This window comes from Haemorhous mexicanus, chromosome 3, assembly GCF_027477595.1.
Source record: "Haemorhous mexicanus isolate bHaeMex1 chromosome 3, bHaeMex1.pri, whole genome shotgun sequence".
In the NCBI taxonomy this organism is placed as follows: domain Eukaryota; kingdom Metazoa; phylum Chordata; class Aves; order Passeriformes; family Fringillidae; genus Haemorhous; species Haemorhous mexicanus.
Genome location: NC_082343.1, coordinates 99,913,082 through 100,057,260, shown reverse-complemented (window position 1 = coordinate 100,057,260; position 144,179 = coordinate 99,913,082).

Below are 144,179 nucleotides of genomic sequence, written 5' to 3'. Positions count from 1 at the left end.
TTTGTGGATCAGACACAGCAAAAAGCTTCTTCTTGCATACTCATGGATAACCCGCATGCAGTGTACTGTGACACCAGTGTGGAGAACTCAAAAAGAAGAATATAGGATCTTGGACAAATGTTAGGTTCTTCTTTTATATATGATGGAATTTCACATGCTTTATAAAAAAAAAAAAAATTTGTAGTAAAATATCCAGGTACCTGTTCATAAACTAGGCAAAACCCACTGAGTGCCAAGCAGCCTCGATCTTTAATCATAAACTAGCATTATAACACCAGTAAAATAAGTTTGTAAAAGCCAATTTAAATACAAGACTTCAGTAAATATTCTGCCTTTTCTGTGATTTTCTAGTCTGAGTTTCTTGTGGTGCATTTATATTCATACATCTCTCACTTCGTTAACGAGTTTTCGTATAAATTGACCCTGACTGCTACTGTACAATATAGCTTAAATGAAGTGTGGCTTTGAGACCAGGAAGATTATTAAAATATTAAAGTATATACATTTAATCATATAAAATCTTTCTTGCTATTATTTCAAGACTAAATACTTTTTGTCTGAAAGACAACCTTTAATGAACAAACTTGTGACCCAAAATGTACAAAGCTCCCTCTGGATCTGATTTTTCACTGGCTTCCATCCTTTAGTCACTTATACATCTCAAAAATGGATTTTAAATGGCATCATTTAACCAAGTAGCCTTTCACACTCATTTTACTTAAATACAGACAAGTGGTTAAAGTACAAAACATAGGAAAGTTGCATCCCTTGTCTTTTTTGTGAAATATAAGCATGAAATGGTCGTAGAAATTAATATATTCTTTGTGCAACTAGCAAGCTCAATTCTTAGGGAAAGTGCAAAAATTAAATAAATTCCTTGTAAAACTGCAAAAAATAATGTCTCTGACTAAGCATTTTTGAACTCAAAAGAAATACCCACAGGAAGTGCTGGAGATTCTTGCAAAAATATCCATGTGCCCGACTATGGGATCACAGTGACTTTGTTAGGATTTTACCCTAGGTCCTTGTGGTTTTCATACTAATTGCCACTCCAATAAAAAACTTGTAAAATCCTTTTAGTGCACTTTAATGAATGGATAATTAGTGTCTTTTATTAGTACTTATGTTGATGAGAGAAAATTCTTTATTATGTTTAAATACGTACATGTACCCACAGACAAATTCTGGTTTTTCCACACAAGTCTCAGTAAGCTACTCAGTAACTAAGTACCATATAAGTTGCTCAAGATTTTGTGACCAGATGGTTCACGGGGCTAGAAATGGATTGTACTGCTTTCTAGCTCCAGATTGCCAGTTCAAATCTGGGTCAGGTTGACACTGTCTGAAAATTATTGCTGTTTGGTGGCTTATGTGAAATAAGTTGAAGACCTCAATACACTTCCTAAAGGCTGGGTTAATATAACACAAATATCACCAAACGATTGTTGGTTTCAGGGCTCAGGTGGAAGCACACTGAAGTCAGTGGAAAAACTTCCATTGATTTCAGTGAGTATTGAATTAGGTCTTAATTATGGAGAATGACTCTTTTGTGCACTCTCAGAAGTGGTTATTTACAAGGGGGAGAAGGATGCCCATGAACTCTCCTGGGAGACAAGTGGTACTGCCAGCTAGGATGAAGCAAGAGATTCTTATCTATTCTTATCTGTCCTTGTACTCGTGGAGGATGAGTATGTAAGGATGGGCCCAGTCCTGACTGAATCACACTAATCTTCCTGAATTTAGGTAAGAGTGGGCTTATTCTGGCAGTGTCAAAACCTCTCTGAAAGTTTACATTATCATTCTCTTGTTAGGCTTGGTGCTGATCAACAAATCACACAAATGGCTCCTATATTTTTTGCAAATCTCCTGCCCTCACCTAAGGATATTTTTTGTTTTGTTTGAAGAGCAGAATTCATTTAAATTCCACAGAGAATTACCTGGCTTCTGTCTAAAGTGCCTTTTGTCACCATCCAGGTTCCATTAGTGCAGCAATGAATGAGAAGTGACTTGATCCTTGGGGATAAGTACCATCATAGGGAAGAAATATTAGATATTAAAAACTATTTAGTTTAACTGACTGGGAATTTAAACCAGACAGGTTAATGTGGGAAATGAAGCACAGTATTATCACAGCAGTTGATTAGCCAGTGGATCAAACCAGTAGGAAAAATGGAGGAATTGCCATTTCTATCACATCAAGTTTGAATACATGTTCAGAAGACATGCATTAGTCAGATGTGCTACTGGACTATGTCCAATAGCACTGTTTGCATTGTGACAGTAATGTAGTATTATTGCCATGGGAACCACAAAAAGAAATCAAATTGAGCTGCTAGTGTAGGGAACTACATATATTTACCCCTGCCTTCTGCTCTCTGTTGAGCTTGGGTTTTTGTCCTACTCCAGAGGCACTCAAGTACAACTTTGTTTGTATACTTTCTGTACCCCTTAAATAAAATTAATTCAAATTTCAAAATCAGCCCTTGGCTATACAGCTAAGAACAAAATGTCTAACTCATTTGATATCCTTCTATGATAAGATCACCTTTTAAGTGAATGAAGGAAGATGTAGGATGCAGTTTTTCTGGATTTTGCTAAAGCTTTTGATACTGCCCCTCACAAAACCCTTCTGCACAAGTTGTCCAGCTGTAAGATAGGCAGGTACCTGGTACTGTGGGTAGGGAACTGGCTGCAGAGCAGGGCTTAAAGGTTTGCAATGAGCACTCAGATGGTGACACTCAGATGGTGACCAGCAGTGCTCCTCAGGGTTCAATTCGAGAACCAGTTCTGTTCCATACTTTTATTATGATCCAGTTGAATGCACAATTAGAAAATTTGCTGATGATACCAAACTGTGAGATATTGTTGACTTTCTGAAGGAACAAGGAGCCTTGTGGAGAGATCTAAAGAGACTGGATCATTGTGGAAACATTAATGCCACTTAACAAGAAAAAAAAAATTGCCAGTTTCTGCACCTGGTGTGGAGGCACAAGTATAATCTGAGGGAGGAGAGGCTGGAGAGCAGCCCTGCAGAAAGGCATCTGGGGTGCAGGGTGACAGCAGGCTCCATGTGAGTCAGCAGCAGCCAGCAGTCAGGAGGGCAAAGCCCATCCTGGGATCACCAAACCCAGCATTGCCAGCTGCTCAAAAGAGGTGATTGTCCCACTGTGTTCAGAGTTCAGCCTCACCTTCAGCATGGGTGGGGTTCTGGGCCCCACCACTTCAGGATGTGAAGGTCCTTTGATGCTTCTCCAGAGGACAACAAAGCTGGTGAAAGGGCTGGAAGGAGTGTCCTGTAAGGAGCAGCTGAGAACTCTTTTTTGTCTTGTTTGGAGAGAAAGTGGCTGAGAGGAGATCTCAATCCCTTTACAGCTTCCTGGGGAAAGACGCCAGCAGGGGGATGTGCTGAGCTCTTCTCCTGGTATCCAGTGACAGGATGTGTTGAATTCATTCAGAGCTGCATCAGGGGAGGTTCAAATTTAACATTAGGAGGTATTTCTTTACAGCAAGGGTGGGAAAACACAGGAGGAACCAACTTCCTAGAGAGGAACCTGTCAGTGTTAAAAAGGCATTTGCCATAATATGCTTTTACTCTTAGCCCTGATCTGCCCTGAAGTGACATCACAGTGGGACAAAGTTATTGCTGGGGATCCCCTTCAACTGGACCTGACGTATCCTATCCTATCCTATCCTATCCTATCCTATCCCATCCCATCCCATCCCATCCCATCCCATCCTATCCTATCCTATCCTATCCTATCCTATCCTATCCTATCCTATCCTATCCTATCCTATCCTATCCTATCCTATCCTATCCTATCCTATCCTATCCTATCCATTATCTCTCCTAGTCAATAAAACTATAATTTCTTTTTAAATCTCCCTTTTGTTTCTTCTTTATCAAAACTTTTATGATTTTATATTTAGTCAGATGCTGGTGACTTGGGGATTTTACTGAAACTTCTGAATGAAGTTTCAGTTTTGCTGTTGAATTGCTCTATTTTAGAACCTCTCATTTTTTACCTGCCTAATTTTTAGCTTAGAGTAAAATAAAAAATCTGACCAGTTTATTGTTGATAATAAATGGTAATAATTGATACTTTCAGAAAGCACTTTTCCAGCAGGAGAACAAAGAAACCAGATTTTGGAACTGGGCCATGAGCAGAGTCAGCAAAGAGAAAACAGAAAAAAATATTTTCATTGTAGATGAGGCAGCATGGGTGTTCAATTTAGTCTTGAGATTAAGAGAAAGATAATCCCCAAACACAGTTTATGTGGAGCAAAAACCCTGAAAGAAATAAATCAAGGAAAATTTACGGTCTTTGTCCAGGCTTTACTGTCTCAAATAGGAAAGCAGAAGTGTTTTAAATGAAGAACATACTGTTATAGTATATTGTATATTCATGAAGAGATGAAATCACCTAACAGAAAATTCACATCTTCATTGGGATATAATCAAGCAGGTGAAGAGAGGTGAGATGCAGTTCCAAATTCAACACCAAACATTTGGAGGAAAGATTATGTTCCTATTACCAGAAGATATCAGACATCAAGCCTGCATTTAAGCTGTGATACAAATTTGGACTTAGAACATGCATTATTTTGTTTTTTCTCTGTATTTATTTAGTAATGGATAAGTGATGATAGTCCTCAATGAGAATCATAGAATTATAGAATGATTTGAGTTGGAGGAGACCTTAAAGATCATCATCTACTTCCAATCCTTCTGCTATGGATAGGGACAGCTTTCCTTAAACAGTTTGATCAGAGCCCCATCCAACCTGACTTTAAGCAATTTCAGACCCGGAGCATCCACAGCTTTTCTGGGCATATGTTTATGTCTTTTCTGTTAAACATAACTAGGTTTTAGTGAAGATAATTTAGATCACTCTAGCTGCCTTCTTTGCATGGGTATTAACATAGTATTGCCCATCAAAAAGTTTAGGGTGCCTGAATCATGCATTAAAGGAATCTGTAAGTGTTTTTAGATTTACACATGAGCTTGGGGAAGCCTGTTGTTCAGATTCCCAAAATGTTTCAGTGTCCTGTATTTAACTTCAGATGTATTATGCTTGTGCATGTGTGTATTTATATATATAAAATACATTAAATGCTATATGAAATGCCATTTTATTTGGGAAACAATTACATTCTCATTTAGCCATATCATTTAGAATAGATTTACATAAGAAAATAATTTATGATATGATATCGTTTGATGAAATCTCACAAAAAATTCTTCTCCTTTGCATTAATTATCTTTTCTGTGGTACTCTCCCTCCTCCCTCCTTCAACTGTGCCAGCAACTTTTAAGTTTGTTAATTGGCAGGTGTGATGAGTGAGAACACAGGATCTGTGTTGAATGATTACAAGTCCTGAGTATTTCCCTTGAAGATACACCTTTTCCCATATGCCTGTGCCATTTCTGTTTACACAATCAACAGATGACAGAGTCTAATTGCTTACTGAGAGATACTGAAAGTCCTGGTGATATCATGGATTCATACTGTGTTTTTCAGAATTTGCCCGACCTATAAAGAAGGAGGAGAAGAGACTTCATAATGTCTTCCTGAGGTGAACCAAGGTACCAAGAAGGAATGATTGACAATACAAAGCCACCCAATGGATTATTTTGGGTTGGGCAAACACTATAGCTGGGTGATAAGGAGAAGGTTACGCTACAGGAGAAGTTTTTTGCTTATAAAGTGAGAAACACAGGATAGCTAATAATTTACCATCACATATTTGCAGAGGTTAAATTATTTGCTGAGCTTTGCTTCTAATTATTGTTTCACTTTATCTGGCCATAAGTCTTCTTTTCCCATCTCTGTGCCCATTTATTTTTTTCTTTTTTTTTTTTCCATTGCTTTTTGTAGGATTGCACTTAGCATGGAATTATGGTTAGAGCCATGCTGAATAAGCATATATGTGAGTAATTTAAAAGAGGAGGGTCACGTGAATCAAAGACTAACCAATATTGGACATATATTTTAGCTATGTGTCTATATATTCATGCAGATAGTGAAAACCTGATCAAATGAAAACTTCCATCAAAGTGAAACCTCTTTGAGCATCAAGTAAAATGCAAGTAAAATAAGAAGACAACCACAGACTGTAGCAATAAGTGCTCTGGATTATAATGAAGTAAGACCTTGCTGGCCATTCTGTGTGGTAGCTACCTCTCTTAATGCAAAGTGTGCACAGAACAAGAGGGAAGCAGCTTAGAATTCTTTTGTGTTAACTCATGGAAGGACAAATAAAAAGTCAGTCATGGATATCTCTTTGAAGACAGTACAACTTCTGCAAACAATATTTTGCCATAATTGTTGTCTGTCTGGGTTTTCTGCTTTAGTTTTAGACACCAGCCTACATTAGAACTGAATTATATTTCAGGTGTTTCATAATGGTCTGTTTCACGGCTTTGTGTGAAAAATTACCTGGGTGTGGATGTCAGAATTCCCTAATAATTCAGACATATTCAAAATTTCATGTATTCTAAATTTAGCTAAAGAAAAATTACTGCCAAAAAATCCTATTCAGTAGACTAGTCCCTCATGTAATAAAGCCTTACCCTGTATATGATGATTTCCAGAAAAACAAGACCTATCAGTGAATGAAAAAAGATCCTTCTGGTTTTCATTCCTGTTTAAGGAAGATAAGAATTAGAAGAAAAACAGTCATTTGGACAGTGAAAACAGAATTTTGTAAACAGACATGTCAGCTCAACATTACTGCTACCTAAATGGGTAAAGTACATGATATATGTACACAAAAATTGGCAGGTGAACATTGACTTTTTCTTCCAGACCTAGAGGATGGTTGAAAATCACATAAATGCAGATTGGATGATGCTGAGTCAAACTTATTCTGCCCTGTCATTGACTGTATTTATGCTGTTTCTGGTTGTTTGAAAATGGGCAGTGCCACATTGTGCCATGCACAGTCGAGTGCTCTCAAGTTCTACCTCAAGAAGATGGATTTTGTCTACAACTTCAGATTTATGTGCTTAATTGCTATCTGGAATTGCCTAAATTTGTTTTGAAGATACAGGTCCTGGTTTTGATGATGGAAGTGTCTTGGATTAACTGGCAGTGTCTAAGACCTTGAGCAGAATAGACCAGAATTTATTATATGTTATGATCAGAAATTTGCTAACTCTTTCTGAAAGCACAACATTCATTACTCTGGCTTTATGAAACTCCACAGGCAGCTAGTAATTAACACCCTCACCAAGATCAAGACTGATATGTGGATTGAAGACAAGGCTGGCTTCTAGACATATCCTCATGTATTTGTTTTTATTTACATGTAAGAGGAGCCAGCATAAACAGATGTGCAGGAAACAGCCTGATGATGAGTGTGAGAAAGGCTAATAGAAATTCTCTTGGAGCTGCCTGCTGCCTCTTGTCCTGTTGCTGGACACCTCCAAGCAGAGCTTGGTCCCTTCTCTGACACCTTCCTTAGATACCAACTGACACTGATTTTATTCCCTTGCAGTTGCCTCTTCTTGAGACTGAACAGGCCCAGCTCCCTCAGCCTTTCCTTGTAAGAGTCCAGTCCCTTAATGATCTTTGTATCCCTCCATTGGATCTGCTCCAGGAGCTTTGTATCTTTTCCTGAGGAGCCCAAAATTGGGCAATCCAGGTATGGCCTCCCTAGGGCTGGGTAGAGTGGCAGGATCACCTCCCTCAACCTGCTGACAGTGCTCTCCCTAGAACCACTGGGTTATTTCAGGCAAATATTTACTTCTCAGTAACTCAGTTCCACCTCTGTGAAACAAGCATGGAAATGTCAATCTGATACATGCAGGGCTGCACAAAGTCTCAGAGATGCTGCAGCCCTAGGATGACAGGGGCAAAAGCTAGAGCCATCTTGGAAATGTTCATAAAGGACAGGGTGGTTACAGTTTCTATATGAGAGCTTCACGATACCCAACTTGAGCAATCTTATTTAGACACCCTGGTTAGATATTGGAACCCCTATATTCCATACCTAGCTAGTGGAGAAAAAAAGCTGCCTGCAAAGGGCAGTTAAGAACATAACATTAGTGAAGCTCCTTAATTGTCATTGGAAAAGTTGTTAATTACACATAAATGCTATTAAAATAACTTGTGAAGATGTGTGCACTTTTCATCTTGTACATCGATATGCTACAAGTTAATACCTACCCCAGGGTTTCCTTACAGTGTGGCTGCTACACTAGTCTTGCCTCTTCTCCAAAGACTACCTTAGATTTGACACTAATAAGAGATTTGTATGGCTGTGCAAAGAAACAGGAACATTTTTAACTGCAGAGTTTTCCCCAGCCATTTGGATTGGTCGCGAAATTTTACATTGCTCCAGCTGATAACATCAAAAATATTCACACTACCCTAAATAAGATAAATATCAGGAAAACACAAGGAACTGGATAAAATGTTTTTAGCACAGAAGCATTTTGGGGCTCCCTGAGTTCCGTTAGGTATTTTCTGAAGTATGGCATCTAAATTTCTTGCACTTGTTCAGGGCTTTTAGAAGGCCCTTGGTGATACATGAGGGATTTCTGTACACAGCTAACATGAAGGAAGAATAGACCCCTTTAGTTCCCTTCTGTCTGTGTAAATCTTCAGAGGTTCTGAGCTGCTTTTTGATATTTTTCAGAAATGTAGCTGGAGTATGGTTGAGAATTTCAGTGTGATAATCCCGTGTTGCTAGTGATATTATAAGCAATATTAAATGTCAAAAATAACAAAAGACAGACTGTCTTTTTTTTTTTTTTCCTTTCCAGTCAAAGAAATAGTTATTCAAGTTATTCAAAACAGCAGCACATTTCACAGGTCGTGGTAGAAATCTAACATCAGTGCTTTTTAATTTTTTTTTTTTTTTTTTTTTTGCATGCAGTCAGACTTAGCTGATTTGTACTTATTTTATACATATGTCAGGGTCACCAAAGGAAGTAAGTGCTAACCTATCTCATAGAATGTGACTTGACAGAAAATATTATAGGTCACAGAATCCAAACCTACTGGCCACCCACTGTGTTGGATTTATTACTGGGAAGCCTCATATCAAAGCTGCCATTCTGACAAAGTCTGTGCACAGAGACCCAGTAGTAGCTGTCACTCTAGGAGAAGTCAATTTGTATTGAAACTACAGAAAATACAAATAACAAACAAGTTTCTGGACTGCCAAATAACAGCCTAGTTAGGGCACTTGATAAAGTATTCTTATTCACATTGAGTTGGAATGGAATTCTGTGATGTGACAAAGGGTTTATGAGCCATATGGGGTTTTGAAATTTTTTATTTTTTTCTCTTTTTTTGAACACAGACTTATTTGCATTTGTAGTGGGTGAGAAGGTTGGAACAAGAGTCAAAGCCAGGCAAAAAGGTAATAGCAAGGCAACTGAGCAATCATGGCTGGAGTTATGGCTGTTTTGGGCTTTCCTCTTTTGGAAGGTATTCAACTGCCTTCTGAATTAAAAATCTAGCAGAATGTAGGCAGAAGATAGACAAGAATCTGGGTATGAGAGAAGGTGGTGAAATAAAGATCAGATCTTATTTATTTTGTGTCTAGAATTGAGTTCTTAGTTCATAGTTTTCTTATTTCTTGGTCTACTTTGATATGTAATAAACCCCATGTCTTTTCAGAATGCTGCTAAAAGCATCCTGGCATGGCTTCCTGCTAGATTTTTTTTTCAGGGCTCTGCAAGCCCTGATTTTGGATACAAATGCATTACCCTGTCAAGTACTAAGATCTAAAGTCAAGCCAAGCATCCCTTTTCCATCAAAAATATTATTAACCAGAAAATTATTTAAAACAAAAATATTTATTAATTCTGTTGGATTTGGCAAGCCATAAGAGATAATCAAAGCAACAACAACAAAAAGGAAAATTTCTCTTCTGAAAATCTGTATTATTTCAGTCTTTTCAAAAGAAAACATGTTAGTTTTGCCAAATGAGATTTTAATATTGTCCTTAGAAACAGATTTTTAGAAAGGTTTTGTAAAATATCTCACAAACCAAAATATTTTAGCTGACCCACTTTCTCCTCTGGCCTCTTGAGCAAATTGACAATGTTTATTTTAAGCAGATCCAGGGTGGGATTTTTCTCTTTCTTTTCTTTTTTTTCTCCTTCCCAACCTTTAAGTTTTTAGCAGTTTTAAATCAGCTTTGATCTATGTAGCTCTGCACTAAGATACCTCATAAACACTTCCTGCTGTCAGTGTTTTATAATGGCTTTCCTGTTTTAGTGCTGGCAATTTGACCCCTTGCAGTTTGCAGTAACAGGATTAATTTTTCAGTTTAGGGCAATAGGGACTTGTGTGACATGGCTTGAGCTGTAATAACACCCACCAATGAGGCTCCAGGTCTGCAAAAGCACATTTCTCTTGGGCTGACTGGATATAAGCTGCAAATATCTAGAGCACAAATATAGTGTTACCATGAAGATCCTAACCCAAATTGCAAAGTAGTGCACTTTACTCCACTTACCACTTTTTTAGTATTTAACTGCAATATTTTCTAGATGCTTGTCTGCTGTTCTCCACCACTGTATCTGTTCACCTCAAGTGGCTGCAGAGATTAATTTTTACATTTCAGATGAAGGCCTAGTCTAGTCAACAACTTTCAACATGCTTTTTAAGTTAATGAAGTATATCAAGCACTGTTGGATTTTCTTGCTGAGCATGTGAGTTCAGGACTGTGGAAAGAGGCTGGCTAGCAGGTGCCTTGGGACTAGGAGTTGGTGAAGTACTCATGCTTGGGACTGCTGTCCAGAACTGATCAGAGCTGCACAGGGATTGGAAGAGCAAAAATGGGATCAAAGTATTGAATTAATGAGTCACTCCAGAATCTGAAACCTTTCAGTCAACCTGACCCAGAGGAACTCTTGAGTTTGACTACGTCTCTTGATGTTGTTGGGAGAGGTTTGATCTTCCTGGTGGCCTTGTGTAAATCTCCCTTACAAGTTATTAAACTAGCTGGCAAGTCCTTCCAGTGAAACTGATGCACAACATCTGTAGTATTTTGTGTGGCTAACAGAGATTACCCTGCAGGTGGCAAAATTTTGTACTTTAAATGGTGGAGATGGTTTAGGTCATGGGTTGCTTTTGACTAGAGACTTCCAATGAATCTGTTTAATTCAGTATAGGCACTGTTTGTTCTCATGGAAGGGACAAAACTGTCCATCTCTCTCTCTTAAACAATGGTGATCTAAGCTTAACCAATTTTAAACATCTGTCTTCTTCATGTAAGAAGTGTGTTTCAAAACTCCATTGTGTGTAATGGCTGGACAGGACATAAAGGAATTTACTGGTATTTGATACTGAATTTCTGAATTGTATCCCTGGCATCTTTGTGCTGATATCGTTAGGAATTTGGCTGGGCTGTTTCCTGGCATAGTGCATATGCATAGAAACAGACCTGAGGTACAAAGGTGTAATGCTTTGTTTTAAATTTATAAGTGAGATTAATGTGCCAGCCAATAGGAGTGCTATTAATTTTATTTGAGTGCAGCCAAGGAAGGACACGGATGTAAAATTTTGTAAAATTTGTATTCCAGAGGTCACTTGATCCATCCAACTTACTTTTTTTCTGTATTCATGGGATTCAGGCTTTTCTGACCCCCTCCTCTGCTCATTCTGCACCTCAGGGAGGTCACAGTTATAGCAAAACCTGCTGCAGTGAATCGCTGCTGAGAGAGCTTCCTGGCCTGCAGTGCTGTTGAGAGGATGCTCTGTGATGCCATCAATAGTTTTCCATATGTGGAAAGTCTGATGTGGAGCTAGCTTAGGTGTTGTTGCACTGTGCTGGCCATTGCTCAGGCAGAATTATGAACTGGGCATCAATGTTTAGCATTCCTACCCCCTTGCTTTGCCAGGACTGAATTTGAGTGCCTGAAGGTAGTGACTTCTTTTGGTATAGTCACAAATGCAAGCAGCGTGTCCACTAAGAACACAAAATTTTTAGTGATAGTAACCCAAAAGGGATGGATGGCTTATGCAACAGCCCTACCCCAAATTAATGTTGCCCACGTATAATGAATCTCCTCCTCCGCTTTTCTCTCCAACTAAGCTATGAATATCTTGAATTTCTAGAAAAAAAAAAAAAAAGAAAAAAATCCCTGGTCAACCCTGTGGTGCTAAAATAAATCTTTCTTTATCCTTTAAGCTATCAAGTTCCAGCTGTTCCCAGAGTTCACTGATGTGTCAGGAAGGAATTGCTTTAATACTTTCATAAAGAAATATTTGCTCATACAGACTGTTAAGCTTTGACTGTTGTTCAGGGGACTTTGTCTCTCTATCATCACTGGCTCTTTCTCTAGCTCTTAAGCAGTTCACTTTGCTGCCCACCATGAGCCATCCTTTCCCAGCCAAAATGGTCATGTGTGATTTTCACATTCAGAACCATGACTGCCAAGGTCAGATCATACCCTCATGACCCATATAAAATCTGTCATCAATTTCCTCTTGTTGTGAAATATGAATTATTAACAAACCTTAAGAGTATGTTACACCAATTATTTAACGTAATGGGTATTTTCCCTTAAACAGTAGAAGCAAATACATTACAGTGATTATTTTTATTCTGCAACCTAAGTGGATTAGATTTATCACTGTTGGTTCAGGTTCCACAATAATGTAGATTTATTTATTGTTAGCTTGGGTTAAAAAAGGGAAAGAGGTGTCCAAAATCCTTCCACACACATCTGTCAGATTAGAACATGGGAGCTCTGGTGCTTACTTTTTACTCCTTTGCCTGCTTCATTGCACTCAGGCTGGAGAGTCAGAATAGTGCTGGTGGGAGAGTACAACCGCTGCTCACAGTGAATCATGGCAGGCAAGCACACAACCAACTGAGTAGTTATGTCCTAACATAAAAATAAATGTCACTATAGATGATACAGATACCTTTTCCAAAGCCTCTTGCACAGAGATATGCAAATCTGTATGTCCTGTTCCCTGTAAGAACTAAAAAATGTTGGGCACTTTAACAGTTTAATTAAATAATTTTTTTCTTTTTTTTTTTTTTTACCTTTAGGATGATGCGTTGGAGGGATTAGACTGAGCTGGGATGCTGGGGAGGAAACTAAAGGATTGGAATTGCTGTCCCTGCTGCTGACAAATGCTTTGGGGTAGTAATTGCTGTAGTTTCTGTTCCTTCTTCTCTTCCTGTAGCAATGACTTGTACCCTCACCCCTCCCCAGGACCATGAGTGCAATCTGGTTGCCCACAGGCATGGCCTGAACAACAGAGAGAAGAGACCCCTGGACTGCTCTGCTGCCCCAGCAACTCCTCAAGCCTCAAGCTGCTAAATGTTCACCTGGCCTGAGGATGGTCCAGTGGGTGCTGGCAGGTTCAGAAAGACTGGAAGATGGCAGCTGGAAGCAGTAGGATGTGCTGTTTCTACCTCTCTGCTACTGCTGTATGGAACCCCACAAGTGGACACAGGTCTGCAAGACTAAGGTGTGCATATCATGAAGGAGCTGAATGGCTGAACTAAAATTGTGTGTTTGAATGCTATTTTGTTAGTCAAACACTTTTTCTCAAAATAAATTTTCGGATTTTCTCTGGAAGTCGGGGCAAAGCTTGATTGAGTAGTGCATTTAGACTAAGTTTACCTGGTTAGTCTTAGCAGTCTTATAGGACATATTTCTAATTTCCTGCCCAAAATATCTGTGTGATGTGCGACACGTTTTTAAGCAGAAGATGTTTTCACAGAAGATGCACTGGTGCTTCTACTTTGAGCATATATCTGATTTGCAAAGTACCCTGAGATGCTCTGCATTCCTCATGGGAAATATTGTCTCTGGCTTGCATTTCTCTAAGGTTGGTGGATTCATTAAAATCCTGGGAAGTTCTACATACTGATTTTGTAGTAATGTCTGCTGGTTTTCATAACTTTTTAGTATGTCAGTTAATTCTTGCCTTGTGACAGGTCAGTTCTTTCACACCAGAATTCTCCATCATTGGCTTGACATACAAGCCTTGACTCTGCTTTTTAAAAAGTGTCTAAAACACCATACATAATTATTTTCAAAGTCATATGGTCATTTTTTCTGCTATGAAGAGATCTTATAAATTTTGCCTACTATAGGATCAAGACATAATTATCAGAGCAGTATTTTCTGGTGTTTTGCATAATAATTTCTTTGTTCTTCTTAATTTTTTAAGCAGGAAAAAATCCCCACAACAACATCACTTTAAAAATCATCCACTTTTAGTTGTGAGCTACAATTCATGAATCAGCAGGAACATGTTATGGTGAAGCATTGACAAACATTGTACATGATCTGCTGGCTGCATTTAACACTACAGCTGATTTTTCTTAAATTGGGGAGAAGACTTCAGGTTTTACAACTATATTTTTATGGACAATGAATAGTTCTTTCAGTATTATGCACTTTTATTGTAAGTGCAGTGAACACTTCACAAATCTGTGGAGTACACAGTTATTTTACTGAGTATGTTCACATGGAGACACTGAGTCACACCACACCCAAATTTAAACCAGGATGTGAAAGAGTCTCTGGTGGAGCTCTGAACAGGGTCCTGGAGCTCTCATTTCTCTTTGACAACACATTGCACTGGACAACAATCAGTTTTGCTACCTTTAGTATGCATTCCACACCCTCAGGATGGCCTGGCACCTCTGATGTGATAGCTTAAATTTTCCAAGCAAATATTTTTGTGAGAAACATGAGCAATTCAACTGCAGAGGAATAGTATTTTGGGTTTCTATTTCCCTAGAAAAGACAAGGACTAAACTCTTACCAGATTAAATAAAAACCCACTTTCTTCTTTGGGTTTATGCTGTTGTCTGGAAAGAATTCATACAGGGATTTGGCCTGTTTTCTGAATCATGCGCTTCTTTGAGGTTTACATATTGTTCCTGTTCCACCCTCCTCTCAGCTAAGTTGAAACTTAATTTCCATGATGTCTTTCATCTTCCTGAACAAATAGCAGTTGCTTCTGTTGTCCTCTGCAGTTTTCCCACCTGACTTCTCTCTGTCTTACAGCTGAGAAAACTAGATGTGCCATTTCTGATTCAGCAGGGGTCTCCTTTTCACTGTACTCACCCATTTCCCTCAGTTGTTCTGTAAACAAAAACTTCCTTTGCCCTGTCTTCCCTTATGGCATTCTGTATTAAAGACTTTCATTCTTCTTTCATTTACAATATGATATACCATATCTGCAGTAATTTCATAGTTTCTCCAATACCTGGAGGCAACTTCAACACAAACTTTGTAGCTGGCACATCTCTGCTGTGCTGCTCTTTAATTTCCCATTGACTTCTGGGACACATAGAGGCCTCTTTCTGCAGTCACTCCATTGTCACACCCATCTCTCTGTGACTTTGCAGCAAGAATTCCCATTTATTCTGCTGGAAGAATGGAGTCCTTACTGCAATGGATATTGCAACAGCTGTTGTTTTGGTCCAGAATTCCACAGACCCATGAGAAAAGCAAATTCACTTATGTGTATGCTAAACAACTACTGCAACAAGTACCACACATTTCATGAAGTGTGATGTCAAAGTGCATAAAGGCTTTCAGAGGTGGATGTTTATTAGTGCTGGAGGCTGGACAGCCCAAGCTGCAGGTTTGCCTCTATCACTGTTTCTTCTTCCTGTACCAAGTGCTCTGCACTCGAAGGGCCAGCACTAGTGCCTGTGGGCTTATCTGTCCTGCTTGTGGGAAACTAGGGCATTATATTCATTTAGCCTCTCTCAGCTAAGCCTAACCTCTAAAATCACAAATCAAATATCTTAGAAAACTAGCTAGGTATTTATCCCATTTGTGATACTCACTTGGCCCCGTGGTTCTGCTCTCTCCTTCACATACTGCATAGTGCTACAGGGAAGTGTATCCTGGGATCTAGAAGAGAGTCAAGAGAGAGAAGGTTCCAATCCCATCTGTTTCTTTGACACCACCACCAACCATGCAATAATAGTTTTTATGTCACTCCTTGACCATGCAAGAGTCCAAAGCTTTTAAAGATAAATGTTATGCTGAGATGAAGTGTTATGGTCAGTTGTTTTGTGTTTAAAGATCCTATCATTATCAAAAATATTGTAAATTATGATTTCTCTATTAGTCTTTTGGATTGTTAATAGAATAAAATTTTCACGGGATAGATTCTTCTGCCTTTTAGAGGTCCCAAAAGCTGTACAAACAACATACAGGAATTGCTTCATTCTGTGCAGAGTTGCAGTTGTCTCCAGACAAAAATACAGCAAAGATTTATCATTTCTGTGTAAATTTTTAGAAATGTCATTGCAGTAGAACTGCAAGGGGTACTTTGGTGTGCAGATGGTTGGAAAGTGATGAGGATAGCTGAGCAGTCTCCCAAAACTGCAGCATGGGATTGTCAGTGTTTCTGAGCTCATTGCATCTTGTCAAGGAGCAGTGTCCTCCAACATCATGCTGCTGTTAGTGCTCAGCTCTGACTCAGAAAGGACAATGTCACCTTCTGAGTCACGGGTGTCCTCTGTCATCTTGGGTTTCACTGGAAATTTTTAATGCATGCAGAGGTGTAATGTGGAGTCAGACCAGCTTGTACTACAACACTGAGGGACCCCAGTTAGTCCCAACTGGTTTGTGAATGAGCCTTATGCACCACTTACCAGGCAGAAGCAGGACTGGATTGTGTCTGCAAGGCTCCCCTTTCAAAGCAGACCTCTCTACAGCCTGAGCCACTGTCCCCACACTCTTCAACTTTTCTCTCAAGGACCTGGGCTACTAGCTTTAATTTAGATGGTGTAGAACAAATTGCTGCTCAGCAACTCACTGAAAGCTGTGATCTACTGTCATTATTTCATTTCAGTGCCTCATCGGCTCCTGATGTGCTGGCTGATACATTAATAATGGTTTTCACATGCATTTATCACTCCCAGGCTTCATGCAAATGTTATGGGCACTGCAGCTGGATTGCAAACCAGGTAGAAAGGCTGAGGCTGAGCTTTGCAAGCAGAGACAGCTGCAAAGAAGGATTTAATCTTAGCCACAGGCTGAAACCATGACTGTTAGGTTAGATATGTAAAAGGTCAGGGCTTTTGAGATGAAGGCAATGGCCAAATGACAAGTGGTGAATGTGTGCAGAGAGGAATCCTAGGGAACTTAAGGACTTGTATACATTGGCTGCTTAAACCCAAGGCCACTTGATAATGTAAATTCAGTCATTTTACCACTTTGAACAGGAAGTGTTGTTTTATAAAATACTAAATTTTAATCGTTTGACCTAAAATCTCTCTCACTGTCAATGAATGATAGATTCAGTGGATAATTACATTAATTTATGTCCAATAAATTTCAAATTAAAATTATATACTGAGGAGAAACTTGATTTAAAATTTTGTTGTTTTGTCCCTCATTTGAGAACTTGTTTGCAATGAGTCAAGCTGTCAGATACCCAGGGAATGTGTTTGTTTGTTTATTTATTTTTATTGAGGAGTTGTGGGGGAAGGAAAGCTATTTCTGTAAGCAGGTGGGAAAACCTGAGGTAATCCTTTTTTGCAGAATGTTTTGGATCATAGTTCACCATGAGATAGCCCTTACATTTTGCTTTAGTACATTTTTTCCAGTGGTACTACTGTTAATCACAGGTCATTTAGTGACTGCAAGTCCTTTTAAAAGGAATCAGGGGCCTGAAAGTAGATGCAATCTTTAAATCCTGCCTCTCATCCTTCCCTCCCCAGACATGTGAGCATGGAATTGACTTCTTCATGTCCTTGGGACTCAGCTGGGGCTGGTGCTGAGCAGGGGCTGTGTGCTGTGCCAGGGCCAGAGCAGCACAGCAAGGAGTGATGCTGCAGTCCTTGCCTAACAAGCCTCTTGGCCACGACATTTACCCAGAGAGCTAGAAGATGAGATTAACTCTTTTATTTTCCAGGAAAGCACTCCAGCTACCTGGAAGGAAGCACTCTTCCTGCTCATTAGGGCTGCACCAGCAGCAGGGACCAGAACAGGAAAATTCTAAAGGAAAGCAGGACTTACCTCACAAGCAAGAAACTCACTTGTCTTGCACATGTTGTATTTCCTTGCCTGTTGATATATGACTGCTATGTAATTCACTCCATGCAAAAATAGAGAAGTCATTCTGGGAAGGGCAAGCAATCTCTCCCAGCAGTGGCTTTACTACAGAGGTACTGAACTCTTTTCTCTGCCCCAGCCCCTTCCTTGTTACTAACTGTTGTTACCAGAATTGATTTTTCTCCTTTTTTAACCTCCTGTCCATTTTCATGTTATATCTGCCCTGGCCTTGCTGAGGGGTCACTTTATAGCACACTTTTGTATAGCAGCCTGGAGTAAAAGTTAAGCTATAAATTTTAAAAAGCACAAAAATCATAGGGATGTCTTAAGACATGGTCAAATAATCACTGTCCACAGTGTTTGAATTGTTACTGCCCTGTGTTATCTGCTGCTGCCCCTAAAAGTCAGAAAAGCTGGGTTTTGTTTCAGGTGGTTCCCAACCCATCTGAGGCCATCAGGGTTAAGTTGGACCAGGAATGCAAAACACATTGAAGCATGCAGAAGCCTCTATGTGTCAGGACTGCTTTCTAGAACACCAGGGCCTGTATTAAAGGGTTAACCTTTATTAAAGGGTTATCAATTAGTATAAGAATCTTCAGTTCTGGAAAAGAGATGAAAACATGTAAATAAACCAACATACAAGTGAAAAGAAGGGAGAGAGAAGATGGATTTACACCCTGCTGAATTCTTATTGTACAACAATCTAGAAAGCAACAAATAGAAGAAAAGTAATGGGCTTTCATTGTTCTTATAACACTAATGAGAAAATGCTGACAGCAGTTGCAATGATTTTAAAGTTATGGCCAGACACTAAGAAGAGGGCTATGTAAGCTTGCTTAGTCTTAGTGCCAGAAATTGCTTTTTCTTACTGCATATCAACAGAAAAAGAGCTTTAGATATATTCCCTGGCAAAATCATCCCATTGAAGGCAAGATACCTTTCTGAATTGCAGAATGGCCTCCTTAAAGTAAATGGGCCATTAGTGATTGAATTCAATCATCCAGATGATAGCTCTAGCTGGCATGGGGGCTGAGTGCAGAGTGACAGATTTTACTCTGTGTCATGGGCAATCACCAAGAGCTCTCCAGAGACAAAGAAGGAGGTGCTTGCTGGCCCACCTGAGAGATGGCTGCATCATGCCTGGGTACGTGCTAGCTGGGATGTGTCAGTGGGGGTGATGCTGCAGCATGTTGGCCTTTCTGCACATCACAGCAGCCACAAGGGATCTGCCCACAAATGGGCAGTGGGGAGGAGAGAAGCCATCTCCTGTGTAACTGCACTTTTGGGGTTGTCTCAGCCCCCTGAGGGTCAGCCACCTCTGGATGGGCAGTGACTGCAGCACGGGGCAGGGGTCATGATGGCCTGAGCTCTTCCTTCACATCCTTGGTGCTTTGTAAAGCTGTACCTGGAGCATCAAGCACAGCAGACCCACATGTCTGCCCCTTGATCATTTTCTGGGAGACAGCCACCTGTTTGTTTCTATTAGTTTGCTTGTCTACAGAGTCTGGATTTATTGACACAGGTGAAAAAACCCCAAACTACACCTTCTCATAGAATGGTCATTTTGATTTAAACCCAGCCACTTAGCCAGTGCAGGCAGGTCTGGAAGGACAGGAGGAACTGAGAGAGCAGCAGCAATCAAGAGGACCTGTGGGGAGCAAAGCAGCCCCACTCAGTGCCCTCCTACCTCCAGGTTATTTCATCAGCCCTAGACTAGCAGCAGAGAGGTTATTTTGTATACCTGGAGACATGGATTGATGTGCCTCGAGGGATGTGCTGTAGGAGAGAACTTTGAGATTACTTACCTCTGACTGTTTCTGTGATAAAGTGCTGCAGAATCAGAATTTCCACTGACTAAAAAACATGATCGTTCAAGAAATCTGCTGGACAGTTGCAAAAAATTTCACATGGTTATCTCTGTCTGAAGAGAAGCAACTGACTCTGTAAGGAAAGCATCAAATTTAAACCTGCTAGGAACCAAATCCACTTGCTACGTACATAGTAGACACAGACACACACCGATATTTATTCTGCCTGAAGGGTAAACACAAGGCTCTCATCTCTGGAAGGTGCAAGTCTTAAAACTAGTAAGTTGGTGGAGGAGATGTTGGGTAACCAACAGGTAAATAGTGCTATTGACATCCAAAATTCACATTTTATAGCTGTGATATTAACATAGGTGGTCTACAAACAAAATCAGAGCTTGCCTTACTCTGATAGTGACAGTTTCATATTATCTGTTTTCTTCAATTTGAATAGGCCAGCTGGACTTCCCAGTCCATTCCTACGTATTTTCTAATTTGACAACAAAATTATTCAATTGAGTAAAAAATATTATTTTCTGTAAAATATATTATTTTAGCTCTGTTGCTTGCCAGTCCTTATTTAAATAGCTGTAGACTTTTGCAGCAAACATATTTGGAAAAGAAGAGCTGGCCATGAAAAGCTTCCATTTCACCACAGAAATCTTCAGGTTTTCTTTGTAGGCAACAAATGGCCCCGTGTGGACGATAACTGTTCTACAGATGTAGCTCTGCATTGTCCTCTAAGGCAGCCTCCCTCCCTGGGTGTGATTGTAAGTTAACATGCTGCTGTAAAATCTGGCTTGGGCTGCCAGGTCTTTGATTAGAAACAACCTGAAGGATTGAGCTGGATCAATAGAGTCAGTTTTAATTAGGGTGTAATAGCGAGTGTCAAAACCTGCCAGACTCTGACTCAAACAGAATAAGAAAGGATCAGGAGCCAACCTCAAAGGTGAGTAAAAAAGTGAGTCTGTAGTAGATGGGCATTTTGAGAGAAATGAGAACATCATTGCTAAGGTTTTGGAAAGCCAAACAGCAGGAAAGTCAGCAGCATGCAGTCTGGGATCTTGGCATAAAAATGACAATAAACATTTTTCCCAAGTTGTTCTGCAGATCCTGAGCATATTACTGGTGAAATCAGTAGCACCTCAGCCTGGGTCCTTTTGTTGGTGCAGAGTGGCTGCCTTAGGTTATATTAATCTAAAAAGACAGAAACATTAGATAGCACCAGAACATGAACTGAATTTTGATAAGTGTTTGCTTTTAAAAGGTTATACAGAATTTGATTGCAATCAGCAGCTCAGGGTATGCTAGTCATTTTCAGACTCCTTCCATATGCTTTGATATTTGACTGTAGGTACCTGCATAGTCAGAATTTTTGTAAGCAATTCAGATGTTCATACACAACTTTTAAGGGCCTGATTTCAGTCCATCTCCTTGATTAAAGTTCAGGTATTTCACTAATCATTAACCCAGTTCTATAGCAATGCCAAAGCTTTGCCTTTTGGCATATTTCTATGGCTGTGATGTGGCTTTTCTGATAGAAAGTTCTTGCAACCCTTTGTAAAAGACACGTGGAAATATTAACCCACACTTAATTTTTAAGTTGAAACAGAATCTGCCACAAGTACACTTGGAATATTATTTCTTTTTAACAAATACTTTAATTTCTTTTAATGATGAAGCTTTTATTCTACATGGCAGTATTGGGGACCTTATTTACCTAATGTTCTGTTGTCAATTAAAGTTCTGCCAGAATAAACCAAATCTTTATTTGCCATTATTAGTAATTATTTGAAAATTAGATCAGAGTTGGGTGCTTGCCCCTGATAAGAAAATAAGTAGATAATTATTATAATTAATCAAAAGGCAAATACCTTCAAGAGGTTGAGAATTTTGTTATCTTACTTTACAAAAAGTAAGAGAAATCGAGCAACCAGATAGGCTCCCAGCCAAATGGTTATCATATTATAACCACATAGGTCAAATTGTTTGCCTAGTCCCTTTATATTCAAACATACACATAGAATAAAAATTCTGCAGTTTAGAGGAAAATGTAATAGTCTATATTTATCCATTTTAATGTATCTGATATATTTTTATATTTGATTGTGGACACGTGTCCTTTCATTAGCTGCAGCTATGTTTCCTTAAAGAAGTTCTTGATCTTTAGCTTATTCTCAAGCACTTATTGCTGCCACTCTTTTGGATACTGCAACTTCCAATCTGCTGGTAGAGCTACTTGTGAAACTCTACCCATTTCAGCCAAACTAGGTTAGCAAAGATCTAACATTTAAACTGTGACAAGTCTAATGAATTAGATTACTTTGAAGGGAGAATCAAAGCAACTGTATTGCAAATATCCATCTGTCCCTGTCTTGCCAAAAATTCCTGAAGCCCTCAACCAGTCCAGACAGAGAGCCTGAAGAGTCAAGCTTTGTGAAATTGTGGCCAGATAGTTTATAATTAGTTTATAATCTCCCTTTTTTTCTCTGTTGACTTGCAAGAAAAAGAAAAGTTTAACAGTATAGTTAAGTGAATGTTTAACAGTATAGTTATGTGACTTTTTCACATATACAGGGTGGAGGGGAACAGTAATGAAACACATAATGGAATAACAGCAAATGGAAAAAGCTTCACATAAGCTTAACTCCATCAAATTGGTCTCTGGTAACAGCAGTGTCCAGGTAAAATAGTAACAGGTAAAATAACAAAGTTTTCTCCAGAACAGGAGGAGAAGAAGGAGAATTATCACCCATTTTTGCAGACCAAAAAAAAAAAAAATAAAAATTGTTTTCTTCTTAGAAAAAAGAAATAGCAAAGGAAAAGTCAATAGTAGGAAAAGTAGCATCAGTAGGAATGTTTGAAGCAAGAGCTCTACCCAGGAAGTTAACAATGTGAAATGCATGGTATCATGTGCTTTAACTTTTCAGAGGGCTGCAGAAGCCTGCCTAAGGGAGCTCACCACTGCACAAGGCCTTGGATGTTTTTCTGTCAGTAATATGTTCTCATTTTTCCCTCTAAATTTTTGAACAATTAGCTTAGCAGGGGAAAATGGCAGCAAGAAGCTGGCATGGCATGGCAGGTGATATTTATATTTTTTAGATTCTGAATGATAATGGCAAAGGGCTAAATCCTGCCCCTTTTCACACCATTGTCTGTATCCCATTGGAGTAATCTCAGCATTATTAATGAAATTTCATTCTTTTCTAGATTAGCAGAACTCATTTTATGGTGTTAGCAAAACAGAGTAGAGGTCAACAGGGTTTATGAGAGGAAGGGAAGAGTAGGCTGAGAAACCACAAAGAATGCACAAAGAAATCCAGGACTGTGTGACAGGCCACTTAACTGACTGAATATAGCACATTTTGGGTTAGTTCTCTGTAATTATAATTATTATTTCATTACAGGTAACTAACTTTGATCCTGCATTAAGTGTTTTATATAATGTTACACTGTTATAGCAACATGCATGCAGTTTATAAAGTTTTATACATTCTTCAAGACCTCGCCCAGGTGAGGGGTTGGACAGGAGGTGTGGGCAGGTGCTGGCTGAGGTTTTGCAGTCAGCTGTTGAGCTTGGGGGCAGGGAAGAAGCAATCAGAGGGTGAAACCTGGGCTAGTTGGTGGAGGCCCCCGTGATTCTGTGAGAACCATAAGCACAGGAAAACTATGGAGAAGGGGAATGTCTGCACAAGCAGTACAGCCCACCACTGCAGGACTCCTTGGGTGAAACTGTGGCTCTTTTGAAGACATGGAATTTACCCTTGAATTTAAAGTAGCAAGAATGCCCCCCTTTACTATTGACACTACTTTGTTTGCTGGCTAAAAAAGAAGCACTGTTAGGTTTTGCTAAGTTTTGTATTTCTATTTTTCAAATCTTCAGTAAAATATAAAAATAGACTTTTTTTTTTAATTGAAAGCATATTAAATTGTTGAGTGATTATGTATGGATCACACCCTTTATGAAAGTTAAGCACTGGAGAACAAAGAAACAAGTATAATAAATTCTTATACTTTGCCCATTTTAAACAAATGCATTACTCCTATGAAGTGCAAAAGCATTAATTCTTCATCGCCAAAAAAAAAATTCACTGTCTCATGACCAGTAGGCTTTTAGTATACAATTTTCATTTTGCCATCTGATATTTTTAAGTGACAACATTGATAAGGAAGCTTTCATTAGTAAACTTTGCTTAAATAATTTCATTCTTTCAGAATGACTTTTAATCTTTAATTAACAGGAAGACCTTGACAACAGAATGGATCAGGTCATTGGCAAAAATAGGTAGAAACCAGGTATTTCAACACATTTTTTGTCACTTTCACTGTCCTTTTCTGACTAGAAGTTTTCAGAAATAAAAGAAGATAATCTTGAAGTATTAGGCAGCTTGTTTCAAGAGATTTTTAGAACTGGCTGTTTTTCCTTCTGTCTGAGCTAAGAATTTTGATACCCAAGGTTATATCAAAACATAGCTGTCTTGAATATGAATGTATGTCTGTAATGCTGTGATTACCTGTAAGACCCCCCCACATTTTTGTCTTATTTGTCTGACAAATCCGTCTCCTAACTGAGGAAAAAGAAAATTATGCAAAATCTTAACTGTCACTTAAATCTAAATTTCTCATTTTTGTGGTTACTAACGGGAGCAGAATGTTGTGTTGTTTAAACAAATCCCTAGAGACTGAGATAAAATGCTTCCAAAAGGATACGAATTGTTCCTGCTAATCTCAATGGCATCTTAACTGTGATATAAAGTAAATTGAGTTTTTCTGTTTGGCCTTTCTTATATAAGAAAAAAGTTAAAAATGTGTCTATCAACCAAATAGATAGGGATAAAGTGAAAAATGAACAAACGAATGACACAATTATGCCACTACCTGTGGAACTTGTCTACACATGGTTTCAGCATACAAGAGAAGAATAAAGAGCACAGGAGGATTAAAAATTGAAGAACACATATCAAAAAAGAAAAGTCACCATTGACCCAGATGTGAGACAGAAAAATATAAACCACATAACTATCCAGTTGAAGGACTTTACATTTTTTTCTCAAGTTCTTTTGATTCTTGAAGTATTAGCTAAGGTCAATACAGGTTGCAGAGTTGAGAACACCTGTAAGTGAAAATTCAAACTGTACCCCTAAAAATAAGAGAACTAAAGGAAATGGAGGTTAACCTATCCCAGTATTTAAATACCAAGAAATTCTGATGACAGTCTTTAACTCCCAGAATTTCTTAACTGAAAGATGAACAAGTATCTTCACAGAACCAAAGAAGCTACTCTGTCTTTAAGGTGGAGTTTGCTTAGTAAGCTTGACTACATAAGTGTTGTCCAGAATGATTTCTCATTTGTAATCTTTGCCAAGAGTTTCTGATTAAAATCCTGTGGACCTCATTAACAAGAGAAAATTATATCAGCTTTTCCAATTTAGGAAATTTATAAAACTCTTGAGTAAACTAAAGGGAAAACTTTCCAGATTAAAGAAAAAATCTTTTCAATGTGTATAAATTCTTCAGTCTGTGTATTAGGTAAAGGTTCTTCACCCAGAGGGTGGTTGGGCACTGGAACAGGCTCCCCAGAAAAGTAGCCACAGCATCATCCTGACAGAGATCAAAAGCATTTGGGCAATGCTTTCGGGCACATGGTGTGAATCTTGGGACTGACTTGTGCTGGACCAGGAGGTGGACTTTAATGATCCTTGTGGGGCCCTTCCAACTGAGGATATTCTGTGGTTCTATGATTTTATGATTCATTCAAACCTGATGACATAAAATCATCAAGCCAATGACACTTTCCTGCAATTAAGAACTCGAGATCTTAATCAAGATTCTCTGTTGGTACTGCAATTAAGGTAAAAAGATATTTAATAAAATTATTAAAAATAAAATTAATAATGTTGTGAATTGATTTATTGAAAAATTCTCCTGTGGGTCCCACCTTTGTGCCCAGCTTCACTCATGGATAGGTCTTCTCAGATTGTGTACCTACTTGTGTCACAAAATACATTAAAAAGTGAATAAAAAGAACCTTGAGACTACAGGAAGCCCATGATATCTCCAGGTTTCCAGAGCATATGGAGGCTACAACACTTTGTACTTTACCCTTGCGACTGATATTTCATTAACACAACAGAACTTGTATAGCAGTGTATTTTATATTACAAGGGTAACATTTTGCACAATTCAAATGAAAGGATACATCTTTGTATCACATGTATTGAAATTTAGAGGGCTTCTTCATTTTGGAAAGACCTCAGAAATAACTTAGAAGTAGGGAGATGGAGGACAACACTGAGCTTACCCATCGTTAACTTCTGACCATCCACCCCTAATCATGAAATTCAGCATGCTGAATTAAGTGCCCAAGGCTGAGACATCTCTGTTCTCTGGAAGCTGATAGGCAACAGATGAATCTAAAGAATTCCTTCACTTCAATGAAAGCCAGCTCTACAGCCAGTGGAAGTGGCAAAGAGAAGGTTTCTGTATCTGGTTCCTAAATCAGGTTTTGGATGTGAACATCTGTGATGGACCAGTGATCTCGTTTGTCTCACATTCATGTTACCACAGGTTGGAAGGCAGAGACTCCAGTTAAATTATGTTATTGCATGTGACTTGAAAAGCAGCCTCAGAATCTGCACAATTCAAGGTGGCTGTATAAGCCTGAAACCATTTGTAAAGGAAAAAATGATTGGTTTTGAAGATCTGCCTCAGACACAGAATATTTTACTCCATAGATCCATACACTGCATATAGATATACTGCATACTAGTGTTTCATGTTGATCATTTCCCCAGAGGCTTTGACAACCCCCAGGATGTTAATAATTCCACCCTAGGATTCAAAGAATTGGGATGAAATTCAATATTCCACCTTGCTCCTTTGAAATTGTTACTCGCTATTTCCTAGATTGGGTTGCTTTTTCTTTTCTTCATTAACCCTTGGTCTGTGCTAAAGGTTATCACTCCCACTGCCAATTCAATGCCAGAGGATTCCCCATTGTCAAAACTACTCATCTGGAGTAAATGGAAATCATTCACCTCACATGGAATGTTTTTAAAAGTAGAGATATTGACTATCATGGTTTCAAGATCAATGGAATAAAAGAAGAGAGACTGAGAGAAAATACTTAGGAAAAAAGAATATATTTTGCTTTCAAAATATTCTGATCACCTCATACATATCAATAATTTTGAGAAATTGATTACAGTGCTTCTGAACTTTCCATTGTCAGCTCCTCAACGGATAGAACATAGTGGTCTAGAAACAAATGTGGTTTTTAAGGCAATCACAATATGTAACCAACATTTCTTTGTTTGCAGATTGAATTCTCTTCCCCCTCCCCAAATAATAACATTTATAATGGTGATAAAATGTTGCAAGGAAAATTAGGAGTTCTCTGGGCCTCAAAGCAACCTGCCTATACTGGCAATTAACTCACCTTCCTTTTAGGGGAGCAAGCACTTGTATCTCTTTTCATGGCCTTGAGAAAATACAATCGGTATGGCAGGGTCACTGAGAAGAACTATAAAACATGTCCTTTCCTTCATGCCTTAAAAATCACCTACATCTCCACAAATCAGTTTCTTTTGAGGCCTTTAACACTAAACCAACAATTGGTGTCCATCTTTTGGACTTGTGGTATTCATCTGGAGGTGTGGGTAATTCTAGATGTCTTAAGGTGTCTTCACATAAAGAAAAAAATTCTCCCATCTTTTAGATTGCATGCATCTAAAGAACTCCTTTGCCAAGGACCCAAAATCTTCCCAACACTTCAATAATTTTAAAACTGGAAAAGCTCCTTCCTAGATCAGAAATGCTGAATACATCCCAGTGCTTGTTGCTGCACAGTTATCTTGCCCATTATACTGGCAGCATAGCATGGCACAGAAAATGGAGTGCTGATCTTTCCTACAGGGGTAAGATTGCAACAGTATAACAGAATTGGGTGAATATTTCAGCTCTAGATCATCTTTTTGGGCAGAACTATGTCATGTGAACAGCATTCTGGTAGTCTGGTGCTGCTTTTGCAATTTTGTGCCACAACCCTATGGATTAATTTACTCTAGCCCTAGAATTTTTAGTACTTTAGGAAATTCAGTCTGGTTTGGTAATGTCAGCTGCTAAAAATCACAGGTACTCTGTGAACTAGTTCAACTAGTTCATAAAACTCTGGTCTCCTTTCAGGAGGTTGTGCCACCAGTGTTTGACTTGGCACAGCAATGGGAATTCAGAGCTTCTTGAGCTTGGCACCGGAACCAAGGCTGCTTTGTGTCTTGGAGCAACAGTGATGTCAAGGCAGGTGTCCTAGCTCTGCCTGTGGATGAGGCTGATCTCCCTTTTCCAGCAAGTAATTGTTAACATAATTGCAAAGGGGGATTGTAAAAATACAATCCCCCCTTGCCCTAGCAAGATTTATATAACCATGTGCTGTTGAAGAAGGGGACATCCCAAAAGACAACGTGCTGTGAGACAGATAGATTGATCTATCCATGTATCCATACATGATTGATTTATCCATATGTATTTTTTCCCCTCTGTGACCATTATGCTCCAGGCACCCATGGTACCTTTCTCTTCTAGGAGTGCTAACTATCCAATTTTCTCTGCATCAGGGTTAACAGCCTGCCTGTGAGCAGTTTTTGATCTTTCACAGGTGCTTACTACCCTTTACCTCTCAAGTTGCTCGGCTGATCAGCAATTTTGTGAGATCTTCTGAAGTCACTGCATACTTGTGAGCTCCTGCATTTTCCCTAGCAGGTTTTTAATAAAATAAATAAATAAAATAAATAAAATTATAATGTCTTTTTCTCTTTTCTTCCCCCCAGCTCTCAGATGGACAGGGTGTAGGGATCAGAGAGGCAGCCGGGGAGCAGGTGGGGATGGAATGCACTGGAGGACGAGCTGGGGATGCCCCAGGGATGCTCTGGGGACGCGCTGGGAATGCGCAGGGGATGCAGTGGCGATGCGCAGGGGATGCAGATCCGGCTGCGCAGCGCCGGGCTGGGGCTGTGCCCTGCAGCGCAGGGCTACCTGTCACTTCCAATGACTTGCTGTGCAGCTGTTTCCGTGCCGGAGCAGCATGGCCTGCAGGTGGCCTGGTGGCTGTCTCCGAGCTGCCGCCGAGTGTGACCTGAATGGCAGCGCTGGCTGCGGGCCCTGCTTGGCATGCAGCGGGCGTGAGCAGGAGGCTCCGAGCAGCCCTGCTGATGTGGCTGCTGTACAGCAGTTATTGCTTCAACACATTTAGACACAGCACCTCTGTAATTTGTCTCGACGTGATATCATCTTTTGTCTCAGCAAACTGACCCTTTTATCTGTCTTAGTTCTGCTTTCCATTCCGTTGCCAGCAGTGACAACGGGAAACAGCAGAGGAGGGAAGAAATAGCGTATTCAGGTGGTGATAGCAGATATAGTAACTGAATTCAAAGTTATTCACTGTTTTGAGGTGTTTGTGGATCTCTTGTGGTGTGGGGTTTTTTGGTTCGTTTTCTTTTTGGTTTGGGGGTTTTGTTTTGTTTGGGGGGGATTTGTTTGTTTGGGTTTTTTTGTTTGTTTGTTGGGGTTTCTTTTTGTTCAAGTCTTTGAGGGATTCTGCCAGAATTACCTGACTCTTCTTGCTTAAGTCAGCTGTTTGAAAATTGCAGTGAATTTCTCTTAGGAGATGCCATATAGGGGCTATAGGGTTCCTTTTTTAAAGCAGCATTTTGCATAATAGTTGCTCTTTTAAATATTTGGGTTTAGTTCTCATTGTTGCTTTGTATTTGTAGCTAAAAATGCTGGGACTGATGTAAGTGGTGTCTATTCCTGCAGGAGATTTTCTATCCCCTTCTGCTCATGCCCTGCTCATGTCCAAATCTTCCCCAAAACAGGAGTCACTGGAGAGCAGCAGAGACTGACTGTCACACTGAGGAATTTCCTTTTTGCAGTAAGGACAATTTATTGTGTCCATGTCAATGCAAACATTGCAAAAATGCTACAACTTCAGTCATCTCTGCTTCCCTCTCCAGTCGACCCTGACAATATGTGAGAAATGAGAGGAGTTCAAGAAACCAAAAGAGGCTTTCATAATTGCAATTAAAAAGAGTTTTATTTGGCAAGTAAGATAAAGAGTTTTATTTAGCACAGTAGATAAATAAAGAGACAGGTTTGGCATGGAAAATTAATATGTAATATTAAAGTGCTAAAAAATTACCAATAATGATAATGCTAAAACAAAAGAGGAGAAAAAGTAAAAAAACAGAGAGAAACTGAAGATAAAATTAAGATTATTTCAAAAGATCTAAGAAAGGAAAGGCTCCTTTTAATGTTCATCAAACTTGTGTTCAGAAAGAAAATTCCAAGGAAAGGTTGAACATGGAATGCTGATACTCTTTTTGGTTATCTTGGTCAATAAACAGAAGTTTTTAGTCTATGCAAATCAGTTGGCTATAATCAATCCATGTTATCTCAAATAAAGACAGGAAAAAAAAAAATCTTTTTGTTGGCTACTTGCCAACCAAGCTGCTTCTTTTCACCCAAAGAAAGTCCCATTTCATCTCTGTCTTGCACCTCTGGCATTTTCTCATCCTGTAACTTCATTTAATGCTAAATTAACCTAAACTGCCTTTAATATTAGCTCACATGTGTTAAGCCATTATTCATATACTTACCCTGTTATATTTCTTGTGTTTATCATATGTGATATCCTATATTATCAGAAATTAAGTAGTATATCAAGACCAGCTAAAAGAGTGAGCATTAAATTATAGCTCTTTGCTGTTCCACAATGGTGATTTTAGGATTTAGATTGGAAGGTTGACAAACAACATCATCATCATCATCATCATTATCACCATCATCATAGATTTTTATCACTTGAATTTTGGGGTTTTCACCTTCTCACCATAAATTGGTAGTTGGCAGATAGAATTTTAAAAGTAGTACCACAGGTTCTTGTGGCACATTCTTCCTCCTTTTTTAGGGAGGATCTTTGAGAAATGTCAAAGCAATTATCAGCAGGTTACAATAGTGTCAAGGGGGTGGTCTTGAGTAGTTTATATGGACCTTTTTTCTTTCATCTGCTCACCAATAGAATAGGGGCTGAAAATAATATGAAAATGGCTCAAATAAACAGGATTACTCTGATAAAAAAGTTATGAGTATTATATCACATATAAAACTGTTTAGGGCTAGTATGTCCAAATATTCATTTCCAGGTCTTGGAGGGGGAAGCCTTTTTTCCCCCACCTTTCTTCTCTCACTTCCACTGTCTCTATATGTTTATTTCCACTGTATCAGAGAAATTTGAATTTCCATAGTAAAGTTTAAGTAGTGTTTTTCAGCCCATTTTCTAATCAGAGGATGAAATTCTGATTGTCTCTAGGCAATGTTGTGCTCGGCTGTGTGATTGCCAGAGTCTAAAGCCAAATTGGAAATTATGGAGGAATAATACAAACTAGAAAAAACCCTGCCTAATTCCTATCCCCAAAAAGCTCCATAGCCATAGGAAAAAAAATTATTGACATTTGCAAATCTAAATGTAACTGAGTGTTATGCATTCATTTTATGTATTAATTTTAAATATTGCATGCACTTGGAAAAAAATTGAGGCTGATAGAGGAAAAATACCATGCTGGTATTTTGGGATGAGAAAGCGTGTCTGAGTGGCAGCAGCAAGTGGGTCACGGGCAGGCAGAGTTCAATAAACAAAAGCATATGTGCCCTGCAGTGCCTCTTGCCTTTCCCTGGAGCAGAGTCTGGGCAGCGAACCTTGGCGGGGTGGGAGGGAGCACTGCTGACCTTTATCGGAGCAGAAAGCTGCTGACATCGGGCACCTCCGAGCAGAAAGCTGCTGACATCGGGCACCTCCGGGGCTCGGAGATGCCCTCTTGCACCCACTTCTGGCGCTGCTGGAAGGGGGAGGCAGTGGGGACCAAGTATGTCATCCCAGCCCCTGCTCTGCAGGATGATGGGAAGGAGCTGCAGTTTTCCCCCTCTCTTCAGCTCTTCAGTGCCTTTTGGAAGGATTTGCCTGCATTTGCATAAACAGTGACTCTCCTAAGGGAACTCCAGCTGGGGAGGAGCAAAGGTGCCGGCATCACCTGTCTCCAGGCTCCTGGCCTGGGTGTGACAAGCATTTCTATACCTCTGCCGTGGCTACATTGTTATAAGCCTTAAGATTGATGTATAAAACCATGTTCTGCCACCACATATTATAGCACATATTACAGGTATGGATTTGTTGTGGGCAGGATCATGGTGGAGATGATTAATGAACAAAATGCTGTGGTAAGGTACATGATGAATGCAATTTTTTCTGTATCTGCAATTTTTCACAAAAATATGTAAGCATATTACTGTATATACATTTAGTTAAACAAATAATAATTTCTTAATAACAATATGCCTTACTGGTCATATTTAAATTAATTCGTGATCACTTTTCTTTCCCCTGATTCAGTTATGAATCAGTTTTTAAAGGCAGAGAAATCATTGGGTCCCCTGGTTTTCCATACAGTGTGAGTCTAGAGGCTTCAGCCAAAAATTCCCATATCCAGGCTAAAACTAAAACATCCTTTTGAGGAAGACAGCTTATTCAGAATTTTCAAGCAGTATAAATCCAGCATTGCTTATTTTCCCTGTTCCTGGGGGAGTTGCATTTCCATTCTGGCATTACCCAGTTTGCCTTCAGGCACTCTTGCTATGCCAAGCGTGGTAGAGAACACTTCTCCCCCACCTCCTAAAGGTTTCCACTAAATCTCTGTAAACCATGTGTAAACCAGTTTAATCTAATTGGCAGAACCATTTTAGTAGAAATTGGGCTAATGGGTCTACTCAATGAGTGTAGCTGAGTCCAAACAGTCTGGACTACCAGGCTTGTCATTGTGCTGGTTTCTGGTGGTTCAGCAAGGTGCTGAGGAGTCAGAGCTCAGCCTCTCAGTGCCCATCTGGCAGTGTCCAGTGCCCTCCTGGTCTGTCTGCCTTCCCCTAGCCCAGCTGTGCAGGGGTTTTATCAGGGGTTGAGGAGAGACATGGGGGTTGAGGAGAGACATGCGTCCTTCCCTGCAGGAGAATATGTGGGGAAAGAGTTGCTGGAGCTGAAGCACTGTAACTCATTAGCTGCCATAACTCAATTTATTTTCTGAACTCTACTACAGTCTCTCCTGGGAAAAGGTGTGTTTTTAACCATGTTGCCATTCTTTTGTTGACACACAAATTGTAATTCAATATCCATCAATTGCCTGGTGTTAGATTCTCCAGTTACAATTACTTAACTGGAAGAAATGAGTCCAAATGAAGTGTACCTCATCTCTGGTGAGATGGTAATGCATTAAAAAGCATCTTTTATCTTGGCAAGGCAAAGGTTAATTTTAACTTAGAAAATATTTTCCTTTAACAAAATGTGTTTATAGAAAAGACTTGTACAGGGGAATTTCTTGCCTATATAGACAAGAATGTAAAGAGTATTTTATTACTAAAAAAGTCCCCAAACACCTTAAATGAAAAAAACACCTATGAATGAGTGAAGAAGAGCTAAGAACAAATGTCCATGAACTGCAGAACTGGTTTTTATGGCTCAGTCCCCAACTATCTTTAATGTTCTCCCTGCTGGAAATCGTATCTCCATAACCAAGCTGGCAGCAAAGATCGCGTGTCAATGCTTCAGCTGCTGAAGGGACTGTCTGCTGGGGGAGCTGAGATTCCTGTCTCTCCCCGTGCAAGCTGGGCTGAGGCCCTCGTGTCCTCCTTTTCTGCTGGTTCTGCTGCCAGAGAGGCAGCCTCTGCAAAAGGTGAAACACACAGCTGGGGGAACAACCAAGGGAACCATCATATTTCTTCTGTGAAAAACTTCCTTTCCTGTAGGCTGAAAAATATTTTCTGCAAGCAAATGATATTTTTTCTCTGCATATTTACATTAGATATTGTCCTGGCATATAAAGCTAGGGAAATTGCTAAATTAATTAACAAAAGTTGGACTACTAACAAGCAAAACTGCTTTTAGTTCCTGAACTCAAAACACTTAAACTATAATCAATATTTATATTTCATCTAATGTTTCGGTCACAGAGATCTCTGCTAAAGAGTCTCCTAATAGATGGCTTTAAAAGTATAGCTGAGAGGTAAGTCCTCCCTGCCTCTATCACAAGTCAAAGATGTGTTTTTTTCAAATCAGAGCTCAATTAAACACTGCCAGCTTATATATGATGATTAATGGTCAGGGATCCATCTTCTTCTTCATTCTTTGAAGAAACAGATGGGCGTCATTTAATTCATGGCTTTTTCTGGCATTATTTCTTCAAACTTTATCTAATGCTTCATTTTAATGCTGTGTAAAAAAATCTCAGTCTCCCTTCAGAGCACTATTATTCTGACCATGGTACTGGGACTATGACAAAAGCTTTTTTTATCCTCTTCTATTCCCTCTATACTCTCTTCCACCCTCCTCCCCATTAGCCCTGAGCTGCTTCACCCCCCTCTGCCCCATTCCAAAAACCTGAGCTTTTCTAGTCATGCCGCCAGTATTTCTCTCATACTTTTGAATCCTCTCAACATGTGGTCCTTAACTTGTCCCGTGTTCAATGTCTCCCATCTTTCTTATATAGGGCCTGTTTAGGAGACAAGCACCAGCTAACATGGCAAAGTTTGTAATTCCAAAGTTCTGTAATTCCAGCTGTCCTGAGCTGTGCCCTGCTGCCTGCCTCTCCCACCAGCATTGTGCTGTGTTGGGTCACTGCTCAGTGCCAGGCAGCACCAGATCAGGGTCACTGCCACCCAGCCAGGGCTGCCCGTGCTGGGTCTGCCCTGGGCAGTGCCAGGGGGATGCAGGAGCAATGCAGTGCCTCTGCCCTGGGCAGTGCCAGGGGGATGCAGGAGCAATGCAGTGCCTCTGCCCTGGGCAGTGCCAGGGGATGCAGGAGCAATGTAGTGCCTCTGCCCTGGGCAGTGCCAGGGGGATGCAGGAGCAATGCAGCAGCTCTGTCTGAGCAGTGCCAGGGGGATGCAGGAGGAATGCAGTGCCTCTGCCCTGGGCAGTGCCAGGGGGATGCAGGAGCAATGCAGTGCCTCTGCCCTGGGCAGTGCCAGGGGGATGCAGGAGCAATGCAGCAGCTCTGTCTGAGCAGTGCCAGGGGGATGCAGGAGCAATGCAGTGCCTCTGCCCTGGGCAGTGCCAGGGGGATGCAGGAGCAATGCAGTGCCTCTGCCCTGGGCAGTGCCAGGGGATGCAGGAGCAATGCAGCGCCTCTGCCCTGGGCAGTGCCAGGGGGATGCAAGAGCAATGCAGTGCCTCTGCCCTGGGCAGTGCCAGGGGGATGCAGGAGCAATGCAGCGGCTCTGTCTGGGCAGTGCCAGGGGGATGCAGGAGCAATGCAGTGCCTCTGCCCTGGGCAGTGCCAGGGGGATGCAGGAGCAATGCAGTGACTCTGTCTGGGCAGTGCCAGGGGGATGCAGGAGCAATGCAGCGCCTCTGCCCTGGGCAGTGCCAGGGGATGCAGGAGCAATGCAGCGGCTCTGCCCTGGGCAGTGCCAGGGGGATGCAGGAGCAATGCAGCGCCTCTGCCCTGGGCAGTGCCAGGGGATGCAGGAGCAATGCAGTGCCTCTGCCCTGGGCAGTGCCAGGGGGATGCAGGAGCAATGCAGTGCCTCTGCCCTGGGCAGTGCAGGGGGATGCAGGAGCAATGCAGCAGCTCTGTCTGAGCAGTGCCAGGGGGATGCAGGAGCAATGCAGTGCCTCTGCCCTGGGCAGTGCCAGGGGGATGCAGGAGCAATGCAGTGCCTCTGCCCTGGGCAGTGCAGGGGGATGCAGGAGCAATGCCCTCATGGGCAGCACGGGCAGTGGCAGCACCAGGAAACCTGGACTTTCTCAGGCCAGGGAAAAGACCGAGGCATTAGGAAGTGCAGTGGAGACTGAGGGGACACTTCACTCTCCTATAGATGGTATATGCTTTCAGAATACTTATAAGCTTTTGTGGGGTCTTGTTTTGTTATTTTGACAATAAATTAATATGTGTGCATTTTTTAAAATTTTCCAATTCATATGCAGATGTACATACAGTAGTGAGGTCAAATGCTGATAAAATCCCCAAAACTGGGAAATTTGTGTTTTGACTATTTTTTTCACAGTAGGCTCAAGGTATGTTAATTCTACCAGCCCTTTGATATTTTTCTCTTTCCAGGGTGTTGATTCACATTTTAATATACAGATAGGGCAATGGAGAGATGGAGGTTTCCCACCTCAGGGGATTCAGGGTTTGGATTTTTCAAAGGTGCTGGGCACTCCTCTTCTAAAATTATAACCCTCTTCAGGTGTCTCAAATCAAAGAACCATGAAAAGAACTATAGACTATCAATTTTTCTGTTTTTAATTAGGAGAAAATACACTTTAGCCTTTCCCAGGCTGTGAAATTTTGGCTCTTTCCCCTGCATGTCTTTCAGTCTAAATGGCACAAGTCTGGGGCTGCTGCTACCAGCTGGAAGCAGAATCACTTCTGGCAGCAATTTGCTGGTCCCTGAGGACTTGGGACATTTCCATGTCATCCTCCTAATCAGAGGAATGTGGCATTAATGATATAGCTTTTCCCTCTGAGTCAGTGTAGAGGCTGACACCAGTTAATACAGGAGAAGGTATCAAAGTCACCTGATAGAATAATAAATTTAGAAAGAAAATTTCTTCTTCACTCCTATCAGTAAGCCTGAAGCAGCAGCACCCCTGTTCCTCTGTAGCTAAGGGACACAAAGGGGTGGCCCACGCAGTTGCTCTGCAGCAGGGAAAGCCCCCCTTTGCTTGGTCCAGGCTTGTGCTCCTTGTGCTCTTCCATGGGAATCCCACACACCAGAGATGGGGGGGGCCTCTGGGCCCCTGCAGGATTCACAGATGAGAGCCAGGCTGTGGATGGCAGTGAGGAGTGCTGTGATTCCCCTCCTTGAGACAGCTATAAATAACATTTGATACAGTTAATCCCTTGAGATGTCGTGATGGTTTTGGGATCAGATTTTATCTGCTGCTGTGCTTCCCATTTGTCCACTGGTGGGATTCTTTACAGGCACTTCCAGCCTTTATTATCCTCAGAGCTTTGTGTCAAATGCAAATATTGTTGTTAATTGCTATTTGCATTACAAGAGCAATTACATCTTGCTGTTCTTTAATTCCTGATTTATTGATGAATATTTCCAACACTGATTTAGCACAGAGCCTTTGCCAAGATGAAAATTGACTATTTGTTTTGTTACTTTGCCAGTGTCTAATCCAGAGCAATTCTTTGCCTCTTGCCCAATGACTACCCCATTTTCTTCTTAGTGTCTATAAGGTGTGTATCAAAGGCTTGAAATTCCCAGCACTAGGAAAGAAACTCCATTACTTCATTCAGTCCCTTGTTGATTCATACAAAACTTGGATCTGTGAGACATTTTAGGTAGAATAATTCATCTCATCACATTTTTCATCATGGTTTGCCCTCACTAAATTTGCTCAGTGCCTCCTCCTTGGAACCACAGCTCACAACACCTTGCTGCCTTCATTATGTAGGAAAGGGTGAAGCACCTACAAGTGTCCACATATGTAAGAACTTGCAAATTGAATGAAATTGCTGTTCTGGGTGTGTTGGTTTTGTACTGCCTTGTTCTTGGTTGGGGGGGGGGGGGCGGGCAGGCCACAGAGATCTGTAAGAAGCTTCCAGAAGTTTCCTCCATGTCCAGCAGAGCCAATCCCTGATGGCTCTGAGGATGAACATGCTGCTGGCCAAGGCTGGGCCAATTAGAGATGATGGCAACACCTCTATGATACCATATTTAAGAAAATTAAAACAAAGATTGTCAGTGCAGTTTTCATTCCTGACAGAGGAGTAGGTGAGAATGTGTGAGCAGAACAACTCTGCAGACACCCAGGTCAATGCAGCAGGAGAGGGAGGAGATGGTCCAAGCTCCAGAGCCAAGATTCCTCTGCAGGCCATGGTGATGACCATGGAGAAGCAGCTGTGCCCCTACAGCCCAAGGGGATCCACAGGGAATGCAGAGATCCACCCACAGCCCATGGGGGAGGTGCCCATGCCAGAGCAGGATGCTTGGAATAGGCTGTGATCCAGTGGGAGATCCCTGGAGAGGGGCCCTGCTCCCAGGCTGGAGCAGCCTGTCCTTGGAGGACTGCACCCTGTGGAAGAGGGACTCACACTGCAGCAGTTTTGTGAGGACTGCTGCTTGTGGGATGGAGTCACATCAGAGAGGTTCATGGAGAGCTGCCTTCTGAGGGAGGGACCCCAGCAGGGGAGCAGCTTCTCTCTCTGAGCAGTGAGAGGAGCCATGGGTGATGCACCGACCTGTAAACCCCTACTCCCTGTCTCCCTGCACTCTTGGTGAGAAGGAGGGAGGGGTTGGGATGGAATAAGATGTTTTTAAGAGCTTGTTTTACTTCTCATCATAGTGCTCTGATTTTGTTACTAATAAATTCACTTAAATATCTCTAAGTTAAGCTTCTTTTGCCCATGATGATATTTAATGAATGATCTCTCTCCTAGTCCTTATCTCAATTCATGAAACCTTCATCATATTTTCTGTCCTCTGTCCAGCTGCAGAGGAGTGAGTGAGAGGCTTTTGTGGGTGCCTGGCATCCGGCCAGGGTCCAAACACAAAATCCTCATGGGGACACTCTTAGCATTTAGGAATAATTATACTGAAGTAAGTATTATGGAATAGATTTTGCAGCACTTTTGTCCCAAGGGCTTTTCTACATGAGAAAGTCATATAAATAGGACAAGAGTTTAAAATTACTTTATTCAATGGACACAGGCCTGCCTCCAATTCCTTCAGATTGCCACTTGGGAAGCAATTTTCAAGCTATTTGAAAAGGTTTAAAACACTCATATTCCAGGTAACTCTGCTGACACAGGAGAGTTAGTCCAAAAGAGCTAACAGTTAACTATATCAGTGTAATTAACTACATTGGCACTGAGAAAGCTTCCTGTATGACCAAATCCTAAGTTTTCTTCTACCAAAAAAACCCCTTAAGACATCTCTGTGTCTAGGTTTATATTGTTTAATGGTATTTAAGATAAAATAAAAAAAGTTTTGGACTAAAATCTTCAAATACTTTAAAGAGAGCATTTTGCTCAAACAAGCCTGCCTTCATATTTGGGTGAAGGCTGATATTCACTTTTCCTTCCTACCAGTATTACCTCCTCAAGATGGTAAAGGCTACGAAAATGGGAACTCTGTGCATCCATCCTTTTCCTAGTATTAAGCAATTCTTATGACATTTATAGTTTGCTGATAGACTGCAGAGAAGCCAGATGCTTTATGACTTTTCTACATTGCTATTGTCAGATTCTTAAAACTGAGTGAATACAGCATGAGAGCATAAAAATGAAAGTCTATGTTATGCCTTTGCCTGTGCTAAATTAAATCTAGGTCTCCAGAAAGAGACAGAAACTCTAGATGTTGCATGTCTGGGCTGAGACCATGTGTTTCATTCAAAATTCACTGATAAAAACGGTAATGACGTGCTTTGAATTTTTTAGGGGTGTTTCTGCATTTTTGATGGTATTTTCAGCCAGAGTGCCATGGCAAGGCCATTTATACCACCCTCTCCCATAAAGATGCAGTGCTAAGGCAACTGTGATCTTTCTGTACTTTCTGAGGGAGAAAGCACCAGCAGCAGACGGGGATCCACTTTGCAATGGTTTTCGTGGTTGTGAAACTGAAGGAACTTGAATTCAAACCTTCTGTGAAAGACTTTCCCAGAGGTACTGCATTCCAGTAAAATCTATTGCCCTCTTTTTTCACAGAATGTATAATCAAATATAATGACATCTATGATAATTTAAAAGTTTTGACATGTTCACAAGTGGGGAGAAAGCATATTGGAGCTCCTCAGCATGTCAATGAGTGACCCCACCCCAAAACAGCTGGTACTTGATGATGTGCTGTGGAGAAGCCAGATAATTTATGTCCTTTCTACAATGTTACACTCCTTTACACAGTTTCTGTGTCTTTCCCAAGTCTCCCAATAGCATACAGAGCCCACAAAAATTACAGCAAAATCAGCCATGCATCCGTCAGATCGGGGGAATAAATTTACTTGTTTAGTCTTTGCTTGCTTTTGCCTTTTTTTTTTTTTTTAATTTTAATAAAGGAACTGTTAAGGTTATTTCTCTGTGGTAATTTAGTCATACTGTAGTGAAGAGCTGTGGTATCCTATCTACCTACAATCTTTTTAATCTTTATATTAAGCCTCATACACACTCTTTCATGTAATTCCAAGTGTGAGGGAGAAGATAGGCTATACATTGCCCTCCTTCCTAAAGCTCTTCCTCACTACCAGCTTTCTTCCACTCTTACTTCTCCCTCAAGGGTCTACTGATATGACAAGTTCTTCCACTACTCTAAGTCCTTTCCAAAGACCAACTTTTCTGTCTCAATATTTACTTCTGTCATTGCACAGTCCTTCACATGTCTGGCATGTGACACCTTTTGTTGTTGTATAAAAGAAGAAACAAAAGAGGAAAGTGATGTTCAAAGTCATTATGACTTTGACAAAGAAAACTAGAAATGAAACAGATTTTAGTACTTGTGTTGCCTTTGTTAAGGGTTAAACAGGCACTGGGACACTGTATTGGGGGAGTAACTTGGGCTCATCATTATTTGCTATAAGACAGTGAAGGAAAAGCATGAAACTATGTTTGGTTGCCCACTTGCTTGTCCATCTGCATGGTGCACACCTGCCAAAGCAGGGGAAATGCTGCCATTTCCCTTTTTCACCATTAAGGTGTGGGTGATATGTGGGGTACAGCTAATTAAGAAATTCTTGCAGAACAGATTTTCTGAGTGGCAGTGCTGAGTCAACAAAGTTGAAAGGTTTCAAAAGGGATATTTTTGAATGTAATCTCTAATCCAGTCTCACAGGAAGTCATTAAAATGTTTTGTTTTAAAAGGCCAGTGGACTCTGTGTTTGATATAATTTATTATATAGAAATTGGAATAGTAAAGCAGGAGTGAATATTCTTATGTTTTGTGAAGAACCTTCTTTGAATGCTATTTTTTACAAAGCATTGCCTTTTTGTCCTTATTTTCCAATCTCAGGATATTCAGGCTTTGTCAAAATCCAGAGAGGTCAGTTTCAGGAAGGTCTTTTGGTGGCACTGTCCAACCATCCAATTTCTCTGCAAGGTTCTACTGCCTTTGTAGGAATAGAAATGGAAAGATAATCCCAAGTCTGTCTGTCTGTATAGATATTACATGGACAGACAGGAGAAGTAAATGGCTGTAGAATAAAACACAAGAACTTCCATTACTGGACATGAGGAAAAGCCTTTTCACATTGAGGCTGGCAGAGCTGCCCAGGGAGGTAAGTGTGCTGCCCAGGTGGAGTGTCCCTCTTTGGAGACATTCAAAACACACCTGGATGTGTTCCTGTGTCACCTGGACCAGGTGACCCTGCCTTGGCAGGAACCTGGGCTGAATGATCTCCAGATGTTCCTCCCAACTCTAAGGATTCTGTGAATCTGTGATTATGTGTGTCATTAACTCTATTGTTGGCAACATGACTCCAGGCTATAAAATCTGTTATTTTACAGCTTTCTTTACATCTATAGGTATATACCTTCCTTGGAAATTGTCTCTTTCTTGCCCATGAGTTCTTTCCATTCTTTATTATATTGCATCTCTTCAAGATGTTAAACTAATATTTCACAGAATCACAGAATATTCTGAGTTGGAACAGACCCACAAGGATCATCAATTCCAGCTCTTAAATGAAAGGCCCGTGCAGGGATTGAACCCCCAGCCTTGGTGTTTTTAGCATCAGGCTATAACCAACAGACCTAATCTCAGGGTATTTGTCAGAAAACTTTGTAAACCTTCCTGAAATATTAAAATACACTAAAACTTGACAATGTTTTCATCACAACTTGCGAGACTAATTGACTATGCAGAAAATTATAAAATTACAACATTTTATTCAAACTGTATTATATTTATTATACAAAAAATAGTCTCATAAACACATAGTTAACCGAAAAACAAAATAGATTACATTAATTGCCTTTGACAAAAGCACTCATGTAAATTGAATGCGTTGAAATTGTTGATACTGAAAACAATTTTTAAAGTGATAATTTCTTTAATGCTTTGTATGAAGCCACTTTCAGAACATAGTGACTGCATACTTGTATTTATGGCTGATTTCATCCAAGTCACTGTTATTCCTGAAGTGGGAGCTATTTTCTAAATAAAGTCTATATTTTATGTTCATCCCAGGTCCTTCTGGAGGTCTGAAGCCAGAAGGAAACAATAAGATCTGCATTATATAAGTCCTACAACGTCACAGATGAACTTTTGTATCTGTGTGACACACCAGTACTTCTTGTCCACTGTCCCAAGCTGCTCCATTACTGCATTTCACTAAAGGGACCTCAAGTGAAAACTGGGAATAAGGCCAGGATGCATTGCTAATTTTGTAGGCTTGTTTCCAAACAGTCTTTTCCCAGGAGCACACTGCCTGTGCCCCTGTGCCACGGGGGAAGCGTGTCAGCTGGTGGGTGCAGGCTGGCGTGTGACTGGCGTGTGCCAGGGCACTGGGGCACATGGCTGGGCTGGCATCCAGCCCACTTCTCTATAGCAGGACTGACTTGAGAACCAGGCAGTTAAAAAACAAGTTTGCGAATCCTGGCATTGGTAAATCACCCAAATTTGGCCATTCATCTTTTAACAGATATGTGTTTTATTGTTCTGTAGGAAAACTCAGTCAGGCAACTGAAAGATTTTCCCCAAAGAAATGCAGACTGCTGTATATTTTCTTTCCTTTTACCCTTGGTGGCATTAAATAACAGCATGTTTATATTTATCTGCTTATATTTCTTTGTTTCTAGTTCTCAAAATCTCCTCACCTAGCAAACTGTTTGAGAAAAGGCTTCTTACAACTCTTTGTTAGGTCAAAGCTGCTGCTCTGTCTGTACAATTGGAGTGAGATTTGGATGCATGTGAGTTGTACAGTTAGCTAAGCCACATCCTATAAAAGAAATTAATTATATAAATGGAAAGGATGTATGTCTATACTGGGAGCAGCTGCCAGCATAGCTGCTTCAGTCAAATGTCTGCTGCTTCAGCTGCAAAAGTCACCTCAGCTCTGCCAGTGTGCTTTTCTCACCTCAGCACTCTTCTCACTGACCACCGTCAGTCATGGAAGGCACGTGATGGAAAGCCTTCCCTCTTCTCCCTCTTTAAGAATATGAGGGGAGCTTTTCTGAATTATTGTCTCTGTTTTTCAATATATATAAATGAGCAGTTTAACAAGTGAATTTACATTCTGCAGCCCTCAGCTGCAGCCCTTTAAATTCAAGGTGCTATCCCTAAAACAACAACATTTTTCTTCCTTGATTGCATCTACCTGATGTTCCTGCAGGCACATTTAGGAATACTATCATTGCAATTTGCATATCTATTTTAACTCTTTTAAACTGTGTGTTTACAACAATACAATGACAAAATTTGTCATCCCAAATGACTTTCTGTTACTGGAGGGTCAGTGCTTTGCATTTTTTGTTTGAAATAACACAAGCGGTACAGCCAAGGGCAGGGGATGAAAAATTACTAGACTTTACAATCAGCATCAGGAGCATCCACAAAGGAACAACAGCAGTAATAGCAAGCATGTTCATCTGTGAACTCCATAGGATATCATTAAAAACTGCTTTCCCTTCTCTTTAAATAAATACTTAATAATCTGTTTTCAGTCTAGCAAAAACAACATTTAGGAGTCACCACATTACTCTGGATCGGTATCAATTTGCCTAATAGATTATTCTACCCCTGACAGCAGCCAATACTGGCTGTTCAGAAGAAGGTACAAGAAGCACATTAATGATCAATTACGGAAGAATCTGCCTTTTCGGCAGCAATTCACAATTTTTATATGCTGGTCACCTTTTGCAAAAAGGATACTGGGTGTACCAAACCAGTACATGCAGATATGAATAATGGGTTTTCTGCCTTCTTTTATAAATGTTCTTTGATCTGTCTAATAGTTTAAAAGTCCATGTTATCAATTTTTAAATAAATTATGATCCATTGTGTTTTTCTTGTACTTTTCAGGGTGTGGTAAGGCGAAGGGGGTCTCATGACAATTGCATAAATGATACATCAGGGTTCCCTTCCTTTACCAAGAGAGAACCTGAAACAGTCATTCTGGCATTGCAGTTTTTAGAATCCTGAAGAATAACTCAGAGATGTGTGTCTTGTTCCCATCTTTCCTGCCTCAGTTCATTTCTATGAGCTTTGCAGAAGGCTGAGCTCCTCACTTTCAGAAATCATGTGGAATGAGGTGGTGAATTAGATGTTTTGTGGGTTGCCTCTGTTTACCTCTCTGCCCAAGGCATTGTACATGATTAAACAGAAATCTTGCAACTGAAGCAGTGTGAGTTAATTTTCCTTGATAATTTCTATTTGAAACAATGGTCATGTGTCTGAACCTAACAAAAGCCTTTATCCTCTTGACTTTTGATCATGCTAAGATTTGGACATTTTTAACCCACTGAATAAAGGCTATGTCTAATTTTTTTCAGTAGGGTGTTTTAAATTCTGTTTTTTCAGATTTTTTGAGCTGGCTCAGATTGATTCTTTTGGGCATTGGGAGAGAGACCATATAGCAAATTTTCCAAATTTAAACAGATTTTAAGATGGAAAGAATGTAGACAAAATAATATTTTTCAGTGGTTTTCATGTGTCCCTTGTTGGAGCATCTTGCTGAGAAATAACTAGGAGATCAGTTGCTCTGAGGGGTTTCACACATCTGAAAAATCTTGAGCTCTCAAAGGGAAGAGAAGGAAGAGAGAAAAGAGGAATAGAGTTAGACTTTCCACCCTCTAGGAATGGTGTCTGACATGAGTTAGACCCACTTAAGTTTTAGATCACATAACCTCTACTCATTTGCTTCTAGTTTCAGGACATTTTTTATTGTCATATGGTCTTAGTGCTGCACTTTTTTGTTGAAAAAGCTGTTCTGAGTCATTGCATCTACTAATGAAAGTCAAACCAAAAAGGAGTCTCATTCAAGCACTAAATTCATCACAGTTTGCTGTGGAGGCACAGCTGGCTGGGTAGTCCTCTGCTGCTGGGGAAAGGGCTGTGAGTCAGAGATCTGCAGGATTTAACCTCAGGGGCAATGGAGCAGCTCATCTGCTATTCAGAAAGGCCCACTTGAGACAGGGAGAGACTGAGGAGGGATCTGATGTGCAGCTAACCCAGTAACGGTGACAGCACTGGAAAAGCAAATCTGATTATTATAATCTTGGTGTCTCTTCTGCATACTACCCAAGTTGCTAGCCTACATATAAAAAAGCAAAATGCCATGCAAGTCTCCTATGTATTGTTCTTTTCCCTATTGTGCTTAATGACCGATCAGTTATATAAAATAGGTACAACTCTCTGATAATGCTTTTGGAAGTACCTGTTTAGTAATCCTTCTCTGAACATCAAGTTTTAACTGATGGAATTTATTAACATTTATATTGCCATAGAGCAGAGAGACATCAGCTAGGTTATAGATACATTGTGCTAGGTACTGTAAAAAGAGAGACTATCAGCATGCCACATGAATCCTTGCTCCATTTATTTATTTTATGAAATATATCTTCTATATTTACATTAATGCAAGGTGACAGAACATTGTAAAATTGACCAGCAATTTATAGCCTCTTTATTTTTTAATTAAAAACATAAATATGCTTCTGTGTAGCAAAAGAGAAGTTTTCTAAAATGGATTCAGAATTACTTAACTATCTTCATTCCTTCCACCCACAGCTATAGAGGATTTTTCTATAAAGATATGGAAATAATTTAACTTTTACAAAATATCAAGGAATAAATGAAGAAATAATCATAAGCTTTTATTAATTTAGGCTAATACAGCAGTAGGTGAAAGATTAACTTTCAGTAGTGCACAAATAAGGATTCAAAACTCACAAACAATTCAGTTATTGAGGAGTAAAACATCACTTTAACAAGCAAATGTAGACATTTGGAACTGTCATCTCAGGGGCATGGGGGGCTGGGAGGAGACACAGCCAGGACAGGTGATCCAGACTGATCAGAGGGATATTGTAGATCATACAGCATCATGCTCAGTGTATAGAGCAGATGAGGAAGAAGAAGAAAGTGAGGTTGTTTGTGGTGGTGGTGTTGGTCTTCCCAAGTCCCGATTACATGTGATGGGGTGCTGCTCTCCTGGAGATGGCCTGTCCTTGGGAAGCAGGGAATTAATTCCTTGTTTTGCTTTGTTTGTCTGCATGGCTTTTGCAATAGGAGACCAGGATTCAGTAGTTCTGCTGCTAGAACTAGTTATCATAAGGGTGAAATTGAACTTACTATATGTGTAGTGGGAGGAAAACTCAAAGAGCTGAATTCTCTCAGTGTCCTGAAAGAGCCAATGTGCAGTCAGAAGTGGGGCTGTTCATGACTCAGCTGTAAGAGATTTTTAAGCAGGGTATGATTGTACAAGGAGTTTGAAGAGTAGCACTTAGAGTTAACCAAACAGAAAAAGTGAGCTAACAGACATGCACTTTTGTCTGAGTTCAAGGAAGGAAAAATTGAAGACATGGAGGTAAGTGGAAGGTAAAAGGCAAAAAGGTTTTCTGAAGAGAAATTTGGCCTGACCAGTCTGCTGCCTATTCCTGGACAAGGCACTTTTTAGACACAGAAAACGCAACTGATCTATCCTACCACACATCACCTGAAGGATTCCTTGATACAGGACATTGATGCCTGAAGTTTACATAAATTTGTACAGCAATCAGAAAAAAATCATTGAAGAAAAGTCCCTCAAGGCTATTAAATACGCATACACCTATTCCAATTAGGAAGTCTGTGAGCCATGGAGGTAAGGAGATATTTTGAGGGAAGTAAAGCTGCATACTCAGCCCATTTTTATTCTCTTTTATAGATGTGGGCTATTGACAGATAGAGCTTTAATCTGATCAGTATGACTATCCTCATTCTCCTGTGTTCTTATCTGAACAGCACTGCATTATGTGACAGGAAGTTATTAATTAAGCTGGAGAAGATGTAGGAATAATTCCAGAATTTTTAAATGGATAAAGCCAGGGCTGTATTAGCTATCACAACAGTGATTCTTCTCTTCAGCACTGATGAGGCCATTCTGGGCACCATTCTAGGCTCCTCAGAACAAAAGAGATATGGAGTTCCTCCAGAGAGTGCAGTGAAGGACAACAAAGACGATTCAGGGAGTGGAATACCTCACATTTGAAGAAAGGCCAGGAGAGCCAGAACTGTTTAGTCCAGAGAAAATTATTAATCTATATAAACAAATAGAGAGAGGATGCAAAGAGGTCAAAGCCAGGCTCCTATCAATGGTGCCCAGTGACAGAACCATAGGGACGCAAACCAAGAGGCACAAACTGAAAAAGAAGAGGACCTGTCTGAACATTGTGATACATTTTGTTACTGTGAGGGTGACCCAGACCTGACACAGGTTGCCCAAATAATCTTGACATGGTCCTGGGCAATGTGTTCTGAAATTGATAGTCCAACCAAATAATTCCTGTGGGAGGTGTGTATTAATTACCTTTCCCTAACTTGTTAATTATTAAACATGAATTGCATTTAAAGTGTGAAGGTCAGAAAGATTTCAGCTATTTAGAATCATTAACCAGTCAAGACTGTTATTCTCAAATCTAACAGAAGCACTGAATATAGTGTGGCTAAATCTAGTTCTTCACCAACTAAAATTAAGCATCTTTTTCCATGAGTTAATTGTATGGTTGAGTCTTTCTGGGAAAAATATTTAGTGGAAACATTTATGTCAGGTGCATTTCTGAACTGATTCACAAAAGCATACACCAATATTTTCATAGGAATTAGGATCTTCTTAGCTATATTCCACAGGGGCAGGAAATGTTTGACAGGAAATATGTTTTTTAGCATGTTCAGATAAGCTGTCCTCTGGTTGTTTAAGATTTAAGTTCTTATCACCTTAATAGTCATTCTTGTCAAAGCAGATACATGAGCAGCTGAGGTCTATATTTATAGAGACTTATGTTGAATCCTAGTATTTTATTTAGGAAAAGATGATGTTGGTAAGTTGTCTCAAGGGTCAAAATTTACCACAGGAGCAAATCCAAATGGATTTTAAAAGACTATCATCACAGAGGCTGATCTTGATAACTAGTGGTCTCAGTATTGTTTCTTTATGAGGCACTGCTCAACATAAGGCCTGCAGACATCTCCAAGAGAAGAGGGCAGATATAGGAAGCAGCTGGTTAGGCTCAGCTTAGCAGGTTGTAAGGACCAATGTGAAGCAGTAAATGTTTTTAGGAGAAGGGAAAAAAATGAAGCTGGAGGAAAAGATGCTGGAGGTCCTGAAGGTGGCCGTAGGAGCAAGGGAGGAGCAGCCTGATGCAGATGGAACAGGGGCAGTGGTTCCCTGCTCCCAGCTGTGGAAGAGTGTTGGGGCACTGTACTCTGTTTCTGGAAGTAAGGTGATGAGTTTAAAACTTGTCTTGGTGGTGCAAGTGGGAAATCTGTGACTACTGTCTGGTGGGTTGAGGTAGGAGTTGGTGGTATGCTCCTTCACACAGTACTAAAAGTATTTATGCCCATGGCAGTTCCACTGTCTGTGTGGAAAGCTCTGTGTGTTATTTGCCAGGATACAGCTTTTTGTATGAGCCCATGGAAGGCTCACATTGAGGGAGGCTGGTGTTCAGGCACACATTTTGGCCCTGCTCTGACTCCGTGTTTTCTCTGCACATTCTTGGCCTCATGTTCACACTGACACAGCCCAAAGAGGGATCAGTTGCATTATTATCTAAATCCCAGCAGTGTGCTTGGATCCAATGATGGCAGGAATATACACTATTTCTGCACAAACAGAACTGTGACGAGAAAAGCAAGGGGGATGGCAGATGGAGCTGCAGCTCACCAGGTGTGGAGGTTTACAGGGACTCCTTGTCTGGCGTTTTTACTCATTATCTTTTCATATGGTACTTTCTTAAAAAAAGCCAATGTAGTTCTGGTCTTTCAGTTATCTGTTTGTGTGATTGTACACATGTACATAACTATCTATACTTTTTTTCTGTAATATTGCCAGTGTGGTTTTTTAAAAATCAGAACAGTTGCCAGTAGCTGTCTCTGCCTTTTTTATTCTCCAGTGAAGGCACAATTTCACAGAGCAGATCTAACCATTCTTATTTCCCAGAATGTATGAAAGTTTGATCTTTTTAAAAGGAAAGATAGGAAAGGCACCTTGAGTATTATTGCTGCTGCTGCTTCTCCTTAATGGTTATATGGTGACACTGCTTCGCATAGGATTACTGTCACTGGCACAGAGGGGATAGGAGATTGGCTGCCCTGAGGAATGAGATGAGATGATAAAGGAAAGAGGATGTTACCTCTGCAGCATCTGGCTCCATCTCTCAATTTTCATTCCATGTGTTCTGTGTGGAACCAAAATAGGGTTTGTAGCAGTTTCTTGCCTTTGCACCACTGCCATTGTTAAGCAACAGAAAAGAGAATGAGAGAATTGTGAAAAATCTATTTTACTTAAAATAGCTGTACTGTGTAATTATTTAAAAGGGCTTAGCAGGCAAATGAGATAAAGACAAAAGTTAGGCAGATCACCAAAGGTAAAGAATACAGTGACAGAGTGATGCATAAAATACTTTGGAAAGCATTGATGTAATTATATTACTTATGTGCACATATTGCAGTGAACATGATTTTCAGAGTGCTGCATTTTTTTTTTAACTGAAATGAAAGCCCAAAATTTATTAACTAAATTTTGCATTGTGCAGCAAAGGCTGAGGCTTTTACTGCAAAAATCAGATTCCAGTACACTGACCCCTTTGGAATACAGCAGTCAGAGCCAATCTGAGCCATTTTTTCTTCATGTGTACCAAAAGTGTCACAATTAAAACTGTCATTGTAGGAGAGAAAATTGTAAAAGGAGTGAGAGAACCAACAGTGCATGGAGAAGAAGAAATGTTTTAGCTGACCCCCACCTGTCAGAGCACATTTCCCTCTGCAGGCAGGACCATGTGTGTGTCTTGAGTTTGCACCTGGTGTCAAACAAGCAGCTGCTCTGCCAGTGGTTTTATCTTTTCACTCTCCAAAGTTGTGTCTATCCCATACATTTTAATTAAAAATTTTGTCCCATAAAAATCTCAGAAATGAGAGATTTGAGTTTCCTATTGAAACTTTCCTGTAACAGTCTATTACTAGAAGCCTGTTTGTTTCAGGAAAAGGTAATTAAAGAGCCAGAAGAGAAAAGAAGGGAAAAAAAGTATCTCACCTTTCTGGCATATTTTCAAAGGATTCAGTTAGGGACACACTAAACAAAATTTGTTTAAAAACATGATTGATGTTGGAGCTTTAACAAGGCGCTGTCATTGGATAGAGGGGCTTTTTATTAATGCATGTGGCGTGATAGAAATGTGTGGGACAGGATGCCAGGCTGTTGACAGTGTTTGTGTGTTGTATATGTTTTACATTAAGAGATGGGCTGTGTAAAAATGCACTTTGTTTCTTCTTTCACTGGTTCATTTCTTTAATCTGATCTGAAACTGAACTGAAACTGAAAGATCTTACTGTGAGGCAAGCAGTTTTGAGTGAAAAGGGCTGTTAAGAAAATCTACCTCGAAGGAGAATATTTTATTTATAGATTGTTACTTTCTTTTGAAAACCTTAGTTATTGCACTCTATGCCATGCATACTGCAGAGGGCTGAAAAAGCACTCATGATCATTTGATGTTCCTGAATTTCTGTATATGCATACATGTGCACATATATATGCACATATATGTGATCTATATGTACATTTTTCATACATATATATTCATCTACACGCATATACATCTGGATGATATGTAAGTGTGTATATATGATATATACATATAAGTATGTATATGTCAGCACCATCAATAAGAGAAGTAAAATGCTGTTAGCACTGCCTATCAACAGATTTTAGAAGTAGAATCTGCTTGGAGGGAGGGCTCTTCATCACATATAGAGAAGAAAAACAAACTGTGAAATCGTTATTATCTTCAAAAATACACTTCAAAACTGAGTAGTCTTCTTTTTTTTTTTCTTACGGTCATTTAATCTGTCTATAAATAGACATATTGTCTTTTCCTCTTTCTATATATTTATTAATTCAGTAGTGATTAGTTGCCTTGTGCACAAAGTAGCCCTGATGAAATTAAAAATTTGATTGCTTTTATTAAGAGATTATAGCTACATCTTGCATACAGATACTGGTAACTCTGGGGAAACATAAGGTGGTCTCACACAGCGTTGGAAGAAGTTAAAGTGTAGATACTAATCAACAGTTTAAAACACGTTCTGGAAATACACACAATGATATTTTCCACCAGGCTTCTAAGGAAGATTCAGACAGTAGTTAGGGGTTACAGAAAACAAGAAATTTTGTTCAGGAAACACTAAAGAAAATAGTTTCATAAATTGGTTAAAGGTGATTTGTGTTAGCTGAAAGAGAATTTGTGATTTTTTTGCTTTTCTTTCTAAAGATCTCTAAGATTTTCTCTTAGAAATTAGAAAAATGAGCATGGTAAATACTTTCATGAAGAATGAGATTTGAAACTGCAAAAACTTAGGTACTTGAATAACTTTACTGAGATTTGTGCTTGACCAAGTATGTATATTTTATTTGCATTTCACCATGAGTTGATCTTTTGCTTGTATCCAAGTGCTAAGAGCTGGCCCTGGAATGAGCCCGGCATTACTCAAAGTGGTTTCATGCAAGTCTTAATCCAGGGGCCCCTTTTATTTTTGATGCTTTTACAAACATTGAATGTAGTCTGAGCATCAAGTCCATTCACAAAAAATTGCAGCCAGACAATAAATCTTTCAAAACTGCTTGTGTGATTGCTTTTGCTGCAGCACCAGCTACTTAAAGTGTTGAAGAATTGTCCAGTAAATAAAAGGTACTGTTAGAAACTGCTGATAAAGTTTAGAGAACCATGCAGTGACAAATTCCAAAAGGGCAGCCTTTCGATAGAGAAGATGCTACATTAACACAAGGGGTAGAAGATGAAAGGTTCAGAAAGTCTGACTTTATAGAATGACACACTCAGACACATTTCCTACAGGTCTAAAATGAAAATTGCCATTTAAGAATAAAGATTTTGAACAAATGGCCGAGTTAGCAGAAAGAACTAGGACCTTGGAATTTGGAGAAAATACGTTAACACAAACATGGTGTGTACATATTACCAGAAATAAGGGGGAAAAGGCAATGAACCAAAACATTTTTCTGAATATATGTCTCCAGACCTGCACTCAGACAATGGAATTTTTTCATCTATTATATCAGAGCCATTAGATGAGCTCAGTAAATTTACCATTTGAAAACAACTGGGTAAAATATAGCCCTTTTTTTCAATGAAAGAGCTGTTCATACTATAGCCATTTTAGGTATGAAAAAATATTGTTTGGGACAAAATATCTGAAAAGGAAGAGACTAGGCAACACTGTTAGGAAACAATTTTTCTATTGAAGAATCTCCTAAAATTGGCCAAATGCTTTTGCAACAGATAACAAGCTATATTTCCTGACTACTGAGTCTGAGAAATTCTTAATTGCCCATAAATCCATGTACTAGAAAGTTTGGAAAATTTAATGAGTTGGCAACAGACTTCAAAGAAAAGGATATCATGCAGACTGAATTACTGGAAACTAAAGGACAATGGATAAATAAGGACTGCAGCTGAAGTCTTGGGGATTTAGGACAAACTAACCCATATACTTTGTAGATTTAATCTTTTTTTCATGGTCAAGGATATCAGTCTTCTACAATGATGATGACGTCTACACATAGTTTGGGGCATGAATTTCAAACAATAATACATATCTTGCTTTATTGAAAATTATCTTGAACTGTTCATTTTCCTCACTTGTGTCTTTAGTTGCTTGAAACAGAAGAGTGACATAAGGTAAACTTGTAAGAGTGATGAAAGGTAGTCAGGTCTTTGTGTGGTCTCATCGTCCCATGCACTCTCACACCCCCACATAATCAGTGTCATGTTTCTTGCACCCAACCAAGAAACTCCTACTACTCTCACTGCTGTACTACAATACCTCACTGCTGTAAGCTGGTTTTGTTTCTCTGTTCTTTGAGAGTTTGAAATGGCCTGACTTGTTCATGAGGATACTCATATATAGAAAAAACTGGTTTTTGAAGGCTTGGGCTTTGCATCTTTGAACTTTGAATTAATATGTTGATTGGGATTCTGATTACATGTCTGATCACTTTAAAATCTATGTAGGCTCCATTAGAACACTGTTCCAAAGCTCCTCCTTTTTCACATCCCAGTTAGCATTTGTGAAGCTTCTATTTCCAACCTACCACATAAGTAAAGACATTGCAAAAAAAAAAGCTTACAAACATCATTTAGTAAGAGCAGCACTAGCAGATCATAGAATCATAAAATCTAACCTAAGGGTTGGAAAAGACCTTTAAAATCATCATGTCCAGCCATCAACCCAGTACCCCCACCATGTTCACTCTTAAAACACATCCTCAACCACAAGCCAGTGGTCTTGAACACTTCCAGGAACGGTGACTACACACCACTACCCTGGACAGTGCATTGCAATGCTTTACAACACTTTGAATGAAAAAAATCCTAATATCTAACCTAAACCTCCATTTCATCTTGTCCTGTGTATTGTTACCCAGGAGGAGAGATTGACACCCACCTCACTGCAGCTTCCTTTCAGATAACTGTAGACCATGGTAAAATCGTCCTCCCCAAGCCTCTTTTTCTCCAGATTAAACAATCCCAGCTCCCTAAGATGCTCCTTATAGGACTTGTGCCACAGCCCCTTCACCAGCTCCGTGGCCCTTCTCTGGGCTCGCCCAAGGATCTCAATGTCTTTCTTTTAGTAAGAGGCCCAAAACTGAATGCAGCACTCAAGGTGTGGCCTTACCAGCGCTGAGTACAGGGAGATGACCACTACTCTAATCCTGCTGGCCACATTATTTGTAATACAGACAGGGATACCATTGGCCTTCTTGGCCACCTGGGCACACTCTGACTCATGTTTAGCCAGCTGTTCATGTTCATGTCCATGTTTGGCACTTCCAGGTCCTTTTCCTCTGCCCCCAGCCTGTAGCACTGCCTGGAGTGTTGTAATCCAAGCACAGGACCCAGCACTTGGCCCTGTTGCACCTCATACAAATGGTCTCAGCCCATCAATCCAGCCTGTCCAGATTCCTGTGCAGAGCCTTCCTTCCCTCCAGCAAATCAACAGTCTCACCCAGCTTGGTGTTGTCAGCAAACTGACTGAAGGTGCACTTGATCCTCTCACCCAGACCATGGATAGATATTAAACAGGACTGGCCAACACTGAGCCTCGGGGATCCCCACCAGTGAGCAGCCACCAGCTGGCTGTGGCACCATTCACCAGCACTCCCTGGCCTGGCCAGCCAGCCAGTTTTACTCCAGCAAAGGGAGCACCTGTGCAAGCCATGGGCTGCCAGCTTCTCCAGGAGAATGCTGTGGGAGGCAGTAACAAAAGCTTTACTGAGCTCTAGATAGACAACATCCACAGCTTGTCCTTATCCACTGTGCAGGTCACCTGGTACTGAATGGAGATCACACTTGTCAAGCAGGACCTGCCTTTTCTAAACCTATCCTGGCTGGGCCTGATCCTCTGGCGGTCCTGTCCATGTTTCATGTCCATTGCTTCATGATGCTCCAGATGATCTGCTCCACGACCTTCGCTGGAAATAAGATGAGATCACATTTCCATCTTCTGGTCAATTAGGACCTGCCTGGTGGACCAGGACTGCTAATAAATTACTGAAAGCAATTTGGTGAATGATATATGAATAAAACCACAGAATGCGTCATCCTATATTCACTTTGATAAAAAATCTTGTAAAAAATGTTTCTATGAACGTGTTACAATATATGAAATAACTCTACTTAGTCATGTAAATAAAGTTGTCCAATTCAAGTTCTGCCATCTCAGAAGCTATTGGATAACATTCCCACTAATGGGCTGTAAGAAGTCCTGAATAATGCCCAGTCATTCCTAAACTGAAATAAAACCAGTCATTTATGAATGACTACATAAATACAATAAGATGGAGTATATCTTGTGTAATTTTCATCTTCTGTAGACATTTAGGAAACAGGCATTCTGGAAAAGTCAAAACTATCATAATGACCATCTTAGATTGACTATGTGTTGTACACACTAAAAATGAAAGTACCTGAAAACCCATGTTTTCTGAGACTTTGAAAATAAATATTATTATAGCAGTTCTATTTCGTATTTGCTACAATTGTAACAATTCTGTCTCAAGAGCTGGAAAGTATTTTTGAGACTATGATAGCAGAACAGGTATCTGATTGTGGCTTATAATTTGTTTCTAATTTCTCCTTGCTTAATGACCACCCTACAACAGACCAGCTTTTAGTTGAGAATATTCCACTTTTGTGTAGGAACAGGTCTGCCTAAAGAGAGAAAATACTAGAATCAAAGCTTAACCATCTCTTCATGTTTGTTCTCTCCCCTCCTTCACAGAGTAACATGCAGTGGCGTTCAGCCAGGTTTCTGCTTGACTCATGGCGCCACAGAGCAAGAGTTACAGGGTGTTTAAGGCTTTCCTCCCTGGCATAAAAGGTCTGGCTAGTTAGACAGAATCTCAGCATAGATCTCAGCTAGTTAGAATCTAAGCATAAAATCTCTTTTCAATGTGAGAACCACAACTGAAAAAGTCACAGAAAAATAAAGCCTTTTCCAAACCATCTCCCCACAGCTCTATTCAATACTCCTCATCAGTCTAGAGGTTTTTTCTTCCTTCTTGGGGGACACTGACATGGTGCACTTCCAAAGTGAAAGGTGACACCTGCTGTGAAAGCAATGAAGATTATTGGTGTGTCTAACTTCAAATAGCTTCCAATCTTCTAGTGATTATGGATGCTTCCTATCAAAACTGTCCAAGATGCTGTAACTTTTATGTGGGTTTCTGCACAAAGATAAACCTTGGAAGTTGCTGGACTGTAAAATAGCAGTACACTATAACCCTGGCAAACCTTTAAAAGATAAATCCTGGCAGCCACTAGACTGTACAACATTAACACACTCTGACACCTTTGGATGTCTGAAACTCCAGAGAAGGATCCTAGAGGTTGTTTTTCTCATGTAACAGAATGAAGACAATGTTACCTCAAAAATGCTCCTGGCTTAAGTTTCATTCGCAACTCTCCCGTGTAAGTGCTTATATCTCTAGTGAGCTCTTTCTAGAAAGGCAACAGTGACAATTACTGAGTTGGTTTATGTTGGCTTATACACTGTAATGATAACTGTGAAACAAAGTCTGGCAATTCCAGTTCTCAGAACAATGGCTTGTCTCTAAAACATAAGCTACAAAAATAGCCAATAATTTTAATGACAATGTAAAATTGTTAGTAATTTTGCAGGTTTAAAAAGTTTATTCTTAAAAACCTTTCCAGAAATGCAACCTCTAACTCACTTATCTGAGAGAGTCTACCTACTAGGAATATCTAGGAGCTGGGTAACTCAGATTTCTCTGTCCCAGCTGCAGGAGCAGCTACCTGAATTTTCTTTGTATGTTTCACATAGTTCTGATGCAGCAGCATTTGCTTGACCTCCATACTTCCTTCTCACAAATTCCTTCCTGGCATTTTCCTTGTTCTGTTGCAGCACATTTGCCTGTACTCTGACTCCATGTCCTCATCTTCACAGTTGTCTGACACTCCTCTGCATCCCTCCTGGTCCCTACATTAGTCTCACTCAATTTGCTGTCCTGTTTCCAAATGCATTTTCCCTCCCCACTGCTCCCACTGTATCTGATGTGTCCATACTCCCCTGTCCCCTGCTCGGCCCTCCCAGAGTAGCTAACAGACCATTAGCTTCTCTGATGGCATCCTGTCTTCTGCTTGATTGCAAAGAACAAGGAGTGGCATCCATCTTCACTGGTTCACCCTCACTTTCTTCCAGAAGCCTTAAAAGGATCTGGCAACCAATCTTCTGAGATCAGGTTTGGCCTGATCATGGTCTTGACAATGGGAGGTGGAAAGCACTTTACTTACAGATCAAATTTCACAGGTTTTTAAATTAAAAATTAATGATAAGTATGTCATATGCTAAAATTTACTAGTAATATATTGATAAAACCCCTCTAACTAGTCTTTCCTGTGATTTGAACAACAGGAAGGCTGGGGGTGGTGCTCACAGAGGTCCTGCACAGCAACTGCAGAGGTGTGAGCTCAGGGCAGATTTGAAAATGGGGCTTTTCCTTGGTACTGGTCAGACTGTGCTCCAGTGAAAGCCTTACAAAATGTTAGTATCATTTAGTGAGCCTCAGCCCTAAATAAGTAACCTTGCTTGCTTCAATGGCTTTCACCTCTCCATGGAAAATTTTTCTGTACTTTGGAACAATTCTGCCATTTCTGTGACATCTGTCTGTAAAAAACTAGAAATGATGGAAACTTCATTATGGTATCTCTTGCTGCACCCTGTAGAAAACTAATCATGATCTAAAACTAAATCCTGGACCTAATAAAATACTTTGCCTTCTATGACTTCAGAAGCTATATTTTATTTCTAAAGCTAATCTACCCTCAATGCAGGGGGAGGGAGGACAATAGACCATGTAATCTCAGTGCAGGCTGGGAATCTCAGGCATGGTGGGTTTTGACAGTTTTGAATAGCAATCCATCACTTAACAGACAAATAGAGGCTACAGTCTCTTTGCAGCAGCTCTTTTTCAACACCAAGATGACATCCATCCCTCTGCAAAGGAATGTATGATGTCAGTCATCCTCAGAGAGAAACAGGTTTCAAACACTACTGGGCTTGAGTTGGCTGTTTGCAAGGTGGTTTGAGTGAGTTTTTTTTTTCAAGAAACTGGTTGTCTAACAGTGAGGTGATATTTTTTGTCACCCAAAGTTTTTGGCAAGTGCAAACCAAAGTACTATGCCTAAATAGTGGATAACAGCAAACAGAGGATCACAGACATGTAGCTACATGTCACAGGGAAAACAAGGACTTGTACTGGCATATGCAAAACTCCATCTGAAAGCAGAACTGATGCAATGTGTACATCAGAGCATTAGGCAATGATATCCTCTACTGTTATTTTCTTTGATGAAAGTTTTGACACCAGGGGAAAATATTTGTAAATATTTGTCTAAAGGAAACTGCATTATAGATATACATAATGCAGTGAATTTGCTGGTGAGTTCCTAAGAAGGTGGGATGCAATACAGCAAGTATAATTTCAAGTTGATTGTACACTTTGATTCAGTATAGTTCATCAAAACATTTTGACTCAGTATAGTTGATCAAAATAGTTGAGTTGTGTTAGGACTTAATTGTAAAATATACTGCACATGTAACAATCAATACTGTGTACTCATAAAGAAAGATCAAAAGTTAAATGAAAATCTAAATGTTAGATTTTCTTAACTATTTCATTCTTTTACTATATAGTACTTTTCTTCATCATAGTGACCTTGTTAGAAGTCTGACATTAGGGACCATGCTTTCCCATGATATTGTGTAAGATACTTTATTCTCAGAGGTCTACAGAGCTTTCTTTTCACTTACATTTGCAAATAGAACTGTGGGATTATGCATCTAGGTATTTCCTTCATTATTTATTATCATGAGCATGTATTCTTTGAATAAATTTGAGAAGTCATTTGGATTGATGGATATGAAAATTTAATCCATCAGGGACTGGATTTAGCAATATTTTAATATTAACAATTGACCAGTAGACTTGTTTGTTAAGAACAATTTCCCTGAAAACAGTATATCATAATCAAAAAGTAGTATACCAAGCCAAGAACTCTTTCCAGCAAACCATTTCCTGCTGTATTTTTTGATATTTATTCTGATAGAGAGGAATATAGTAATTGTTTAATTGTTTCCTATTGATATGTCCCATTCAGTAGCCCTCAGTCATCAGTCACCTTGTGGCCCTGCAGCAGTAATTTGGCAGTTCCATAGATTTTTAAGTCATCAGGGACCATTAGATCACCTTGTCTGATCTTTCTGCATAAAGCAGGTCAGAGAATTTCATCTAGTTATCTCCTGTATTGAGTGGAGCACCAGGTATGTAACCAGAGCTCACACTTATGTCACAAAGTTTACCTTTTTGTTGTTTTTAAATGGGGAACATTACCTTCTATTTCACACCTAAGATGTGCAGATCCATTAATATTTCCTAAGACTCTAAAATACTGGGATTTAATGTGCTATAAATGTGAACGGTAGAAATATTTCCAGTGATGACCTAACCAGGATTTTTTAATCAATATGATGAATTGGATAGTAGGACAAATTAATCTGTAGTGTCTCCAGCAGGAAGGAGCTTTGCCAATTCAATTCAAGATTTTTTTATTGTAATATTTGCTGATAATTTGGAGAAGGAAAGATATACAGTACAAAAATGACATTTTAAAAAATGCAAAAATAAAAATGTCAAACAGAAAGTAACTTTAAATATTCAATGTCATTAAATTTAATTTATGAAATTTTCCTTAGATTTCAGATTAAAAATTCACAGATTATAATTCCGTTTGTCTTCATTAGCCCATATATATGTTATTAATTATTTCTTAGGCATTTCCATAAGCATGTGATAATTTTAGTGGAGAGAATGTAAACCTAAAATTCTTTTATGCTAAGATCACTGGGACAATATAATGATGCTTACCCTGCTCACTGTGTGACCTAAAGAGTCTCCCTCTGAAGTTATGCAAGAGGTATTGCCCAGCCTGCCTGAGATTGCAAAGTGCCTCCCAGTTCCATGCCTGCTCCTCTGCCTTTGCATCAGACAAAAGTAATTTATACACAAAGGGATGGAGCCCTCTCTGAACATCTGCAATGACAGAACAGGAGTAGGCAGTCCACATAATTTCTGACTTCGGTGAATGTGATTTTAGTATGGCTTAATCAGGCTTTCTATCAAATGGGAAATCTACCTGAAAAAAAGCAAACCTTTAGAAAAATACTTATGTTCACTGCTTTATATTTGTGTTTTTAGCATCATTGTCCTTCAATTTTCCACACTGAGCAGTATTGTTCTTGCTGCTGTGAGTCTTCTCTGGATGTTTCTTGAAGAAGTTCCTCTTCAAGCAGCTTTTGTGAACTTTCTTGATGGTCAGAATTTCAATTAACAACAAACCTGCTTCGGAAGAGGATGCAGTCAAGGCCATTTTGGTTTATTATGTATACTGTCTATTTATATTTACCTACAGTCTGTGTATATTTAGTCTACTTAAAACACACACAGAGATGTGTTTGCTGAACAAACAGCAGTTTCTATTCCAAAGTTACATTTACAGTGAGCAGAGTGAAACTTTTAAGGTTGGTAGTACTTACATGGAGTGAACTACTACATAAGAGACACTGAAACTGGTTCTAATGGTTTAAAACTCTGCCCCATTCAAGGATTATTTAAAAAAAATTAAAGTAATAAATTAAAGATATTAAGACTTCAGGCTTGTTGTTTTACCTCTGAGCAGCTAATATGACAGCATGTCATTGTTCAAGTCCAGCTGGCAACTAAGCACCACACAGACACTCACTCACCCTGACCCCACACCCTCACCACAGTGAAATGGGGAAGAGAATCAAGGCAAAACTTCCAGGGTGAGATAAGAACAGTTAAATAATTGAAAAAAAGTAAAATATAGCAATTATAATAGTAAATAACAACAACAACAACAGTAATAATATGAAAGTAAAAACAGTGATGCACAATACAATTGCTCACCATCTGCTGGCTGATGCCAGACCAATGTCTCTGACACCCAGTCAGCCCATTTCCAGGTAATTTCCCCAGTTTTTATACAGAGCAAGCTGTTCTATGTTGTGGAATACCCCTCTGGGCAGCTCAGCTCACCTGTCCAAGCTATGCTCCCTCCCAGTTTTTTGGGCTCTTCCTCACTGTCTGAGCATAAGGCACAAAAACGTCCTTGACTTAGGAGAGACACTTCTTAGGAACAACCAAAACATCAGTGTGTTATCAACATTATTCTCATACTGAATCCAAAGCACAGCACTGTACCAGAAACAGAAAAGAAGTTAACTCTATCTCAGGCAAAGCCAGGACACAATACAAACAAATACTCAAACATTTAAAAAAATGAAAGGAAGTTGGTTCAATCCATTGGAAATTTACAGATTCTGTAATTTAAATTTTTGGAAGCAGTAAAATAAGTGACACTTCTTCATGGTCCTGTAGTATCTGCTTCTCTGAGCAGTTTGATACCCACTGCTAGCAGCAATAAGTAGATTATGGTCCTCCAGTTACTGCTCCATTTTTCCCTTGTTATTTGAAAAGCTGAGTCCTTTCTTCATCATTCACCACAAAGATGTGGAAGTGGAGGAGGTGACCAGCAGGGTTATGGGGGCCCAGAAACACAATCCTGTGGGAAGGGAGTCCCATGAAGGAGACTGTCAGAGCAGGCAAGGAATATCAACATGTGAGCCAGAGAGCATCAACAAATGTTGAAGATGCCCAATTTAACATGCAAAAAAATATGAAGCTGAGGGGAAAGAGTCATTCTAGTTTACGTACAATAGAAGAATAATACTTTTTTTTCTTTCTTTTTTTTTTTTCAATTACTGTTTTGGAAAGGAATGTGGATAGCACCATTACTATCATGCCTTCAAAAATGCAACTGGATTTAGTATATGTGACAGGTAATCTGAAAGGTGCTGTTATTCTTCGTTTAGGATTTGTAACTGCACCCATATACATTAAAATCGTTTGACCCTTTAAAAAAAAATACATTAAAAGATTTCAGTGAAAAACAGCATAGATACTCACTTAGAAGTAGCAGAATGGAAAGAAAAGAAACTACTAGTTTAGGGTCCTTGCAAATCTTGAAGCTTCCTGGCATGCAAAACTCCTACATTTTTCTTGCCAAGAACAAGAAAATACATATTTCATCACAATGGCCTTAACTTTGACCGGTGCATTGAGGCTTTTATGTATTATTTGTATTATATTGATTTAGAGTAGAATTCATCTTCACTACATTTAGTCATTTAAAGTTAAGGGTTTCATCTAAGCTATTTGTCCAGGTTCCTCTTATAGTAAATGGAGAAAGATAAGTTCCTCCAAATGGCAATTCATTCCATTTTAAGATAGGTGTCTGAGATAGACTGGATGAATTGCTCTCCACTGCAGTCTCTCTCCATTGCTCTAGAGAAGTGCAAGTGACTAGCCTAGGCTAAGTATCCAACTTTTAGATGGCTAAAAATTAGTCAAAATCAATCCCTGCCACATACCTTCTTTCAAGGGATGTATTTAACTAAGAAATATCTCAGTCAATTTGCCATGTGTTATGTTGCCAAAATCTGATAACTGATATTTCTTTGTAATCATATACCTTAATGAGCAGCCATAATATCAAATAATAGTAAAATTACATATGAGCAAGTGGTTGACCAATACATGACATTAATGTGCACATAAATCATTCTCACATTCTCTTTCAAAGAAGGGCATTCATTTAGACTTCTGCTAGAAAACAAAGCTAGGGGTTTTTTTGAAGCACCAGTTACGATTTCATTTTTAAGTATTTCAGAGCTGCCAGAACTAAGTACTCCTGAAAAAACAGGCTGATAATATTATTTTAGGGTCAAAGCAGGGGAGGAGTTGCAGTGTATTTTTTTCAATTTGATAGGAATTGTATGTTCACATTTTATTATTTGTAAGTATGAGATGTGTAGTACCCACAGCTATTAATTTCTTTGAGTGTCTGGGTTTGGAAATGATGCAATAGATATCAACACTATTGTCTCTTAGCAACCTCAATTAGTGTTTGAAGCAAAGGAGGGTTTGCAAGCTTTGACTTTTTCCCATGTGTTCACAAAGTCTTGTTTGTGTGTGAACACATTAGTGAATGAATGCACTACTAACAGTTTTTAAAAAGGGAACACAGGCCATCAGCTTCATAAATGATGAGAACGAGCATTGTGGAGCAAGCAGGAGCGGCACTTGTGGAGCCCTGCCTCTTTCCCTGTGCACCTGACAAGATATGCACATCCCCTAGGTGGCTGAGTTAGCCATGCATGCCTGCACATCACAGCATGCTTTCCTTCCAAATGCTGGTAGGAAGGGCTAAAAAGTCACTGCAAATTAAGTGTCACACCTGGCAGCAGTGTAGGCAGCAAGTTGCTACCAGACCTCCTATTTCTTTCCTGTCAACAAATTGCCCTCTGACCTGGAAGGATATGTCTAGAGTGAGAAATTATTTGCCCTAGATCCAAGCTGGTTCTATGTCCTGTTCAATTAAAACCAGGCTTGAAAGGATTTAAATGCCTTTAACTCAGTGTAAGCACCAGTTTCATTAGCCAACTGCTCCAGAAATAACAATATTTTCAATGCCTAGTCCTATGGATGGGTCTTATGGAAGCACAAGGTTCCTACTGATAGATAGGAAGATTCTACCAATAAAAAATTTATTTTGGTTTCTTATTTTCTCTCACTAATTATAGCTATATCCTCTGACCATATTTTGTGAAATATCTCTTCCATCTCTAAAGTTTGGCACTTGCATATTCAAAAATAAATCACATTCTTGCTTCACAAGAGCTCGGTATGAATAAATTTGCATTCAGAATAAGCTGGTGGGGACAGAAGAGTGAGTCTGGCATTGTAATGACAGAGCTGTATTACTTATATTCATTTTGTGACACTTCATGTTGCTAGAATCAAGCCCTGACACCACTCAGTTTGCAACAGCCATGGAAGACTATATAGACTCCCCCTAATGCCTTGCCATGCTTTGCCATTCCTTGGCTCGCCATCTCCTTCCCATTCCTTCTGCTATACTAACACTTTTAAAGAAAAATCTAGAGGAAACCTGTGTTCATCTCACTATGGGTGATCTTGGACATTCAGCACCTTTTTCAAGCCTTGCATCTCTGCTGCACCATCCCTGGCAGAGCAGACAAGCAGAAGCTGCATCCAAGGCGCATATCCATAAAGATCACTGTTTCATTTATGTTGCCTGTTGCCATTGACATCTTTTAATTCAAAAGGCAGAAGCACTTTTTATCCAATAACAGCAAACTGACTTAAATTTTTTTTTCCAAGAAGCACGAGAGAAAACTCCTTCAAGAGCAAAAACCTAAAGCTGACCATTACTCAGTCTGAAACCACAGTAAAGAAGACTGCAATTCTAATAAATGAGGATCCACAAATCCTTGGATTGATGGCATATTCAAATTTTGATACTCACAGTTTAATTCCTACAAGGAACTAGTAGGAAATAGGAACTTTTTAAAAATCCCTAAAAATAAATTTCTTAGTCCTCAAACTAGCCTCTATTTATCACTAGTGTGTCAAAAAGATAAAAATAATGATAGATTAACAAAAGAATATGTTTCTGTGTTATTTTTTATACTTTTTTTTTCTTTGAATGAATACAGCAAATATACAGCTATAACATTTCAACAGAAATACATGATGGCTGTAGGTATAGACAGAGAGGTAGATGGCCACAGACTGATTGTCAGAAAGACCAAGCACAATAATTTCTATGGAGAAGAGTGGAAACATTTGCCAAGAGTGCTACAGCTATGACAAAAGGAAACTTTTAAGATCCAGCTCTGTTACAAAATGCCTTAGAAATTCAGCTTTTTTAGTGTGACCCACTTGTGTTTATCTGGTGTGCTGCAAACTCTCCTCTATGTTTTGCCTTCTCAAGGCATGACTTTTGTCCCTGGGTTGGCTAGAGGCGTCCACAGGGACTGACTTGGTGCTAGTGGGACTGCAAGGCTGGGCATGGCATTGGCAACCCAAGTGACACATGGACAGTGTAATTCCCCTTGGGCTGTGCAGACCCCAGCTGTGCTGAGGCTGAGGGCTCTCACAGCCCAGCAGACAGACAGACAGACAGACAGACAGATACACATGGTCACTCACCCACAGGTTCAGTCCCTACACATCAACAGGAAACAGGGGGCCTCAGCAACCTGCCCGATGAGGGAAAAGGAGGTGAGAAGCCTCGAGCCTTGTGTGAGCCCAGCTGTCATTTGCACACTGGCTGCTGTGACAGAGGACTGGGAACAGGGTGGCATTTGCCAGTGCTGGCTCTGCCACCTCCAACAGCCCCTGCCTGACACCCGTGTGTTCAGTCTGCGTCTCTGACAGCTGTGGCTATTTGCCAGTGTTCCCAGGAGCTTTGGGTCTGGAAATAGGGGACGGTACCACCCAAAGCAAGAAGGTGGTAGAGCCTGCAGTTCCCATGCTGGACAAAACCACTGGATCAAGGTTGGAGAGGACAGACCCAGAAGCTTTTGGCAGGGCACACAGCTCTGCATGTGGTCATTGACCTGGAAACCTCTGCCTATGGAATATGATATCCAGTCCTCAGGGTTGACAACAAGCATGGAAAAGAAGGACAAGGGAGTGTTAAAGGGAAGGAATTTTAACCAGTAGGCCCTTAAACAGTACACATAGGCCTTTTAAGACCTTGAACCTCTCCAAAATCAGCAGCAGCCGGATAAGAACTTTCCCATTGGAGTCCAAAGATTTAAGTGCTGTGAAATTTTAAGTTGTCTGTAGTTACTTTGGTGGTTTCCTTTATTGTTTCTTTCCTTTGGTAAATATGAATAACTTTTTAGAAAGCTGAAGAAAATAATTCTGCATTTGAAGGCAGATGCCTGTGATGACCTAACAGACTTTTTTTTTCCTTTTTGTTTTCATCACTAAATACTTCTGTGGTTCTGTCAACGTTTCAAATAAGATTTCCAAGCACCAGTGAAATAGTTTCATGTTAGGGGGTTATTTTTATAATTCAGTGCATCCAAACTTCATGAAAAATATGCAAATCGCCTTCATTATAACCATATCTTGTAGCAACATGCAGCATACATAGTGCCAGAAATGAATGCATTCATGGCATCTTTTGGGTCCTAAGATCCAATTATGTCTTTTGTTGTTCCTTTTTGGCTTTCTGTGTCAGCTGCATGCTCTGTAAAGTTACTGATTACTGACCTGTTGGCAACTTTACAAATCAGCTTTGAAATGCAAGCTGTCAGTAGCTCTTGAGTACCCCAGTCCCAGGTTACCAAGGCCATGAAATGCTGCATTGAATTTTTAATCAGTTTTCCCTCTGCTTCTGCTTAGCTTTTTCCAGGTTAAGGTCAATTTTGAAACCAGCTGAATTCTTTAATAATCACTGTCTTTGCAGTCCTCACTGGGTTCAAAAGGAAGAACAATTTTTTCACTGCATTAATATTAATTTTTTTACTGTGGGGGCTTATTACAGGGGCATACTTTCTGTTTAAGTATTCATTGTTAGATCACAAAGTGCACTGCAGTCTAGCCAAAGTATTGCCTCATGAAGATAGGAATGAACTGCCACTAACCCGAAATTTCACTGGTCCCACTTTTAAAAGGAAGCAAGGCTGCTATTGTAACCCATCCTACATTTTTCCCTGCAGCCATGCTACTCAGAGCAGAAAGCTTGCCACCTCAGACACATGTCCTTTGGCTCACCTTTCTAAATGTGACAACTGCAGCTTATTTAGTGATTCTACCATCAAGCTTTGATGTCTGTTTTAAAAAGTTGCAGCTCTTTGTCCAAGTAGGCAAGACCAGAAGTCATCTTAATTAGGGTGCTAGAAATTAGGAGCTAAACATGAAACAAAACAGTCTTTATTTTCTCTTCAGTTTATCCACAGAAAAATTTATAATTTAAGAATTTTATTTAATGAGTAGGTGTTTATTTGATTACAGTAGTGAATAATCCATGAATACTTTATTTTCAAGGATCCTAGTGATGCTAGATTCTACGAGATTACCTTGCATCAATGTTTATTTAAAGGTTCCCAGGCTATGATGACACACCTAATCAGATAGCTAGCATTCTTTTTTCACCATAGCTTCTTGCATGCTTTTACAGAATCTCATAACAATGTGATTTTTTCACCCTGGAGTGAAAAGACAGTTATAGTTACCCTTCACTATCAAGGAAAGCAGGTCAGTAAGAGGTACCACTAAATGTGGTAGTATTTCTGATTCAATGGTCAATAACATATGATAAAAAGATGTTGGTATTTAGTCAGTTCTTGAGCCTATCTGTTCTCTTTGAGGTTACTCTTAGAATGACTGGGATTTCTGGGCAGTGATAGCAGTGCCACTCTAATTGAATTCCTGCAGTTGTTTTAGAAGCTCTTTGCCCCCATACCACTCGGAATCTTGAAGGAGTTGTTGACAATAAATGCTCAGGAGGAATCCAGGACATGTGAAGTCTGAAGACCACTGAAAATGGATTTACTTATGTCTGTGAGCAATGCCTTATACTGAATAAGTAAAGGTGCCTTATAATAAGATTTGAGGAAGGTGGTACACTACAAGTATCTCAGAAAAAAAAACCACACAAAAATGGAGGTAGCTGGGGAAAGATCTTATTGCTTATGCACATCTGATATCAAAAAGTAGCTGATGATTCATGAATAACCTTCAAATAAAGCACCAGAAGAATCAACCACAAAGTTATGCAAACAGTTCTGTGGTTTCCAGGTGATTATCTGCAAGGTAAGTTCTGGTGTGTCTTTAAGCTGTAGTCAAAATTCTCCTGTGTCTGGGGTTTAATGAGCAGTCCTTCTCCACACTATCTCTCATAGAAGTTGACATTTTTCTGCTTCCTTTTTATGGATAATGGGCAAGAAAAATAATTTGGTCGGTCTCTTTTAACAGATGGAAACTTTATTAGTCATGAGGGAGCTCAATAATAATTGAGATCCTTCTTCTTCTGTCCTTTTCAGTGGAGATTTGTCAATAGTTAACATGTTTTGTGGTAGTAGGATGACCAGTGCATGGAAAGACACATTTGCTGGACTGTTATCAAAAGGTTATTCCCCTATGAAGGCAACAGCAAAGATACTTTCTCAGTGGCATTTACTTACAACATCTTTAAGGAATGTACTAATTACCTGAAAATGATGTCTTGTTAGCAAAAAAAAGAAAAAGAAAGAAAAAAAACCAGAAGCAAATGAGATGCTTCCTTGAAAATTTTAAGAAAAATTCAGATTTTCTATCAAGTTCTTGTATTGTTGTGCTGTGGGAGATCTCTTGCCTTCTGGGAAATTCTTACTGCTGGGCCTGGAGCTGCTCATGTTCTAGTTTTAACACTGGATTTTAACCATCTCTGCAGAGAAGATGAAGAAGTGAGCAGGTCCAAAACTGTTCAGAGTTTTATGGTTGCAGGAGTCTATGCTGTTAAACCTGTCTTAATTTGAAACATTGGAGGTGATAGATCCTTTATAGAGTTCCTATGAGCAGGTTGCTATGAATATGTAGTTACTGGTCTCACAGACAAGTTGGGATTTCACTTAACCACACAGGAGAAAAGCTTTCAATGAGAGCTCAGTATTCTGGTGCTATTTGTAGTTATTTTATTGAGCCCCTTTTAGTAAGTCCAGTCCAGCACACTTTATTGACATTGTTGAGAACAAGAATGATAACTCTTCTCTATGGCTTGGAAAACAGGACAACGTTGGAGAAAGCAATTATTCAAAGATCTTTGAAAGGAAGGAGGAGATAATAATGCTGAAAATAGCACTGATAATGGACAAAGACTGGATAAACTGAAGCTGAAGAAGTGTAGTAAATAGGCAATTTGGGGCAACTTCATTTTGAGAAATAACTCCTCAATCAAAGATAGCTGCTGATGACAACAGTTATTTGGACAGGTAGCACCCATCACGTGATAACTGATGAGCAAGCCACTTCTTCATCATGCAAGATTTTTTAGATTTTAACTTTGTGTTTTTGATCATCGCTTTGGGTTGGTCATAGGAGAAACTATAATGGTTTTCATTGGTAAGTGACCTGTAAAATTGACTGATACCCCTGGGACATAAAGTTCAGTACAGTTCACATCACTGTCCTCACAGTGCATAACTGCATAAAAAAGAGTCAGGGAGAGTAATTATCTTTTCCAAACATGAACTCAGAATCTCTGAGTTCAGAATACAAAAACCAAAAACCAGGAAGAAAACTTTGCTAGCTGTTGCTCTGACATGCTTTACCTGGCAACTGTCAGGGTTTTGAGAAAGTCACAGAAGCTGAAGTGTGATATTAGTGTACTGTGAAAGGCATGAAGAGGATCAGAGAGCTGTTGGCTCCTTTGCTATGAAGAGAGGCTGAAAAAGTTAGGGTTGTTGATCCTGGAGAAGAAAATGCTCTGGGGAGACCTCATTGAGACCTTCCAGTACCTAAAGGGGGCTCATAAGAAAGAAAGAGAGGGACATTTTACTCCAGGAGATAGTGATGTGATAAGGTGGGACGGTTTTAAACTAAAAGAGGAGAGATTGAGATTAGATGTTTGGAGGAAATTCTTTACTGTGTGTGAAAAGTTTGCCCAGGGAAGTTAAGGATGCCTCATGTCTAGAGGAGTTCAAGGCCAGGATGGATGAGGCTTTGAGCAACTTGGTCTAGTGGAAGGTTCCCTGACCATGGCAGGAGGTAGAGTAAGATTGTCTGTAAGATCCCTTCCAACCCAAACTATTATAAGGTTTTATGATTCTGTGACTAATATTTCTCATGGGCAGTGAAATCCCTCATTATACCTCAACACTATGCCATGCCTCCCTACCATTTAGTATATCTTAAAAAGCAAAATAGCCAGCTTATATCCCAGTGATCTTCAGACACAACATTTCTAGTCAATGCCTCAAAGATGAACACCCTAGGGAACACTAAGACAGTTTCTTTACAGCCCTGATGGGAAAGGGAGCACTGCCATGTCCTCTTGCTGTCAATGCAGAACTCAGCAGGGGATGAGCTTACAGAAGCAAACATGCAGAAGGAATTTTTAGGGGTTCACTAAATTCTTATTTTACTTCCTGTACAACAAAACCAAATTGGGAGCTCTTGTTCTTAGCTTAGTAGTGACCAGGGATAAAAAGCAAAGTTTGAGGCATGCCATTGTGTATCACACCCTGCACTCTGGAATCTCGGTACAACCAGAAAGGTTTGGACTATCTTTTATTTCCTGGCCTGTTTTGGTTTTGTTTTTTCCCCAGTCATTTATGGAGCAATGAAAAGAGATCACAGGCAAACCCATCTCTTTGCTCATTATGCTTCCTGCTGTTTGGTGAGCAGCTACTCACATGAGGTATGTATTTGCATGCAGCTTTTCCCTTGCTTTGCCTGTGTCTAACCAGAGAGAGGAACTCCAAAGAGACTCGTTAAACCTATGAAAGCTGCCACAGTTTGTCACATGTGGCTTTGCACACGCAAGCAGAGCGTTACTTTATTGTAAGCTGCAAGTCTCTGCAACAATAGTATTTCATGTCATTGCTTTAGTCTCAAGAGAAGCTGCTATTAAATGGTAGATGTTAGTTTAATATTAATAATTGTCTTAACTTCATACATCTACAGGTTTTCATCTAGTAAAAGGGAGCTATTCATTTTTTCTCATGAAAACAACATTCCTCTGAAGGGAATTTAACAGATGTACGGAGGCTGATGGCAGGTGCAGCATAATGAAAGCAAGACACTTTGAACTGTCAGTGGCTCTCTAACTGCTCTTTGTATTACCCTGGCAGAGGTGTGCCTGCTCCAGTTCAAAACAGCTGCTCTCTCACAAGTGTACTCCTGGCTCCCATTCACCACCCTGCAAGGAAAAGCAGGGCTGCAGAAGGAGAAAAAATATAGAAAAAAAATTATCTGGATCAGGTGAAAAACATCTGCCTGAACATCAGTATAGTTTAGAGCAGTCAAGAGAGCCTGTAATGTTTTATATAACTTGCATATTGTCATTTTTAAGGGGGAAAGCTCAGAAAATGAAGATTCATTAAAGCTGTAGCACTGGGTGTCAGGCAAACCTCTTTCATCATCCAGCACACCACCGTGGGGAGTGCTGCTCTTCTGCAGAGTGTTCTCCGTTTTTCTCCAGGTAGTATTAAATTGGTGCTTGGGCTTCTGCCACTTTTCTCTTGGAAAAGATATTAATAGGTCTTAGCAGTAAGGGATGTTTCTTTCTAACTAAGCTACAAAAAGTCTTTCTCCCATTTTATGTTATTTTAATTACGTTGCTAGTTTGTAAGGCATTAAGAGCATCTCATTGTGCCCCTTTTTTGCATTCTTCACCTTTTTGTCATTTGAATAACAAAGTTGCCTATATTCAACATTTTTCACTTATTAATCTTTTGACCATTTAGTCAATTTTGTGCCTTTCTCTTTTCTTCATAATTCCCTCATCTCTGTCCATATCTTTCCAGATAAAAATCTCAGAACTCTCTGCAATATTAAAAAAGAATGCATAACACTGTAGTAAAAAGGTTCTTAACATAGTTTTGGGGTGGCCTGTAAATCTCTTGTGGTAAAGTCATAGTGTTAGTTACACAGCTCACCTGAAATTATTAAGTCTTCATTCTAAGGTTACAAGATATATAATTTTGAGACTGGTGCAGAGGTATTTTCTATTATTATTGATCTTCTAAAACTATTTTTCTAATATTATTCCTTCAAGTCTATTTTTCTTTAATTTTTGTTCTTAGTCAATCAATCAGTCAATCAATTCCAAGAGGAATTTATATCCTCCTACACTGTATATAGAAGCCCTTCTGTTCTGCCATGTTCTTTTTTATCCATGTGACTACACAAGGAATGGGACTACCTTTCCTGAGGCAGACACTGGGGCTTCTGGACTGTAGTCAGAAGGAACAGGGATTGAGAACAAGACTATAACTACTCTATGTAATTGTGCATGCAATAACCTAATATTGTCTGCTTCTAGAAGGCATGAGAGGATGCAATTGCTATTGCATTTTACCATTGATGAAGATTTAAAGAGAAAAAAAATATTCTCAGTCACCACAGAAGTTTGTCTCAATTCCTGTTGTCAAATGTCTTATTTATTAGAACAGGAGAAAAGTTAGGGCCACGTCATTCCATGGAATGTTTCCATGGAATGTGTCATTCTCCACAAATACCTGAAAGGAGGTTGTAACAAGCCACAGGACAAGAGGAAATGTTCTCAAGTTGCACCAGGTCAGGTTTCAATTAGATTGGAAAAAGGAAAATGTCATCAGGCACAGGAGCAAGCTGCCCAGGCAAGTGGTGGGATGGTTGTATCTGAAGTGTTCAAAAGGTATATGGAAGTGGTACTGGATTAACAGTTGGTCTCAGTGATCTTGGAGGTATTTTCCAGCCTTAGAGACTCTAAGATTCTATGAATCTTGGAGGACATACTGCATCTTTACATAATTAATTGAATAAATGCTGCCAAAACAGATTATACCTGAATTATTAGTATATAATCAGAGATCTGTTTCTCAGCTATCTGTCTTCCCATTGTGGGTGTACTGCATTCCTGTGAGATCTTGACTGAGAAAGGGGCATCTGCCATCTAGCACACTGTTTTTAATCAATGCTGATTCTGAATACCTCACAAAGCAGTGGTTTACTCTACTGATTTAATTTTTGAATTGTATGTATTTGGAAATACATATTGGACTGCCTTTCCTATGAAGTAACAGACCATACTACATAGGCTTATTGATAGGCTTCATTCAAGAAATGGTGGCCTCAGCTCAATAAAGCACTTAATCCTGTGCTTAAAATTAAATATATCCTTGAGTATATCACTGAAAATCCCCCTGCAGAAGGGTTTTGCTGAACAAAGGTGGCTTTAGGCATATGTCTGGGGATTCTGCTGAATGAGTGAGTACCTACTTGTGAGCCCTACTACTCTGAGAGTTGAATGGAGTCACTCAAAGTGTATAAAATTAAGCATGTTTATGACATGTTTATGATTTTGGAGGGTCAGTACTTTATATCTGGGAGCACATATTCACATGAGGAGCCCTTTAATAATGGAAGGATTCAGAACAGGTCTTTTTTAAGTAGCAGTTTTTTAAAAAATCCTTAATAAAAAGTGTAAATTGCAAAGTAATGATGTTAGTTCAGTTCCCTAAGGCAAGCCTTACATCATCATGTTTGTGTACAGTAAATAAGCCTACAGAGAAAAAAAAACCCAGACCAATAAATGGATTATAGAAATGAGTTTGGTAATGAAACTTTACGCAGGAAGACATTTGCCAGTGAAGGCAAGACATGTGGCTGAAACACTGTTAAAAATAAAGGTTCTTTAGTCTGTCTAATATTTCATTGGCCTTTGATACATACATTTACATAAATATGTTTTCCTATCACTCCCTTGAAGAAGGGATTTAGTATTTGGATGCTGAAGATTCATGTTGGCACTTGTCTTGAAAAATCCTTTCTGTAACATGAGGAGAAACTCAGGAAATCAAGTTACCAGTGAAACAATAAGGCAGGTCAGAGTGAGCTGAACATATTTTGTTTTAAAGTGTGAAAAGGCAAACAGCCCTGAAGTTTTAAGCTTCTGTGTTAAAAAACTCGAGACCCCAACCATACAAAGTCTTGTACACATGAAGCATGAACTAATACAGTGCACCTTTAGATCAATCATCTGCTTTTATCAGCCTTCTCTTTGTCTACTGGCAGAGTGGATTTAAGCTATTCTTGTGTGATACAAAATTCAGAGCACCTAGCAGAGCAGGGGAAATTTAGATAAAACTTCATTTTTACGGACCACTTACATACTGAATGAAGCTGCTCCCATCACGGGACACATGCTTTGACTCAAATACCTGCACTGCCCTGGTTTGTTTTCTAAGCAGTCAGTGCCCTTCTGTGATGAACACTGAGTGCCACAAAGAGACAAAGGTGTAGGCTCAAGCAGCTGCTGCACTGGCCAACACACTACTCAGCCAGGCTTTTAGGAAACATATATACAGAACAAGGAAGCTATGCTGCAGATTCCTGAGGTCAAACATTTATCATTACAGGCATCATTTCCTGATATTAGAGACTCCAAATCATTAGTCTTTTAATACACAATATCAATAGATGTAATGAAAAATGCACAGGATGTAGAGAATCCCCTGAATCTTAATGTACACTCTGCCACTGGGAGCATAATGCAGTGTCTGTGTCAGCTGAGCTGGAGAAAAACAATGGGTCAAATGGTGAAAATGGAGAGGAAGGCAGCAGCTAAACCTCTGATTCTGGTGTGTGAATGCAAATTGCCTCTGTTCCCTGGGTCAGCACAAGCTGTGCCTCTGGAAATATACCGAGATGAGTGGGATTTCTGCAGCATGCATGGCTGTTCTGGCTCCTGCACAGTGAGACGTTTCACACTGTGCACAGCAGATGGGAGCTGGGAGGTTCAGCCCAGGCACTGAAGCTTGCATACATACACACACAAAAAAATAAATACATATATTGTGTGTGTCACCAGGCCCTGGCAGAGCTGCTCTGGGAGCCCCTCACTGGGCTGTATCTGGGTGCATGTGCACTTCATCCTTGCATGCCCCTGGCGCATCACATGAGCACAGTTGCTCCACCAGCATATGGGTGCTCACAGATAAGTGACACTAAACCTTCAGGACCATTGCTGAGCCCTTGCTTTGCAGATTCTCCAGCAGACCAAACCCACCTTTTCCCAGGGTGTGGATATTGTGACTTTGCTGAGTTTAAAAGTAACTTTCTAGGGATCTCCAATCATTGAAAGTAAACAGAAACTTTATCTGATTTTAAAAAATTAGTTGCCTTTTAAAATTGCAGCAGCAGATGTAGCTGTGAATAACAACAGACTGATGAAATCCCGTACCTCTTGTTCTGCTTCAATTTTTTCTCAACTCTAAGTTCTCACAGGATATGCAGAAGTTCTTCAAGTGAGATGAGGATCCTCCTCCTGTGTCAGGTTTTCTGAATCACAAGTCCATCAAACTCAAAGAGACAGCAATAACACCATATTAGTTTCTCCATCCTGTTGAGCTTTTATATTGCCCAGTCCAGAGGCTTGGGAAAGCTGTTTTTTGGACAGCATAAGCAGCCTCAACTAAAGGCAGCCAACTAAAGCCTCAGCTAAAGCCAGTCTAACCTCTCTCCATTATTCACAATCAAGAACAGTGTATCCTCAACCATTTTTCACTGTTAGAGTCACTTTGAATTTTTAAAAAAATTCTACCAATTCTGTTGTGCAGTATTGCTGCAGTGATTTCCATTTAGGATAAAATAAAACACTGAATTAACTTTCATTTATTACCTTTATTTCCTCCACTCCTTTCTCCATTTCTGTTTGTTTGCTCAAGTGTTGAATATGTCTATATTTTTTAATGTAAATGTATTTTTACAAGTTTTTACACGCAACGTTTAATCTGTACAGCATTGGTGAGGGAGATAAATACCAACTTGGTTTTGATTGTACATGGCTGTGTATACATGAGGACATTTCTTGATGCAGTGATTTCATTAGTTTAATCAGAATCTCTAAACTGTAAGCCAACAGTAACCCTGATGACAAAAAAACTGTTAAATTTCATTGAAAGGCTGGTTTCTGGAAAGATAGCCATGAAAGCACATACATAAAGTGCTTTTTGAACTGATCTCTTCAAAAGATTTTCTACCCAGATGCCCATGAGAATCTGAAATATACCGACACATATGGGTGTTCTTCAGCTCTTGCTTCTCCACAAGGCTAGTGTGAGAAATGTAGTTCCAGGGAAAGCCTTAAATATTTCTATTTCTCACTGCAAGAAGCATTACTACCAATCCATCACATGAGCTGAGATTTCCAGACTCATTTCTAGCCCAATTTAGCAGACATACAACTTTGGATAATTGGGGCAAGTTCTTTGTTCTTTTCTGACCAAAACCATAGCTCCCTGAGCATCTCCCTCACCACAGAAGTTACCTCAACTTTGTTCCTAGGCAGGAAGCTGCATCCCAGCATTCAAGTGCTGCTCTCAGGTTTTTGAAGCATAATGGAGCTTTAGGCCTTTGAGGGGAGGATGAGGAGGATTTGAAGGAGAAGGTCAGAGATTGCTAAATTAAGGCTTTTCTTTTTGTTCTTGAGAAAGAGTGAGATGCAGCACTAGAAGCCAATTCACTGCTCAAGAGGCCAGAAGCATCCCTTGGAGATGTTTCTCCCTCACTCCACTCACCTAAGAAAGAGCCCAAGGTGACAAGGTTCCTGTTTGGGTGCCTGAAATAAGTGCTTAAAATTATGCAGACGGATCTCTCTCTCCTTTACATTATCACAAATCCCCCGTTTTGCTCTTTGGTAGAGCTTGCACAGGGCTGTTCATTAACACAATATTGATGTTCTGTGACAAGTGAAGAGGCCAATAAGTGCAGTGCTTGCTGTAAATTATTTCACCCATTTGATACTTGTTTTTTCCTTAATTCTCTTAATGGTGCAGCATGTTTTCCTATCCCAGTGCCATTCAGTTGCATGTATTGTTAATTTTGGCTTTGTAGCTTGCATTTAGATTACAGCTTGTGTGTCCCCAAAGTGGTATCAGTTGCCTGAAATCTTGACTCCTCAGCGTTGTGTGGCTTGCAGAAATGTCAGCTGGTCCAAGGGAGCGGTTTTAAAAGAAGCAGAGCTGATCTGACATTCTTCAAAGGAAAGCCTGGGAGACTCATCTCTGCACCTGGGTTTGTTATATGCACTGAGCAATGGGAAGAGAGCTATGAATGCTGTCACTCGAGCAGTGAAGAGGGACAGGCAGCCATGTCAAAAATGACAACGTTTCTTTTACTAGTCTTGCAAAAGATGTCTGCAGTGATGTGACTGCAGATGACATCAAACAACATAAGTGGCTGGTTTCTGCCGTAGATTGAAATTCATCCAGCTCCCTGTGTTCACTGTGATGACTTTCAATGCTAATTCTCAGTGAGTGAGGCATGAAATATATTCACAGGCTATAAACAGTTAGGATACTTTTAAGTTATTTGAGGTACCTGTGATGTAAACACCTGTGCCTCTTGCTTTTGTGCATTTTTTCCTGCATTTCAATTATGAAGTCAAAGAAACCCTGGAAAAGGGGAGAACAAGTTTGCTGATCTAGTTATTTTTCCTTTTTGAAAGGAAAGAGTGCCTCATTGTCTGAGGAGAGGGAAACATAAGATAGAAGCACACTTTCATCTTCACCAATAAGGGAGAGATCTGCTGAATTGATGCAAATGAGGAGTTTTTCAAAGTGATCCCCAAAGCTTGCTGTGTTCACTAAGTAAAATTGTGGGTTGCTCAAACTTTTATTTGGAAATCTAAACAATGTGAGATGGTATAAAAGATCAAAAAGTTTTATCTCGAGTTTTACTGCATAACTGTAATGCTCTTTGAAAATGAAGCTAAAGCCAGCATTCAGCACTGACAGTGTCCTGCACCTCTGGCTGCCTGTGAGCTTCACTGTGCTTTAAGAGGGTGCTTCTCAGTCCTGACTTCAGGTGACACTGTGCTTTTCTTAGGGTTTCCTGGAGGAGAGAGGCTGCAGGGAGAAAGGAGGGAGAAACCTCCTGTGCCAGTGCAGAAGGTCACAGGAATGTGCTGACAGAAACTGCTCCCTGGCATCTGTAGAACTGGGAGGACAGTCTGTCAGTACATCAAATCTCATCCGAGGCAGATGGGGTTACAGTTGTATAAATAAGAAAGAAGTCGCTTGTTCAGTATAAACTGATACCAAACCTTTTTTTTTTAATAGCAAAAATCTTACTTCTTCTTGTGTTACAACCAGCATCTGCATTTTCTGTTAGTTCCTCTGCTATCCACTCTGCTTTTACAGTCAGCTAAGAAGAAAGAGAGACATATTCCTGTCATGAATTTTGGATTTCAGTCTAATGGCTTTTTCACATAAAAGGCATATGTAGCTTCAGCAGCAAGGGGCTGGCACTTCTCCCTTTTGCAGGGAGAAGATCTAGAGAGTAATGTGCAGCCTCTCTTCCTGACCACTCACCTTGAATTCTGGGTTTTGTACAATGGAATAGCTTTTATAGGATAGAGTGAGATTATCTTCACCTTGAAATAGATTATCAGATGAGAAAAAAAAATTTAAATAAAGAGAAGTAAGCCCAGGACTCTTGCAATCGGGGTGTGCATCCTCACCACTGAGCAGCCTGAGTCATGAGCTGTGGTGGATCTCCCTGGAGCCAGCCCAGAGATTTGTACAGCCAGAGGTTTGCCCTGTCCTGCCACCAGGAGCTTCTGCTGGGGTGGCATGTCATCTCCTCAGCTTCTTCATGACCTCTTAGGCTGCTGGCATTTCAGCCTGGTGTCCTGGGTGGAGACCTCCAGCACCCAAGGAGCAAGCAGCCAGCTGGCTCCCCCAGGGTTTGGTTGAGGGCAGCTGAGGGACCTGCCGAGGCTGGTGAAGCAGAGTTGGAATGCTGAACCACTCAGTGGTGTTGGGCTCCTACACTGAAATAGTCTAGTGTGGGTGTGGGTTGAGAGGTTGTTGTCAGGGCTTCAACAAAACCTGCTGGATGGAGCCTCTCAGGGAAGAGCCTCATCCTGGCTGTTTCTGGATCCTCCTTGGCTGCAAGCATGTAAGAGTTGTTTTTCTCCATCAAGGCTGAGACACCTCTGGGTCTAGAAGGAATCGGAATTACAGATACTTGTGCTGGAATTCATCTCATCTACCTTTAGTTATTTGTCCCATTAATGCTTATATACAAGCTGGTTACATTATGATCTCATTGATGAAAAATAGGCCTTGTTGGGATGTGATTCATCAGGCTGATGTTTCCAGCATCTTAGGAGTCTCCTCTATGTTAGTATGCTTATTTGCCATACCTAATTGTTGTAGTCTTCTGATAAAGGTGCACTAAGAACACTGTCCTTCCTTTTTAAAAATTAATTTCTCCAGATATCTGTTTCATAAAAGAGTAGTAAAGAAGAAAAAAGATTTAATGCTTCTCTCCTTTGAAATGCCAGGAAATAAAGAAGGGAAGTAGATCTGAATTTAGATGGATCCATAGGGTCCATATATTTGTGACCTGACACAGTATCCATTTGCTCATTAATAACTCTTCAACATTCAATAAGGTAGAAAAAAGGCTTATATTTTATTAAATATTAATTAACCTTTTAATATTTTTAGAGAAGGCTATAGGAGTAAAGCAGTGATGGAGGGAGATAACTGAAGGAATAACAGTAAATGAGACATAATTTCCCCAATTTCTAGCAAAAGCTCTCCTGGCTTTATGCTACCACTTTATCTAATTATATCTGATTTTTTTCAACAACAAAACATGAAGAGAAAGAAAAAGAGAAGAAAGCACAAACAGCTTGGCTCTTTGGAAAAAAAAAAATGTCACTGAAAGCAATTTTTCCCCCTCTTTGTTTACTGATGAAGGTGAAGCAGTAATTCAACATGCAGGTACAGACGTGATAATTTACTTGTCAGTTAGGTGGTGGAAAAATCATTCTTAATGATAATTGTTGTATTAAGGTTTTTTTCCTTCTTCTTCTTTTTTTTTTTTTTTTTTTTTTTAGCATGAAGGCAGCTGACTATTCTTTTTCAACAGTGCACTCTACTGTTATTTATTCCTGGCCCTTATCACCCTACACGTATTTTTTCACCCATCAGAGTCAGAAAGGGATATATTGTGTTTTATCATTCAGCACAAAGGCTATTTGTGGTCTTTACCCATTTGGCAATGCTATTCAGGGTTGTTAAGGATGTGCAGATAGAAAAGGTACCTATGATATGGTTTAATTCACTTGTTGACAGAATCCACCCTTACTTTCCTTTAGATGGCTATTTCTCAAATGCAGTAGATCATAATCTTAATCAGTGATTTTATAGTATCTTTAGCACATATGTTGAACTTGTATACATAATGCATTTAAGTGATTTAATAATGCATTTTAAGCATTCAAAATAAAAGGTAAGGGGAGTTACTTCTTTGGAAGATGGTGGTTATTTAGTTCAACTGGCTAGAGGTAAAATACATTTTATTTTTTTGTTTGCAGTGATGGGGATGGTATGCAGTTGACATAAATGGGAATAATGCAAATGAATTTATTTTGAAAACCTTCACCCTGAAAATTCAGATGATGCAGCAGCAATGGAATGAGATACCAAGTAACCATCCCAGCTGAGAACACAGTGAAATGACAGGAGAGCAGGTAAAGATTGCAGCTGCCATAAGCAGTAAAAGCTGTAGTTACAAAGGAGAACATGCAGTTACAACAGAGGTGAGTTTTTCTTCACTTCTAATTAAGCAAACACACTAAAATAGAAGGGAATTGTCATATATCAGTGCATGCAGGAGGCAATGTGAACATGATCCAGGCCTCCTGGCTTGGCATCTTTCCATAACTGATGAGTAAAGCCCATGCCCATGAAGAATTCAAGTCCCAAAAAAGATTTCTTAGCCAAAGCTCTGCGAAGGACAGGACTTGAAGTTATGTATGGGCCATTAGCAAGGGAGATGCCATCAGCAACAACTTGTCATGAACACCTATCTTTGCCAGACCCTCTACAACCCATCACCTGAGTGTAGGTCAAGTTACAATCTATTTCCATCTACTGCAGCCCCAGTGCAGATGAAACATGCAGAACCAACAATTATAATGTGGCTACAAGTAAGATTTACACTCGGAGATAAGAATGGAAAGGAAGATTTGCTGCATGGAAGGGGAGGTGAGAGATGAAGCTGGAGGTCAGTTTCCTGCTCCTGTTGTTACCATTGAGTTGGGCAGCACAAGGGCTGAGCATGCTGCTCTCCCATAGCAGCAGCTGCCACCCCAGAAACAATGATACTTCCCTTAAAAACAGCAAAAAAACCTGGTTCTTCAGGCCTGTAATATAGCTCACGAGGTATGGGAGGGTCACAACAATCAGATCATCCTCAGCAATCTGCTGTCTTATCTAACTAAATCCCTTGGTCCCAGCATGGCCAGATTGCAGATCTGTCCTGCCCAAGATGAGCAGTTTGCCTGATCTTACTTAGGCAACATCACCATCTAGTAAAATTTTGATGATGCCACTTTAATAAGGTTGGAGTTTCCTTTTCTCTCCTTGCTTTCCTTGTGACACAGCAGAGCCCTTCAGAATGTATTAGCCATCAAAGCAAGATTTTCACAGAAAGAAAGGCAAAAACTATTTCCCTAATTTGGTAGTAATAAACAATTTCTTTATTAAATATTACAAGAATTCAATTTCCTTTTTACAGCTCCCTTTAGTCTCCCTAAATCCACTTTATGAAATGTTTTGCAGCAAAAAACGTTTACAGACAAGGTAGTCTTTGTCGATTAGGGTGTTTCAAGTATCATTTTTCCTTTTCTACCAACAGAGGGAGTACAGTTATCTTTCCCCTCCAGAGCTTTTGGTCATAAGGCTTAGTTCTGTGAGTCCAGTAATTTACTGTGGGTGTTACACGTGTTAGGGCAGGAGGTCAGCCAGGTCTTGGTTTGAAATCTTTAGAAAATCATGGTGCAGTATAAACCAGATCAGACTGTGTCAGAATAAATCCGAATATCTGGTACTGTGGGCTGAATGGATGTTGCAACAATTACGAGATGCATATCAAAATTTTGCAATGTGGTGCATTCACTTAAGGACTAGTGATGAGATCTGTTAATTGCATTATATTATCTACTCATAACTGCACCATTAATGCATGTCAGCACCACTCCTGACAGGGCTGGCTTGAGGGGTTTTTACTGCCGTAGGCAAACTGGAAAGTGTGTGCCACTCTTAGCCACATTTACTTCCAGAGTAAACAGTCAAAACATTCAGTTGTATCTGGGTTTCAATTTTAAATTGTACACCGATGACTTATTTAGGTAATTAGGGCTCTATTATCCACCCCAACAGCCAGAAGATGTTTTATGAAGAGGGGTCTTCATAAGAGTAATTACATTTCTTTCCTGATCCCTCCTGGACTATGAAGTACTAGTGCAATTGCACTGCCTAGTGAGAATTTGGGAAATGCAAAAAGCATGAGGCTGGGAAAAACAGATATATATTGCCCAAGGCCATATCCTCTTTGTGGCATCAGAACTTGGCTGACCTGAAGGGAAATGCTTGAAAAAGTTGGTACTGGGTATGTCAGTGCTTTCTACCCTAAATTCTTCTGTGTCCTTTTGTCTTGTATTGCCCCCAAATTACTATTAGACCTCCCCAAATTACTTACTTCAAATCAAAATTATACTTCTACATACTATTGCCCTTCATCATATATTTGCAAAGCGTTTGCCATTGTTTTGATTTGAAATCCTAACGTGCCCTAGAGAGCCAGCCTCCCCTTTCTTGCACAAAGCTACCTCGTGCTGCCCACTCACCAGTGCCCGTGAGGACAGGGCACTTGTGCTGGCCAGGCAGCTTCACTCTGCAGCCCTGCTCCTGGGGTTAAACTTCCTGCTCTACCTTTCTGGCTCTGGGGGAGATATCTGAATTCCAGTGAGCTGCAGCTGACCATAAGATTCTTTTGGCTACTATGCATAAGGAAATGCAGATTTGTTGGCTCTATGCATATAAGCTTTATGTCCTGCCGAGTTTCCCTCTGGATATCAAGCTGTGTGTGTGAGAGGAGATTGGCATGCCCTCGTCTTCTCTCCTGCCCTCAGTTTTTTTGCTTGCTACACAGGGAGTGTGAGGGAATATGGGGGAGGAAATGTCTTATGGTAAAAATCAGAATTCATGTATGTGGAGTGAAAATTTTTTAATACAAGCTGAGTTCTATCTGAGTTGGAATCAGGTCATTTGACATAGCTAAAAACTCAGGAATTTCTAACCAGTTTTTTCTCCTCTGCAGTGAAAATATCTAAATTTATTGTGAGTCAGAAAGTTGAAACAATCAGTTTGTACGTAACGCAATACTTTCTGTAGTACTTTAATTGAAATTAATTATTTCTGCAATCTCAGGTTGAAATGCTTCATCTCAGTGTACTCAATCAAATTTAAATGTTTGATTAATAGAAACTCTTCAGTTTCCAAAGGAAAGCTCTATGGACGTTGTACTTTGCTTGTTGTATTTCACCCTGCCTTACAGGAAGGGCTAATTTGCTGCAGTATATTTACCATCAGCCTTGCAAACCATGACATTAAGTTTCCTACATGACTTGCCCATAGGGAAGATACATAGCATCACATCCAGCCCAGGAACTCCATAAGAAACCATGGAGTTAGGTAGCATCTGCATCACAGTTCCAGTGGGACTCCCACGAGGTGGTGAGCAGATGCAACTTGACATCAGTATGACTCAAATGAAACATTTCTGCTCAATAAACCAAAGCATTTTGATTGAGTGGGACCCCCCTGAAACAAATAACTTGTTTTCACTTTCCCAGGTTTGGTAGAATTATTTTTTCCTAAGCAGTTAGCATAAATCACTTAACAAAAATCCTCCTGAAATTGCTAATATTTCCACTGCAAAGGAGAGTGTGCAAATGTTTGTGTGCATATACAGATATGTATAACTGTATCTGCATATGCACCTAAAAATTGAAGGAAGCTTGCATATGTTTCTCCTCATTTTCATTTACCTGGCATGTTTGCCTGCATTTTAGAAATGAAGGAGAGGTGTGACCCCAGAAATTAAACTTGCTGTGCTAGACAAACTGGTTACTGTGGTTAAGAACATCAACTTTCTATTTCACTTCTTTTTATTTTCAATTGCAATGGTGTCACCTTGAAAAGTGAGTTGATTATGTGGTACAAAATATGTATTAGAGAGTGCTTGGTCTGAAGGACTGGCTGGCTCAAGGGATCAGCAATCTAATGTGGGACCTTTCACCCCTTAGCCACCAGTCTGAGTCTGGCATAGGTGAGTAATAAAAACACAAATCTCTCTGCAGCTGGCAGCCATTTGGATGAATAAATAAACTGAGATGATAATGTCAATATAATTTGGCAGAAAAAAATCCCACATCTGTGCAATAATTAGCACTTTTGGGGTATCTCAGCAAACAGAAAAACCTGAAAGGGCATGAGGATTGAAAATAGCAGTATGTCATGTTGCTGTAATATTTCCCATGCTGAATTATACCAAAGCATTTTATAATTTATTAACTTGGTTCATGTTCCAGTATCTCCCTGCAAATTCAAGACACCAGGGTCTGCTTAAATCTGATCATCCACTCTACTTGATAAGGACGCCATGAACACTGAATTTGTTTGTATTTAAAATTTCCTAAAGAGGGAGTTCTGGGGCTCTGCTTGAAATACAAGAACACAGGGGAGCAAGGCACTGAACTGGCTCCAAGACTCTCTGCCTACAGTTACTTGGCAACATGGCCCTGGCTCTCCCTCCTCGCCGCAGTCCCCAGGACCTGCTTTTGGTTGGGGTTAATTAGATGTTGCTCAGTGCATTCCCTGGCTAAGACTAAAGTCTTCTGGGAGCTTTCTTGTGGCCTAAGGCTGAACTCACAATAACTATGCTAATGAATTAATGGGAACAAGCAGGAAAAGGGTGAGTTACACAAAGCTATCTGTGTTTTTAACCCCTGTATGAGCTGGAGTTAATGCAGGGCTGGCAAAATCTGAAGCCTTGCTGGACAGGAGCTGGCTTCCCACGGACCCATTTGGATGTCTGCACTGCACTCCCTGGCACACTGCTTCCAGCAGCACGGCACGGAGGCACCCCAGGCTGCCTCTGGAAGCTGTACAGAAGTATTTTTGCAGAGCTTAAGCTAATAAGCTCTGCCAGACCTGGGCTAGCCTGCGAAGAGCCAGTATGGATGTCTGCAATTGTGGCACTGTTTATCAGCAAACCGGATAATCTGCCAGGGATAATGGAGAGCTGACTATATACTGAATGTTTGTTTGCAAGGAAAATTACGTGTTGGGGTTTTGACTCTAAAGCATCAGTGGATTAAAGTCAGACAGCTGACAAGATTTCTCCTCCTATCTGTCTGCTGACCTCCTTCTCAGAGGTTGCTGCCCCCGTGACAGGGGTGGCTTAAAAGCTCACAAAACAGCTTCTAAGTAGTTATAACATGTTGTGGTAAGAGTTTTTTTCTGGAATGATAGAAATGATAAACAGTATGTGTTGTAGAAGTTTCAATAATCCAGGAGACTGATTCAAACACCTTGTACCCTTTCCATTCTGTTTTCTGCTGGTAAGTCAGGTTTTTCAATTGAGTTGCTGGGGATGGAAATGTCTTGCTTCTGGCTGCATTTACTCCACAAATGTTTAACTGTAGATGCAGGGAGGATGATGAACATCCTCTTACATCCATCCATCCACCCCAAACTTTGGCTGTTGCAGTGCTGTCTGGATGAATGCATCACAGGCTTAATATTTGTGATGATCACATGAGCTCCAATAGGAAGAACCATCAACACAAAAGCAGGGCTCTGGAGTTGTAACCCAGACACAACAAAGATGTAAGAGTTACAAGGATGAGAGTGGAAACTAGGAGGACTAGCTTCAAATAGTCAGTCTTCAGGATGTTTTAAAGTCATAGATACAACTAAGTGCAAGTGCACATGTTAATTTATATGTGGTTGTGTAAGTATCCTAGAAGGCCCAGAAAAAGTAACATTTAAATTCAGTAAAGAAAGAAACATGTTGGAATTATAATATACACTGAAGCTCCCTGGTGGTGTGATATGGCAGTCAGGGAAGATCAGATATTTAAATGTAGGAGAACCAATTAGCTGACAACAAGTACAAAAATTAATAAATTATAATTTTATTATATATAAATATATGTATGCTTATGTGTATATATATATATATATATATATATGGTATTAGTTTCTCACAGCAAAAAGAGCAAAGCCAAGCCTAAAAGTCTGTCATATCAGTTCTTAGGCCCTTTGTGCTTTTAAAAAGCAGGTGGAACAATTTTTGCATGGTCCTCGCTAGGTAATGCCTCTTAGTCTGTGACTGCCAGTCATGGCAAAAGATTAGGTATGAATTTTTATGGCAGAATACAATCCATCTCCACACCATCTGAATGCAAAGTTTTGCACCTATTTTTCAGTGGAGATGCATTTTAAGCTGTAATGTTTTATTTGCTCTTGTACTGAAGGGAATGCAGATTTTTCCCCTTGGTTTTAATGTGGCAAGTACTGGTGCTTACAGTAGGGTCCCAGATAATACTGCAGTCTGTTTGTCCTCTCCAGGCTTTCTGAACTAAGCAGGAATCCCTGTATCCCTTTTGTATGCTATTAAAGTCATTGTATCTTTCTACCCCTGTATGCCTTACACGACACAATTAGCTTTGTATTTTCATCTGTGAAAGATCTAATTCTAGGTATCTATTTCCTATTCCCTTTTTAATAATGCAACCTGGGAAAGAAGACATGAGAATATAAATTTCCTTGGAAAATGTTTTAGTATATGTGTCATGCATATCATGTGACTGAATTTTTTGTCTATTTGCAGCTTTCACACTTACATGAAATTTCAACAATAAGGGCCTGATTCTGGTAAATTCAGTGCCCTTCAGGAGTACCCTGACCACCTGTGTTACAATCCCTTCACAATGAGAAAAGTTTAACTAGTTCTATAATAAACAAAAATATGGCTCAGAAGTTGGTATAACGGAGAAGAAAAGACAGTGTTGGTTTGATAGCTATATTTTCTTCAAGGGTATGTATCCTTCAAAGGATGTATAAAAACCCATTGGCAACTGAGAGGCAGCAGAGTTCAGGTTGTTTGGCTTCAACTAGTGTGCTAAACCTGATGTGTACTTATTGAGCTATCACAGACACAGTTTTCATACTACTTGGTTTAATTGCAGCTGTTGAAGTATGGAAACTCCTGCAACACTGAAGTGCCCATCAGGCTAAAGCCCCAGGGTGCCCTGCTGTGTACAAACCTGAAGCAGTTCCACGTGTTATTCCCAAAAGTACTTTGGGTGGTCCAGTGGGTTGTGTTTCCTGGAAATAATGGTTGGGATGCTGGACCTCAGTCATTTCCCTCTGGCAGATATTAGATTTCATGTGAATGAGCTTGTTAAGGCCCTTACAACCAAAACATTAAGAAAGATGATCTCCATATGAAAACCTATATTAATAATTTTTTATATGCTGTGTAAACACTTTTAGTATGTAGAAGAACCATCTCTGAGAAAAACACATTAATTTATTAGCAATATCACATTCTCAATAAAATTACACAAAGGTGTATAAAGTATTGGAATTAGCAGAGTGGGAAGTATTTTTCTCCTTTATGGCAGCCACAGCAAAAGTCTGTTACTAAAACCCTTTATACAGCAGTCTGGGCTCATCCACACTACAGGAAGATCCTCTTAGAAGGTGCCCTAAGGGATCACCTTAAGCTTCTATAGAGATATGAGCTTTGTGTTGGTCACAGGGCAACCCCAAGGACAGTCTTGCTGACATTTAACACAGACAGGAGCTTCTTCGGACCCCATGACTCCCTGCTTGGTAATACAGATAAAGTCAATATGTTTTACACGACCTGAGCATTTAGTAAGTGCTGCTGTGGCCCAAATATGCTTTCAATGTAACAGTTAAACAAGACATATCGATGGAAAAAATAACCATTGGATTCAGTGAAGATTGTTTCAGTCTCCTGAGGTTTCAATGTAAATATGGATGTGTTCAACCCTATTGCTATGAAGTGAAATAATCTGGCCATTATTTGTCTGAAGCAATCTGTCATTACTCTGATGTCATTGCTCTTCAAAACCTTGTCTTCAAAGCTAAATGCAAGAACAGTTATGCAAGTTGTGTTCAGTCTCATCACTGAATTAATCACGTAATAAGTAGAAGTTTATCATGACTACATAGAGATTTTTCTGTTATTTTCCGTCAAAAATTCACAAATGGGGGTCATCATTTTGTTATGATATAATAACAAACTCTGTGCTACCCAATGCACTTTTATATTTTCAGAAGGCATGGGTTTTGATCAAAGGGAGGACTGTGAGTTCTGCACAGAAATAAAGTGTATAAAATGGGGAGAACCCATGTCAGATAGGCAGCAAACAGAAACTCTCCATCTCCAATGTCTTAGATGTCTGAAAAACTGAGATATAAATTGAGGTACAAATGTACTTATTTTTTAAAAAGGGAAATGGCCTTTAAAGACTTTTCTAAAAAATATTATTATGGGATAAGAAAGACAGGTAGCAGGAATATTTGAGCCTATCAGGTTCCTCTGCCTAGAAAGCCTCCACCAGCTAATTACTGTTTATTCTTAAACAAGAGCCTTGATTTATTTTTGATCAATCATTTAGTGATTTTTCTTAAGGTGAAAATGTTCAAAGATGCCAAATACCAAACTGCCCCCCAAAAATGTCATTCTGGGATTCTGGGTGAACTCAAAATCTAGAGCCATGAGGCTGAAAAAGAGAAGCTTAGAACCAGTCAGAACCATATTCCCCCATCTTACCTGTACTTTAATTTTACAGCACTTCGGAACAGAAATGTGGGGAAAAATTCCATATCTACATTTACCATGTCAGGTGAAAATTTTGTATGGTAGCCACAGCCATGTGGTTATTCACAAAAGCAAAATTCATACTTAGTTAGGAAAATATGAAGAGCCAAGTGAGATATGAGTGAACAATATGGAGAAATATTGCTTCCTTTTTTCTCTTAGGAGTTATTTCTATTGCTACTATTTTAAATCTATTCTAGGCAAGGGTTAATGAAGAAAACTTGAAATAAGAAAAAAATAATGATAAACTATAATTCTGTTGCAACACAATTTAAACTAAAATCTCTGTTTGTAATAGTTTAGCCATATATTTATTCAAATATATGAAAATTTATGCAAATTTCCACCCCATTGTTTTGTGGTTAGGTATACTACAAGGGATGTTTCAGGCTATGCAGCTTCCCTAGCTAACAACTCTCACCATCTTCTGTTGTAATAAAATTCAAATAACAACTGATCTTGAATTCTGAAACTGAAGAAAGCAAGCAAAGGTGAAGTAATATTATCCAGCATCTTAAAAGAAAATGGAAGAGCTACTCATTCTTACAGGTGCTTTATATAACAAAATGCCTTTAGCTCATTTTTTAGCTTCTTGTGTCCATGCAGTTAGGCATTTAATTACCTGTTTACCAGCTTACATCTTAGACATTTAGCATTCAATAAATTGATGATTGCATTCAGATGATATTCAAGAGAATTATTGCCACTCTAAATAATACTTACATTTATTGCAAATCTTAAATGACCCTTTTAAAAAAATGTAAGCCTCTAAAGTATATCCTTTCTCCTAAAAGACACAATAAATTACTTAAGCACCCCTCCCATTCTACTGAAGAGGCATCTGATTAACAGTCGTTTTCTAATAGAGGTAAGAACCTGGGAGGGTCAGAAATGAAATCTAAATGTCTCTTTTCACAGGAAAGAATCTGTGTAGTAGTTTGATCTGTATCTGCACTTGGATTGAACAATTGTGTTCAGGCAGAGAATTGCCTGGCATTATCTTATGACTCACTTGACAGAGCTTACCCCTACTTTTCATTACCTGAGAAGAGATCATTACAAAACATACAAGTAGTATAATTTTATAGCAATCTATTTTGAACTAGCAAATTAAATGGGAAGAAGAGAGGAAATGGAATGCAGCAAGCATAATGCTTTGAATTGTGTTTTAAAGAAATAGGAGTTTAGCAGAAGTATGGAAGAAAGAGTGGGTTAGGGAGCAGAAGCCTTTTCACCACCTTGTGACACGGCAGAACTAACTGCACAAACCTGATCCATGCTGGAGAACCATCTCATTGAAAAAGGGTGAATATGCGTGGGTGTCACAGGTGAAAAATATCTTCAGTTGTGAAGAGCAATATGTGCCAGATAACTGGGTGTATGTGTGTATGCTTCAGCAAAAGTCCAAACCTGTCATTTTGAGGTTTCACACTGAAGCCTGCTGCTTCCTAACTGCATCTAATACAAGTTGGCTCTGCATTTTCCTAAAACTTGGACTAAATAGCAGTGAAATGTCTCGAGCTCTCTGGCTAACAAAGAGACACATGTCAGGACCAACAACTAGAATAATGATCATGTTTCTGCATAAAAATTAGATTGGGAGAACCCTGGGCTTGGGGTGCCTGCAAAAAAGGAGGCTGAATTACTAGGGCTTCCAAAGAGATAAAGTGGTTTTGGAGAGAAGAAAGATCAGGAAAGAAGATGGGGACAATCCTGACTAATGAAAGGGCGCTGGTAGTCAGAGAGGTGTAAACTAGAAGATGCTCAGGGGCTTTCTCCAATGATAGTCCAGAAGGGTCACTGCAAGCACATGAAGCCCACAGGACTTCCTTCCTAAATTTCCCAGAACAGCAGTGACTTCTGTACCAGGGTAGAAATTAAGTGCTAGAAAGGGTGGAGTTGGGGAGCAAGGGAGTATAAAATAACCAAGCAGGCCAAGAGCTCAAACCTTTCAGGTTATTAAGCCCCATATACAGGTCACTACTAGTTACTGTTCATTCTATCTCTTGTGGCAGAGGAAGAAGGACAAGGTGACCAAAAGAAAGTCTTGAAAGCCAGTCTTGGGTTAGAGCTCAAATCTTTCAGGTTTTTAAGCCCAGAGCTCAAATCTTTCATGTTATTAAGCCCAGTATACAGGTCCACTACATGTTACTGTTTATTCTCTCTCCTGTGGCAGGGGGAGAAGGACAAGGTGACCAACAGAAAGACTTGAAAGCCAGGCTAGGCGATTTGGAGGACTGCATTTTTATTAAAATCTGTGAGGAATGGCAAAACCAAATAGAATCACTGTCCTCTAAATTCACAACTGAAGCAAATCCTTAGTATCATTTCTTGGGAGAGGAATTAATTAGAAGGAGGATAATTTTTCAGCCAAAGTTTTCCTATACATTTGGTTTGCACTTAATTAATGAAGTGTAGAGTTGTACCTAAAAGTGGGATCTCTCCCACTCTCCCAGCTTTACTGTGGGACCAGCACACCTTTTGCTCTCTTTGCTTCCTACAGATAAAGGTTGATACACCTGCAAGTCCCAAAAGTGAAATACAGCCAATTTTATGGGATACTCCTGAGAGATGTTAAATAGTCAAGCTGGTTCAAGCATCTACAAGATATAGATAAAAACTATAATTAATAGAGGAATAGTGACAGAAGATGCTGCAGATAGCCTTGAGCCTAAGGTTTTATTATGAAGACACTCAAATTGACTTACCAGCAGGACAGTCAAAGCTGCCTGGAAGCAACTTATCCACCAGGTTTCAGGCAGTTTTCTAGCACATGGATGCAGAAAGCATTTTTGCAGATAAGAAGTCTTTAGGCAGAAATTGAAGATGCCCTAGAATGCTTTAAAGACCACTAAGCATTTTTTGGCACTTTGGCAGCTCTTCTCTCCATGCTGAATGCCTTTGAATGAAATACAGTCTCTCTCCCAAGCCTCTCTGCTCCATGGAAAGCTTTCCTTCCTTCATTCCCACGACCTGCCTCTCTGCCCCTGTCACTGCCAGTGTCCTCCCTGCTGGAGCCACAGACGGCCCGCTCCTTGCTGCAGCTGGAACAGGAGGATTGCTCCAAGGGCAGGAGACAGCTCCCAAGCTTCTTGGAAAGTCTCACCTGCCATGGTCACTTCTCATGAGAGAAGATAGCCTGCAAGGCAGGAGCACACAGTGCAGCAAGCACTGTCCTGTCTGCCATATTCACACTGAATTGAAACAGAAACAATACTACCACAGGGACCAGAAGGTGGGAATTCTACATCTTTTATTGTGGAATCTTACATATGCCTGTTTTACTTCTGTGTTCTCCTTCCCTGTGCCTTCTCTTTCACAGATCCACACAGCTACAGTGGGAGAATTTCAACCACCCCACTCCCTCCAGGCCTCATGTACAGCCTGGTGCCTTCCTCCTGCAGGTTTGGAAAGGTGAATTTAAATGAAGTGAAATGACTGGTGTGGCCAGGTGTGACCACAGCTGTCTCCTCTGTTCAAATTCATTTTGTAGTCCTCTCAGAAGTAGCTGTCACATGTTTTTTCTGGAGTTCAGGGAGGAATGGGAAGAAAATGAACCTTTTTGGAGAAGGAGGCTGGCAGAGGTGGCAGAGTGCAGAAGCAAAGAGCCACAGCAGGTATCCAGGAACCCCAGGGAGGGCTGTGCAAGGATACATGGCACACATTCAACTTTGCAGAGAGAGACAGAAGCAAGGACACTCTGGGCCAGAGGAAGGATTGTGCAGAAATCTTTCTGCTTTGTTCTGTTTACACTTTGTCAGTTGGAAGGTTTGTCACTAAAGATGGTTGTCCTACTGTTGTTCTAAGAAAAAATTGCTTTCAAGAGGTTGCTATAAGAAGAAGCCTAAGCAAATCTATCACAAACCTCTGACCTGCTCAGGCTCTCAATGCATTGAAAGCCCTCATGGGTGCTCCAAGCACAAGGTACTGACCACAAGATTTAAGGTGACTGCAATTGCTGCTTGTTGTCGTGGCTTAAGCCCAGACAGTAACTGAGAACTACACAGCTGCCTGTTCACTCACCTGCCACTTCCCTCCACCCTCACCCTGTAGGATGGAGAGAAGAATTTAAAAAAAAAGGTAAAACCTGTAAGTTAAGAACTGCTTCATACAGGAAGTAAATTTAAAAAGTAACAGCAATGATAATAGCAATGATGATGATGATGATAATAATAATAATAATAATACAATGAAAGAGAGAGGGAGAGAGACAAAGACAGAGAAATAAAACCCAGGATAAACAAGTAATGCACCATACAATTTCTCACCACTCCACTAATCAATGCCCAGTCTGTCTACCAAGAGCAATTGGTGGCACCTAGCAAACTCTTCCCAGTGTATTTACTGAGCATGACATTCTTTAGGATGGAATATGCCTTCCCAGCCATGTTTCCTCCCAGTTTTTTGTGCATCTCCTCACTGGCAGAGCATGAGACACTGAGATGCACAGTTAGCTGTGAGTAATAGGTACTCAAATTTGGGCCACTTTTAATTGATCTGAGTTCTTACAATTGGAGAGTCTGAAGATAACTGAGCGGATAGTTGGGAGGCTCTTGTTCATTTTAGCTAATGATACCAATAGCATCCTTTTCAGTTCTTTTCATCTGCTTTGTCTATTCTTTCTTATTAAAGCCAATTAGAACATTTTCCAACTGAAATGTATTATCTCTGATATAATTACCAGTAAGTCATGAATACCAGTCATATGACTGCTAATGAAAAGCTGTTCTGTTTCTTAAATTAGCTATCTTAATATTTTCTGCAGTAAATTTTCTTCTTTATTTTTCTAAATCAAGTTTAGAAAAGTGCAATAGAGCAGTAATGGGACAGGGGTGCTATAAAAAATCTTAGTGAATGAAGCAATTGCAGCATTTAAAACAGATGAGATGTTTGCAATTAATTTTGCAGTTACTGCTCAAGACACTATTTTGGGAAATAAAATATTTTAATACTTAAATTAATACTGTTTGTAGACATTTCGTGTTGGAAAACATTGGGTAAAAATTTACTCTTCTGGTCTCCTTAGACAACTAAAAGATGCATGTTACTGCCACCTCATTAAACTAGTATCAGCTCTGTGATTTCACCTATAATATTCTCCTAAACCCTTGTTTATATTCTTAATTAAGTTTGAAGCTAAGGTAAGGGAATCAAATTATAACTAATACAAAAGCTTATTTCTAAAAATGTACCAAAATATAACAAATGGTGATTTTTTTAGATAGCCATGTGCCTGTAGTAAATAAAAGAAAGTGTATGATGCAGCCACTGAGAATGGAACTTATTTTCAGGAGTAGTACTTCAGTTAAATTTTAAATTCTGTTAAATTTTGTCTGTTCTTATAGACAGACAAAAAGCCACCATGCACACGGACATGGTTATACCACAAAGGCTGAAGTGGGGAGGTTCACATGGTGCTAACCAAAATCTAGGGACTGAATGAGATGAGGAGTCTCCTCCACATGACGTGTCATCCCTTGCCTGCAAACAGAGGCATTGAACAAAGCTGAATATTTCCCACAGTTTGTAGACCCAGACAGGCTCCTGCAGTCCCCAGGCTGGCTACAGAGAAGCAGCAGTAGCTATTCATCTTATCCATTTTGGAACTGAATGATGTGAGAGACTCCCAGTTTTGTGAAAAACAATGACTGGAACAGTCCAAATAATGTTATCTGATACAATGGGCATCGGAAATGTTTTCTAGGGTTTTATATTTTCCTTAGAAAGATAATTTTAGAAGGAAACCCATCGTACTGTGACTTTTCCAGGTATGATTTTAAATCTTGTTCCTTTCCACCAAAAGTTAGCAGCACTGAAAGCCAAGGTTCACTGTATAACATTACGAAGACTGCAGCCCCATTAAGATAAAAGTTCCAAAGAGTGAAACTAGTTGAGGCTATTGCCTAAAGCAATCCCATCAGGCCTCCTGCTGAAGGTATATATTCTACTGAAGAAAAGCCACTATATGTGCTTTCTGCTTTGTAGCAATGCTTTTCATTTTAATCTAGCTGTATTTGTTCTTGTGCTTTTATTCCAAGCAAACAAAAATGAATTCTTAGCAATCTGGGAATATATTTCCTAATGCCCTGTAGCAAATACACTTTTTTCAGCGATACAGGCTACTGGAGAGGGAAAATGAACCCTTTATGTGGTAAGCAAAGACATCTAAAAATGGAAAAGTGCAAGGGATGTTTTCTGACCAAGAGTAATTACACTGAATAGAAGTATTTTCTATTTGCAGAGCAGGTAAGCTTAACTCCCCTCTTCTTCAGGTTTGATCTAAAGCAGGAGCTGCAGTGTGTGATCTCCATGGAACTGAAGTACAAGAAGGTCACTCATGGATCTGGCCTTAAGAAGAAGAAACAAGCTTGTGAAACTTGTTTACTGACCCAGTCTCTATGGGGGACACATAAATACACACACACACACACACACACACACACACACACACATATATATATATATATATATATATATATATATAGTTTTAATGGCTCCATGTGGAAATATGAGATAGCAAAATATAGACTGGAGCTGTAGAAGCATCAAGTAAATCCTCATAAAAATATTGTAAGTTGTAGCACTACCATAAGCCCTGCAGGCCCAACCATTAATGTGAAAGCCTGCATTAACAATAATGGAGTTTTATTGGTCTAAGAAATTGGTGTACACAACTGGCATGAGATGGTTTTTGTTGTTCTACGTCATGGTCTAATGCATTGAATATGAAGCCCAAATGTCAATGGGGCTGGGAGGCAGAAATGGGGAATGCACTGCCTTGATTTGTGTTACCCAAGTTAACACTCCTCTCCAGCCACATCACTCTGACTAGCATGTCAAGTGGGACTGTAGGCCGACCCTATATCCAGCAAAGGATTTGCAATACTTCATGATAGGCCCTTTGACCCCTTTTCCAGGGCTCAGGTTAGGTTGCCTATGGGTAGGGGCACATCCTCATTTTGTACCTCAAATCAACTACACTGTGCTATATTTGTGGGAGCTTTGCCTTTGAGGAGCAATTCAGAGTGCCCTCAGTTACCTTTATTTTTAGATAAAAGGACAACACATTCCCTGTTTCACATATTGCAGTTCAGTGTCTGGAACACCTGCCCAGGAGGTGGAAAACTCCTTTGGTACCTAGCGCCATTGAGCTGAACTGTCTGAAATCCACTTCCCTGCCCTATCCACAGCAGCCTGCAGCACAGGCAGAGGAGTTGAGGGCTTTCCTCCATGCCTCTCTCTGGGACTGTGTCACTGCAAAAACTCAAGAGTCATAGGAACTCAGAAAACTGGAAAAAAAAAAAGAGAAGCGGGTTTTGAGGCTTGGCAGTAAGCCCACCAGTAAGAGTAGGAATGAGTAGCAATGACTCTTTCATTCTGCCAAATTCACAGCCTTCAGACAAAGCACGTGAATCAGTCCCATGGACTTCAGAAAATGAAACAACCTGTTTGAAGCTTGGTCAAAATCTACTCTAGGTACTAGGGGATAAGAATTGCTGACTTCACTTCCATTAGGTGGCTTTTGGACACACTGTCTTACCTGAGTGCTTTACAGTGCTGTAAGCTGTTGTAGACTAGACTCATTTCATGTATCATTGTTTAAAAGACACCTTTTGCTTAAAGGCGGTTAAAAGCCCTGCTACTCTATAAGTGCCCTTCTACTTTATAGATACAGAAATTCTGAAAATCATCTAGACTTCTTCTGTTGCTGCTTTAGTTTTGTATACTTCTTGAATGTGATGAAGTAATTGCTCAGAAAGGACAATTATATTTTCTTGCTATGAGAAATTCCATAATTTCTGACAATTAAGCAATTTAACAATAGGCAATGTTGATCTGCCTGTGTGCCTGTAATCTGGTACAATTTATAGTGTTTGACTGAAACAAACAGATCTGTTTTACCCTCTAAATTTCTAGTACATGATAAATACATACCACTCTTGTATTACCATGAGGCTGTTTTCACAAAGTCTGGGCAGTAAAGGGATTCATACAGAAAAAGTTCATGTTGCAATTATAAGACTTTCCATTCTTTTCACTGATGTTTTTCATTTTTATTTTTATGTTTATTTTTATTGAAGGTTTATACAGCTATTTTAATTTCTGTAATGACAGTCCCTCTAAATAAACAGGAAATAAAAACTGATAAAATGCCAGTCAGTTATTTTCTAGTAATTTCTTTGAAGACTAGAGAGCCTAACCTACATTATTAGGTGCAAGGTAGAGATGCAGTGAAATGTAACTGCTCTCCAAGATGCTGGACACAACTGTGATGGCTGTGTTGCCGAGAATCTTTCTACAGTTCTGTATGTGCTGGGACAGATGCTCATTTCTCCATTTATCACTTGAACTGGACATAACCACATGTGGACTACTTTTGCTCATTCATATAAATCCAGAAAAACTTCACTGGCAAGTGTTTTTAAATAATTTAGACTGAAGTTTTACTTTATGAAGACCTGTGATTTTCATACTCTAAGAGAGGAATAGCACCATGTCTAGCCTGTTGAATATGTCTCCACTATTCCATCATTCACATATCTCCTCTGTTCCCTTATCTCCCTGAGACAGGCTTCTAAAAGAATTTTACCCTATTTGTATTTTGAGGTGAAGTTTCTGAAGCTGTATAAAGAGCAATTGAAACTGAAAAGTTTTGATTCTGGTTTGTAGATTGATCGCTCACAATTCTGGCTGAAGCAGAACCATCTCTTCTTCTTCATGGGCAGCACAAATATTAAAATTTTTTTTATTTTTTATCTAGTTCATTTTCACTGAAATTAAGAGTTACATCTACAGGATAACAAGTAAAAATATCTAGTTAAAACACTTTTAATCACATCCCTGTGTTCTTTTCTCAAACTTGATAAATGTTAAGTGTTTTAACCAAAAATTTGTAATTACAAGGCACTTTAAATTCACAGTTGAGTTGAATTTGTACATGAAACTTCCAATAGTGGAGTTGTCAATATGCTCTGGTTTTCAGCTCTTGAGTGTGTGATTTAGGGGTTTTGTGTTTCTGGAGCTCCTTGTGTACTACACACACTGTTCTTTGTCGCTGATTCACATCATGATTGTTGTTGGCCATGAACTCTGGAGATACGCTCTGACAACCTCACCATTGATTATACCATATACATCAGATTTTACTGAGTCAAGCAACACTTGAATCAAGTGTTCTACTCAAAAGGAGAAAAAATAATGGAAAAATTGAAAATTAGCTATCAACCAGATGTTCTGGAAATTGATTTAAAATATCAGCTTTGAATGGTAGCTTTGTTTGGATGCAAATAAACATTTATGCAGTTTTTATTACAGTCTGGAGAAAATCCAAGATTCTCTTTTGCATTATTATGTATCTATACTAGTTGTTTAGTGTTAGAACTGTGGCCTGTGCATTATTCTTGTCTCATTGGAGAATCACATTTTTCTGAGGTAGGAATACAGGCCTGCCTCTGGATCCTAATAGCCTCTCGATTTTCTGTAGGAAAATGAGGAACTCAGTGGGCTCAGTCTATAGAAACCACAGGTGGGCCATCTACACCATGATATTGCAATACTGTAGCATAAATCAATGTGAAAGAGAAGACCAGCTAATCCCCTCTAACCTCATCACTAGTGTAATGCTAGGGTTTAATTTTTTCCATTGAAAACATACAATAAACTCAAAATTGAATCAACTCCTTTGTAGGACACATGAAGCATTTGCAAGTCCAAAACGACTCTGCAAAGCTGTAGCTGCTTATGTAAGCAATAATAGAGTCAGATATACTAAATGTGGTAATTAATGCATACTAAGTGGTCAGGCATTGGAAGAAGCTGCCCAGGGAATCACTGTTCCTGGAAGTGTTCTAGAGGTGTATGGATGTGGCACCTGAGGACATATTTTTGTGGTGAATACGGTGGTGCTGAATTAATGGTTGTACTTGGTGATCCTAGAGGTCTTTTCCAACCTAAAATCATCTTTTCCATGATTCTCTGACTGTATAAATCTATGACAAATGCCTATCAGGCACCCAGGATGCATGAACTTTGTTATCTTTGGGATTGAGCTGGGAGAGCACCCAAGGGGAAATAACAGGGAGAACTCCAGGCAGGCACTGGTGCTAGCACAGTAGAAGAATGGTGCCTGTTGGACCATCTCAGCAAAGAGAGGGTAAAGGGAACAGCTGGAGGCCACTCTGAAAAGCCAGTTTGGGAATCCCACATGAATTTAGTAGATGGTTTTGTTGAATGTGAATGTTGATGTTGATATGAATGTGTACAGCCTTTACCATATTCCCACATAAATCGGACTATATTTAAACATTTTTTTCTTAAATTATAAAAAATTCCACATATTTTAAGGGGAATCCACATGCCTGAGCCTTCAGCAGTAGCTATGCTGCCATCTGAGACATTGTTCTATTAACACAATCAGTGCAGCCTGGGACATTTCACCACAAAGAGGAATGATTTTTGACCACTGCAAAAGAACATCGCAACACCTTGCTGTCATCACAACGGTTTTGCTGAATCCATACCTGCAGTACAAATGAAATGCATCCCTTTTTAAAATATGCCTTCATGCTGACTGTATGAACAGCAACAATGTACTTGAGACCTTCAGCAAATATATGAGTTATGTAGCTGTCTACAATTGTGTCCGAGGATCTTCAACACACAGTCAATGGCCAGTGAGAACCCCAAACCCCAGAGGGTCTCTGGCACTTCTTGGGGCCAGTCGTGATGTTACAGCTCTTGAACTGAACAGCAATATCTAGAGTGGGCTGTCCTTGTAACACCCAAAGAAAGAAATGAAACTGCTGGCTGTTTACTATCATTTTCAATTTTGAACGACTGTTCCCTGCCAAATATCAGCTGGGTTTTTATATCAGTGGTGTGTTGGAAGTGGCTTCCTGAAAGTAAAATATGATGTAGGCACTGCAGCATCGACTACAAACCTTTTTTCAAGTAGTACAGCCTTTTGCTAGGCAGCCATGAAAGTGTTCTCAAATGCTCTGCTGCTGGGGTTAACTCTATATTTTCTTTAAAGCAGGCATTTAGGCCATTTCTGTTTTGATTGAGTCAGCCCCCTCCAGAGCTACATATCCCTGCCAAGGGGGATGCACAACATGTAAAGTTCACTGATATGGATCTCTTGAGGCCTCTGGTTTGGCTTTAGGGTCGAGAAAGAAAGTTCAGAAGGCACAATATTTGAAACAAAGTTAGCTTTGCTTTTGCCTCTTGAGAATAAGATCACGGCAGATACAAACACAACTAAATGTGCACTAAACCAACTGAAACCTGCTCCATGCCTATGCCTTTAAAACAGAAAAGTGAGTGCTGTGCTGAAGAAGTCCCACAGGACACTCTTCCCTGTAGCAAGCAGCATCTTCAACTTCCTATTGATTCCTTACCAAGGGATCTGCATACATGAACAGACCCCAGCAAAAAAAGAAAGGATAGATGCAGGAACCATCCTAAAGATACAGAATGGCTCCAGATTACTACAATGATTTCAACCAATATGTGTCTTTTATTTCTGTGAGATGTCCTTGATAACTTGAGGTTACTTGTTGGTTCCAACCAGAGAAGCAGGTTAAAAACTTTGTGCATATAGTCCTGTTTTAGTAGCGAGATGTGTTCCTGCATATTATTACACTTCTTTGGAAAGTCAGATAATCTTGGGTAATGTTACGTGTCCTCAGGAAGAGCCTCAGAAGTGCTAAAGAGATCTGATAAAATGTAAAATAATTTTTTGTGTATTTCATCTGAAAAGGAGTTTTTTGAAACACTGGTACTATATGTGCACACACACATATATGTGTGTGTAAATACACACTTCTATATCTAGTATGTATTTATGGAAAATGTTCTATGCTAGTTTACTAAAAGCCAGACGATGTAATTACTTTAGTGGAGTCAAACAGCCTCTCTGAGAATACAAAAATGTTCCAGAGGCAACGCAGAGTCTTCTTGGTGTGATGTACAGAATGTTCTGAGGTCTGCTGATATGTCAAGTGCTGTTTCCCATTATCCTCACGCTCCTTGAGTTTTGCTGTACACAGTATGGAATATCGGAATATCCACACAACAAAACCTTAGGTGCCTTGATGCCCTCCACTTCCTGAAGACTGAGCCAGTGTTTTTCTGGATTCCAAGACACAGGACTGCAGTGCACATTACAGAGCTGATCTTAGGCCCTAAACTTCTGGAGGCAAGGAGTCCTGATACAGGCACAGGGCTCCTGCCCTTGTGGTTCCTCACACATCCCAAGGAAACACAGGTGTACAGGCAGAGTCAGTATGCAAGTCTATGTCCAATTTTGGATGCAAACAGGGTATATGTGGGGACCAGGACTACACAATGTACTGTAGACTACACAATTTTACTATAGACCGCAGCTCCCGCGCACTCTGCAATATCTGACAACACAGATAACGTAGTTATCCCTAGAGGTACCTCTAGGGACACTGGTAATTCAGGCATCACGACAGGAGTTGATTCCTAGCTTTAGCACACTAGTATTCACCAAAAGATTTTAATTATAAAAGAACCTACATTCCTAACCTAGGCATATTCATTTAGATAGCCAACCTTTCCCTCTGCACCCAGTGAGGAAGGAAAGCAGAATCTGGTTAAAAATCACAGTGATGTAGGATGAGGTCAGCGTTAGCAGCATTAGAACTGAAAAATTTCAAGCATTTGTCTTGTTGGCATTTATATCAAAGTTTGTTTGCCATTTGCATTTCTTTGTATTTCACTGTGAGTCTAGGATTAAAATGCACACTGAAACTCAGCTGAATCCATAAAGCATCCACTATAAAAATTCATGCTCAGTCAGAAACTTTGCAAAATTTTAATGAAGCCATAACTAAATTCAAAGTTGAGTTAGCTGTGCTTTGTTATTTTGTAATGAAAGTTCTGCGCAGCCCTGCTCAAATGGAGAGGACTGCTGCTGCTCCTGTGATTAGTAAACACGGGAGACACGCTGAGCCAATGTCTCCCTGCGGCATTCTCACTGAAGTCAAAGTCACCCTCGAGATGAATTTGACCTGTTGAACTCAGTGTTTTTAGAACTAATAGCATAATTTCTTCAACATACAGCTACAAGGGAAAAGACTCGCAACTTGAAGGCCGAATTGTATGAATTCAGCTTAATAGTGCAGAGAAAAGGTATGGAAGACAAATCTGACACAAACCAGATTAAATTCTGATTTTTTTAATCATTGGCTGAAACCGCCCCACATGGTACCTGCTTCATCTGAGGCAGAATCAGAAGACAGGACAAGGATACCAGTGTTTATACAGGTTGCCCATGAAAATTTCCATGAATCACATCTTGAATTTTCACTAACATTTTTGTTGTTATTGCACGGTCATCAAATCAAATGTTTTTGAGGCTGTGGAACACTTTTTATGGGAAATTATTTATTCTTCTTTTTGATGACAAAAAATGGTTGTGTTTTTAAATTGGTTTAGGTTGAGCAACTTACTCTTCTCTCAACCTTAATTTTTTAGCTAAAGAGCTAAACCAACATAATTAGTAAATTATATAAGAGTTAGGTTATATACCATTGTTGGTTTTTTTAATGCAAATGCTCATATTTTGAACATTCCGGTTTGAACTATTATCATTAGTATTTTTTAGTTGATATATCATTAGTAATTTTCCTGTGGGTTTTCTCTGGCAGCAGAACCATAGCATTTTTCTTCCTAACAACTGCAGGTCTTTATGCAGAAGAATGGCATGTATGGCAAAAAAACATGGAGGCTATCCTTTTCTTAGTAAAGCTTCACTAAATCCACAATCCAAATGGAATGTGCTTTTGGAATATCGGGCAGCAATGAAAGTGAGTTTTTTGTAAATGCTATCCCTGAAATACAACTATTGCCTTGAAAAAAAAAATTATTTATTTTAAAAAAATTAATTAAAGAAACCACCAAATAAACAAAAAATGTGGTAAAGTCTCAAAGAAGACCCAGAAAGATGACATTTCTATATTTTTTAGATATTCATCTCTCATATCAAGGTCACATAAAAGTCATGCACTAACACTTTCTTAATTTTCATCCTTTGAGTACTATTAGCCTGTTTTTTCAGTGGTGTTAATACTGAAGTAGTGTTAACTACTAACCATAAGTAGTCACAGAAAATGGGTGTGCTCTCTTGAAGTGCCAGTCATGAGACAGTAAAGCCTAAAGATTGGAAAGAGTATACAAACGGGGTTTCTTTTTCAGCTCACACTATGTTTTATGGTTTCATCAAAATTATTTTTGTACAACCTTCCAGGAATACAGGAATGGCAGAACTTAGAAACGTTAGTGCTGAGTAAGAAAACCTGGCCAGCCTAAGGGAAACCTTCAGGACAAAGTAGATAAAGCTGCTCAGTAAATACTTGTATCTAGAGACAAAGAGAATTGACAGCAATTAAAACAGGCGTGACTGAACAAGAATGCTTGAAAACATGACCTTGAATTTCCTTCATGTTTGCTGGAATTTTTTGGCCAGGATGAAACAGTGTGTGTTATTTTGCTGGATTCCATGGTATCCTGGAGAAAAAGCAGATGTGATACACCATAAACATCTGGCAAGGATAGAGCAACCAGCCTTTTTTAGTGTGTAGGATGGACAAATGGAATAAAGAGGCCCTGCCAATTTACAGAAGTTACCCTTTTACTGTATATGGGATAATCATATCAATATCTTACTCCTCCCTTCCATTAATTGTTTCTACTGCACATGTTCTGGAGTTAAACTCCATTGATCTGCCTATATCCATCACACCAGGAGAGCTATTTTTCCAGTCCTTGTACTGGATGGACCACTGTTTCTTGACTTTGAAGAGGAAATCGAATTCAGCCCAGCTCTCAACATTGGTTCACACAATGTGTCTCTTTTCTAAAGCATAATCCATGATTAAATCAGTAGTGTGAGACTTACTAATGTCTGTGTATGATAAAATAAAAATAAATATATCATGTATGTCATTTCTGTGCATACAGAAAAGGCAGTTTAGAAAATATTATAATTCACTTTCAGAAGCAAGTTAATGAGGGTAACAAACTGGTTGGGTTTTTAAGACCTTTCTAGCACATTTGCACTGCTTTTAAGCCACAAAAATGGCAATCTCCTGCAGAGGAGGAAAAAAAAGTGATTTTACAAAGGGACACATAATCATAGTGTTATTTTATGAAACTATATTACATTGCAATCAACTGGAAGAGCTAGCAAGTTTTAATGCCAAGCGTGTTTTCTTATGATAAACACTTGTCAATGTAACACTATCTTGTGCCTGCTATATCTTGTTTCCACCATGACCTTTCAAACCACATGCATGTTCTTTTCTCTCCCTCTGAGAAAACCCTAACAACATTCTAATCATCATGAAGAGCAATTAACTGTCTTCAACCAGCTGTGCTACTCAGCTCTTCTGGGAATGGGGAAAAACCTGCTCCTTAGTGCAGATCCGCTTACCCAGGCATGGCAAACAAGGCTAGTGCAGAGCAGTTCTAAATATGAAATACTGGCACTTTCACAAAGTTTGGAAGCTTCGGGTGAAGAGCAATGGTATCTCTTCTAGTAAAGGGAAGCCTCATTCCTGCTTTCTCTACAGTCTCTGTAAGATAATGTATTAGTTTTAATAATGTGCTTTTTAAAGGTCAGCATTTGAAGAACAGCACGTATTTGTTGACATCACTGCAGGAAGAAGCCTTGCCCTCACTGAGCAAAACTTTGTGGCAGAGGTATTTTCTGATTGCTGAAGAAAGAGCAATAGCTTCTTGAATGTGCAGTTGCTGAAAGGGCACTGCAGAGACTTTCAGAAACAATAGCTGGAATTTAATTCTGTCAAGATGTATTTGGATTCTTTCTTTCTACAAATCTGAGGCTAAACTGTATTATGTATCAGTCCTAAAGCTTTTGCAATTTTTTTGTCTATTAGCAAATGAAACAATAGTAAACATAGAGCAAGTAAAATTAATCTGTATGCAGAATGCTTTCATAAATAAAAAGATGGAGGCAAAATTAGTGGCTAACATTTGATAACTGTTTTTTTGGGCTGCAAAATAGGATAAAAAAATCAGGCAGACCATATGCTCTTTCCTGAAATCATCAGGGATTTTGCACTGTATAACTGGAAGTATGCATGGAAGAGGTGTACCTTCATTTTTAAAGTATGTGTACTTCAAACAAGAGAAGTAATTTTTGTTTGTTTTATGTAGTTGTTTTAATGGCTGCTCCTAACTGCCTTGCAGATTGCTCAGAAATTTAATCTAGCTAAACAAAATGTCTATAGTATGCCTAATGAAAATTCAAATATAATCAATTTATCATGGGGCAGATCCTCCAGAAACTTTTTGGAGTTCCTTGAAATTGTATTTTGTTTTGGGATTTTTTCTCATTATTTTTATATGTATACTACTAGGAAAAAATTGTGATTAACGCAATTTTCAAAAATATCTGAATTATGATTTTCTGAAGCAGAATGAAACATCTGATGGAACTGCTGACTGCTTTCCTTCAAGTCTGAACCTTTGTCAAATTGCTGACTTTTTAAAATTCAGATCTTTGTTTATCCTCATGCTATATATTTTCTAAACATTACTCTTTTTACTGACATTTTCTCAGAAGTAAACCACACGTTATGACCCATTCTAATGTGTAAGTCTAGGTGCCTACCATTTAGTTCTTGGAAAACTCAAGTCGCTTTGCTTTAGCAGCCTAACCATAAATTTAAACACAGACATATCCAGTGTTTTTTAGTTCAATCCAACCCTTTGTGGTTGCCATTAGAGCAGGAGGCCAGATGCAAAGTACTCACCAAGTGTCAGAATCCACCTTCCATTAACTACTGAAAACTCTTACTCTCTTAAGAGTAAGATTAGCAGTAGGTAAGCTAAAAAAACATATTAGTACAACTTCCAGTGAGATTTCAATTTACGAGATGTCCAAATAAGCAGTTTTTAAAAACTGGGAAATAAGGCAAATTAAAATAAAAAAAAAGAAAAAAATATGAGGCATAGTTTAATGCCTCAAGGAAGCAGGAAGACCCACAGCATATTATATGCGGTGCACTGAGAAAATCTATTTTTATTACATGGGGAACTAAGAGTGATTGTTATAGAAGTTCTTCAATTGTTTAAAGGGAGGGTGGTAAGTCAGTTGCTTATAATTTTGCTATGTTGAAAAAGTTGCTGCAGAATTTTTAAAAAAATATTTGACTGGATTTTATTGGGAATATTTTTAGTGAAAATGGCAGAGCCACTTCTGAGACAAATGGATCTTCAGCAGTATCTGCTAGGATACCTGAGCTGGACAGAGCCAAGAGGATGAAAGAACCACTGATATCCAGAGGACAAACTCTGTCTCCTTGAACAAATGGAACATATTCCACTTATCAAGGTTTAGGAGGCTTGAGCAGAAAGTACCATATCCCCTGCATGCTGTGGAGAACAGCTCTCCCTCTCAGTGGATGAAGTGTAAGAGCCATCTGCTTGGCCAAGCGAGCTGAAGGCCTGTAGAGGAAATGGCTCAGGTTAGAGAGTCATGGTTACATGACTGTGAGCTGTAACAATCCATATCCTGTGGGGGACAGAGACACACTCACTGAGGAGACATGAGGACAGTTGAGGATGAGATGAAGCCTATGAACAGTCAGCTGCACAAAATCCACAGGCTGGTGCTGGTAGAATTTAAAGGCTTCTTGATTGTATGTATGTACCTAACATCCCTACTCCAAGAGAGTGTCTGATAAAAATCCAAGAATCTCTGATTTTGAGACCCTTGTGTGCAAGAGCCTATATTTTTATTTCCTTCATGGACAGGCAAATCTCAGTCTGCCTTTTAGGCAGGTGAGGAAATGGAACTTCACTGTGTGAAGGAAGCTATGCTAGAACACCTTGGTGTGAGCAGAAACAAGTCTTGATGATTTTCCTCTGAATCCTTATCACATTTAGTAAGTCATTCTAAATATCAGCCCATCACATTAACACAAAGCAAAACAATAGTTGGTTCTCTGCAGCCTTGTACAGAGAAAGATTCTGCTTTCACTGTAGAAGTGCCCTGTGTGGCCTGAAACAGAACTAGGTCTGTAAAATCCCAAACTGAGACAGGCATTACATTTGCCAGTGTTTGGCAGATGGCAGTGTGCTTCTGCCCTTATGGAGCCTGGGTAATTACAGACTTTGCATATAGCTCATGGTTTGGGATAATGCAGAAATTTGTAAAAGAAAGGTGGAATAAATTGTTTTGCTGTTGATTTAGAAAAGTGAATGTGAAATCTTCGAAAAAATTGTGGAAGATCCAGTTCCTTGGTTACAAAACAAAGTCCCTGGATGAAGACCTGTTCTGCTTTTTCTGGGGGCCGGGATGATCCTCTTTCAAAAGTTTATGGATTGCATTCTGGCTCAGGATACTTGTCCATTAACAGCTGCCCTCTTAGACAGGGATGCAGTCTGTACCTAAAATGATGAGTATTCATTGTAATGGCAGTAAGCATAGAGCTGCTATCTGTGAAGCACAGCTCTCACTGTCAACATGATTAATGTGCTGCTCTTCTTTGTGAGATAGCTCTTTTCTGACTCAGTTGCTGACTTATATCATTGTGCAATCTTGAAAACAAAAAAAAAAGGCGTGCAGTTTTATTTCTGTTTGTTGTGAGACTAATTTAGACAGATTATTAGGAACCCTATTTCCACCCTAGCTCCCCTGACATTAAAAATTCATTAGGATCCCAAAAACAATAGTTTAGAAAGTGGCCTGAGGAAAAAATCTTTTTGATGCACAAAGAGAAATTCTGTAAACTCTACACGATGAATTGTTCAAATGGACATACACAGAAGAGAAGTATCAGAAATATGAACAAGCATCTTTCATGCTGCTGGGAGGAGTACTGAACACATGCTTCTTAGAGCATGAGGAGGAAATACTCAGCAATTGAGAAAGCCTAGAAGGAAATGGCCTATTTAGTTGCTGAAATTCAAGCATCATCTCCTGACCAATTACTTTGTTCATTGATCATGGATTATGCATTGCTTTCAGGAATTTCTTCAGCAAAGGGAACAAATGGTAGATTTCTTGAATGGAATCCATTGTCTAAGATACATCTCAGCATGATCGGCAAAGGCAATTTTGTGGCAGACTGAAACAACTTATCAAAGAATCATAGAATGGCTTGGGCTGGAAGGGACCTTAAAGGTCATCTAGCTCCTTCTCCCCTGCCATGGGCAGGGACACTTTCCACTAGACCAGATTGCTAAGAGCCCAATAAAATCTGGCCTTAAACAATTCCAGGATTGGGGCATCCACAGCTCCTCTGGAAAACTTATTCCACTGCCTCACCACTCTCACAGTAAAGAATTTCTTCCTAATATCTGCTCTAAACCCACTCTCTTTCCGTTTGAAGCCATTCCCCCTTGCCCAGTCACTCTGTGCCCTTGTAAATAGTCTCTCTTCATCTTTCTTTGAGGGTCTCTTCAGGTACTAGAAGGGTGCAATTATGTCACCCCCAAGCCTTCTCCTCTCCAGGCTGAATAACTCAACTTTCTCAGCCTTTCTCCACAGGAGAGGTGCTCCTTCTCTCTGAGCAACTTGGTGATCTCCTCCAGACTCACTCCAACAGGTCCATGTCCTTCCTGTGCTGGGGATCCCAGAGCTGGATGCAGCCCTGCAGGCGGGGTCTCACCAAAGAGAAGCAGAGGGGCAGAATCCCCTCCCTCACCTGCTGGCCAGACTATGTTGAGATGCAAGGTACCATGCTGATGGGATCTAAAGCCTGAATTTCCCAGGCAGATTCAGATATTAAGTACAGTGCACATAACTGGAAAGATACAACCAAAAGGAAGTTGTGGCTGCATGTGAGAAGTCTCACTGAAGGCAGAACAGGCACTTGGCCTGGATAAAATCTTAGCCTGTGGCTCCCCAAGACAGAGTATAATTCTCGGTCCAGCTGAAGACAAACAGAATGACAAAACTCTCTGTTCTGCAATGCACCATTTCATGGTTTTTGGCTCACCTAGGGTGGACCAATATCTGTAAGTAAGAAAGAGAAGAAACATATGCTCGAGGCAAGGCTGAACATGTATCAGACCTAATCCTTTACAGCATGCAAACAGATTGGCTTTTCACGTTGAAAGCAGTCACCTCCGTTGGGTACTTTGTATGGATTAGTGTTTGAGAAACTAAGGATGATGATGATTTGGATTTATTTTATTTATTTTTAGAATGTATCTGGTTTGTATCACCTTGGGGTTTTGCTCATTGATTGATGAGATTTGCTTAGGGGGAATGAAAAACTGGAATAAGATTGCAAGCACAGAAGTGTAGACTGTTCACAGTGTGCAAAAAAGTGCTAAAGCAGAAGAACAGTATTGCTAAGGGAGGACAATAGAAAAGGGATAGAAAAATAAAGAAATTGACTGAGGATAGGGTTACTTGGTAGGAGCTAAAAGAGTAAAGGTCTTTTTAACTTAGCAGTTGAGGTAGGATCATGTATATGACCCATGAGATAGGTCCACTTTATATACAAATAAGTGTGTAGAGATGATTTTCAATAGAATCTGTGTATGAAAAAGCATGTTGGGGCTTCTTTGCTGTTGCAGTCTAACAAAAGCTTTATAGGAGATAATTTAACCAATGTTTCCTTCAAGCTGACAGCTGGTTTGCTTTCCCTTGAGGCTATGATACATTACTTTTTTCTCTTCTTGAGTCCTGTCAAAAAAAGCGCCAAACACGTAAAACCGAAGTTGCTTGTATTAACACTTGAAGTCCTTTTCTTTTCATTCTTTTCTTGTCTCCAATGGGAAATTACAAGTAACAATACCCTTTTTCAGGATTAAAAACAAGATTATGAATTATTAAAATCTTTAAAGGAAGCTAATTTTGTACTTCAACAGTGACTTACCTTTCTCATCTCTGCTGATGTAATTTTTAAAGTCTCTGAGAAAGATAGAGCTAGATTTTTGCTGAAGTACCAGTCCATGGACATCTGTGTAATGTTAACTTTATCAACAGTCGTCACAATTGGTGGATTCCTCAAAATAAACACAGTAAATGACATATAGATGCAGCTTATTTCACAGTACTTTTGTGCAGTAACTAGTTCTTGTACCTATTCTTGGGATTTAAGCATGCTCAAAACCACCAAATGAATGAATTCATATATTGCTTGTCAGACAGAAGTACTCCTATTGCTTTTCCACGATTTTAAAGAACCTTAAAATGTGGTCTAAGCACCTAGAAAGAAGAAGAAACATCAATTGAATTAAAAAAAAAGAAAAGAAAATGTTTCCTAATATGTAAAAATAGAAAATTATGATCTCTACTGAGATCTTTGACTTTTACCTTTCTTTTTTTTTCTTTACACAATTTAAAACATTTTATTTGGACTCTGCAAGGACTTTAGCAGGGTACACCACAATATCCCTCTCTCTAAATTGGAGAGAGATGGGTGGGCTGTCCAGTGGATAAAAAATTGGCTGTATGGTCACATGCAGAGGGTAGTGGTCAAGAGTGTCCAAATGGACATCAGTGACAAGAGGTGTCCCTCAGGGGTCTGTATTGAGACCAGTACTGGTTTGTGGCACAGATGAAGGGATCAAGTGCACCCTCAGCATGTTTGAAGGTGACACCAAGCTGAGTGATGGGCTGGACCACCTGAATAATGGGATGCCATCCAGAGGGTCCTAGACAAGCTTGAGAAGTGGCCCATGGGAATCTCATAATGTTCAATAAGGTCAAGTGCATGGTGCTGCACCAGGGTTAGGGCAATCCCACTTATCAATCCAGGCTGGGGGATGAACTGATCCACAGGAGCTCTGCCAAGAAGATCTTGGGAGTTCTGGTGGATGCAAAGCTGGATGTGAGCTGGCAATGTGCCCTTGCAGACCTATATCCTGGGCTGCTTACAAAGCAGCATGGCTGGCAGGTTGAGGGAGGTGACTCATCTCCTCTACTCCACTGTGGAGATACCCCAGTTGGAGTTCTGCATTCAGTTCTATGGTCCGCAGCCTAGAATTGGGATATGGGAGATGCCTCTATTGTTGAGTGCTTAATAAGATATTTCTGCTCAAAATAATGACACAGGTTAATTAATCCATCATTGAAAATTCTTGATCTAAGTTTTCTGACTTTGCTCTGTGAAAGTATAAGATTACTTAAGGACTCAAATACATCTGAAAAATGCTTTTAGAAGTTGTGCGCTGTCTCTCCACTGCTAATTTTTGGTTCTTAAATTCTTGTTCTGGTAATGTCCTTCCAAGAGACATCATACCAAAAGGCACTATTTACATATCCAGATTATTTGGCTGTGAAAGTCACAACCAAAAGCTACAATTGTGAGGATACAAAAGCTTGACAGGGTGAACTGCAAGCAAAGTAAAGCTCAAACTCAAACACCCACTTTGGCATATGCAGAGAAGAATGCCCTCACTTAGCTTTGAGTCCCAAGCATGACTTTGGGTGTTGCATCCTGGGTCAGGTAGAGTCTTGAGAAGGGAGAGTGCATCTTGCATGAGAGCACATGAGAACTGGAAGGACAGAAACATGCCATTTGGGGAAGGACAATTTCTTCAGAGATGTTCACAGAGTGGGATCCTGATGGAAAACTTAAGCTTTCACAACAGTTAAAATAATCTATCAATAACAGAAATTAACCTGTTCTTTCTACTGCCATCTGAACATACCAACATCTCTTGAGCCACTGCTTTTTTCCACTGAAATACTACTCTCGTTTCACCACCAATTATTTTTTTTTTTTTAAGGCTAAATTTCTCTGGCAAACTTCTTTAAACATAAATTCAATTTCTGTTCTAATTCCTTAAGATACTGTAAGAGCCATTCTTTAATGAGCATACAGACCTTTTCAGAGTATCTGACTGGGGAATTCTTAAAGCATCATCATAACACTGAGTTACATAGCCAATAAGGTTTCTGTAAAAACAAAACACATTATACTCCTGGTCTGGATTGAATGTGACACTAATTGCAGACACTCTTGCTTCTGGCCCATTGCCTCAGGGTGCCATTGTTTTAAAAAGTGATCTCAAAAGGCAGTAGTGTTTTCAGATTGGGGAAACTGGGATTTGAATTCCTGGTAGAAGACTGACTATCCTTTGGAATTCTTATTCTAAAGAGGAATATAAGATGCCTTTAAGTAATCCTAAAAGGAGACTACAGTTAATAGTGGCTCAACAACCTCAAAAGAATTTTAACAAAATAGTTGAAAAAATGTCAGAAATTCTCAGTCATCACAAAAAAGTAAAGCTGTTAATGATAGATTTGTAATAGAAACCTGAAATGAGACTTTAGCAAACAAACAATTTTATATTAAAATTTTATATTTCTATTAAAAATAACCCTCTGTCATCTTTTCTAACTTTTTAATAATCCTTTTGTCTTATACTGAGATTTTCAAGTCAAGGCTTGCCAACTTTACAGATTTCACTCATTATTTGTATTACTGTGTTACATGACTGTGTACATCCATATATTTATGTACATGAACATATATAAACATTTATATAGATATATGTGCAGTCATATGCATTTGTGTAAAAACTCACACACAAAGGGTATCCAAACACTCTGGGCCTATAATCCACAGTTAACCCTTAGAGCTATCAGCCACCTGTATTTTATATTCGTAACAAAAACAATCATGAATATTACTGCCTAATAAAGAATCATGGACACATTGTAGCCTGCAAATCCCCGCCCTCACAAAACAAGAAAGTACTAAAGTCTGGGTTTAAAAGCATTGCAATATGACTGAGTGGGAATCAGGAACTGATTTACCATTACGAGGTAATTCAGAAAGTTGGTGCCATTTAGCGACTTGACTAAATTTAGGACGTATGTATTCTTTTCTGTGCAAAATTCTGGACAATCACTTCCTTGTCTTTTATCTGATAATGATTTTGATCCCTTTCACAAAGTGATTTGAAATCTACTAAACACTGAATAAGCATTATTTAGAGATAAATTGGGACCCAGATATTTTGAAAGACAGAGAGACTATAATGCATAACAGACAGAATAACGATGCCTCCTCTTTTCCCCTCCAAGTCTTCCTATTTGAATGTGTCTGTGGTTCCCCCTCAAAAGCTCAGAAAAAAGAGATTCTAAATTCTCCAGATCAAGTTTCATGAGCTGCACATATTTAAAATTAAGCAAATTAAGTATGTTCTAAAAAGGGTTTTAAGCACTAGCATTCAAGATGAATTGCTAAACTTCCCTCTGTAATGTTGACTGTAGATCAATAAGGATTCTTGAGAACTAGAAATGCATAAATAACTTGGCAGAATAAGCCTCATGGAATTATGAAAAAATTCCCATTTTTTAAATCAAAATTTGTTGTGATAAAATATTTTGAAATAGAGATTTTTTTAAAAATTCTTTGAAAAGCAGTTGTAAAATTGTGGCATTTGTCAATAGCATGTCTTCCTTCTTCTCCTAGGCCAGAAGTAGTCTAAAGATTATGATATTTAGTTCTCAAAAGTTTATCCAAGCACATTTTGACAACAATTTAATTCAGTATCTTTCAATTAAACACAACGGACAGAAATATTTCAAGCACCTTAGTATGTGGGGTTTGGACAGTAACTGTTGGCTATTGTGGACATTGTTATTTTCACTCTTCCAGGAAATTATAGATACTCACCTTCAAAAAATTAAAAGTTCCATAAATGGACAGTAATTCTAATGTCAAACTGAATAGCCATATATATTACAATGAGAAAAAAAAAAAGTTGTTCAAATTTTGCTATCTGTGACATAATATTTCTTCTCAATATATCCAGAAATAAATCTAAAATTTCAAACAATAAATGATAAATTGAATTTCATAAGCAGGAACCATGACAAATTAATCTAATAACAATTGTTCAGCAATAAAAATTAATGGAAAAATGTTCAAAAATGCAAGAGGCAATGTGGCTGGCAGTCTCTTTGATCTGAGATCTGCATTTTCATCCTGCTCTTGATAAATTCTGCCCTAAACAAAAGTATACAAAAGGCAGGAATAAAGCACAAAGAGAAAGGACAGTTAATATAAAATAGTTGTACTGACTGAGAGCAAAGGTCCACCTGACCAGTTTTGGACAGTCACTGCTAAAGGAAGCTTAGGGATCCACTGTAAGAGAGCAAATATAATTCTACTAGCATTTTCCCACTTTCTGAGAATAGCTCACTTAGGGATGCTAAGACTGTATACACAGTTCTTCATTTAACAGCCTTCTAAGCAGCCTTCATCCAAATGGGCCTGGTTTCCCTTTGGTATTTTTGGCATGCAACAGAAAATAAGCTACAAAAATAAGTTCCACAGCATAGATATGCTCTCAGTGAAAAGGTATTATCTTCTGTTTACTCTACAGGCTTTGGCTGGTGTTTTTATTGTCTACTCCTAGTCCTTGTTATGAGAACGAGACAATAATTATTTCATGAGCTGTATGGAGCAGGGGAACAAGAACTTAAATACCTTCACTGTGTCTATCTCTAGGAATCTCTTTTTGAACACATGGAGTCCAAGGCCATTCAACTGAGTTTAGGCTGCATTCCTGAGGAGTGTGAAATGCATGGGATCAACACCAGCATGTTCTGGGAAATGTTATGTGGCTTCCTCAGCTATGTGCTACTTGTCTTTTACTGCTTGGGATCCTAAAGCAATAATGAATAAGTACACCATCTTCCACTGTTGTTTAAGAAAGCCTTTGAGAGTCACTTTGATACAAAAGAAATTGCAGTTTTGTGCCTCTTCTCTACTGTGACCTCATTTTCTCTGCACCTTTGGCAATATATGAAAATAACTACAATAATAAATATGCTCTCCTCAAAAGTCTTCCAAAAGCCTGCTTTTTCAGCCTGATCTCAGTATTCAACTACTTCCAGTTGACAACTCAATGGTCTTTTTTCTAAATGATAACTTTTCAGTATTGTTTTTCCTTTCACCATGCCAGGTCTTCAATACCTGGAATGTAAAGTCCCATGGACATAGTAAGACCATACTTTCTGAAAACTGCTCGTGATACCAGAAAAACCAGCATCAGTGTGTTCTTATTTTTCTTCTAAAATATCTCATTAATGTTGTAGTCCATCCACTTGAGTTTTTCTAAAAACTTTCTTTTACAAGCTAATTCTATTCTAAAGCCTTAAAAATCAAAGTAAAAGAAAGCATATAAGTTGGAGACTGAGTGATTTGTGTCTGGAATTCTCTTCTACTCGTGTAGTCCTTAGTGATCCTGAATTTTCCACTGACAAAGACAGGATAAGAGAAAATTTTTCAATCTTTTCTTTTCATTTCTTTTCTTTTCTTTTCTTTTCTTTTCTTTTCTTTTCTTTTCTTTTTTCTTTTATTTTTAAGAAATACTGAAATAAGTATTTTTCTCTAATAGAAATTTACAGCATGTCTGCTCCTGAGCTGCATATACCTCTATTTGCGTAGTTATATATTTTGAGTCATAAATTAACATGTTTGTGCAGAGGTTGCTGGCTGGTGTTATTTGAGTTTGGTTCTCCAGAGGCACATTATTAAAAGTTTAGGTGAAGACACATTAACATTGATTTTCATTCAGTTTTGCTGAGACATACACCAGTAATTAACATCCATTCATCAACTCTGGCACCTATCACAGTACAATGATAGTGCAGAAGTAAAATTTTAAAAAAATAATCATTTTATTATTGTAAAGTCAGCATGAAAGGTACATTCTTGGTCTTTCTTTTTACCATAAGACTATCGGATTTCTGTTTCTTTTTAATAAATTGTCAAATATCTCAAAGCCAGTTAAGGCCTTAAAAATATTACAAATCCTCACGATACCATGTAATTAAGATTCAATCATGCCTGAGAAAAAAAAAAGAGCTTTAAAATAGTATTTATAATATTGGAGAAAAGTATGTAGATACAAATATATATAATATACAAGAATGGGTTCTTGCATATTTTAGCATTATGTTTGCCATCTTTTAGGTACTGGCCCTGTGGCATTTTAGCCTGACCTTCTTGTAATTTTCCAAGAATTTTATTCCTCCAGAGACTTCATCAGAGACTTTATAAGGGCATCTTCCATCTTCCCTGGGGAAGTGGAAAGAAGCTATGTGGTTATCTGCTAAAATGCCCAATGTCTGAGGGACACATACAAAGAGAAGAGAGAAAAAACTTTTTCTCAGGGTTTTTTTTTTTCCTATGTATTTAAATACATTGGGGAAACAAAATTTAATTTTTTCCCTATTCATGTGTTAATTATTGACAAATTAAATGTAAACGTAACAAATATATGAAGTTTAACTGCGCTTAATGACCTTAGAGGTCTTTTCCAACCTCAAGAAGTCTATGATTTTAGGCAGCAGAAATACTTCAAGTTGTGAGTGGAAAATACTTTTTCATTCTTCCCTAAGTTTGTTCCTTAACTGAAGGGAAGAGAAAAAAAAATAAAGTGTATCTAGTTGTCACAAATATTATATCTAAGAGCCAAATAAATGGAGAAAAAGCTCAGGGTAACTGAAGCATTTTCTATCCATTTTACTCTTCAAACTTTAGACTCTAAAATAGTGATAGATTAACTTCCAGACATGATATGTCACTGTAAAATAGAAAATGCATTTTTCTAAAGCATAAGAAAATGAAATACTTAAACAAATGTTCACCAAAAAAAAAAAAAAATCCAGCTTATCTGATATAGTAAGAAAATCAAAAAACAATGTTGCAGATAGAGTGAAACTGGAGTTTTATATTCACAGGGTTTAGGAATCTTTAGGTGAAGTGTCTCCTTTGGATGCTGTTTTTTAACTAAGGGATCATGAAAAATCTAGAAAGACTCTAAACAATTTTCTCAGCTGGAGAGAGGTATGCAGAAACCAGGATCAAGAGAAAATGCCTAGAATAATGGCTCATATATCTTTAATGTACATGTGAAACCTAAATGATGGCAGTTGGATGAACATGCAACTTTGAACAGTGAGCTCCTATGGACAGAAGTTTTAGGGGAATCACAGCCCTAGGACAAAATAAATATGTTTTGATTTGAAAGTAACTACCTAAAATATTAGAAATCAGTTTCTTCCTAATGAGAATGAGTGTATTCATTCTGACTGCCTTTAAAATTTTACTTGCTGCCCACAGGTTTGGTGTAGGCCCTTGGTCAGATTTACCAAGTGAGTTTTCATCTATCTGTCTTTATAAATATCTATATCTATCTATCTATCTATCTATCTATCTATCTATCTATCTATCTATCTATCTATCTATCATCCACTATTACTTTATTAAATATGCCATGAGAACACAAACTGACCGAACCCTGGCTGCACAAAACCAATGCAATGCAAACAGCAACGTAATAACATGTGAAACCATTGATTTTTAATGATTATCAAATTGATGCCACTAACCTGGAGAGCATACAAGAAATTGCAATCAAGGATGGACATGAGAGACAAACATTACTCACTTAGAGGAAAAATGGAAGGCCAAACCCCAGCTGAAGCTGAAATTGTCTAGTGACACAAGGAGTAACAAGAAGAAATTCTGTCAGTTTGCTCACAGAAAAAGGTTCAGAGCAAAAAGTTCAGAGGAAATGTGGCACTGTTGACAAAAGGGAGGAGACAGCCCAGTGATGGATGACACAGATAACACTGAAGTACTTGATGTTTTCCCCATCTCCCTACTTCAGTCCCTATAGGAAAAGCCTGAGACCAGATCACTGCATCAAGGCAGTCAAGCTTGGGAAGGAGAAGAGCAGTCAAGAGTGGAATCGTTTCAGGCTAGGGGCTACTTGAAGGATCCTGATGTATTAAAATCCCTGGACCTGGACGAGATTCATCTGAAACTGCTGAAACACACAGCTGAGGTGACTGTAAAACTGCTACTTACCTGTGGCCAAAAAAATTGAAGCAATCTGGAAAAGTCCCTTAAAATTTAAAAAAGAAAAAGAAAACATTACACCAAACATTTTAAATGGTAGGAGGGACCATCTGGGAATTACAGACTATTCAGATTCATCTGAGTCCCTAAAAACAGATTTTTAGAGGTTTTTCCTAAATAGTTGTGCTGGCTGTGGTTCAGATAGAGGTGGGGTTTTTTTTCAGAGGACCTGGTTTGGGGCTGTATTTTGGATTTGTGATCAAAATAGTGTTGATAATACAGGGATGTTTTTATTATGGCTTGAGCAGTGCTTACACAGCATTAAGATATTTTCTGTGACTCTCCGCACCGAACCAGTGAGGAGGCTGGGGATAGACAAGAAGTTGAGAGGAGACACGGCCAGGACAGCAGATCTCAAATGACCAAATAGATATCCCACACCATATGGTGTCATGTTCAGCATATAAAGATGGGGGAGCAGATAAAGATAAGGGGGTCTCCAGCTCAGGGACTAACTAGATGTTGGTCAGTTGGTGGTGAGCAACTGTTTTCACTGGCATGACTTGTCTTTCTTGGGTTCTATTTTCTCTCTTTGTTATTTTTTCCTTTTCCTTATATTATTGTTGTTTTTATTGTTATTAAACTTTCTTCATCACAACACACAGGTTTTCTCTTTTTTTACTCTTCTCTTGCCCATCTGGCGCTGGGCAGAGTGAGTGAACAACTGCATGGTGCTTGGTTGCTCTCTCAGGTTAAACATTAAAGGACAAGTAAGTAACAAAGGTTTACTAAGGACTGATCATGCTTATTATCTCAATTATATTCAGAGATAAAGTGACTAGCAATATGAGTAATAAGGGGACGCAAGACACCTTAACTTTGCTAAGGCTTTGGAACTCTCTCAGAGCACTCTAACCTGTCAGTTATAGGTTGTATGAATGCACTTTTAGATAGGCTTTATATTGGCTGGACTTCAGCGCTCAGAGGGTAGGAATCAGGCATGTGATGTCCAGTGAATCTGGTAATGAGCATAAGACCTAGGTGGGGTGACAATGGCAACAAAACTGTTTGGTGTCTTTGTCAACAACATCACTGATGAGAAAATAATTCTCAGTAAATCTATAGAAGATATTAAATTTTGTTCACACAGTAAGTATTAAAACTTCAATTGATCTTAAGATGCTGGAGAACTGGGCCAAAAGGATGTCCATGCAGCTCACATATGAGTAGCTCAAAGTTGTTTCCAGAGCAGAATAATTCAATACAGCTATGAGAAGACCAAGTGGCCATGCAGGTGTAGTAAATCCCTGGCTGGAATCCCTGGAATCTAAGGCTCCGGTGTGTTCTCATCCCATAGAAGGCAAACTGCATACTGGGTTAAGTAATGAGAATTTTCCCTACTAGAAAGGATCAAAGGAACTTACTGGGGGTGTTCTTAAATGTGGAGAAGTAGAGACCTTTGGGGAGATCTCATTGGGCCTCCCAGTACCTTAAGAGGGCTTATAAAAAGGAAGGGAGAGGGGGGACTTTTCATATGGGCAGATAGTGACAGGACGAGGGGAAATGGCTTTAAACTGAAAGAGGCCAGGTATAAATTAGATGTTAGGAAGAAATTCTTTACCCAGAGGGTGGTGAGGCACTGGAACAGGTTGCCCAGAGAACTTGTAGATGCCCAATTCCTGGCAGTGCTTGAGGCCAGGTCAGATGGAGCCCCAAGCAACCTGGTCTAGAGGATGGCATCCCTGCCTGCTGCAGGGGGCTGGAACTAGATGATCTTCAAGGTCCTTTGCAACCCAAACCATTCTGTGATTTATTCTATACCCGGACTTGCTGACAGGCAACAACCACAAACTATAGGTTGGAAGGTTCAATGCATTATGAATACATTTTTCAGCACTGGAATGCTGGAAAATGGTGGTTTAGCACAGCACTAAGATTACACAGAGGAGTTATGGATTCTCTTCTCATAAAGGTTTTTAGGATATGATACTCCTGCTTTTAGTAGGAGATCAGATCAAATAATTTAAAGATCCTTCCAATGATTCCCTTGTTCTAAATCTAATTTCCTGCTTCCTAATGCACTGGAGTTTTATACTGTTTCCATGTTCTTAAGCATGAAGAAAATGTACTTTGATTTATATCCATGCAGGCAGTGTTGTAGTCTGGGATGTTGGAGGTCTGCATTTATTTTGAAGAAACAGGAAAAAGTGATGAAGAAGTTAGAGCTGATTTGCTGTTTATCTCAGTAAGGTGGTGTGTATTGCTGCTAGAAAGACTCTGACATGAATTTGGGTAAGAAAATAGGTTTCTGTGTTTTTGCTTTCTCCAGTTCAGGGATCAGGATCACCTTGGTACAACTATCTAGTAACCAAAAGAGCTATGGATGTTCTCATCAGTTAGATCTCAGTAAGTAGAAACTGTCAAATAGTAGACTGCAGAGAAGTGTTCTATATTACCAGCCACTACAAGAACACTTTGAGTTATAAATATCCATAAGCTTTAATGGAGAAGAGAACTGTGCCTGTCAGCAGAAAAAAAATACTATCAACCTGCGATGCCCTACACAAATAATGTCAAACCTGGGGCACGATGCAGATTAAGGTGCACTTTAAGCCATCTACTAAATGGAGTATTAGCTGGAAACTGGATTTCACCATCAATGAAACATAATTTAATATATCTGAAGGCCAGTATTGGTTCACCTATCTCAGCTGCAATTGCAGCGAAGAAAAAAAGTCCTTCTGACTGTAAGAAAGTACTCTCTTTTCTATTACTGATCTCAACAGTGAGTTTTGATCTTGATTGTGTTCCATGGCAGCATCTTGAAAGGAAAATATTTTTAGCCTTGAACACAAGAATACTCCCTGCTTCTCTGAGTATAATACCACTGTATCTCAGTGGAGGATGAGCAATGCTTTCCTAACTTACTGCCTTAGAGTAGAAAATGATGTCTTTAATTTGACATGAAAATCTGATAGAAAATGTTAATCTGGGATTACCTACCCAGGTAGATAATCCAGGTTTATGATATTACAATCTAATCTAATCTAATCTAATCTAATCTAATCTAATTTTATCTAATTTCTACTGATATTTTGCAATTTGGCCTTTAGCAAGATACTGGCCTTGCTCATGTATGTATGTATGGCCTTGCTCATGCATGTATGTATGGCCTTGCTCATGTATGTATGTATGGCCTTGCTCAGTACTCTGCCTCAGTACTGTAAATAGGCTAACAAGGCCTATGCACTTTTTATATCACCTTGAGAACTATAGAAACCAAAAATGCAAAGTATTTTAACAGGGCAGAAATATAAAAGGGAGTGTGAAGACAATCTTTGAAAATTCACCCTGTAGATTTTTTATGATTTCCATGACTGTTCATAATAGTTTCTTTAACTACAGGCACTTTCAATTTTAGTTTATATGTTCACTCTTGACTCAAAGACTCCCCAAAATCTGAGGCCTAAAGACAGGAATGAAAGAAGGGGCACATGACTTAGAGGATACAAGGACAAAGTTAAGAAATTGCAGAGAAAATTGCCAATAATAAGAGTGGAGTTATGCAGAGTTTGGAAGTCAGGAATGGGTATAATGAGAGGTTAATGAATAGATCATAATAGAGGTTGTCCATAATGTAAATGATTACTAGACCAGCATTTTGGATGAAGCTGATAAAGGAAAAAGCAAGGGAAGGCCAGTGATGAAGCATGCAAATGAAGCAACTGAATATCAAGTTTAGGCCATATTTTGCATTGATACCAAAGAAAATAAACTAATTTTAAAATAGAGAAATTAATGAAATAAAAGGAACTAGAGAATTTTAAACTGAAAAATATGTGGGGAGAGAAAGGGAGAATATCTGTTGTATAAGCTTACAAAAAATCAAAGAAGAAAAATGAACAGAGAACTTGGAAGAATGCTCAAGTCAAGAGTACAGCTCAAGAAGACAGTTTGTCCTATTGCCACTAAGCTCTTATATTCTAGCCAACTATGTACTGCCTCTTGATTACATCCTGAAGAAATTCTACACTTACACAACTAAAACTGGTTAAATATTTGGAGAATACTTACAGAAATGCTTCAGATGGCATTCCAGATCTATGCCTACAGATTAGCTTCCCAGTTGTCTCACCAAACTCTGATTATACTTCATAAAACATATTGAACAATACAAAAATACACATAGTAAATATTGTATATTTAATGCATATATTATACAAGTTAATATATATAATATATGAAATCATATACAAACAAATATATACAGATAACATATGTGGAGTATGTAGTTCTTCATACATGGAGTATGTACATGGAGTTAAAGTAAATACATGGAGTTATATTAGTCCAAAATTAATACCACAGAGATGAAGAAAAAACATGTTGGAAAGTTTTTACAGCATATCAGGATGAAAACGTATCAAATGCACCCTTTGAGATCTTTGGGAAAGGTGTGGCAGTTGAGTTGGTGTCAGTTAATGCAGGATGTATGATAACGGATTTAATAGAAAAAGGTTATGGACATGAAAAGATCCTGGAGTATCTGGCTTTATGTGGCAAGGTTTTGGTAGCAGGGTGGCTACAAGGCTGACTTCTGGGAGAAGCTGCCAGAAGCTTTTCCCATGTACAAAAAGACAACACCAGCTGTCTCCAAGAAGGACCCACCACTCTGGCCAAGGCTGAGCCCATCAGCAGCAGTGGCAGCACCTCTGGGATAACATAGATGAGAAGTGGAGAAAAACTTCTTCACAACAGCAACCACAGAGAGAACCGAGAACATGTAAGAGAAATAATCCTGCAGACACCAAGGTCAGCGCAGACATTCCCACGCAGCCCATGGTGCAGCCCATGGTGAGGCAGCTATACCCCTGCAGGAGGTCCTGGGGGAGCAGAGATCTACCCACAGTCTGTGGAGGACCCCATGGGAAACCCACACCGGAGCAGGCTTCTGACTGGACCTGTGGCCCAGAGAGAGAGAGGAAGCCCTCTGGAGCAGGCTTGCCATCAGGATTTGTAACCCCATGGGGCACCTATGCTGATGCAGTTTGTTCCTGAAGTACTGCACCCTGTGGAAGGGATATGCACTACAACAGCTTGTGAAGAACTACAAGCCACAGGAAGGACTTACCCTGGAGGACTTTCCTGTAGCAGGGACCCCACACTGCAGCAAGGGGAGAGTGCAAGGAGGAATGAGCAGCACACACAACCTGTAATGAACTGACCACAACCCCAATTCCCCTGCACCTCTTGTAGGAAGGAATTAGAGAAATCTGAATGAAGCTGAGCCCAGAAGGAGGGATAAGAAGGAGCTTTTAGATCAGGTCTTACTCTTTCTTATCCTACCTCATTGTTAATTGTTGATAAACTAAATTCATTTATCCAAGTCAAGTCTGTTTTGCCCATTACAGTGATCTCTCTATCCTTATTTCACCTCACAAGCCTTTTATTTTATTTTCTTCTCCCCATTCCACAGCCCAGTTGAGATGGTTGGTGGACCTGTGGTAGTTAGACATGGTCAACCCACCAGAAATACCAAGGATTTTTCTTATCTGTTGTGAGTGAAAATAAGACGCGACTTTTGGGTTTGTTGTAAGTTATTCCTTGAACTGTTTTTCTTCTTTGCATTCTATTAGTTATAAAAGAAGACCAATTCAGCTCCAGGCTTCCAGTGCGCTTGCCTTACTCTAACACATCTATAATCTTCCTAGGGATAAACATAGTGTGCACAAGGGCAGATAACAGAAGAGACAAGTATTGGCCTTTGCTCAGGGTTTTACATAAGAATATGGGAATCCTCTTGCTAAAACGTTGTCTAGGTCCATCACTCAGACTCTGAGGGCTAGCAACAAGTTTCCCACAGGAAGATGTCTGATGCAAACCATGAGAAAAAATGCTTCATTAAATGGCTCATACCTATTCCCTAAGTCTGATTTCCTTAAGGCCTGAATGTGAATTTTGATCTCCCTTTCAAATATTCTATTGTTGTTAGTAAATATTCTGAGACTAGATTTTTCTTTTCCTGATAGGCATATAAATAACCACCATCTAAAACTTGCTCAACTATAACCTTCAACAACATTCTGTGACATAGATGAAAATTAAAGGCTTGTTATAGAGTGAATGTTTTGTTTTAGCTGTATGAAATTTGCCCCCTCTTGAATTCATTGAATATCTCTGTTCTTGTGCTAGAAAACAAAAAATATACACAAAGGGCTTAATGGATATTGGGAGGAATTCCTGCATTTGGAGCTGACTTAGAGATGAATAGTAGCTAAAAAAAAAAAAAAGAGTTACAGGCTTTTCTACAGTTATCTATTTTCCCATTTAACTTCCAGTAACAAAGAGAAAAGGAGTACAAATTATACTGTACCACAACAGAATGATCAGTGACAAATGTCTGTCAGTAAGATTACCATTGCAGATAGAATATGTAAACATACGTTTCAAAACCAATTTTTCCTTATGCATTCTGTCTAATCACAAAGATGCCAACTAGATAGGCTTACTTTGCACATAAGATGAGCATATTTAATAAAATGAGAGTGGAGGAATGACAACATTTTATTATCTTGTTTTAGAACACTTTCTTTGGTCCATTTTTCTGTGGAAATAGATTAAGCACAGTTAATCAAGTTCTGTCACAGGGTTCCAGTGGTGACTTTAGACGCTGCAAAATAAAAAGGACAAATGTAGCACAAAAGGAAGGCACATATGGAGTTGCTTGTGGTTTCTTACCATCTTCAAATAAAGAACAGATTTTTACAGACTTTTAATACAGAGAAACTCAAAATCATACTATTTTGTCTCTTCTGCTGTTTCTGAAAGCAAATAAAAATATTACAGTGCAGATGGTGTTGCAAGTCCTTCAGCAAGGAAGGCCTCCCTACCACAAGAATCAGTACCATGGTATCACCCAGAGGAGATGATATTCTCCTGTTTTCTAATAACTTTAATTCTTTGTAGTACTCTAGAACTAACTTAGGTTCATAATTTCTTTCATGTTTGATTAATATAGCATACCTGTTAACACATTGCCCTAGCAAAGCTGTACCAGCAAAATGAATAAACCCCACTGCAATGAGATAGTCATAAACTGGAGTCCAGAAGACTTTTACTGATGGAAATCCAACTTTTCTTTTACTTTAGAGGTTTAGCTTAGTTACAATTTATTAATTACCTGGAAAACAACTACAATGCTGTAGATGCGGAACCTCACAAGAAGTATCTACAGAAAGACTTTTAGAGAAAGCTGCTCTTTCGTAGTGTATCGGTAACTTGGTGAAGTTAATTTTCTAGGTGTCCTCAGTGGACCATGGAAAGAACTAAGATGGGACAAATAATTCCTTAGAGGTGCCTAAGAAAGGAGTTTAGAAGAGGGATGTACTTCCCTCTGGAAGCATTGCAATGTGTCTACTAAGGCAGAATCTACTCTAGACCAGAGAGGTAGAAAAACTTGTTGAAAAGTTAAATAAAAAAAGTAAGGTTAGGGGTTTTTTATTTGAATCAAACCCTAGGTGACTAACTGTACAGAATTTTTTAAGAATGTTAAACATAATCCAGAAGTTCTTATGCACTGAATTATCCTCCAAATCATTATTTTCTCCATGGTATTTTGGTAATATATTTTTTCTATGACATATAGTACTGCTCAAAAATATGGGATTTTCTGGTTTGTCTCATCTAATCAATCTGTTTCTTTCAAATTTTTTCTTTGAATATGATATTTTACTTTGTCTTAACCTACTTTTCTTTTCCGAATTAATACAATGCTCTGAATCCCGATGTCTCTGAATAGTTTAACTGAAGTTGGAATGCTCCCATTTCTTCTGCAAAGTTCATCCTTAGACATGTATGGGCTGGCATCTTTAACACCACTCATTGTGTAACTAATTGCATTGGCCCTTATTGTGAGTTTCCTGATTTTCTTCTGGTATAAATTCACTCATTGTAACAATGCACAGAAGTGCAAGTTCACTGCTGTTACTGGAAGTCTGTGCTGTTCACAAAAACAGGATCAATAATATGTAAGTTCTGAATATTCGATAGTGTGAAGTGTTATAGTGATCATGTGATTTCAATGTGACAAGATTTATTACTTTTAAATCTAGGTGATTATTTTTTCCTGTTTAGCAAGTTGAAAATTCTTATCTATTTAGACTTTCAAGATTTGTCTCATTACTCTTTCCTTGGTAGCAGTCTGTTTCACTGAAATGTATTAAAAGTTAAAATTAAATAAATCTACATTAGGTAAAAAAAAAAGGTTATCTATGGAATAGCAAAGCTAGACAGAGAGGACCTTCTTTATGTTTTGGTAAAAGGTGAAGAATACCCTGTGCTTAACTGAGCTGGAAAGGGCTTATGCCCTAATTTTATATGGACAGTTAATTTTTTTTTCTCCTAAGAAAATACTTCCTACTTTCAAGAGGGTAAATGATTCCTATTGATTACAGTATTATCTAATGGTGAGTAAGAAGCTTGCCCCCTTGCTGCTGACTTCACCTGAGAAGTCAATCATGACTGCTGCAGCTGAATCTGGAGGAAAACTACAAAGCATTTTACTGTCTGAAAAATGGAAACTGGAGGAAAAGGATTATGTCTTACTTGGGACCAGTAAGCAAGTAGTAGTGAATCTTTATTTAGGAAATGTCCTGTTTCCTAACATTTCATTACTTGGCACAATCTATTCAAATTCCAACTTTCAGATGCAATATGCTGGGTGTCAATACATCCACTGTTCAGAGATGGTGCCAGGTGTTGCACAAAAAGTGCTACCATAAACAAGCAACACATCTCAGTTGTACACAGACTTTCTGTGTGATTTACTGTCTCTAAGCTTGTCACTTACTGGTCTCTAAACACTAGTCAATAAGTTTAATGACTGGTAAATAAATGAGATGAAACTGCCTAAGAAAAGGCAGGTGAAGCATGAACACAGCTGGAGGAGTTTGAGTCCTTGCCAGCTATCCAGGTATTTCTTATCAGGTTGCAGCTTTCTTGTGCACTATGGCAGGAATAAGCCAAAAGGAAAAACATAAGAGGTCAAAGAGCTACTTGAGAGATTAATTTAGTGTATTTATTTCTCCTTCCAGGTTTTAATGAAACTTATGTTTCATTTGAATATTTCACAAATATATGAACAAGATGCAATTCATTTGAAACACATTAAAAACTGTTAGTCTTTGAAGTTTTAAATAATAGAACCACAGGCCTGAAAAGGACCTCAAGAGGACATCTCTTCCATATCCCTGCTCTAAAACAAACGGAACTATCCATCTGACTGATGTTTGTTCTAAAAATCTCCAGAGACTGAGTATTTACAATCTCCCATGCCATTAGCTTCCTGGTTGTCTCAATCCTTAGCACTGGAATTTGCTTCCTAACACCTAATGTTGTTGTAACTTAAGCCCATTATTTTTCATCCTCATCTACTGGTGATGCAGACAACAAATTGCTCCTTTCCTTTCTGTGTCAACTTTTCATGTATTTGGAGTCTATAGTCATACCTTGCCTTTAATCATGTACTGACAAGCTTTAGGCTTCAAGAGAAACATAACTGACCAGCTGGAAATGCAGTGAGTTTATTTAACAGAAAGAAAAGTGTGATCAAGAAAAAAAGACTCTTAGTTAAGTGGGTACCTCAACTGATTAGCTGCTTCACTGGTTAACCTGCCAGTCTGTCCTTAGAAGGTTCAAAATAATGAACACTGCTCTGTAATTCTCTTCTTCCTCCAATATTAATGAACCTGAATTATTTTGCCAGTTTTTCTTTATTTATAAGGCCTACTGTTTGGGACAGAGGCTGTGTTAACTGTGAAATATTCCTCTGTTAGGCAATATTTGTCACCATAGCTAAATATACGGCTATGTTTAAGCTGGACTAATCTACTCTGAGAATCTAAATGAAAATGAAAAAAAGAGTACATATTCATTTTCCCCTTTACATCCCACCTTACACTGACAGCCTCTACATTACTTTCTCAATTAATTTTATTGCAAATCTGTTAAATATCTGAGTCTCTTCTGCCTAAGTCAGGAGCTTATGTTAGTTAGTCTAAGGTTTAGGCCTGTAATCCCCCTTCTTACTGGCTGTGTGACCTTCTGGCAAGCTGGTACACTAAGCTGGCAAATTTCACTATCTCTTGTATTCATTTTCATAATAAAGTGGAAAGAGTTTCTCTCTGCCCTTTTCAAAAGTGGTTTGAAGTCAATACAGCACTTGCTTGCTGTATCTAAGAGAATCCTTTTGTGGTTTTGTCCTTATTTAGCACTGCTTCACAAAAATGCTACAGGCAAAATATTTAGGACACTAATTTTACCTTGGATATCAAGTTTTCTACCAACACTGTCACACTCCTGCCCCACACACAACCCTCCCCCAAGGTAACAGTAATGACTAACCTGCCTCTGAACAGTCATGAAAGGATCTTGTTGCTTGGACTTTCAAGACCAAGTGGACTTGGCGGTCTAGGCACCTCATGTGGTGCCTGTTCTTCACCCTCCAATAATTTCTTACAAAATATTTAAATAGCATGCCAGGTGTCATATAAGTACTTCAAATAAACTGATAGTACTATATTATCGTAAGTTTAATAGTTTTGTGGCTATAGATATAATTCTAACAGAATTTTACTAGCAAATGTACCTTCAAAAGTTGTTTTGAGTTTTCAAAAACATTTTATTTTTAATGAAACATTCAGAGGAAATGTTTCAGCCCATCAAGCTAAACTATCAAAACTGGAAGCCCAACGAGGTTTTAGTTGATTCCATTCAGCAAACTCTTAGCAATGACTCATGTAGACATGGTATTAAAAAATATGTTAAAGCTGCATGAGAGACTTTTTGGGTCTCAGAGTGGCCAGTGAGGGTGACATTCAGGAAAAAGTGCATTACTGATCACCTGATCAACATGTTGAAGTAGATAAAGTCTACTTAAAACATTCAAGGAAGTCTTTGGATCCTATGACACTGGTTCTTATAGGAACTTTAACATCTGTTGGAAGTACACTGTGGTGAGAAGCAAGCTATCCAGGAGGCTTACCTGGATTGTATTTGAGGTAAACTCATGATACAGACACTGGAAGGGCATTGGAAGTGACTCTGGCATTCACTAGCTAGCAACAGCTCTTTGGGACTATGATATTAATAGAAACCATGGCTGTAATGACACCAAAATAGTGAAGTTCAAAATCCTGAGGAGCCAGAGGAAGGCAAGCAGTGCAGTACAGAGCCTGCACTTTAGGAGGGCAAACTTCAGTTTACCTGGGGAGTTGAAAGGTAGCATTCCATGGGAGGCAGCTCTGACAACAAAATGAGTTCAGGGAATCTAGCAAATCTGTAAGGACATCACCTTTTGAGCCTATAAGTGTCCATGCTGATAGTCAGTATGTACATTTATCAATAGACCAACTCAAGACTGAGATCCACCAGAAAAGGCAGCACAAAGAAGCTGGAAGCAAGGACAGGCATCAGAAGAGGAATTTCTGAAACATTGCATTAGTATGCAGCGATGGCGTCAGGGAAACCAAAGCTCAACTGGAATCAAGGCTTGCCAGGGACATCAAGGCAACAAGAAGAGCTTGTACATTATTAATAAAAGCTTGACAAAGGAAAATGTATGTACTGACTGCTGAATGAAAAGAGTGATTCAGCAGCAGTGGCCATTGGTAAGGCTGAAGTTCTCAGGACCTTGTTCTTTGAGGCCTGTGTGCTTAATGAGAGAGAAGAGAGGGAATAACAGCTGTGGAAAGGATCAAGTCAGAGACTGCTTATGAGAACTCAACTCATAAATGCTCATGGATCTGACAAGCTGTGTAAAAACTTTATAAAGGTTCCAAAAGGACAACCCAGAGAACTAAAGGCAGCTCAGCCTTACTTCAATCCCTAGCAAATACCCAGAGCAAATACTCAGGGAACATATTTCTGGGAACCTGAAACAGAGTAACAATGTGATGGACGATATTTTCATCAAGTTTTCAGATGAAATGCATATGGCGGCCACAGTTGAAGGACTTGAGGGGCAGGCTGCCATTTGGAGGAACCTGTGGGATGAACGGACTACAGGTTCAGGGAACAAAAGCCCTTCAAGGATAGAAGGAAATAGAATTTTCCAGTCTGAAGAAGAGACAGTTTTGAGGGGACCGGCAGCCTTCAAATACCTAGGAGGAGGTTATAAAAAGAATATTGCAGGTTTTCCAGTAATGCATGTCAGGAGAACAAGAAACAATAGACATGAATGAGAAAAAGAATATTTCCAGCTGGGTATAACGCATGAGGACATCCAGTAAGTGAAGTAGGTTACTTAGAGAGGCTACACAAACTCTACTTTGATGTTTTCAAGACCAGGTTGTGTAAATCTCTATGCAACGCTGTTTAGAGCAAGACTCTACCCTAAATCTTTCCTGAGGTTCCTTCTAACCTGAAGTATCTTATATCTCTATTAAAAGAAAAAAACCCAAACTTTTATTTCTGAAACTTGTGGAAGCTTGTTTTGTGTACTCTTTTTCTTTTTATGTGAAAGAGTTCTTCATTGGTGTTGTTTTCCAAAAGTGCATAGTGTCCTGATGTTGCCAACCATTTTAACATGTTGGAACCATCTAGATTGAAAGAATGGAAGTTTAAACTTCCCAGACTTGATGAAGGAGTATTTGACTATTATCTGTGGCTGTTTCTAAAAGAAGCAGTTTTTAACTTTTGCAACTGTGAGTTACAGATTTCATGGAGCTACAATACAAATGTTGTACATGTCTTAACTACATGAAGAACACGAAGAACATGATGCTACTTTCAGCAGTCTTATGAACTCTGATTGAAGCTTTATTTATGACCATTCTCGATTGTATTCTGAATTGATATGTTACTATAGTGTTTTCTATAGTGCTATTTGATACTATTCGTTCTCAAGAATGTGTCAGTACCTAGGACATATTTTGTCTTTTGGCCATTATCCAGCACAGTTTTTAATATTGTGTCTATATCAGTCATTACCGACAGTATACTTGATGAATGGAATCAGCTAAGTCCTTGCTGGGGTTACAGTCTTGATACTTTAGTTTGATGGGCCAATAGCTTTCTATTGCACAGCTACATTTCTTTTACAAAGCCTATTTGCAAACACTATAGCATTGCTAGCATTTCTTGTTGCATGTTGTGAGTCAGAAGAGATTTTATTCTTATGTGGAATTTTTAGAATGGTATGCATTCCCAATGTTTCTATTGTTTCCTCAAAATTCAGCTCACATCCTCTAGCTGAGACTAAGACTGGCTAAATATTTCCATATCTCATATAAAGCACATTGTTGGCATCACTGATGGTTTTACATCTGTATATATTTAATCAGTATACTTTAATCCCAACTTCCTGTAGGATGAGGTTTAAGGTTGTGAGGTGGTTGTTTGTTTTCTTTCCCCTTTCTGAACACTATATTTATCTCTGGCATGGAAAGAGGGAACTTGTATCCTTTCATTCAATGCCATAAACTGCATGGGAAGGTCTTTGTTGTCGCTCTGTGACTATACTCCTGTACATGAACATGAATATTCTCCTAGACAACTGAGCATTAGCTGCCTGTGATTTCTCTGGAGATTAAGCATTTTGTTGTGGTGTGACAAGTCTGTAGAAAAACTCAGTTTATTCCACTGAGATATTTTGGTGCTCTGAGGCACAGAGGGAAGCAAACATTTGTCTCTCATATGGTCTGTGCGGTTTTTTTTAACCTTGCTGACAAATACGTGAGACATAGGCCATTTGTTTTAGTTTTCCTTTTTCTCCTGGCTCAACACTGCTCTCATTCAGTGTTTCCTAACTTTTAACTCAGAAGGTATTGCTGGCTATATACATCAATAAATAAAATAGGGCTAAGGGCTGTTTTCTGGCTGTGAGGCTAAATGGCACACAATGGCTGCAGGCATACTACATAACACTTGGCCTTGAGTGTCACCTCAAGGGGACAAAGTGTCTGAAATAATGTGAGGGTCATATTGCAGCTTTTAACACAAGGGTTTTTCTACTGTGGAACAGAATTTGCTGCATGTTGGGTGCATGGCAGGAGGTGTGTGTCCTGGTCCCAAATCTTCAGAGACAGTTTCAGAGGAACCATCAAGGGTGATGCTGGGTATTGGGAGAGATTCCTGGCAAATGCTATCCCCATGCCTGGGCATTGTCTGGCAGAGTGCTAGTTAGCACCAGGCAAACCGAGGAGAACGAAGTCTGTTAGCAGTCAAGCAGTGTGATAACCAGGGGTCCAGTGCTGGAAGTCAAGCTCTGTTTACACAGCATTATGGCTGTATAGGCTTAATGCAAATGCATGCTCAGACATTGTGTCTCTGTATTTGCAGAGGTACATGCACACTGAAGCCTTTTGTACAGCCTCTGCCCCTTGTTGTTGTTTGCTGTGTTTGGTACTTCTCAAGGAAGCACCGTCACCTTTTCTGTACAGATTTCAATGACATGCTGTCTGAGTCTTGTCCCATGAAGTTCTCAAAAGTTGTGATATATTTAGGCAGTGTAAACCTCCGTGGAACAGAGAGGGAAAGGGAAAATAACTGTATGGATACTGTTTCCTAGATCAAAAATGATATCTAACCACCATGATGTGCATGTAAACTTAAAAAATGCTGAGGTTTCGTTTCATATGTAAAGAGTGTGCAAAGATTTATCTGTTGGATTAGAGTACTTTGCTGAAAGAACTTAATGTGAATAGTTCAGATACTACAGATTTAATTAGCAGTGGAGAAAATTATGTCCTACACTAAAAGCAGACCACACAACTATGAACATTTTCTGGACGCTGCTAGGTTTTAAGCTCATTCTGTGGAAGCCTGTCTGTTATCAGCTCTAAGCTTCTTTAAACAACAACAACCAATTGTATAGTAGTGAGGCAGCAGACAACTCCCTGATGCCATAGCACTTTCGCTAATGTTACTCCAAGCTGAGTAAATAAAGTATTCCTGGCACACTAGAATGGATACAGTTATTGTTACAGATTAAACAGCTATAAGCATATGAACTTAACATGCCACTGGGACAGGAATCCTTTATGTCAGCCCATAGGCTCCATCAACCAAAACTACCAGTGGATTAGCTGTAGAAGTTGAAGGGCAAAGGCTGTGGTAATCAGGAGGAACAAAAGTAAGAATTGTACTGATAATACTAGGTAATAGTAGATCTCAAAAGCAATGCAACAAAAGTGGTTCTGGGTGGACATACTAACATTTGAGAAAAACCAGAAGAAATATTTCAGGCATGGGTGAATAGTGGAATTAAATCTTGGTTATGTCTCCCCAAATAGAAGAGTAAGCATGTCCTGGACCTCCTGCTGCTGACAATCAAAAGAGAGTGAATTCAGTGAACACCCTTCTGGAGCTCATTGATCCTGGGAAGAGAAGTCCTGAGGCAAATCCCGAGCAGCATGTGTAGATTTGCTGTTTACGGGATGAAGTAAAACAGGGTAGAAAAAGGAAACTAGTGCATGTATTTGAGTTAGAAGATCTAGATACAGACTCTTCGCTGCCATGGCCTGCTGTGCAGTGTTTTACTTCTTATAGTGCAGCTGCCTATATTCCTGATATTTTAATCAAGGGTTTATATTTCCAGATTGCATGATCCTCTGAAGAAGGAATCTGTTATTAATACTGAACCTAGACACTAACAAGGGCTAGACCTTTTAGGGATTTCTTGAAATCAAATAATTTAACTTTGTCCATTCATTTCTGAGAAACAGGAAGACTAAGAGCTGAAATGCCAAAAGGAAATCTATTTTAATTTTGTAGTCTTGCTACTACCTGGGAAGAGAGATACCCCAAGAAACTACCCCTTGTCAAATTTTATAGAAATTTTTGCCAAGCCTAGGGAACATGTCTAAGCTTTTGAGCTTCTCTGATTTTGATGTTTCATTCATCATTAATTATAATATATTAATTATAATATATGCCACTTGTCAGGGAAGTAAGAAGCAGGCCATCAAGAGCTTAAAACAAAGAGAAGTAGTGCTTTTACATTCATTTTTTCCCACCTATAAATTTTCCTTTGATTACATTTAATTTGGTAAACCTGGCAAGTTGCTGCCAGGTGGATCTCCTACACAAGTCTGTCTCAAGATTTCATTATCCTTCTTATTTCTAGCATCATTATTCAGACGTCTCTGTTTTCTCTAGCTAATTAGCCCGCTGTTTAAGAGGTGCACATTTCTTAACATATGGTACACAGTTGCACTGCATGTGTGCTGTATTTTCATTTTCTAGTTTGAATCTTTATATTTCTGATACAGTATGTCAGAAATATCAGATGTCCATCTTACAGAACAGCACTTACAGCTTCACGTTGAAATGTACCCTAATTATACTTCTGAAATCCTTACATCCCCATGTTTTCAATTAAGACATCACAGCCATTACAGTACTGTGACAACAGATTGTGATTTCAAGATTATAGTATTTGGAGGTCAGAATTTAGCAGGAAATAAAAGACATAGGAATTAAGTGTTTAAAATAATTAAGATTTAAAAAATGTACCTTTCCAATTCAGTGGAGAAAACAAACCCCAAACAAAAATCCTCCACATGGCGTGATACTGTCTCTTTGAGACACTGGCATTGCATGCAGCTGTTATAAATCTTCTTCCTGTGTAAGACTGCAGAGGGAGGACCTGACTGGCAACACAAAGGAAGGAGCAGGTCTGTTCGCCTGTCTGGGAGAGAGAGGGAGAGGAGCGGGCGGAGGGGGAGCGAGGCGCGCACACACGAGCAGCTGAATACAGAAAGATTCACTCCTTCTGTACAGCCCACGGACCATCTATGCCTAAGTGATTCTGGTCCACCATTTGCATGATATATTAGCCTTTCAAGCTGTCTTGTGGTATCATCTGAGAGACTGTAGCTTTTGCTTTTGGCTAAGCTCCTCTGCAAATGGTGTTATCTCCAGCAGGTCTACATTTCTAACTAGTATTTACCTTATAGCAAGGAAAACCGTATACTTAGAGCTGTGCACATGCTACAAATACAATGGGACACTCTAAGGGCTGAATTAAACAGCTACAGTTACACAAAATTAAATTTCTGCATCATTTACTGTGCTGGAAAAATAGAGGTTTTTTCTTAAAAAAAAAAAAACAACAAAACAACTAAACCCAACAGTTCAGCCACATACAATATCTCTGTGAAATTATTTTTAAAAAAAGCATTTATTCTGGAATAAGTGTGTTCATATGGGTTGTTACACTCATATAACCATATAAGCTTCAGTGTGCTGGTGTAACTGATAATATGTGCTGTACTTACTAGCTCTCAGGTCCCTTGAGCTGCAGAGATGCAGATGTAACCTTAAATTCTTTCTAAAGCAAATCCTGCAGATGCTTTCTACCTCCCTCATTCTCCCTCAAAAAAACCTTCAACTCCCTCTATAGGATTAGCTTTCTTCTGTACCTACCCCCTCCATAACGCATCGAGCCAGAATCGCTGTCAGTCATCTGGTCACTTCCCAGCTCCTCCAGACATCCCCTCCAGCCAACGCACATATCCCTGCAAGCTCCTGCCTGAATCATGGACTGACAGCTGTGAGACAGGTAGTATGAGGATCATATCCAAGAGATGAACGAACACTTTCAGCAGAAGCAAGCACCTATCCACTAATACACCATTTCCCTGACAAAAAGGAAAATAATGTATTTTTTTTCTTCTTGTACAGCTAGCTCTTTTATCATGCACTGAATACAACAGAATTATAAGATTTTGAGTAGTTTTGTGACAGCAAGTGTAACCACAAAATATATAAATATCTGTAAGACGTACAGTCATTTCTAACATCTGGGTCAGACATGAATGCTTCTGTGTTCTTATATCAAAGATGTAGCACGATAGCAAAATTTTATTTAACGTAAGGACTGCACTGCACAGTGAGGGTAAGAATTATACCAAAATGGCTGCAAACATTTTCCAGCCTGTGGGTAGAGAACAGGGCACCTAAAGAGCTGGACTGCTTTTCAGTAGTAGTCAGATGCTGCAACTGCTATTGACTTAGTGCTCGGCTCATTTAAAATGCAAGCCTTATTTAGATGCTTAATATAGATTTAGGCATCTGACTGTAAACACTTGATTAAAAATATTGGCCTAGCTTTACAAATAAAGGTCAAAGGAAACATATTACTGCACGCTGGAAAGCAAGAGTTAGACAAGGAATAAAGACAAAAGTAGTTCCAAGGATTTGCGGAGGACAAAAGAAGGAAGACACTTTGATGCTATTTATTATTTTTATTATTAGTTAATTTCAATTTCATTTATTGAAATTATATGACTCTTATACAGCCATTGCTACTCTCCCTCTTGTTTTTTATTATCCCTTACTGTTCTTTGCACCTATTCAGCCGGAACGAGAGCATAAAATTCTGTGTAGAAATCCTGAGAGACAGCCTGTTCACATGAAACTTTCATCCAAATTTTAGTAGATACCAAAGGGTGAACCTTTAATTGGGCAAGGAAGAAACTTATGGATACCTAGCTAAAGCTGTACATTTTCAGATGTTCGCCTATCATAATGATGTCCTGCTGCCACACTTTCTACTTTTTAGCTGTCCAGCATGAAAATAATAAAACAGAGACACTAGCAGCCACCAAAAGAACAAATGCTTTTATTTATCATTCACCTGGATGTAGGATTTCAGTCAGACTTCTAAAGCATGTATGTGTAAATGCTGTCTGTGAGGCAGTTATTCAAGCTTCCTTTGAATTCTGTCCACCCATTTAGTAATCCCTGCCAAGTCAGTCTCTATTACCTGTACCTACTAAGATGTGTTTTAATGGTGAAAGTAACAGGTTGACTTAATAAAAATGCTGGCAGTGACACCAAGGAATGCTGGGACTTCACTAATCTGAAAAATAATGACCTGATGGGAGCTTTGTTCCTCTTTCTCATGGGTCCCTGCTAGAAACAGCCAAATAATTATAAAAAGGAGCCAACTCAATAAACACAGTGGGAAGTACTGTGGATGCTATTATATAAATGCATTACAGATATTTTTCAACTTTGATTTTTTTGGATATGAATTTACTAAAACTTTTCATGCTGTTTGAATTTTTTTATTATTTTTAATTTTTTATCACTACTTCAGTTTGTATTACCAAAGATTTAAAAAAAAACCTCAGGCTAACACTAAAGCAACCCCCACCTGAATCGAACAGGCCAAATACTGTATGAGTCATATTTATGAAGCACTTTTATTTGCACAAAAAAAAAAAAAAAGCTCAGATACACTTTTCTATTTGATTCCATACATATGGACATTTTCAGGGTAGATTTATCTCCCTTACACTAGGGACAATCTATTTTAAGCAAAGGCCAAATTCTGATTTATGTGGTTTCTAGGGACAGTGGAGGCCACAGTTCCTATGGTGTGTCTATGGCTGTGTTCATGGGGATGAGGGAAAACATGGATGCCAGACTGAAAGAGCAGTTAAGTCAGGTGTAATACTGGGTTAACACATGGCATTTGTATAATATTCCAGTAGTACTTATTCACAACCCTGATTTCAAATAAAATCAAATGTTCCCCAAACAGATTCATCAAATGTTCCCCAAACAGATACATCTTCTTGACTTTGACTGAAATCTGTTTTCCTAACAGCACATGTCCACAGCACCATTTGTCTTGCTATCAGAAGAGCACTGTGCCTATGGTACAAAAAATGTTGCCATAAAAAAAGCATGTTCTCTTTTATCTGTTCAGTGAAATGGGGTATGTGCCAGATATACAGAGGAGAGAGGGATGGACATGAAGGATTTTGCCCCCTTAAGCCCATCATAGTGAAGCAAAGAAGAATAGAGGCGCTCTTCCATCCTGACTATACATTTGGTTGACAGTTTCTCTTCTGTCTCACGGCAGCATATCTGTCATAGATGTAAGTAGCCTCAGCTGAGTCAGTCAAAACAGAAAGCTTCTTGTCATTTAAATAAAATAGACCCTTAATAACGCACTGATTTAAAAAAAAAAGCAATACATGTACATAAAAAATGTAGTTCTCTCAGGATATGGCTTTTTTACATAAAGGTGAATTTTAATCCAGTGGCCAATTCCCTTAGAACTCTTTGTCACAGCCTCTAGCATCTCTTTGGAAAAGTTTTCACTAGAAAAGTAGGTTAAAGGAAAAAAACAGAGCCATATTAATTATCAGACTGAAAATTAGTGTCAACAGGAACAATTTGAGTTTACTACCAAGATGAGAGTTGGTTGTGATTAACCCCATAGTTTCTGTAATGAATAATCTCAACTGTATCATTTTATTTTGCTGAAGAGGAATACCACGGTTGCTTCTCTGATTCCTCCAGTATTTCCACTCTTTTCAATGAATTAATGAACTATTTATTCAGGTCACCTTTACAAGAAAAAAGGCAAAGATTCTTCATGTTTTGCTATTGATTAACCCAAATATTCTTTTTTATATTTTTATCAACATCTGTAATTCCAAAAAATCTTCCTTGCTTTTGACTGCAATTTCCTCTATTACTGTTCTTTATAAGAGCTTCCCATAGGTAGTATTTTGCAGAGGCTATGTATATATTCTTGCCATTTTACTGATAACACAATTATGATAACACTATGTTAGTCGAAAGAAGAGCTCACAATTCTATTCTAATAAATATTTTAGCAAATTGAGGCACTGGAAATTGAGGCTGCCCTGCCACCTGTTCAGAGGGATATCTGTCTGCTCAAACAGTTGAAACTGTATTTATTAGGTTGGCTTCTTTTAATAGTTATGTGTCTCATCCTAGCAGGGATCTGTGAAAAGGACTAAGCTCTCCTAAGGTAACTATTTTTCTATTTTAGTAAAGGTATAGAATCATGGAATCAAAGAATGGTTTGGGTTGAAAGGGACCCTAAAGATCATCTAGTTCCAACTCCCTGACATGGGCAGGAACACCTCCCACTAGACAAAGTCACTCTGACTTTGTGCCATACAACCTGGCCTTCAACACCTCTACGAATGGGGCATCCACAACCTCCCTGGGCAACCTGTTCCAGTGCTTTACTAACCAAGTGTTTCCTGGTATCATTGGCAGCTTTTTCTTTAAAGTCAGCCTGGTACTGTCACCATTAAAACACATCTTAGTAGGTAAGGGCAATAGAGACTGACTTGGCAGGGGTGACTAAATGGATGGACAGAATTCAAAGGAAGCTTGAATAACTGCCACACAGACAGCATTTACACATACTTGCTTTAGAATCTAACTGAAATCCTCTTTAGGATGGTCAGAAGAAGCTCTGATTCAAAGTTCAAGGTTGAATATGGTACCTCGTCACAGTATGTCACTAAGGATGTAACTCCTAAGTACATGTAATACTTTAGGAGCAAAGATCTTCAGTGAATCAGAAACAAAAGTAATTTAGATTGAGATTAATAATTCCTTTTTCTTCTGCGTGAAGACATCCAAAAAAAACTATGAATGTTTGATGGTATCCCAACGACTTTCATGATGGTAGCTCAGACCAAGTATCAGGAAAGTTTCTCATTTCATGAAATTGTTTTTGTAATGGGCATGTTCCCTTTTACTGATAATGTTGGTAAAACACTGATGTGGGCAAGCCACGAAGTGACCCCGAGAGGCTCCTGAGAGACCTAAAATGATGAAATATTTTCATGGTATGCTTTGTTTGATGTACAAAGTGGGTAAGATTTGTCCACAAAATCTCTTAAAACTTTCACAGAACACACTCCTCATCATGGCAACACGATGTGAAAAAGGCTATGGAAGAAGAAAAGCCCCAAAACATTAAAAATCTCAATAAATATAATACAAATTAAAGATACTTTTGATCTCTAACTTCTAATATCATAGAGAAAAATCTTTGTGTGCCATGCAGGGCAGGGACTGGGTTGGGGTGAGGTAGAGGAATTGGCAATGATGGAGTGAAACTGAGCTCTGGAAAAGAAAGAAGGTGGGGTGGAGGAAGGTGTTAATTTAGTTTGTCAGTGTTTATCACTGTCCACATCTATTTTATTTGGCAATAAATTAAAATAATTTTCCTTTACTCAAATCTCTTTTGTCCACACTAATAATTGCTAAGTGATGTCTCTGCCTTTATCTCGACCCATGAGCTTTTCCATTGTATTTTCTCCCTCTGTCCTGCTGAGATGGGGACTGAAAGAGCAGCTGGGTGAGCGTCTGGCAGCCAGCTGCTCAAGCCACCACAAGTACACTAATAGGTTAAGTGGAATATTCAACTATATTGACATATAATAGTAAATTGCCTGCCTTTAGTGAGCAACACAGAGCTGAAAGTATTGTGTGTAGATGTTTAGCAGAATTCAGATAAGATTCCATTTTAATTCCATAAAAATATTTTCTGATTTAAGCTTTTGCTGTAAAAAAAATTATGTTACTCTTTCTTGATCCTCTCCTCCTCAGCATTCTCCAACACTCATCTTTGTAATGCACTGTCTAACTCACCTGTTAGAGCCTTTGCAAAATACTACCTATGGGAAGCTCTTGTAAAGGACAGTAATAGAGGAAAGCACAATCAAAAGCAAGGAAGATTTTTTGGAATTATAGATGTTGATAAAAATATAAAAAAGAATATTTGGGTTAATCAATAACAAAACATGAAGAATCTTTGCCTTTTTTCTTGTAAAGGTGACCTGAATAAATAGTTCATTAATTCATTGAAAAGAGTGGAAATATTGGAGGAATCAGAGAAGCAAACGTGGTATTCCTCTTCAGTAAAATAAAAAGTGACACCCTGCCATATTGCAAGAGTAGTTTCCCAGTAAAATAGGTAACTACATGTTTCAAAAACCAATACAAAAAGCCACATAAATTACAGTATAAAAAATTAAGAACAATTTATCCCATAAAATCTTTGACCATGAAACTCTAAGTGAAGTAAATACATCAAGATCCTACTCTTGCTGATTTGCAGGAAACAGCTGTCCTTTACTTCTATCCCAGTCTTGTTCCTAAGGTCTTGTGTCCAGGACCTTAATTTCAAGGAAGCTGTAACACATCTCCCAGCCTGATTGGAGCAAATTGAATCCACCTGACACTATCATCCAGGAATAATAATATTGCCCTTTCACAGAGATGTGAAGTTCCTGAGATCAAAATAATTCAGGGATTCAAGTATTTACAGTCAGTTGCTCCACTGGAATAAACTGTCACGGCTCTATAATGGGCAATGAAGTTGTCACTATTTACACAATCTGAGATTTTTTTTCCCCTCATATCTGCCATCTCTGGCCTCTGGCTACAGCTTGCAACAGAATTGCCAAATGGGTAACAGCTGATGTACACATATATACCCTGCATACTTAACAAGTTCTATTACACATACTCCACCTATAGCTGTATTATAGAGGAATCCTCAGCACAAACTTCATTTTTTTCAAATTACTGTAGCAACTCAGAATTCAAGAACTTATACTGTAATGCAAGAGACAATGGCTGGGTAGCAGAAAACACAAATGCAGTGAGACCATGTTAGTGATATTTTCTTATTAATTCTTGTATTCTGAACTCAAATCATCTTGGATAAGAACACCATCACATGAATGAAAACTATCCCAAGGATCTTCTGTGTGTAAAAAATAACAATATATAGGAGCATGTGACACCTTTTGCACAAAGTTGCATTGATTTAGTGTAGCTAATGGCAATTTAGCAGTGAACATATACTTATTCAGAACCAAATTCAGAACTGCTCACTTTTTGCTTGAAACAAAAGAAGTTGTTCAAAACAGCGGGAAAGGGAAAGCAAAACAGAGCCAAAACATGATGAGAAATTTGAGGATGGTCCTTTATATTGTCTTAATGAGCTCCACAGATTTCTCCTACCAATAAATATTTTTCTCAGTGCTTAGCTACCACCCATGTATAAAAACACAATGTACAGATGGTGTTTTTAACAAGCAAAAGAAATCATGACAGGAACCAATGGCTGAAAGTTGGACAAGGGAAATCCAAATAAATTTCAAAAGGAATCTGATTAACTTTTGCAAAGATACTAGGGCAAATTTTGAATTCCCCATCTCTTCATGTCCCAAATCAACACAGTCTTTAGAAGAAATACAACCAAACTTAGGAGCAAGCTACTGGGCTTCAGGTAGGGTAGCTGAGTGTAAGGTGAGCCACAGCACCTCCTGTGTGTACAGGAGGTCTGACCCTTTGGCCTTTATATCTGATATTCAGATCTACAAAAACTTGTCAGCAGATTTAATTCCTGAGAGTAGTCCAATTATAACCAGAAGGTTATTTTATGAAAGTGTTATTCATAATACCAGAACTTAAATTTGCAGATACTGTTAAAAGGAGAAAAGTCAGTAGCAAGATACAAGATCAAGGGAAGGAAACTAGATAAAATAAAGAGCCCAGCTGCAAATCAAATTCAAGAAGGTATGAAGAGTCCAAAGTCATTCTCATGGAAATGGTATCAAAAACCAAAATGAAATTTCAATTTGACAATGAAAGAACTGTATTTATTGTGCTTTTGCTAAAAGTCAATACTTGTAATTTCCCACAGTAAACTGTACTACTATATGTCACAAATGAAAACTTTTAAAAATAGGAAAGTATATACTAAAATGAAAATATTACCTTCCAAATGGAAGTCTTTATCAAATTGAGCAACTCTAGTTAGAAAACATTAATATCAAATGAAAAATGAGAACAGTCACAGATGTTAAATTTGACACAATGATAAAAGAGGTTTCAGCCTACATATGTAGTGCCACATCCAGAAGCTGATTGTCTCTTTGTTTAAGTGGGATCACTGAGATGAGTTCTGAGGCAATGAGGATCAAGAAATGTCAGAAATCTATGAAGTGTTTATAGAACACTAGTCAAGGTAGTGGAGAAACTAAAGCGCAAGACAGTAAATATAAGAAGAATTACACTGCTGTGTCCGAAAAATGCAGTGACCTAGAAAAATGTTCCTAATCCTAACATGAACAATTAGTCAGTATTGTAATTTTACTGTAAGTTTTATAAGTTGAAACTGTGTAGATAGTCTTATTATTGCTGACATACAGTCACATTACTTCTCTCATGACACTAAAGGCAATGGGAATGAAACTGGGAGAAATTTCTTTTTCCAGAATTCTCAGTATTTTTTCTTTTGGCACATTCTATCAAAATGGTCCTTCTATGTTTTCTCTGTGTCCCACTCTCATGTTTTTCAGGCTGTCCGTATACCTTTGGGAAACCAAGCCAAACAGGATAACTCCCAGCCTTTGCAATGAATGTCAATACAGCATGACACAGATATGCTTCTGATCAAACCTCTGTTTGGGCAAAGGTTTATTTTGCTGTAATATCTTACTACAAAAACCACCATAACTATTTCCCACATTTCTCCTTGGGAAAAGCTTTTGCCAGCTTTCTTCAACAGCTTCAATCAATCACTGACAGAGGGGTATAAGCTAAAAATCCCAAGACTTTGAAGAGAAGACAGGAAGTAGGAAGGAAGAATTTTTAATACAATCTACAAACATACAATGAAAAGCGGAGTCTAAATTAAGTGTTAAAAAGAGAGCAAATATCAGAAAATACTTTTCTTTTATACCCTAAAATATGAACTTTTTAAGGAGGTTGTAAAAGCTGTTCAAATGAGGATAAGAAAAATTAATAGAAATTATAGTGCATCACTTAACAGACTAAGCCAATTATTTCAAATTATTAATTGTTATGATCAATTTCTTTGTTTCCTGTCCTTTAAATTTTATGGCATTATGAGGTCACAGTCCTATATCTCAGCTTGACTACTAGTTTTGAACTACTGAACAGTGACTGTGCTTGCCTGAGTTGAAGAAAGTTTTCTACCTCTCTTTACTTCACAGTGATTTTTTCTTATACATGTTCTTAGAAATTTGTACTTTATTGAACCTTCCAAACATTTCTGAATGCCTCAAGGTATTTTTTCTCAAGGAGATTTACCAAAACTGTGCCATGATTTTGTAAAATTTTACCCTTTTTATTATTGTTGTTCATTCTGGAGGATGGATACATCCTGGAACCATTTTCTCCTGCTCTGATTTTCTTTATTATATTTTAACAACTCTACAGTTTCTCTGCTGTGAGTATTTCTAACACATTCTATGTAACTTTTCCTGAAATTAACAAAAACTTTTTAAAAAAAGTTAAAATATGACGATTAATTGTTCATTTTATCTTCTAAAAATATCCAGAAGGCCATCTCCTTCAACTGTTCTAGCATTCTAGCTTCTTGGTCATCTTGGACTTAGAAAATTATTATTTACTTTCCTAGTACATATGTTTCCTTTTCCTATTTTATCTTTCCCAATACTTATATTCTATGTTTAGTTTCTTGTCCTCATACCACTTTAAATGTTCCACATCTAATAGGACAGTTAGGACAAGACGCAACAGACAGAAACTGATGCACAGGAAGTTCTACCTGAACATGAGGAAGAAGAACCTCTTTACTGTGCAGGTGACTGAGCCCTGGAAGAAGATTGCCCAGTGAGGTTGTGGAGTCTCCCCCACTGGAGATGATTTCAAGAACCATCTGGATGCAATCCTGTGCAGTGTGCTCTGGGGTGACCCTGCTTGAGAAGGGAGTTTGGACCAGAAGACCCACTGTGATCCTTTCCAACTTTACCCATTCTTTGATTCTTTGACAGGACCCTCACCATACTAAAGAGAACAGAAAATTGCTATGCTAACCTTCTCCCAGATACAGTTCACTCCATAATATACTTAACACATATTGTAATATTTCAGAATTTCCATTCAGCCACAGAAAGACAAAAAAATGTATGATTTGAAGGGAAAATAAGGAAAAATAAGTGTTTCAGATGTTTTCTTAAGGGAAAATAAGTGCTTCAGATGTATGATGCAAAGAAGCTACAATCCATACAGAACCACATAAACTAATGTGGTTAGAAGAAGGGAAACAGAAATACCCCTTTAATTGTGCTAAACGCCCAAATATTTGCATTTGAATGATTCAAGCTCCTTAATCAATTTTTATGCTCCCATTCTTTCAAATAATTCTAGTCTCTCCTCTCCTCTGATTTGCCCTAGTCTTGTGTTTTCCTTGGTACATTTCTGGAGATGTATTCTGGCCTGAGAATGTAGTTCATAAAGGACTATACAGTCCTCATTAGATAGACATTATTTTCTTCACCCTCTTCTTATAAAGAGCTAAATAGTTAAGTTATAATTTTTGAAAAATATTTGTTTAAGTGAAAAGAAAATTTTAGCTTTTGAAAAATCAAATTTTCCATAAAGCCATACAATTTAATATAATGTTGGTGATGGGGAAGACAATGAATAGGAAAATAATATTTTGTTGCTGCTGTTGTTGTTATTATTATGAATACTCAGTAAAAAAT